This window comes from Syngnathus scovelli, chromosome 4, assembly GCF_024217435.2.
Source record: "Syngnathus scovelli strain Florida chromosome 4, RoL_Ssco_1.2, whole genome shotgun sequence".
NCBI lineage: Eukaryota > Metazoa > Chordata > Actinopteri > Syngnathiformes > Syngnathidae > Syngnathus > Syngnathus scovelli.
Window position 1 is genome coordinate 20,432,704 of NC_090850.1, and position 132,297 is coordinate 20,565,000.

The following is a 132,297-nucleotide window of genomic DNA, read 5'->3' on the forward strand; positions in this document are numbered from 1 at the left end:
TTTTTTATGGAGTAGGACCACATGTGATCGGCTTGTATATATAATATATATGTAATATAAATATTTTAATACTTAAATATAAATATTTTGCCATATTTTGTTTTTTACGGAGTAGGACCACATGTGATCGGCTTGTATATATAATATATATATGTAATATAAATATTTTAATACTTAAATATAAATATTTTGCCATATTTTGTTTTTTTATGGAGTAGGACCACATGTGATCGGCTTGTATATATAATATATATATGTAATATAAATATTTTAATACTTAAATATAAATATTTTGCCATATTTTGTTTTTTATGGAGTAGGACCACATGTGATCAGCTTGCTTGTGATTTAGGGCTATATAAATAGACTTGACTTGACTTGACTTGACTTGACTTGATCGGGATGTGGTGCCTATGGATGGACAGAAAGATGGATGGATGGATGGATGGATGGATGGATGGATGGATGGATGGATGGACGGATGGACGGATAAAGTTCATAAACTAAAATTGACCCATGGAATATTTTAACTGTGACATTGATGGATTGAGCAGATGTGGCTTTTTAACCACTCATAACAAATGTCTCTTTAATTGTCTCCCATTGTGATGATTTTGACAGGGTGGGCTCAGGTTCTTTTTGTGGTTTCACACTCCAGGCCCAAGTCGGGATGCTTCTTTTGCTCCAAACCAATACGGCAAGGATTTGTAAAAACATAGCAGCATCACCACTTAGTCTTCCATAAAATGTTCAACCTCAGACAGGAGGAAAAAATATTGAAGGTGGAGCTCAGCCAGGAAGAACTAAGATGATTTGAAAAATGATTTTCGACCGGATGAAAAATGGTCTTTTGTAAGGTGTACTGTATATCTTCCTTCGTGAGAGTTGCAGTGATTTATTTGATTTAAAGTTACAGGTGCAGGAAGCATTTACGCAGCTGGAAACACAACACATTGACCTAAAAACATGTCCGCCGTTCCCAGCCAAAGTCTTCCACTCAAATGTGAGTCAGCTGTGAGACACCACAATGCATTGAAGATTCCAAATTGTCTTCAGTGTTTACAAAAAAAAGAACATTTGTTTCAGTTACCGAAGACTCTGAATTGTAATTCGTGTTTACAAAAAACGGATTAACAAGTTGTTGCCTCACGGAAGTTTCTAAATTAGCTTCAATGCTAACGTAAACATGTTCAGTGAAGAAAATTGTCATTGGATGTTAGGTTCATTGAAGTCATGTTTGAAATATTTGTAAATATTGTGAACAGGAACATACTTTGGGTTTGGTGAGAAAATTGTCATTTTTAAATTGCCTAACCCTAAATTTTAATGGAGTAGCAGAATACATGTTTTCAAACGTAGGGAGAAAAAAAATAATTAAAAAATTTAATTTAAATTTAAAAAAATTAATTTAAATTTAAAAAAATTAATTTAAATTAAAAAAAAATAAATTTGAGTCATCTCATTTCCTCTAATGATGTCATGATTTGTGTCAAAATTTGTCAAAATTTTATATCTGATGGTTTTGATTTTTTTTGTCATGTCTCGATGGTTCGGCCTTTGCTCTCCTCCTGTGCTCGCCAACCTGGTCACTCGTTTTAACCAATCAGCTTCCTCCAATCCTTTGCGTCTTATCTAGATGTTGCTTATTTTCTCATCAATATTTTAGTATTTAGCTCCCTGATTTCCCTCAGTCACGTTTTGTTTCTTGAGGTTGCTGCTTTGTTGTCTTTCCGCAAAAATCACTTCGTGTTTCTGATTTCAACCACACTTCTGCTTGTTTTCTCGTCAATAAATCATTTTGTTCAATTACGGTTCAAACCATGACAAACAAAAGCACTTGGTTACTTTTTACCACTAAATATGCGAGATGCAATATCAACAAACAAGAAGCCATTTCGACTGGCGGCACCAAATGTTGCCTTTCAACATGGACGCCTCTGTGCCAGCGCAACCGTAAAGCTGTGCCATAAGCAGGAGCAGATGGCGACGGCGCTGCCAATCGTCAAACCGCAAATACTTTTCCTTTTATTGTCCGTCTGCCTTTACTGTTTCTTGTAAATTTCGCCATCGGAGTGCGGAAGTGATGTCACGGGGCAAAACGGTTTGGGATTTTAAAAGGGTTCGAGCGACTTAATGGTACCCACCCGAGAAGGCTCTTTTATTAATCCCCCACTACAAAGATCATTCATTACCTCCTCCAAGCACAAAAAATCTCGGTGGTCTTTCATAACAAAATGTCTCGTTGAGCTCAATTACAGCAGAAGTGTACGGATAAACCGCAAAGTGGGATTTAGGATAATTACAAGCACGTATTATTTTTACCAAGCCGTGACATGAACAAGCTATAGCGGTTCGTTCGAATGGCAAGTGATTTGAACGTCTCGTCATCTGATTTCTATTATTGATTTATTTATTTTTCGGCCACTGGCAGGCGAACACAGGAGACGTAGAGTCTGCTGGACATGCGTGTCTTGTAGTTTGTTAAAAACAAGGGAAGGAAAAAAAAATGAAAAGGTGACGTACATGGTGCACGCACGGCATGTGCTAAAACACTGACTGCCTGTTTTTTATTCTTTTTATTGGGTTGCGAACGTGCAAAGAGTTGTATGACAATATCGATGTTTTAAATAGCATGCCGAGAAGGTCATGACTCTTAACTAATGGTAACATGATGGCGAGGACATATCAGCCAAAAAATCAACCTCCGTTATGATTGATAAAATTGTTATGATAATGCTGCATTCATGGATTGTATTATACAAATGTGCAAGCAAATTATTCTCTTAGCAAATAATTGTTTTTCCTGCTCAAGCAGATTTTTGCACGTTTGCCTTTTTTCTATGTAAAACACATGACGACTGGCTTTCTTTTCTTCTTTTGATCTGGATTAGCATTGGCAACAGTGTTTCGTTCTCGTTTTTGTCTTTCCAATTTTCTTTTATCTTTTTTTTCCTTCTTTTTTTTTTTTAAATAATAATACAGTACCCCTATAATGAAAGCGCATTGTCATGAAATGACTTTCACCCAAGTGGTGAAAGTCGCTGTCAGTTAAAAACACAACAGTTGGAACGAGAAGAAGAATAATAAGAAAAAAAAGAAAGAAAGAAAATTGTCTCCTCATGTGTTCTTACTTAATGCTGCCGGTGCTTTTGTTTATGCGGCCCGGAAAGAGCGAAAGAAAGAAAGAGAGAGCGACACACACACACCAAGGCCAGCTGCTGCTCTGGAATTATCGAGAACGCACTTCCCGCCGCCGTGTTTAGCACCACACTGCGACACCTGTTTATTAGGAACACCGTAAAGGCCACAATCTAATTTCAAAACAAATGAACCCTAGTGAATTTACCCACAGACCATAATAAAAATACAGGAAAGATGGCGATCAAACGGATAATTGTAATCTGAATTGTCTGCAAATTTAGCCTTTTGCTTTTTTGCCAACAACTAAAAGATGCTAACACTGGTAGCTAACGCTAATCTATGCTAATACCACAGCCTTACTTAGCTTTTGACTTTGACGTGACGCACTTTTGTGAAGTCTGGTAGATCTTCGTAAACCTAAAGTCCTCGTAAATTATTTTTTTTAGCCCTATTGTGATGGAAAAAGAAAAAGCACAACAAATATCTTTTAGCATCTCACTGATGCTAAAACATATTTGTTATTTGCTATCTCACTTGCAAGGTGCATGGAGATTTTGTTGAACTTTTTCCAGAAATATTTCATTGCCCTCTATATTCCACCCAAATTGGAACCACAGATTGATTTTTTATTTCAAGCCAAGCCAAAGGGTACGGCACACAAAAGCGTGAAATGGCGTCGCGCCACCGTGACGGAGGCTTCATTAATCATGGCCGCGGAGAGCGCTGATAGACGAGAGCCAGATCTGATCCCAGAAATGCTTCTCTGATCTGACACCGGGTCTGTGTTGGCCTCCAGATGTTATGGCCCTCCTGCGCAGTCTATGTGTGTGTGTGTGTGTGTGAGAGAGATTGTGAGTTTATTTTGAGTTCAACAATCAATGGTGGGGGAATGGGGATAGATACATGAAGTTGGCCGACATATTTAAGTCACATATTTTAACTCATTGTGTATGTAATAAGGTTATTTTGTCATTTTTAGGAGCCCCAAAGATTGCCTGTGTTCAAGCCCACAACAGCGCAAACGACCCTTTTCAAATGCTTGTCTGTAAAATCACCAACACCGGGAAAAAAAACAATACTGTTTATATACACAGGAAATTATTGTTGAGTGTTTTTATTAGTGCAGATGTTTCTTCAGCGTTAAGTATTATCATCTTCGCACATGCATATTTTGGTATTGGATCTCCTTGAATATGTACATAATATATATACATAACATATACAGAAGCCTGTGAGTGCAGGATGAGATTGTCCGACAGTGCCACCTGCTGACAGAGTATTTTATAACCCAGGAATTGCCAAAAGTTCTTGATCGAGGGCCTCATTTGTATTTTAAAACAGTTTGCTTAAACCAGATTATTTTAGAAGTTGATATAAGCATTTAAAGTTCAATCTATATTTATTATTTGTAAGGGATTTAATTATATGTGCACTTTATATTGTATTAATTACCTCTAACAGATTTTAACCAATCAAAACTCGCAATTTGAAATATTTATTAGCGCCTCTTGTTGCCACAGTAATGAAAATAAAATACCTCAAGCTGGACACAAATAAACAGTACAGTAAAACTAAGCGTTATATTTGAATAAAATGTATGGTATGTTTGATAAAAGTTTGTCTTTAACAATAATTCATGAAAAATATTTTTTTTAATCTAAATTAAAAGATTGTTTGACGTTTTGAAATACTGATATTTAACAAATTAGTTGATGTCTTGTTTATTTTTCAATTGGAATCAAAATGGAGACTTAATGATGCATACAATAACCTACACTGCAGATAAACCTTTCACTTACTCAGTTCACGGAAAAAGATTATCTAGACATGGAATTTTTAAAATACACACAAGAAGCCACACAGGGGAGAAACCTTTTGCCTGCTTTGTTTGTGGTAAAAGTTTTGCTTACAATGGAATTTTAAGAATACATACTGGAGGAAAAACCTTTTGCATGCCCCATTTGTGATGAAAGATTCTCTGGAAAATCAGGGTTAACAATCTACACTGAACTTTTGACAACACAAAAAAAAAAAGTGCAGACTGTATTTAAAACATTCATATATATGTGTGATGCAGCTCAACTCAACACATAGCGGGGGAAGATGATGAGGACCATTGTGGGGCTTCCCGAGAAACCCCAGTCTTACCTCTGCAATCATATCTGAAGCAGAGAAACCTTGTACCTGCTCAAATTGTTGTAAAAGATTCTGTCTAAGGACCAATTTAACAATGCACATATGTCAACACACTGAAGAGAAACATTTTGCATGTTCAGTTTGGGTTCAAAGATTCTCCGGAGAGACACACGCACGAAGGAGCACACGCTTGGGAGAAACCTTTTTCCTGTTCAGTTTGGAATCAAAGATTCTCTTTAAACCATGATTTGCTAACACACACTAGAGAAAAAAAAACTTAATTTTATGCGGTAAAAGATTCAACCAGAAAGGAAATTCAAGAATAAGCACTGGAGAGAAACCATTTGGCTGCTCAGTTAGTGGTCAAATATTTTCTGCAAGTGGAGGCCTAAAAATGCACACAAGAACACACACTGGAGAATAATCTTTCAGTTGCGGCGCATATGATAAAATATTCTCTATGAAGAGACACAAACGCTGGTGTAAATAAAAGATTAAAATAAAAGAAACTGATTCTTTGTAGCAAATGGTAAACATGTATTTATGATCATAAATAAACGCAGGTGGTTTTGCGAATGTATTTATGAATGTAATATTGTTTGTATTTCGAAAAGAGAAGTAAATTTATTATTAAAATTATGATGGATAATAATGAGTAGAATTTTGCTGCTTGATTCATTTTCCACATGACTTTTGTCATTAACAAATGCATGAAAATAACGACAAACAGTATTCTTAAAATCCTTTTATTAATCTATTCTTTCTCTGTGTCACGGGCATTTAATTAATTCAATCTACATATAAAACGATAGAAATGTTACAAAAGGACTTAAAGAAAGATGACAAAACTAGCAGGCTTGCTCTCATTGTACTTTATGTACATTTTTAACATGCTTTTTCAGGTGTCCAGACTGTGTAAATTGTTTCGGGCAATGTGGGCAGGAGTGTGGTTTCTCTCCTGTATGAATATACTTATGTCTCTTCAGGTTGGTCTGGTCGAAAAATCCTTTGCCGCAATAGGGGCACCAATGTCTTTTCTCGCCGCGATGCCACCTCAGGTGGGCGCTGAGTTCGGTGCTCCTCAAAAACCTTTTCTCGCACAAGTGGCAGTGATAGGGTTTCTCCCCGTTGTGGCCTCGTATGTGGGTCTCCACGTCTCGTTTTGTGAAGAAGGCTTTGCTGCACAGCTGGCAAATGAAGGGCTTCATTTTTCCGTGTACCATCTGGACGTGTTTGGTGAGGTCGAATTTGTAGACGAAGCCTTTCCCGCACTGCTTGCAAACGTGCTTCCTCTCCTTGCGATGTACTTTCATGTGTCGTTTCAAGCCCCTGCCGTTGGGAAAGTTCTTCGGGCAAAGTTTGCAACAAAATGGCCTGTGGCCCGTATGCAGTTTGATGTGACTATTGAGGGACGTACTGTCGCAAAGGATGCGGCCGCAATACCTGCACTGGTTCTTAAGCAGCTCCTTCTTAGAGATGACAAATCGAAGCGGCTGGGGGGTTTCTCCTACTCGCACGATCGGAGACGGCCATTTGTTTCCCGCAGGCTGGTGAATGATCGGCTTAGTTGTATTGGATTCGGTTTTAATCATTTTGACTGATTTCTTTGTGTCCTGCACGTTTGGATTTTCTTCAACGGTAGACTTTTGATTGGATCCCGATTTTTCCCTCGTCTTAACCACACTGCCGTTAGCCAATTTGGGCGATTGGACACTCGAGGAACCGCTTTTCGCTCCTAATGAATCTGATTCTTGTTTAGCGATTAGCTCTTCGGGAGCCTTGTAAATCCAGAGCGGTTCACTTGGAGCATTTTTCATACCGGTGGGATGTAATTGGAATTTTTGCTCGCTCGTGATTTTCGTCTTTTCTTTTTTTATTTTATCGACAGGCTGGTGTCGAGGCAGATTTATATTTTTCTCATGAGCGATTTTCGTACGAGAGAGACGATTCTTGGAAGTCTTAGCGGTGGAATCTTTACGTGACCTTACACGCACATTAGCGGCTGTGTGCGGCGACGGGATGACGAACAAAGCGCCTTTTAGAGATAACCGACACAAACGTACCATCGGGTTTCGGGTTCTGACAGAAACAGTCTTACTTTGAGTGATGGTCGCACTCTTCTGTTGATTCCTGAGACTTGGTCGGGAAAAGGTATTTTCTTTGGGTGGCCCCGTGGGAACTGGAACAGGCTTCGGGGTAGGATCTTGAACGGTTTCCAATTTGGCTTTCTTGCCTGTCTGCGGTTCTGGTTCGGTTTTTGTTCTTTTAGTCTGAGAGTATGTATTGCGGGTGGTGCGAGGATGGACAATGATGGATTCTTTGCCAAGCTTTTTCCCGCCACGGGCATCGGACAAAATTTGGGGTTGCGCAGATTTGTTTGGTGATGCCTACAAAATACAAGAAGAAGAATTTATTCACATTTTCTATTATGAAGATATTTGAGGACAAAAGAATGGGAAAATTTTTATCACCTTTTCAGCATTTTGAATTACAGGCGCCAAGCACACCTGTGCAAGCAACTGGATTTGGGTCAAAGGCAAGTGAGGTCCACATAACTCCTCCGGGATGGTAGAAGAGCCGTTTAAATCTGGACAGGAGCTGGTTGAGACTTGCGATGGATGGGTTGTCGTTTTTAATGCCTGGTCATCGAGGAGAGACGAGGCGCTATCGCCTGCTGGTACGGATTCGCTATCATCGTTTAACGATTGTGGAAGCAAAACTGAGACAGCGGACAGACGTGGCAGCCTTTCGAGTTTGATGAGTGGGACGAGAGGACGAGAGTTTCTGGGCACACCCTCGCTCGACGATGCTGCCGCTTCTTCCTCGGGAGTTAAATTTGGGCAAAAGCTTGCTGGCTCTGATGAAGGTTCCATTTGCGGAGATGTCGGTGGAGTCGGACTTGACAATGACTCGGCTTGTTCTCCGGGAGTTTTTTCTTCACTGATGTTCATCTGCTCTGATTCCGGTCGTGGGGGTGACAACGAGCCCGTTATCGCTACGCTCTTAGTTGCTGCTTGCTCGCCTGGACTTATTTGGAAACCATCACAAAAGTTTGTCTGCGGTGATGAAGGTTCGGCTTGCTGAAACGAGAATTGATTTTGATCTGAGGTGACTTGAGCGACTGCGTTTGGTTCCTCTGATGATGTCATAGCGACGGCTGGTCCAATTGCATCCTGGTTGAGTGTCTCCGGTAATTGCGGCGGGCTGGCCTCGACATCGGGAGCTCTGCGGATGATTATTTTGACTTTTTTAAACACCGTCGGGTTTGACCTTTGTTGCGTTGAGCCGATTGTTTTGTCGGAGGTGACGAGGGGAGCAGATGTGCGGGAGTTAACCTTCCTTTTCCTTCGAAAGAGTCCGAAAGATGAAGATGCGACACGCTTATTGCGGGCGGGTTTCACTTTTGACACCGAGATCTGATTTGGGGAAAGGGGAGCGGTTGTTTCTTGTGGATGAAGGGATGGCGATTTGACTTTAAGGGGGGCGGGGTCTGGGACCACGGTTGCCCCGAGAGAATTGCTGGTCGCTGATGATGTTGATGCCATGTCAGAAGAAGCAACGCCATCTTGTTGTTGATGCTCTGAAGCGGCGCCGATGTTGAACTGATTGTCGGATTGTGTCGTACGAGCGTCAAAAAGCGTCTCGTCTGTTGTGACCTCTTCCACGCCGTTGCCACTTACATCAGCGGTCGGCGGCGAGGGCAACGGAGACGACACCACAGATGCCAAAGGAGAACCAAGACAGCAGTCTTGGGGTGTCGGCACTTCTTGCGGGGCGCTACGATTCTTGGAGTGACCCATTGCGTCGAGGAGAAGGATTGCATCCTGGACCGTTGCGGAGCCGCTACACATTGCTTGCGGAAATGAATTCACAATCTTAGGCGTCGTTATGTTTCTTTCGGTATCGTTTTGGGCTCCTGTTTCCCACTCGGTCTTAACTTTCGCCAAGATATATTTTGCTTTTTCTCCTAGCTGTTTGTTCCAAAGTGTCGACTCGACGTTCAGTACGTCTCCCAATGACGGCAGCTCAGTTCGAACCTCTGATTCCTCCGACGATTGAGCTGAGATTTGACCAGCTTCTACGTCATTAATTCCAGCGAGTGAGATGACATAATTTACAGGCTGGATTGATTGATTGGGTGCCTCGGGTAAATTGTGACCCCCGTCCAAACTAGTCACTTGAGTGTCTTGTCTTTTTCTGAGCTCTTCGGTCAAACATTGTTGGCTAATCTCAGGGTCTCTGATTTCATTTTCACAAGCGGTGGTTGGTGGTGGATCTAAGAAAAGTGACACAACAATTAAAGTGTGTTAACCATTTTCACTGAATAATTTTATAATCTGTTAATATTTTATGTATGATTTAACTTCTCACCTGGAAATGTGCACAATATGTTTTGGCTGGCAACAGTGGGCTCAGAGTCCTTTCAAATAAAAGAAAGGAAAAAAACAAAAAATAGTCACGATAATCTGTCAAACCTCATCTGACACCAAGTGTCAAAATCTCAGGTATCGATCCAATTGATTTTTTTTTTATACCATTTCACATGCATACCTCATGGTTTGGAATAGAAACGGTCATGTCTGGATTTTCTTCTTTTTCAGCAACACCATCATGGTTGTTTAGGACAATGTACAGCATTTGCTCTTCTTTACATTGTTTGACTTGTTCCTCTCCACTTTGCACCACTGGTTGAGCTACCATCCAAAGATGGTAAGGAAGAATATCTGCAAACATTTGGACAAAGTCATTGATTGATTGACTCTAACTAAAGTCTGTCATTCTTCTTCCAATTTTTTTTTAATATTGGGATTTTAACATTTTTGACGGGCTATAGCACCCTCTCACCACGCTGTAGCAACGTGGAATCCCGCTAGCAGGTTCAGCAGTACATGTAATACACATGTAATACGTTGTAATGTACCATTATAATCATGTAATACCGAGTGAGGAGTGGAATAAACATTACTGGGAAACGAACGAGACAACTACGTAATAATAAGGCAACGATCGCCTTAGAATTGCGTGTTCACGCGTAACAACGAGGTCTAAAAGACCAGAGAAAATTTCGGAAGAATTTGGAGAGGAACAAAAGTATCGAAACTCACGTACCACATTGCACAGCTGTATCCTGGATATTCGAACAGCCATTTTGGCCGGGCTCTTTAATGGCATTGATTTTCGCATTAGCTATTTGTCTGCATGTTGTTTTCAGGGCCTCGTTTTCCGTCTTCACCTTTGACAATTCTGCTTTTAATTCATCAACCACCGTTTCAAAAAGTTTAGTCGTTTCTGCGACCGTACTTTTAACCAACCGGTCTATAAAACAGGCGTACTTAGTTTGAAAATCTTCCGTTGACATGATAAGATGCGAGTTTTTAACTTAAGTCATAAAAATTCGGTCCGATGGACTCAATTGTCCGTCGAGATACACCGCGACGGCTATTTTCAAGATGGCTGCCATGTACGTCACGAGTGTGCGCGCGAATGTCCTACGTCACATTTACGGCCTTTGTTTATTGGTCGGTAGGGGGCGCAATACTGTCATCAACTGGGCTTAAGTGGCATCACCCCTGCCTATGAACCGATATAAAATGTCTTTTTTTTTGCAGTATTATATTTGTGTTATCTCAAAATATTTAATGAAGTTCGCTGTATTGTTTGTGTTCACGTTCGTGGCATGACTACTGTTGAGTTGCATGTACACATTTTAAGCAACCCTGATTTCCCAGCAGGTTTTGAACGTCCCACGGTCCTTCTTTCGAGGGCATCCGGGACCTCCCTCAAATGACATCATCATTACGCGCCAGAAAGTAAAGCAAAGACCATCCAACAGCGCTTGCACTCTAACGGAAACTTATCTCCTTCTATTTGACTGCATCAGATAAACACACGATTTATGTGGTGAATCAACGACTAAAGAGGTAAGTTACAGGAGCTTACAGGGGATGCTTTGAGAATAATTGTCAATTTTGGCTATGTGAAGCCCTTTGAGACTGTTTGTGATTTAGGGCTATACAAATAAACTTGACTTGACTTGACTTGACTTGACTTGACTTGACTTGACTTGACTTACAGAAGTACGGGCCTCTTTTATTAGCATGAAAGCTACCACATTGCTAACTTTATGATACTTAGCTTATTTTCTTGCCAATCTAGCTCAATATTGCTGCATAAATATGAGATAGCCAATATTCAATTACCTCAACAAATAGCTCGCTCGCCGCTGTCCAAAAGACACTTTTGTTTGCGAAACATTTTTGAATAATTGTTGTGATTGTAGGGTGAAAATGTTTGCAAGGATCACAGTAAAGCACGTGGAGGAAAAGGACAGTAGTCGTCGACGACTGGAAGATCTTTGGCTGCAGCCTTATGTTCTGTTACGCAGAGCTGGTTAGTACTTGCTTAAGAAAAAACTATTTTCTATTATGAATCCTCTCCCAGTGTTTATTTTATCTAAATCATGTGTGATAGGCAGATTGAAGAAGTCCTTCTATAGGTTTTGCCAGTTTCTCTTCCACTGTAACTTTTGTGTTTGCCTTGTTCTGCAGACATCAGTGAAATTATTGGTCGTAAGCAGCAGGTGCCAGAGCGCAGTTGCCCTAAAGAGGAAGTTGTGGGCGAAGAGCTCCACCCCTTGAATGAACAAATGGAGCAGATGTTTCTTTGCACCATAAACAAGGAGGAAGAGCCGGAGCCTCCTTGTATTAAAGAGGAAGGAGAATATGAGGTAAGCAAAGGGGCGGAGCCTCCAAGCTGCAGCTCAAGTCAACAAATGACCAGAGAAGGTGATGAAGACCATTGTGGAGGAGCACAAGCAGCTCCACCATCAGATAGTGATGACATGTCATCACATGCTCCTTCTGGTGGTGATGTGTCTCAAAACAAACGCACGCAATGTTCTCAGTGTGGGAAATGTTATGCTAATAAGACTGCTTTGAATCGGCACATGAAATCGCACGCAAAGAAAAGGTTTTCCTGCTCAGATTGTGGCCAAAAATTCCATTGGAGTTGCCATTTAGAAAGGCACCGAAAAATCCACACTGACGAGAAACCTTTTTCATGCTCATATTGTGGCCAAAAATTCTTTCTGAGAGAACATTTAAAAAGTCACACAACAATGCACACTGGCGAGAAACCTTTTTCATGCTCACTCTGTGGCAAAAAATTCTCTCAGAGGCATAATTTAAAAAGGCACACAATGATCCACACTGATGAGAAACCTTTTTCATGCTCACTCTGTGGCCAAAAATTCTATCACAAGTTCAATTTAAGAACACACACCAGAAGACACACTAAGGAGAAACCTTTTTCATGCGCAGTTTGTGGCCAAAGATTTTCAGCGAACAAAATTCTCACAGCTCATGTAAGAATCCACACTGGTGAGAAACCTTTTTCATGCTCAGTTTGTGGCGAAAGATTTTCAGCAAAGGCAAGCTTAGAAATGCACACAAGCATCCACACTGTTGAGAAACCTTTTTCATGCTCAGTTTGTGGCCAAAAATTCTCTGAGAAGAAAGTTTTTATACATCATAAAAGAATCCACACTGGTGAGAAACCTTTTTCCTGCTTAGTGTGTGGCAAAAAATTCTCTACCAAGCGATCTGTGAAATGTCATACAACAATCCATACTGGGGAGAAACCTTATTCATGCTCAGTTTGTGGCAAAAAATTCTTTTGGAAGGAAACTCTAACACGACATACAAGAACCCACACTGGTGAGGAACCTTTTTCATGCTCAGTTTGTGGCAAAAAATTCTCTCTGAAGGAAGCTCTAACGCGACATATAAGAACCCACACTGGTGAGAAACCTTTTTCATGCTCAGTTTGTGGCAAAAAATTCTCTCTGAAGGAAGCTCTAACGCGACATATAAGAACCCACACTGGTGAGAAACCTTTTTCATGCTCAGTTTGTGGCCAAGTATTCTCTCAGAAGAATTATCTAACACGACATACAAGAACCCACACTGGTGAGAAACCTTTTTCATGCTCAGTTTGTGGCCAAGTATTCTCTGAGAAGCAATATCTAACACGACATATAAGAACCCACACTGGTGAGAAACCTTTTTCATGCTCAGTTTGTGGCCAAGTATTCTCTGAGAAGCAATATCTAACACGACATATAAGAACCCACACTGGTGAGAAACCTTTTTCATGCTCAGTTTGTGGCAAAAAATTCTCTCTGAAGGAAACTCTAACGCGACATATAAGAATCCACACTGGTGAGAAACCTTTTTCATGCTTAGTTTGTGGCCAAAAATTCTCTCGGAAGAGAATTCTAACATATCATACAAGAACCCACACTGGTGAGAAACCTTTTTCATGCTCAGTTTGTGGCAAAAAATTCTCTCTGAAGGAAGCTCTAACGCGACATATAAGAACCCACACTGGTGAGAAACCTTTTTCATGCTCAGTTTGTGGCCAAAAATTCTCTCGGAAGAGAATTCTAACACATCATACAAGAACCCACACTGGTGAGAAACCTTTTTCATGCTCGGTTTGTGGCAAAAAATTATCTGAGAAGAGATCTCTAACACGTCATATAAGAACCCACACTGGTGAGAACCTATTGAGAATTCCCGAGTGTGTTGGGGAGATGAGCGATGATCCGTGAAGTTTTCACCTTCTGTTTGAGCAGACTTCATGAGTTTTTGCATCAATGAGAATTCTATTCTATGTACCTTCTGATTGGGATGCTGAACTCCTTTCCTTCACCACAGTGAGAAGTTCATATTTTCATTGTAATTATTTTGAGAATACGGTAATCCCTCGCTACATCGCGGCTTTGTACATTGCAGACTTTTTTTCCAAATTGAAAACAATAAATAAACTCACCAATTGGAAATAGAACTTCTAAATTGAGGAATTACGGCATGAAAGTTGCTCACACAATTGCAGAATGTACACTTGTACCTTTTTATACAAAAAAATTTATAATAATTTTTAAGTTCTAAAAACATATTTACAATATTGTACCTTGTTATAATGTTTTTATACAATTAAGAAGAGTTCTGAAAAAATTTACTGTATGTACATTTGTACCTTGTTATAAAAAAATATAATAAAAGCATTCTAAAAACATATTTACAGTGTGTATACTTTAGCTACATTTACATGTTACACACACACGTATGATATTTATATTATACATTATTTTCTGTATGTCATTTATACTACATAATATAGTATTTACATGTTTGAAACTATTATTTAATGTTCCAATGATAACATGTCACTAGTTAACGTATACGTACTCGTGAATGAAGGCAAATAATTCATAGCATTTTTTCTCAACACATTGCTCACACAAATTAAACATTGATGCTCTCTAGGGGGCGTGCGTTATTTAAAGGTTACACTAGAGATAAACTAGCAGCTCATATTGGTTAACTGTCAACTTGTATTTTCCCTTTTGGGCTTTTATTTAGTTCTCCAATACGGAGTTGGCCTTAAGGCTTCATAAGAAGTGACACATGGACAAGCCAGCGTAATAATCAATAAGAAAAGGTTGTTGTTATTTTTGAGATATGACTCAGAAATCACGGCCTGACCGAATGATCATTTCTTACACGTGGTAAATTCAGGAAATAGTCTTAGCCCAAGACTGGAGCCAGTGATAACAGGAAACAGTGTATGAAAGGTTTCCATACTTGGGAAATGATTAATACATGAGAAAATAGCAATTAGAAAATCTGCAAATTAATAGTCTCTTTTATTTATTTATTTTTCTGATCATTTAAATGATCATATCACAATTCTGCAGAATTTCCTCACACCAAAAATAAAACACATTATTCCCCATTTTAACTTAAAGTCTTTCAATACAGCGACATCAGGGCTGACTTGAATGTCCCAACTAATGAAGTGTTTCACATTTCGCTCGATTTAAATAACACGGCATATTACACACTGTGTAAATGTCACCATGTCACATGCTGGCTCATGTGTTATGACATCACACTGCCCCAGGATGGAGATTACGTCATAGTTGCGCTCTATTTTTAAACAAAGTCAACAATGTGAATTGCCAACATGGCGGAAATAACGAGAAGAAAAATATCAAGAAGTGTTGATTTTCAGTTTTGCTGAAAATTGTAGCTTGTTGGCTAATGTGCTTGTGTAGCGCAAAAATAACAGATTTTAAGGCGTCACTTTGACTCACTAAGGCAAGAATTAATGCATGTCTTAGCATAATTAGCTCTTGAAAATAGAATAAAACATCACAAATGGTGTCACGCAGAATTTAAGCCAATATTTACAAGTATACAAAAGAAAACAACACGTTAGCGAGCTAAGCTAACAAACAAGCTTCAGGTTGTACCGCTTGTGCAGAGCTATTGCTTTTTTGCGCTTGACCGATTGGGAATAAACATTCGTCTCGAACACGTTACAATGAAATCAACAAAAAAAACAAATCAAATTCTCTATCAATCATTTCTACTAGACGTCTGATTGGATGGCATGCCAACGAGCGGTCTCCCCGGGGGCCCGGTTGCACATTTCCTTCCAGTGTCCTCTCCCGGCCTCCGAAACATGACCACCAATCAGCACGCGGCCCAAAATGCTACTCTTGGTATACAGACGACCCTGTGAACGGGAAAATAACATCGGTATTTGAGTTCATCTCATTATTTAGAGTGACTCGTATCGAAATGTCTTCACAATAATCGAGGGAATCGTTTTTTTTTCGATACCTGCATGATTATGAACTCAAAAAGCAACGGCAGATGAGCGACGTCGCCGAGCGGCAAGTCGAACAAGAAAGGTGCGTTCCAAACGGGACTGGAACCGCAGGCGGCTTTGGTCTCCTTGGTGCTGATTACTTTTCCGTCGTGATGCAACTTGACGATGATGTAGTGGACTGAGGAGGAAAAACATGGCACCGGTATTTCGCATCAGCATTGTCAACGGTCCAAAGAAAATGCAGCTCCCCCTTTTTTTTAATCATTTTAATTGGATTGCTTAATAATTCAAATGTCTTTTTATGGTGGTGACACATTCCTGGAAGCGTGGGGACTCTGGGGGTAACAAAGTGGAATGAATTTATCCGGAAACGTCAACGCTAGTTTTTGTTGTCTTGCTTTTTGCGCGCCAGTGAAGCGAAGCTGGAAATGAGATGCTAAGTAGACGCGAGAGGAACCGACATGGCTTCCTAATCGGGTTATACAACAAGACGGTGAAGAGTCATCGCGTGTTTTGTCGTTTCTAATACGTAGTAGAAAAGGAATCCCTCGCAGTTCCATAACGGGTTCATCAACGATCATAATCGGAGTCAATTGTATCGTACGTCTAAAGTGATTCGCACCGGTGTTGTAATTGGAGTGAATCTGAACACAGGCAATCGTACGGTATTGTACCGTATTTTCCGCACTATAAGGCGCACCTAAAACCCTCCAATTTTCTCAAAAGCCGACAGTGGGCCTTATAATAAGGTGCGCCTTATATATGGACCAATATTAAGCCACTACAGCAGGCGTGTCCAAAGTCCGACCCGCCGGCCAAATGTATATACATATCTTATATATGGACAAAGCTTTAAAATGGGCCATTCATGGAAGGTGTGCCTTATAATCCGGTGCACTTTATATATGGACAAAAATTTAAAAATGGGCCATTCATTGAAGGTGCACTTTATAATCCGGTGCGCCTTATAGTGTGGAAAATACGGTAATTGAAATCATAATTGGTGTTGATCATATTGTAAATGGAGATTTTTTTTATCGTTGAAATGTATTATACCGTATTGTCAAAGGAGTGGATTATACTATACTGTAATTGGAGTGAATCATATGGTGATAGGAGTCGATCGAATCATATTGTAATCTGAGTGAATCATACACCAGTGGGGTGAATTTGTTCGGTAATCGGGGTCATCATAATTAGAGTGGTTCATGTAATGTCACAAGGGTAAATTAGATCAAATCATAATTTGAATGAATACCACGGAAGTAAATAGTATCAAGATAATCGAACTGAATCAATTGTATCATGAGAGTGAATCATATTGGACTGAGTCATGTGCCGTTACCTGGTGCGCCAGGGATGCGCGTGAGCTTGGCCAGCTGGTCGGCTTTCCGCACCATCACCTTGATGCGCCGGGCCGGCACCTGGTACTGGAGCAGCACAAAGATCTGACCCAATGATCTCAACGCACATGGCGAGCTCTTCCTGCGTGACCACGAATCCTGTGAGCTCATACTCTGAGGAACATCAACACAACAATGGGATATTTATTGAAGGAGTCATTTAGGCAGCAGATGTTCCCTGGTGCATCCCAAAATAGATCCCAGTCATTTTTGAGTATCTGAGGGATGTGACATCACTTCCTGTCTGGAGGTATTCCGACATCCTTTGCTAAGTACCCAGCCGAGCGTGTACGTGTTCTGATAAAATCACTTTTGCGTCACTCGCTTGCTCCATCGAATCTTCAGAGCGCAACCGACTTGAAAAGATCGACTTTGGTCATAAATCAAGTGTGTGGGCGCCCGGCGTTACGTCACGGGCGCCGCACCTCACGCACACGTCCAAACGGATCAGTCAATTCCAATCTGGAGGGGAACGCGATGAGCCAGACGGGCTTTCACAAAAATTAGACTTGGCACAATCTGCGGAGTTATTTATCAACACTGGCAGAGTTCCAGGATGGCGCATCGACAATTTGCTGCTCATTTTGACCATGATGAAGAAAAGTGAAGCACAAAGCTAACTAGTGATTATAAGCATGCATCAATTTACCTTCTTGAGTTTACTTTTGGCAGGGCTGAGCTCCCTCGTGCAAGTCGCCGTCGTGTCGGGCTCCCAGTCCAGGTGCTGGCAGGGCAGCTCCACCACACCCAGGGCTACCTCCCGTAGGCCAGAGAAGTCACGGCTGTAGACCTCTAGTTTCAGCGTACATGCCCGTAGCCTCTCCAAGGAGCCCGCTTGGAGAGCTACGTTCTGGCTTTGCAGCTCCGGGCTGAAACTGCGGCGCCGGGATGCCACCTGGCACGGTACTGGGCACACTGGAGGTAGGCTAGCCCGCACCAAAACCCGGTTACTCCGCCTCCTACCGGACACCCCCAGGATGTTGATTACCAGGGTACCACTTGAGGAGTAGAGCAGGGAGAAGTGGAGCAAGGGAGTCGGCTTGGTTGGGGTCGTTGTGGAGCCGTATTGGAATGGAGACAGCGCACCCTGGTGGCTCAAACTTTCCCCACTCACTGTGCTGCGTCGACTTTTCACCCAGCGAGATTTGGGAACCAGTTTGGTGAGCGAAGGCAAGGAGGCCCGACTGTGGCTCGAATTTTGACGGGACGGTAAAGGATCGAGCGGGGAACTGAGGCGGCGCAGTGGAGACAAGGACCGGGAATCCAACGGGAGATCGCTGAGATCGTCCTCGGATGGGGATGAGCTACTTTTAGGTGATGTGTAGTCCAGAATGTCGCCGTCAAGTTCTTCGTATTGTTGCCGGACGGGCCGCGTGCTCAGCGCCGGCGTCACCGTCACGGTCACCCGTTCGTTGGGGTGAGAGCACAAAATGCCCGACTCCTTATCATCATCTGAGGGCACGTTCTTCTTTGGCCTGCAGTAGAGGATGAAGGCGAGGACCACGCAGTAGCACAAGATGGCCAGGAGAACGGCTAGCAGGATCTGCAGATGAACTGGAGGCAACCATATTTTCAGTCTGAGAACTCTTTTGCATCTGTGATAACTATAAACATTTACTGTTCAAAGTGAAGCTTGAGTATTCTGACAGCGAGGACCAGACCAGGTCAAGGACCAGACTAAAATTTTGAAGACGTAAATGAGTTAGACTCATCTTAATGAGATCAATCAGGAAACGTCCCTCATTTATCACAATCGCTTAAGACATTGTCAAAAAGCCAGACAGAGGATATGATAAATTTCCTGACAGCCAGACAGCAAGTGTCCTCATATAATATGATCACATGATTTAATTTAAATGTCCAATCAGGGGCTCAGAAGCTATAAAATTCATCCACTCATCATCCAATTTGTAAAATATGTTTTATATATATATATTTGGTTAGAGCAACATCAATCGGAGTTCAGGGATCCCCCTCAAGTTCTTTGTTGATCCGAGAAAAAATTATTTAACATTAGGAAAATCGTGCACACTATCAAACGAACAAGATGCTATCTCAATTTATTCACAAGTTTGCATAGTCAGCAGGATTTGTTTTTGCTCTGGTGCTTTAACTCAGGAATTCATTATGCAGTAGCTATGTAACTTCATTAGGACCATGTTTGGTTCATAATATTTTGCTTAAGCACTGATTAAATAAGTTAAAGCCTGCAGCTCCAAAGTGTTATTTTTGGTTAAATAAATAAATAAATACATAAATTGATAAATACATAAAATGCTTCTTACCTGGCAGAATGTAGTGCGACATGACTGTGTCCAACACTCTTCAACATGTGGAATCAGTGTGAGCCCACCAGCATCAGCATCAAAATTCATATGATGCGCTCTCTCTCTCTCTCTCTCTCTCTCTCTCTCTCTCTCTCTCTCTCTCTCTCTCTCTCTCTCTCTCTCTCTCTCTCTCTCTGTATAAAATTGCCCTAGAATATTTTATTAGTGCACAAGCCTGTTTAATGCATATGCACCTTAATGTTATTTTTCAAAAATTGAATATAATTGGACGATCTGAAAGCGGCCAAATATACAGTTTAAGATCGTTCTACAGTGCCCCCTGCTGGGATGAACTGTACTGTACCGTACCAGGGGTAGGCAAAAATTCGTGATCAAGGGACTTCTGTTGTATTTAAAAACAGAGTGAAGGGCCAGGTTATTTGTAGATTACAAACGATTATTCAATAAAATAACATTGTTGAATTATTTATTTACCAATTCTTTGAATGCTATCTTACAAATATATAAATGCATCAAATAAATAATTGCATCAAACCAATCAATCAATCAATCAATCAATCAATCAATCAATCAATCAATCAATCAATACAACGGAAAAGGCGCCTCAGGAGCCACCATCTGATTGGTTAGTTAGAGCCAATGTGTGAATGGAGCGCCATCCAATGAAATTCTCTTAAACTGCTCCGCTCAAATGCAGGCAGTTAGCAATTTTTTTTCAATTGCAAGACGCGCTTGCCAGTCACGCAGAAGGATGACAATCTATCGAGCGGAGCTGTATTTTCAATATTTCTTTATTTTATGGCTCCTCGCGAATGTCAGCTCACTGGACCCGAGGATGATATTCACAAAGGAAGGTAGGTGACCTCTACGTTATCAAAGCAGAAGGCAAAGACAGTTGAGACGCAAACAAGATAAGACAAACTGGCGGTAAAGCGAACAAAAAAGTACTTGTTTTTAAACTCCACATGTTTTAGAAGTAGCAAAAAGTTGTAGTTATCCATCCATCTTCTATACCAGAACTTCTGAAATGAATATAAGCAGTTATATTATATAGTCTATATATATATATATATATATATAGTCTATATATATATATATAGTCTCTGATGAAGGCGGAAGAAACCGCCGAAACATGTCAGGTGAATAACCTAAAACAATTTGTTTGATATAAAAGAAACCAGTGAAGTGATTAAGCAGTTATATTGCTTAAATATCCATCCATCCATCCATCCATCCATCCATCCATCCATCCATCCATCCATCCATCCATCCATCCATCCATCCATCCATCCATCCATCCATCCATCCATCCATCCATCCATCCATCCATTTTCTGAACCGCTTAGTCCCCACGGGGGTCGCGGGCGTGCTGGAGCCTATCCCAGCTGTCATCGGGCAGTAGGCGGGGGACACCCTGAACCGGTTGCCAGCCAATTGCATTTTTTATTGCTTAAATAAATAAATAAATTCATAAATACACAAAATAAATAAATGTAGTTTTGTAAGATGGAGTTGTAGTTTTCCGAGAAGCTTTGTTCAAATCCCATGTGAAAAGTAATTTAATAAACATGCAAGTCTCTGTGGTCGGATTCAAAGCGTATGCCGCAAATTTGACTTTGACCTTATTTAATTTACATTTCATCTAAATTGTCTTTTGATGTTTCCTCTGGCAGAGCTCACCCTTAAAAGTGTGATGTTACCAGAGGGAGTTCATACACTTCTATTTCCAGAAAGAGATTATAATAAGATCATGGCTGTAGGAAAAAGACATCTGATCCCTCTCAACTTCCATTCTCCTTCTAAGGTAACCAATAAAACCTCTAAAATGCTTAAATAATTAAAGTGTAACTAAATATGGCTGAATAACTTCAGGTCATCGAGGTCGTCTCTGAAGATCGATTTTGGCTTTGTCAATTTTTTTAAAATTGAAGATGAGCAATTCAGTTGACAAAATGACATTTTAAATAATTCTGTCGCTGGTATCGACAGATGAAGTCTCATTATTTGTCCTCATTAAATGATCATTTTTAGACCAATTAAGTCCAACTGATGATTTGTCGCAGCATGTTAAGGCTTAATTTGATAAACTCAATAAAATGATCATTCCAATCATTTTTCCATTGCAGGCTCCCGTGGAACGTAATTTGCTGTGGGCCGAGTGCATTAAAAATGAAGCGTCGGCAAACGTGAGACACACAAACGCAGCTCTCTTATTACTTGGTCCTCACTTCTTAAAATGTCCTCCAGAATTGCAACTATGAGGTGATGTTGGCCCATGAGAGAGAAGACGCCAGCCGAGTGTTTCTGTGCGGGACGGACGGAGCGGAGACACTTTGCTGCGATACGGTGAGACACAGAAAATGAACGAGACGCTGGTGTCTTGTTACTGACCTCCCATATCGCTTTGTAGAAGCCGTCAGAAAAACCTCCCGTCTGCACGCTAGCCGACGACCTGAAAAGAATCCAAAAGAGCATCCGAGGTTTTGTCTTGAAGGATGCTGAACATTCTGCTCTCGTTGGTAAGTTTCAGCCTAATGGATTGTGTAGACAAAAAAATCTCAACACCAAGCACAAATTTTTAATTTAATTCCAGAATCTGCAGAAGGTTCCTCACTGTACGTCACGTATTCCGGCTCGCAGGAGTTCGTGGGCGTCCATAAGTTCGGAAAGAACAGAGTGGGACCGGCTAACCACGATAAAGGTAACGTGAATAGTCGGAAAAATTGCTGGTAACATCACTATTTTTTAAAAGTGAAGATATTTTGCTTTGACACATAAAGTCGATACACAATTTACAGGCCAAATATACCGTAATTTCCGGACTATAAGCCGTGACTTTTTCCCAAAATTTTGAACCCTGTGGCTTATAGTCAGGTGCGGCTTATATAAGATTTATGTATTTATGGATTTTTACGGCTTTCTGTGTCCTGTCTTTCTTTGTAAAGAACTCATTTGCACGGTGCGGCTTATGTAAGAAAAAAACTAAAATATCCCTGAATTTTAGCTGGTGCGGCTTATAGTCCGGAAATTACGGTAATTACACCGCGGGCCAAATTTGGCCCACAAGCCAAGAGTTTGACACCCCTGCAAAATGGGATTGTCTTCAGTTTTCTTATGTAACAAACAGGTGTGCCTCTCACCGCAGGCAAGGCAAATGTGACATTTTAAATAAAATTATCCTATTATAATATTTGTGTTTTTAAAATAGCTTAGCTGTTGTTCTGCCTGTAGAGCAGCATTACCTGGGGTTGGTCATGAGCAAACGCAAGGACGAGCCATTGCAGGACAAAGTTTACGCCTTCTACAAGGAGAGGAATAAAGATTTGAATGTATGGAGCAGCACGTGGCTTCCGTACATCTCCCAGTTTTGCTTGGTGAGTGATAAATCCAATCGTGGCGTGAAAGTGACCCAACAAATTTGATTTAAAAAAAAAAAATACGCACAAGAAACCCTAAAGCGTATCAAGATGGTTATTTTGCATCTCACCAGGCGGACATGGGCGGCCCCAAAAACAACCTGCAGTTCACGTGGACCTCCCAGATGAGCGCCAGACTCTCCTGTGGTGACCCAATGAGCAAAAGGCAATTTTACGAGATGGTCGATATTGCCACCGTGCACGCGGAACGATGGCAGGACACCCGTGTTTATGCGCTCTTCAGGAACGAATGGTACGATTTAAAACACAATTATTAAGAAACTGGAAGGTAAGTTTTCAAAGCGGTGTCTTCGTCGCAGGGACATGAGCGCCGTATGCGTTTACGCTATGCAGGACATCCAGGACGTCTTTAGCAACTCGCCGTTTAAAGGCTCAGATCATCAGAGGGGCCGGTCCAGACAGGTACGAACATTTAAATAACTCAATTGAGACTTTGGAGGATTCAACTAATCATATTTTTCTTTTCAGTGTGTTGCAGACAGCACACGTCTCTCTATGGACATCTTGAAGATGACCCAGATGAACTCTGAGATGGAGAAGTTGGTGAAGCCTTTGAAGAACTCAGGCCCACTTCTCATAAGCCACCACGTCTACACTCACATCCTCACAGACACTGATTCCGCAAAGGAACACACGCTTCTCTTTTTGACTCGAAGTGAGTATCGGGCTACCGAAACCGATCTGGCAACTCTTGCTTGCTGGAAACGGATCTCACTAGGTCATTGTTTTGCATTGCAAAATAATCCACTGCATGTTCTTCTTGCACAAAAGAACTCCTGTTAGACCTAAGGCAGGGGTGTCAGATTAATTTTTTTCGTGGGCTGCATTGTAGTCATAGCTTCTTTCGGAGGGCCATTATGACTGTGAAAGTAAAAGCTGCAAAACAAACTGACAAATAACTCGTTTTCAAATCAGACGAGTAAAAACTGGTCAAAAAAAAGATATTAAAAGTGAAAACAATTTGCAATTCTAGTAATGACACACGAATTTGATGCACATAAAATGATCTGGTGGGACGTGTCTGGCCTTGGGTTTGACCATTGTGGCCGAAGGGGACAAAGCCTCGTTGTAATATACAATTCGACTTGTTGTTGCTCAAAAATGGCAGAGTCAGTGGGATGTAGGGTCAGACTGTGGTGGCACAATCTTCCTGTTAAAAATTTGAGCAACACTTGCTCAGTCACATACCACAGAAGCTGATGCCACCCAACTAAAAGTCAATTTTCTGGTTGCTTTAAAATAACACAGTAAATATAGAAACAGCTCTGATTATTCATGACCCAGTGGGAAGTAAACTCATGCTGACTTCCTGAAGAAAGTTCGGCATGGGCTTACTTCTGTAATTCTATTTTAGCTTGACAAATGTCATTTGAAATACTTTTGGAGAAGTATCAGAGTTGAAGAATCTTTTAGCCAATCAGAAGCCTGAATAAAATCATTGTCCAGAAAAGAATTGGAGGAAACATATTGTGGACTTATTTATTTTTCTAAGATGCCTGAAGAAAGAAATTTGTTGATTTATGACAAAACCCAAAAATCTGAGGGGATTTTTTGGTGGTCTCTGACTTGCTGTTTGTTTTCCACCAGAATGCGGAGGAGTGGACAAGTTGGCGGTGAACAATAGCACAGCTTTCATTATCGCAGAGTACAGACCATTTTCCCAAAGAGCTCATATCGACAGCATCACCCTCCATCCTTCCTCTGTGAGTCGATGAAAGACAACATCCACTCCGCTGGCCAAATGCATTTCGATCTCACATTAAACTTTCCGCAGAAACAACTCTACATCAGCTCTCACCGTCAGATCGTCCAGATGGACGTGGCAGATTGCAACCATTATGGAGACATGTGCGAGGAGTGCGTGTTAGCACGAGATCCGTACTGCGGCTGGGACAGCACCGGATGCACCGCCACGACCACAACTAGGTCTGACACACCTTTTTGCATATAGATTCCCCGAAGTGTGAACATGGTGGTTAAAAAAATGATCACACCTCTCCAGGAAACAGACATAAGTCTCAGTTGAGTAGATTCATATCTGTAGTTCTCGCTTTACCGGTTAGCCCTGGATGTGTAGACATTTTTTATATTAGTCAGAAAAATAACCAGGGGGGAGATTGAATCAAACGATTCACCTTTGACTCGTTCATCATCGTGAAGTGACGACATGACTTTTCTTTATTTGATAAAATGATTCAGCGTGACTGATTTGAGTTTGTTCATCAGTGTTGACTCATGTTGATTACAGTAAGAGTTTCAGGTTGTGACATTGGAAGTTTCACGCCCCCCCCCAAGTATTCCAAAGTTCTAATATGTAAAATCTGTATTATGAAGTTGTGATATTTTAATATCTTACTTTGAGTCCTATTAATACATGTATGTTTTGTTTGACAGCGGCAAAGTGGTTCAGGATGTGAATTCAGGAAATTATCACTTGTGCAGGTCTTCACTTCATCCTCACTTCAGCAAAGGTTTGTACAATAAAAAAAATAGCACAAAACAATCAATATAAATATAACGTTCCACATTTGTAGCTTCTTAGTGATTACAACATGCGTAACGTCTGAATTGCAAATATGAACACACCCATGAAACTGACAAAGCAGCAGTGTCAATACCGGTCATGGGATTTGCATGACATGACCTTCTGCTATGTGGGCGTACGTGCACATGTTTTATCCAGAACAACAGTCAGCTTGTTGATATAAAAACCTCTTTTTTCCGTCAACCACATATGGGAACCGAAACTGTTGAGTAATTTCAAAAGTGAAAAATTATAGTCACAAGCTAAAAAAGTCACAATGTACAAATAAATGCTAAAGAGTTGTTACAATACATTTGATAAGTGATAAAGACAGACAAGCTAACTAATATATGTGCTAAATGCTAACAATTAGCATTTCCAGCATTTCTTTAATGATAAAAACATGGCCAAAAATGACGTAAGTTTAGCTCAAGTGTCATCAAAAAATAGCGCTTGCATGTATTAGTCAAATGCTAACAAATCCGTACAATTACCTTGTATGTACTAATTGCTAACAAATGTTTGCCTTAGCGTGCGGTAAGAAAACTTCCGTAATTGCCCCCGTGGGGATAGTTTTCTGAATCTCATTCAGAAGCGAAAGAAATTATCGTAGTATAAATAGTTTAGATGGATGAATATGAACAGAACGTAGCATTAGCATACTTTTGTTGCGCACTCCTAAAGATTGTGTGATTTGACACTGTATAACACTTTTCTGAACAATTAGCATCTTTGCTAATGAGCGGTGTCCTGCCTGGACCACCAGCAACACAAAATGAGGCGGTTGAGACTTTTTGTGCCATGATTCATTTCCACATATTTCGCAATAAGTCGGAAATCTTGTTTACAGTGATTGATCGCTCAAGCATGCCCGAGATGCCAGTCACGCTTTCTCACGGGTCCCAATACGTCCTCCGTTGCCCCATGGGGTCTCACCACGCCCAGTACAGCTGGCATCACGAAGACGGGGGAGTCACGCCCTGCTCCTGGAGCTCGTACGGGTGCCTTCTCTTAATCGACAAAGAGCAGGAGGGCGCGTACACGTGCGTGTCAGAGGAAAGGGGATTCAGCCGTGTGCTAGCCCGCTACGCCGTCAAGGGCAGCGCCACGTCAGCGAGACCCTCTATCGGGCTCCTGTTTTGGTTCTGTGCTCTGACTGCTCTCATCCAAATAATAACGTAAGAAAATCGGACAACAATTGCAATTTTGACTTTATGCAATTTATTATTATGCTAGGTTAAAAAATGTACTGGAAATTATTTGCAGCACTTCCCTTTTCTACGTTTTTATCTTGCAACCTTGTTATGAAAATTTATTTTTACAATAAATGTCTGAGAAATGTCCGGAAGGAAGAAGGTTCCAAATTTGCACCACACTTCTTGCAACAGACTGCTTGCACATGCTGTTGTCTCGAGATATGTCAAAACTTCCTCAAGCGTGAGGTTGGCCAACATTCAACTTGTAATTGCTTCTCTGACACGGCCCTTTACCAACTTCCTTTTCCGATTAATCAAAAGGTCAAACAGGATCTAGCCTAGATCCTGTTTGACAATCTAGATTCTAGAGTTACCGAGCAACAAGCTTGGCTAGTTAGTTATGTGCGGGAAAAAAAAAACTAAAAATTCAGCAGCCTGACTGCTTTCTTTGACGTCTACCTTCAGTGTTTATGCGAATTGCTTTCTTTAACTTTTTGTACTATGAAGAGGGCTTGGGTAGCATCAAACAAATGGCAATACAGTAACACAGTCTCTGGGGCAATGCTGCCCTCTGCTGGACATACTTGGAAACGACTCTTGTTTGCATGTGTGCATGCGTGCTGATAGGAATGATAAGAGTAGAGGGTGTGGGCATAAAGGGGCATAAAAAGGGGTGGTCTGATGATAAGAGTAGAGGGTGGGGGCATAAAGGGGGATAAAAAGGGGTGGTTTGATCTCTGCCTCTTTATCTGCTTCTAGTTAAGATGACACGATAGCAGTAATTGTTCCGGACCACTAATCAGTAAATCCAGCGCATGTGTTTGCCACTTTATGTGTGTGTGCTTCCATCATGCGTCATCAAGTTTTTTATTTGAGTTTTTTTCCACAGTGAATAGCAATTTTGCACTATTGTAGTGTTTTTGTACTGTACAGCAATTTCAAAGGTCTATTTCAACTTTGCCAGGGTCATACGGGGGTCACGCCTTGTACAGAAGATGCCTACTTCCGTAGTTGTTTATGGACATTTTAATTGGGGGTGGAGGGGTAAAAGAGTCCTGCTTTGATGGCCAGGGAGGCCTCTGACCACGACCATTACGCCAGACCTCGATTAGCTGAATGGTTTTAGAGGTTTTATAGCCGTGAGCTCATCGTAGCGTCAGCCCCATCTCATTAGCTGCTTGATTGGTGGGGTAGGACCTGCAGCTTCCATCTTTGGAGCAGTTGGAAAGTCCCCCTAATGTTTAGCAGTGACGTCAAGATTTGGGAGAGCTAAGTGGAATTTGTGCTTCATGTTGTTAGCGTCCGGTACGATTTGCATTTGGTTCATTACGGAAAGTCGTGGGACTTCCTGACCCCGCTGGGGATTGTGGGTATTCTGTTGAATTATACGGTCGTCACCGATGGAGGGATATTGTTTATTCAATCAGGACGTCGCTGATGCGGCCTTCGAGCGCCCATCAATCACCACGAAAGAGCCTCCTCGGCTCCACGCTCAACGTAACCCAAAAACAGTTAGAGCTTTTTCATTGGCACTGTTGCGCAAGAGTTTTTTCTATGAAAAAAAAAGAGATACAAAGCTGTAAATATTTTTCAAAAATCGTTATCTCTTTTAGAATTTAATTTATTATATTATTTTATATAAACATATGGGAGGAAAGCCAGAAAACAAATATTGTTTTATGGGGAGAAAAAGCCATTGAAAAAAACATTTATTGTTTTTAAACTTTTTATTTAAGGAGACTTTTTGTGGCTGAAAAGTTGCCATAGCGACATGAAGGCTTTAAAAAAAAAAAAAAAAAAAATATATATATATATATATATATATATATATATATATATATATATATATATATATATATATATATATATATATATATATATATATTTTTTTAAATATATATATATTTGTTTTTATTTAAATTTAAAAAAAGCACTGATTTGTGAATATTTTTTTCCCATTTATTCTCGCAAGCCAAACTTAATTCATAAAAATCAGGGAAAAAGACCAAAAAAAAAAAAATTAAGTTGATAACTACCTAAACCAACTTAAAATATACCACCAATTAACCCCTTTTACATTTTGCATAATACCGAAGAATGTTTTCCGGAACTGGAAAGGATGAATCCGATGTCCATTCTATCCTATGAGGCCCATTTATGCTGTGCTGTGTTGAGGCATGTCAACAAACACGTAATCTGAAGGGAAAACGTCATCCGAGTACTTTTACGTCAGCACGTTCCTCTTCATTTGCACCTTTTGTCTTCCCTCCTCCACGACTGGAGGTCTTCGGGTAGATGAGTCGATGAATTGTTCCAAGCGGCTCAGGATTGGACGGGGCCTCTGCGTCTGGCGTGGAGAAGATAAGAGCGCTTATCTATTTCTCTGTCTGCCCAATCTACAACCCTGGCCTCTCCTAGCCATCATCGTAACCTCCGCGACATCCCGAAAATAAGCTTTGGTTAATACGGAAAAGAAGCAAAACAAATGTAGGTAGCTTAGATATAACTTGGGAACCGTTTTCAGATAAAAAAGTGTGGAAGTAAAAATGAAAAAATGCCGATTGACCACACCAATTTTGATCTGACGAGTGAATTGTTGTTTGGTTATTGGAGCGGAAAATAGCAAATTCGCTATTTAGCGAGGATGACACGATGCTGTCACTCCTCCGCCATTTTGTTGGGAGTGACAGTCCTCGCCTTCCTCATCCTGTTTCTCATCTTCTTCCTCTTCTTCGCCTTTGCTGTTGGCAGCGCTTCATTAGTGTCACCGTTTTAACGGGAAGAAATGACGACAGGCAATTACGCTTTTGTCAGGATGCGTCTTGGAATAAATGTTTATCTTGAAATATAATATTGGGCATTTTAGGACATGTGCTTTTAGAACTGTGCTGCAATATATTTTTATGTGAGTTTATTGTTAACAAATATTTTTGCTATGCATAAATTTGTATATAGTTAGCATTATTGGGTGCGTACCGATACCAGCTTTATTTGAGGGTGCTCGCGACGGCGGCCATTTTGTAATCAGGAAATGGAAATTACAAGAATAGAAAATTGACATTATCATGCAATTTTAAGGAAATTACTATATTGGAATATAGAAGCCTTTAAAATAATCTGTCATTATTTTTGGGGGGAAATTTTCTATATCAAAAGTACAAGTGGTATCAGCATGTGGTATCTATCGTACGAGTATCGGTCCGAGAACATCCTTAGTTAGCATTTATTCCTCAAAGTTCAAGGGCCATAAATTCAATTGTATCAAGTTTTTGTCAATGTAATCTGTGTATTGTTTATTTAGAAAAATATATTTTCCAAATACAAATGTCATGGTTGATTTTCATCTGTTGCATATATTCAAATTAAAAGATGTTTATCAGTCAAAAATCCATTCATTGTCCCAACTGCTTATTTTTACGAAATTCTTTTGTAGAATTAGCAAAACATCTAAAAAAATACAAAAGAGCAAACCTATAATATGAAAGGAGCAATTATTTGGCATTGTGTAGCATACTCCATCTTTGAATCCATGACAAAGAGTTTTGACGAAGAAACCAGACGAGAAACATCCGAGTGGATTGCCGCCTGGTGCTTGTCTCTGATCCGGTGAGTAGATTGGCCTCTCATAAATGATTCCACGTCATTAATTAAATACTCGTTAAGATTTCCCAAAGGGGAAATGGCTGATAGCTAAACGATAAATGACAGTAATCACCACTCATCAGCGTAGACTCATTTTAGCCCGTCTTCACTAACAACAATATTAATATATTTTATTGTTAAGCAACTCGAGAAAAATGCAAACTATGAATGTCAAAAGCAAATTTATCAAAAATAAATGAGTGTTATGACACAAAAGTGACGCATCATTAAAAACTGCAGTAACTATTCTATGGATTTTTCTAACACTGCAATCATGTGTCTTTCTTCTCCTTCCTTCCCTCCATGAAGAGTTTGGAGGAGGTGAGAGAGTGAACCGGTAGAGGAGGGTGATTGGTGGCAAGTGATGGCGATGAGGAGGAAGGTGGGGGGGGGACATATCCCTTATAAGAGCTCTCGCCCGTACCTTCCACGTAGCCGCAAACGCCGTCGCTAACGGAGGAACTTAACTTCTACCAACCTGCACCTGAAGGACCCTGAGGATTGTCACCCCAACAACAGGTAGGAGTGCACGGGGGAGGACAGAGGGTCTTTCACATACTTTTTCAAATTTATTCCCGAAATATTTTTTTTAACAGCATATCAGATTGAAGTGAATGCATTATTAATTGATTATGTATTGAAACAATTAAGGTCACCATTAAGGTGTTATTAGAGGTGCCGACAAGGTAAGTAAAAGATACCTGTAATAAAAAACATCCAGTCATTTTTGTTAATAATTTAAAATATATAGAAAGTCCGAAAAGTTAAGTGTAATGCTCGCTAATGCTAATAACTACCAGAAGACTGCAGCTTTTCATTGAGCTATTAAAATGGATGCCGGGAATTCCGAGACAGGAGGCTTTTTGTGAGGTTCCGAATGAAGGTCGAACCCATTCTGCCCCGATTTTTACTTTTATGCTCTCAGGTAAAAGAGCGAAGACACTGCCAAGTCCATATAGAGTGGGTGACCTCGCGGTTTTAGCTGAACTCAACTAAAATGTGTGCCAAGGGTGTCGTAGATGAGAAGATTCACTATAATGCTAATTCCATCGTCTTTTCCTTAAATTTTTGTTCCGATTCACCATATTTTCAAAATAAAAACCCGGAATTATTATTATTTTTCCTCCCACTTCCAACGTCAAATAATTCAAACAAATGCACATTTCTTCAATCAGCAATCCTGTTTGAAATTTCCACAGGAATTTTCTAGTTGTTATAATTTAGCAGAGTCTCCGTGTGAAATAGATACAAAAATCAAAGACTAAAAAGACTCCATAGGTAAGATGGAAGGAGATATAATAATAATAATAACGTGCGGTCATGTGTCACACGCCGGGATTCGATTATGAATGTTGCCGTACAAATTTAATCCAAAGAGCCAATGTCCCGGGAACGACGGGATCCCTGCGTTTCTCTTTGTGTAAGGGGCAGCGGGGGGCTTCTCCGTTTATCCTACGAGTGGGTCTCGTTTTCTTCTACTGGCTCACAAAAGAGAAGCCTTGAGGTCACGGGTGGCGAGATGTTAGGATTAAGGCCTTGGTGCGTCTGCTTTGGTTTTTCTTTGGCTTTTCCACAAAGAGAAGAAGAGATACGCTCACATTCAAGTTGTTTTTTATATTAATATAATTAACATAGGTTACTAACTGCTTTTTAAATCTAGTTTTTTTTTCTTGTTTAGTGTGACTCCTTTTCTCTCCATTCACTATTATTGTATCTTTTCTCCTAATGACTTTCTTCCTTCTTTTGACTGTCTCATTTGTGTGTTGTGTATTCGTGTGTGTGTGGACTTTAGTTGTCTCTGTTGTGTATTTCGTGTTAATCACCTCTTCAGTCTAGCGGGGTATTGAACAGCGACGCTTTGAATGCTCGCCGTCCGCCATTCAGGTGTCGCCTCTTGGTTTTTTTTTACCCAAGTCTGTCTAAATAGAAATTAAATGAAGCTGTTAACGACATCTCACCTCGGAGATGCGAACAAAGAAAATCAATAGGAAACCGTCTGATATGACCCCCATGTCCACCGTCATTAATCGACCCGAGGTGATTAGACGCATTGAACGGCGGAATTGGATTTAGCTTACCGTGTCTGCTTGTAATAACGCTGCCAGAGTAAGAATCCAAACAGTTTGGAATCGTACAAAAGTAGAATATATTTTAGAGATTTTTGGCGTTTTTCCTTTTTTTGTGATGAAAACCACCCAGACAAAAAATTGATGAGCACGAGTGGGAGTCAATTAGCATTTCAATCAAGCTGATTGGTGATATAAATTGGCCAATCTGTTATCAATAGTTCAAAAAGAGAGTGTTTTTGGAGTAGGCTTGACAGATAAAGTGAAGGTGAAGGTTTGATTTTTGCTTTTATGTGGGTATTTATCTAGACAAAGCAGATAATGAAGCTTTTTGTCAGATCGATAAAGACGAGTCAATATAGAAATAAAAATAATTTGGAGCTTTGGAGGAAATTGTTATGTGCAATATTTACATTACACAGCAGAAAAGTGACATTTTTTTATGTTAATTTGGATTATAATCCAAATATATTCTGCACCATACATGCAAATGAGTGTTCAATTACGACCACAATAGAAACACGAGATGAAAACTTTTGTTTGAGTTTGGTCATCATAATATGCAGCGCGGTCATTCGCCCATGAATAATCCGGCTTTAGGTAGCCGGAAGTCATTTATTTTCATGGTCATGTTCTTGACGGGAAAAAAGCAATAAATGAGAAAAAAAATTCATCCTAAGAGCATTTCCAGATACTGTCCGATATTTTCTCTTTTTCACACTTGACTCGTCCCACATTTTAAATTCAACTGCTCAGAGCGCTTTCTGTGGATTGGATGTTTTTCTGGAACGTTGTTGGTAATCGTACCAGACTTCCACCAGCACAGACTCTAATGGGTTTAATTAGCTGGTTTACTCAGCAGTTAATCGGTTCATTAAAAACAAATTAATTGCTTTCAGGGAGCTCCCGGGAGGATTTGACAGTCGACGGGGTATCTTGGCTTAATTCAGTCAGCATAGTTGCTTATTTGCGATGGGAATAAAAAAAAAAAATGGGGACACAAAAATGAAACCAGATAAGTATTAGTTTGTATTTAAAAAAAACTTTATTAAATGAGTGCAAATGTTACTTATGCTCCTAAAAATAAGGTCGGAAAAAAACTTTTTGGGGTTTTATTTCCCCTCTAGCATTTCAGTGAAGACACAATCGTTATTAATGTTATAATGACGTGCAAGAAGCTAGACTTTTTCGTCATCAGCGCCACTTGTGTTTTTTTTTTTGTGGGGCGTAAACCAGTCAAGATGTCTGCATCTAATCAGGTCTATTGTTCAACACTTGTATTTCTTTTAAAACCCGATCGTCACAAAAATATTCTTTGTCGAGTAAGTACCATTCAGAACAACACTCAATGATGAATATTTCAAAAGTTAGTTTTGTGGAGATCCATTAAAAGATGAAAAAACAGGTCATGTCTCTGAATTCCTAACGAGTTGTGTTGTTTTGTGTCCTTCATTAAATCGCCATTTTAAAATGAAAATAATCAAGATGCTTGCATACGATTAAAAATGGTTACATCGAAATATTTTTTTGCAGACCATCATGAAGATGCTGATGGCGCTCCTGATGCTGCTGTTTTGTTTTGATGGCGTACATGCCGACTGTCAGGATGACTGCCTGTCCTGCAGTCTCATCCTGCCTAAACGACTCACCTTCAACACTATGGTGAGCACACATTACACACAGACACACACAGACACACAAACTATTGGTTAAGCTTTTCCTGACAGACTCAATTTTCATTTACTGATAAGAGGCAAAACCTTCCACTTCTTCATCTCTGTGACTCAACAAATTAGCCTTTTGGCATTTGAGTTTTACTAATTTGTTGTGGCTAATTGATTCCGGGGGATGAATGTGCGCATCTCTCGACAAGACATTTGAGGGCATGAAGAAAAGGCACAAATGATGATTTATTGCCTTGTGACAGCACCATTCAGCTTAGCTAACACTTAATTACGACGGACATATTCACGGAACAATGTGTTTGTAATAATGATTTCTATTGAGTCGTGTTATGTACCCTAACATTGCTCAGTATGATTGCGATACAGTTCTACATTTTTAGCTCAGTCAAACACAAAAAAATAAATAAATATGGGCCAAAGATAGACCCTTGTGGGACCCCTTTTTTTTTGTCATTATACAACTTATGCAATAATAATAATTCATGATCAATAAATTCTAGTAAAAGGATTTAATCTGTTTTCCCTGTCAGGATTGTCTGTTTGAATGTGAGGGCTCCGCTTCCCCAGCATCTTCCTGGGAAACCTGCCGTGGGTCCTTGTCGTTGTTGTCTATGCCCAAAAGATCTCAGGAGGAAGTGGAGGCCTTCCTCCCTGCTGAGGAGGAAGAAAACCAGAGGAATGAAGAAGGGGAAGAAGAGCTACCCTTACAAAGGTTCCATCACATGACCCGGCTGGTTGAAAGGGACACGGGTTCCCTGTCCTTGGATGAAGACTACGAGGACTCTGACTCTGGTCTGAGCGCCTCCAAGAGATTCGGCGGCTTTGTGAAGGGTCGCCACGGTTACAGGAAGCTGATGGCGCCGGCCAGGTCCTACCAGAAGCGTTACGGCGGCTTCATCGGCATCCGCAAGTCGGCGCGCAAGTGGAACAACCAGAAACGCTTCGGAGAGTTCCTCAAACAGTATCTGGGCATGAGCACTCGGGGTACAGAGTACAACAGCGTCTCGGAGGAGCTGAGCCGGCACAATGAGGTGTAGAGCGGCAGCCCGACGCACCTCCATGCCCGATTCCCAGTTAGTGCCTGTATGTGGACCGTCTATTTACATCTACTGTCAAGTGACGCATATCTGATATTACTGTGCTTATGTGTAGGATGCTTTCACGTATATACTGTATTTCGCTTCCTCTTGTCGAAACACTCGTAAATGGGGGTGTGCATCTCCATGCAGAAAGAAATTACATAAGGCGCAATACGATTCAAGGATGTAACGATTTTGTAACGATTAGTCATCAAATCAAAACCAATTTTTTTTAAACACCCCTGCTTAGTATACCTTTAATTTCTTACATATAAATACACATGGATAGTTTATAATTATTATAACTTTTCGAAAAGCCCCTAAGTTCAAGTTATTTATTCAATACAATGTCTTAGCGCTAGGTCGCTATTCTAAAACTAATAATGTAGTTACTGTTTTATTTACATAATGATATTTTTTGACAGAGTATCAGGTTTAGGGTTTAGTGATATTTTAAGAAAGCTACTTGATATACAAGTCTTGAGCTGAATTGTTTTACTCTGCTACCATCTTGTGGTACAAAAGAAAATTTCACAAAAACACAACTAAATTTTAAAAATTCACCTCAGCGTTAGACAGTGGGGCATTCAACTCAATTTACATACAATGCATTTACATGAATGAGAATTACACCCTATGTATAGTCCTAACAAATGATGTTTGTAGTTAAAACTGTCTTTGTTTTGGTTTGTTGGTGATTGTAAATAGCAGAAATTTAAAAACCTTTCCATAAATAAAAATACTTGATTATTTCTTCTATGGGTCATTATGCAGCAAATGATTCACTTGTCCTGGGCTGATTTGTTCACAAAGAATTGTTCTTTTTTAATTTCTATTACATTTAAATTTTTTCTGTATTTGTTAAACACAAAACAAATGAACAGTACTGAAATAATACTTTTAAAAAATTGACGCATGTCTTTTTTTTAGCACGAGGTGAGAATCGTAACAAATGTCCGGTAATACACTTTCAAAATAAACATGAAGCGCGATTACCTTTATTTTGAAAGGTCACTCAAAGGCAGCATCCGCTTACATATACGTTAGCTTGCCTTCGGGCTGGACGGCAGCTTTACCTTGGATCCAACAACTGTTCTGTCCCCACCACAACACGACCTCGTTACTCACTACATGTTTACAGAAGGTGGAACCCCGCTGTGACTGAATTAGTTGGTAAGTAACAAAGACGACCAGAGCGAAAGTAAAAGCAAAGCCGCCCTCCATTTTGTTGACATTTAGATACTTTCCCCTTCGACATGTTTTGCTAGCTGTTCGTTAGCGTTAGCCGCGACATCTGCCAATCGGCGTGACAGCCCCCCCAAACACACCGAGTGGTTAAAACACCAACACGAGACAACCTAGTAGGTTTATAAAATAGTAAAAACAAGACGTTAAAGCGTAAATACGTCCAGCATAAGTGATTAAAGTCTGCACGGTGTCCACTGTGCCAAGACGAGCTTTCTAGCTTAGTAGAAGTTGACATTTGTGACACCCGAAGGACTTTTGTAAGTTGGTGTCAAACGTGATTAAAAATGTTTAGTATCGCAAATACAGATGTAAGCATAGGCTACTCTTAAACAGTTTGAAATATTCGATTTGTGGTTGTGCACTTTCAGGATGAACCTTAAATGCAATCATCTCTCCAACTTTTGCATGACTTTTGAATGACTACTAAACTTCTAAGACTTCTATGTCTTTTCGTAATTTCTCACGGTTGCAACCTGTTGATCTTCTTGACAGCAAACTTAGTGACTAGTAAAACAAAATAGCAAACTCAACCAGCAACCTTTGAACAGCCTTGAGGAGCTTCCCTGTTGCATTCCCTGCTGATGTTTTGTTTTACATTTTGAGGAACGTTAACTCTGTTCCTTGTTTGCACGAGATAAGCAGTTTGGTTTTCATTCCTCTAACCACACTAAATGTAAACCAAAGCGAAATCTAAATCAAAGTGATGTCACAAACATTGATGATTGCGCCCCCTAAAGGCATGGAGTTTCACTTCCCTCTGCAGAAAGTATGAAGTTATGGTTTTTTTTTTTTTTTTGTACTGATACAGAGCACAGCCAACCATGTGTAGCTGTGTGCGGAGCTCCAGGGCTCTGTCCCCTGCCCTGCTCCCCAGACTGCTGCTACCTCACACAGGCAACACATTGGCCAGTAGGGGCCTGTGGACCTCCACAAACTGCATGCAGGCGGGGAGCGGGGACGCCTCACAGCCACTGCCACTACCCAGCCAGGCCCGTGTGGTTATCTGCGGAGGGGGCATCGTGGGGACTTCGGTGGCGTATCACCTGGCGAAGCTGGGCTGGACTGATATCGTTCTCCTAGAGCAGGGCAGGTATGTCATCTCTTGGAGGAGCATTCCAAGGAAGCATTCCTTGTATATTTATTTTGTCTATTGACAGACTTGGCGCGGGAACCACCAAATTGTGCGCCGGCATTGTCAGTGTGGCCAAGCCCATCTCCATCGAATGCAAAATGGCCGATTATTCCAATGCTCTGTACCGGCAGCTCGAGGAGGAGACCGGCGTCAAGACGGGTAAGCCACCTTGATAATGCCGTCAGACGTCCCTCTTGAAATCTGACCTCCATTTTTTCCGTTTCAGGCTACGTCAAGACGGGTTCTCTGTGTCTGGCTCAGAATCAGGACCGCCTTATTTCTCTGAAGCGCCTCGCGTCGAGACTCAAGTGAGACTTTTCACTCACGTTGTCTTGAAGAAAATCATTTAGCTTCTTTCTTCAGATGCTAATGTCTCCACCCGTCACTTATGTATCTGTTTTTCCAGGGTGCTGGGAATCAGCTGTAACATTGTGAAACCCAAAGAAGTGACCAAGCTCCACCCCTTAGTGAACATTCACGACCTCGTGGGGGCGCTCCACCTGCCCGCCGACGCCGTGGTGTCGCCGCCGGATGTCAATCACGCCCTGGCCGTGGCGGCCGCTGGACAAGGCACGGCACGCTATTTGTACTTTTTTTACCCAAGGTGTATCACTGATTCTTCTTCTGTCTCTCCACTCAGGGGTTCAAATCCTGGAAAGAACAACCGTTCAGCAGGTTCTAGTGGAGAAAGGCCAGGTGATGGCGGTGGAGACGGACCGCGGCTCCATCGAGTGTGAATATTTCGTCAACTGTGCTGGACAGGTATAAAAAAAAAATGATGCATTTTGCTGAACCAGCATTTTAAGCTGTGTTTATTTCTTTCTTTGAATTTGTTGCGTCAGTGGGCGTACGAACTAGGCCAGGCGAGCGAAACCAAAGTCTCTGTCCCTCTGCACGGCTGCGAGCACTTCTACCTCCTCACCAAACCTCTCCACGATGAGCTCCCGGCTGACACACCAGGTCTCACACCTCGCTGATGAATCATGATGCCCCTTAATGGTGGCATCAAGTATTTTTTTGAGTCATTACCACTCCTTGTACGTGTCTTCCAGTGGTGCTCGACATGGACGGAAGGATATACGCTCGGCCGTGGCAAGGAGGCCTCCTGTCGGGCGGGTTCGAGAAGAATCCCAAGCCCATCTTCACAGAGGGACGCAACCAGTTGGAAATTCAGAGTATGCAGGAGGACTGGGACCATTTTGGTGAGGAACACTTGGAAGGCTGCAAAGGGATTTTTTTTATTAGCATTCCAGCACCACTTGGACGGAAGTTAGCCATTGTGTGAAGCTCGTAAACATTTTAAAATAGTTTTGGGTACACAACACATGAGTTCGTGGGGGTGTTTCCCTTTTGGTTCGACCCTGCCCGGTAAATAAAGCAAGGGATCTATTTTTGAACCAGCCGGCCTGAAGTGGTTTTCCCTGAAGGAAGTTTTCGTTTTGAAGCTGTTGCGTTTAACTACCTTTGTTTGTGAGCACGTTTTTCCACCATTAGATATGTTTACTGGTGCTTTGGTCAGCATTGTACATTGGACTCAGGCCAGTGTTCATTTCGCCACACTTGTGTGAGCAACACTCCTTTGGCGTGGTTACCTTGAATGCAACTCAGCCGTGCAATCCGAGCGTAGTGACGCTTGAGAGGTGGTCGTAAAGTTTGAGCCAAACCGATATATATAATTTTTTTTTTTTCAGAGCCGATGCTCAACGCGCTGCTGAGGAGAATGCCCGGTCTGGAGTCGGCTGAGATCCAACAGCTGGTCAACTGCCCCGAGTCCTTCACCCCGGACATGCGTTGTTTGATGGGCGAGACGCCGGGCATCTCGGGCTACTACGTGCTGGCCGGTATGAACTCCTCAGGTCTGGCCTTTGCTGGAGGAGCTGGCAAGTGAGTGATATTTAAAAAAAAAAAAAAAGAGAGTCGTCTTTAAATTCTTTTTTTTTTTTGGGTGTGATTCAGAAAATGCCTCATGTCCCAATACTTTTGTCCACACGTGTTTTTTTTCCCCTCTTTTTAGGTTTCTGGCCGAGTGGATGACGTACGGTTACCCCAGCGCCAACGTGTGGCCGCTGGACATCAGCCGTTTTGGCAACCTCCAGAGCAGCCGCACCTTCCTCCGACACCGCGTTATGGAGGTCATGCGTGAGTCGCCATTTTGTTATCGACGCCCTCACATTTCGCACCTCTTAAAACAACCAGGGCAGCTATATCCGATCTGATGCGTGTGCGGTATGTGTCTCCAGCGCTGCTGTACGAACTAAAAGTTCCCCGCTGGGACTTCCAGACGGGCCGGCAGCTTAGGACAAGTCCGCTGTACGACCGACTGGACACGCAAGGAGCTCGCTGGATGGAGAAACATGGCTTTGAGAGACCCAAATATTTTGTTCCACACGGCAAAGGTACGCAAGACTTTCTAAAATTCTGAACGTGAATAATTCAAAAAGTGTCCAGATGGATCGATAAGAGCGGTGAATAACTTTGGATTTTTATTTGTTCCTGCAGATCTTCTCTCTTTGGACCAGAGCAAGACCTTCTACAAGCCTGACTGGTTTGACATTGTCGGGGCGGAGGTGAAGTGCTGCAAGGAGGCCGTCTGCGTCATTGACATGTCGTCCTTCACCAAATTTGAACTCACTGTAAGTCTGCTGTAGATTTAGATGTTTCGATGTTTGCCAGCGTGTCTCGTTCATATTAGTGACTCTCTCCCACAGTCCTCGGGCGACGAGGCCCTGGAGCTGCTGCAGCACCTGTGCGCCAATGACTTGGACGTCCCAGTGGGTCACATCGTCCACACGGGCATGCTGAATCAACGAGGAGGCTACGAGAACGACTGCAGCGTAGTGCGCATCAGCAAGAACAGGTAAGGGCTCTCAAACCTTTTGCTCCTCATCCCATTGTCCTCAAGAAGAAATCCTCCAAATAATGACCTTCCCATTGTCGCCTCTTCTGCAGCTTCTTCATCATCTCACCAACAGACCAGCAAGTGCACTGTTGGTCGTGGATCAAGAAGCACATGCCCAACGACCCGCATCTTCAACTTGAGGACGTCAGCTGGAAGTACACAGGTAAGTAAGCCTCCGCATCGGCTCACAGCACTCACCTGACCAAACATCTTCTCTCTCAGCTTTGAATCTGATCGGACCTCGCGCCATGGATGTCTTGGCGGAGCTGTCGTACGTTTCCATGACGCCTGACCACTTTCCCTCCATGTTCTGTAAGGTGGGTTCATGTTTTCACCCCAGCGCGATGTATCTTCAAAAGAGAGATGAGTTTGAGTTTCTTTACGAATGCGAGGAAACTTTAATATTTGTTTCCGTGTCCGCAGGAGATGAGCGTAGGCTACGCTAACGGCATCCGAGTGATGAGCATGACCCACACGGGCGAGCCGGGTTTCATGCTCTACATCCCCATCGAGGTATGCTTTGTAACTTTATTGAAATTTCATTTTGACAGTTTCCTCTTCCACACAGTACGCCCTGCACGTGTACAACGAGGTGATGTCGGTGGGTCAGAAGTACGGCATCTCCAACGCCGGCTACTACGCGCTGCGAAGCCTGCGCATTGAGAAGTTCTTTGCCTTCTGGGGACAAGACCTCGACACCTTCACCACGCCGCTGGAGTGCGGACGGGAATTCCGAGTCAAGTTTGATAAGGTAGACAACAGTCGGATCATTTCTCATCAGAACTGGAGGTAATGTGTCTGCGGTGTGTTCAGGACACAGACTTCGTGGGTCGCTCGGCTCTGCTGCAGCAGCGTCAAGACGGCGTGTTCCGCCGCTTCGTCATGTTGGTCCTGGACGACCACGACACGGAGCTGGATCTGTGGCCATGGTGGGGCGAGCCCATCTACTGCAACGGCCAACTGGCGGGGGCCACCACCAGCAGCGCCTACAGCTACACCCTGGAGAAACACGTGTGCCTCGGGTTCGTGTCGCCGCCCCCCGGACCCGACGGCCTGCCCGCCCCCATCACCCCGGACTTCATCAACCGAGGAGACTACGAGGTGGACGTGGCCGGGCAGAGGTACCCGGCCAAGGCTAAGCTCTACCCCTTCAGCTCTCTCTTTACTCAGCAGCAGCACCGGAGACGCAAAGAGGACTTGGAACTGAGCAACCTTCATGGTGAGTGATGATCACACATCACTCAACATACTTAAGTGCAATATTTGGCAAAAAAAAAAATAAGTCAGCCATTTCCTTCATTGGTCTGGAGCCAAAGTGCCTTGGTGGAGGCCACTTCAACGTGCTGCTCCTCCATAGTAGGAGACAACATGCTGGTTCTCCACAATGTAAAGCTCTGCTGTTGCCTCCTATTGCCATCCACTTTGCACTATTTAATCACATTATTCATACTCATGTTACGAGAAATTTTTGAAAATGCTACAATATTACAAGAATAGAGTCGGAATGTTGTCAGAATTTGTTTTTTGAACAAACGTCATATGACGTGTGAAAGTTGTTTATCAATGGGAAAGTCATCTTAAAACATTTTTTGAGGGATAAAATTTAGAAAACATTTTCAATGAAATGACAAAAAATAATATGCAACATTTGCACTTGATGGGGAAAAAAAGATTATCACAAAAAAAATGCAATGTTAAGTTGTATTAATTGTAATTTACAAGAGTAAAACTGACTTTACAAGAGAAAAGTTGTGATTTTCTGATAAAGATGATTTCGTTTTAGTGAAAATTGGGGATAGAAATTCAAATAAATTTGAAAAAAGTCTGATGGAAGATTAAGGGAATGCCTCATGACAGGTAAAAAGTTAGTACATAGTCTTAATGTAACTTTTAAAAGTTTTTACTATACAGTCCAAACTTTTCTTTGAATACTTTGACTTGCCGAGGGATTACAATGACTCTCATTGAATGTACTAATCCCTAATTTATTTTCCCCGAAACACTCCAATGTGTTTTTTTCATGCCCCCCTCATGACTTTCACATAAAATGGCAACTTTTTTCTTGTATTATTTTTCCATTTGTTCCAACGTGATGTCGACTGAAGGAATCTCGTTCTGCTGTGCAATTTACGCCTGTCATGCTGTCAATCTAATCATATCCTGTGACATATATCGGTTCATATTCATGAGAAATACTTTTTCACATATTTGGTTTTAATCTTGACTGTGTTATTGACTTGATCCTGATAATGAAGGACAATCTTATCATTAAGCGTCTCTCGTTGCACGTCCTGACTACAAGAATAATCTGCCATTAACGAATTTATCAAACAGAAACGCACAACTCACGGCGCTATATTTATATGAACATCCAAAAAGATGATTTTGTTGTTGTCTTGGTAACAGTGCGTCATGTAAATAATTCAAATAAAAAGTCAAGTGCAGGTTCTTCTAGCTTTCAAGCCGTCTGCTTCTTTAGTCGTCATGACAATCGGCCGTGTCCGTGTTTTGATGATGCTGAATTGTCACATTGGCCAAGAATTTTTGAAACAAAATACAGTAAGGCATTTCTTTTTTTTTTTTTTTAATCATATCCTCCGAGCTTTGCGTGGTCGACAGCCATTGTGTGGCACGGGCGTGTTGTCCGTGATAGAGACCACCTCCAGCCCCCCCATGCCCAAGCCTTTGATGGCCGACTGCAACAAAAGACAGGGAGGACATACAAATATAATTCCTGGTCACAATGCCATCAACCAATCTAAATGGTTGATATGTCACTTTCATTGATTTGTTCAAATGTCAAAACTCACCAAGCGGCCTGGACCGAGACCTTTGACGATGACACGGACAAATGTCACCCCTTTAGCTGTCGCTTTCTTCTCGGAGGAAGGAAAGGACAGATTTCATTCATTCATTCATTCCTAAAAAAATGAAATATGTTGCTCATGACAAATACGTACGGCCGCAGCGGAGATAGCGGCGGTCTGTGCGGCGACTGGCGTGGACTTCTTGATGTTCTTGAAGCCTTCCGTCCCACACGAAGTTCTGACCAAGGATTTGCCCTCACAGTCTGTCAGCTGGATGTGTGTGCTGGGGATACCGTATGCTAGTGGTTCTCAAACTTTTTATTTATTTATCACTCCAATTACCAACATAATAACCAATATTAAATGAGCATACTTATTATATGTAGCTTTGATGTGCAGGATGGGCAACTCCTCAAACTTCTTTCCACCCCACCTGAGTGGGCTGTCCTGGCCAGGCAGGGGAGGGAAGTAGCTGTGTATTCAAATCCAGTCCAGAAATCAATAAAATTAAATTAATAATATACATGCCGACATAATAGTAAACATGGACAACTACTTACGTAAAGTCTCTGGAAGCTGCAGATGAGTCTTTTTCGTGTGGTGCTGCCTCCTGGAGCCTGACGGCGGCGCTATGGAGCGTCCTACTGCTTCTAAATACAACATGATGCATCCCATCAAAACACAAGTTATCTTTTCTTAACGTAAATAACTAGTTGCTTCTATTTGTTATGACGTATTGTTTATGTTATTGTATTGCACTGATTGCAGGTATGCGTCTACGATGTTTACAGGGTTAGCGAGTTAGCACTCGGGATAAAAAAAGACTTACAACGAGGGTCCTTTGGCAGACAATTGTAGACAAGCACTAGCTAAAGAGTTTACGAGTGAACAAGTTAATTTAAACATTTTAAATGGGTTCAAATTTGACACAAATTAGCAGCAAAAGCGCTAAGAACGTGACATTGAAGACTTCCAACACCGGTAGTAGTACATGATCATGTTGTTGCACTGGTAGGGGGAATTAAATAGCAACATAATCGTTATTAGACAATTAAAAATATACTTTTTTGGTAAAATTAATAAAATATAAAAAATAAATAATTATTACATCGTACAATGTGTTTTAACGTTTTGTGACACAATTATATGCGGCTTAAGACAACAAATTGATAATTCATTTACCCCTCAATGAGTGTAATGGAGTCGTCCTTTTCCCGCAAAGAATTGTGGGTGTAATTTGTGGCATTCGCAAACCAATTCGAATCCTCGTATATTTCTAAACTCACGCTCCCATCCCCATTGTAAACTTTATGTGGGTCATTTTTTAATGCATCGATTCAAATGACACATTATTGCTTAGACGTTTTCCCATAAATTGTTGGAATAAATTAAAACGGTGTTTTCTGTAGTTCTTTATTAGAAATTTCTGGGTAGGTGGGTTATTTTTGACAGGTGACTGTGAACGCCACAAAAAAGATGGCGGCTCCCTGTGGAAGAATGGCGAGCCTGCCTCTGAAACGTTATTTCTTCCGTTTTGGGGGGACCCCGGTTTTAAACTGTATGTTTCGTTCGTTTTCTAATAGCTCGCATTACTGTTCAATTTTGCGGAAAAAATTAGCGCCGGAAACACCGCGTTCCCCGTGGACTCTGATGGCTGCGGTGTGTTTGCAGCGACCGCCGGTCATCTCGGCGGACCTGAATCCGCTGGAGCAACGCTTTGCTCGCTTGATGCAGCAGGTGATACCTCATTAAAAGAATATAATCGATCATGTCCACTTTCAGCGTGTTTAATTTTTGCTCATTTGCTAACAGTTCATAAAACCGCGTTTCTAGATGTTCTGCACCAAGTCCAAGGAATGTCAAGTTGCCTAGTTTCCATGAATGTAGCAATGGACGTCATGCTCAAAATGGTGCCGCCCGTGAAGCTTAATCAAACTAGCTATAAAACAAATTAACAATTAGGAATATAATGATTTGCAAAATGGCCACAAAATCCGTTAGGACATCTTGTCTTATTGTTTCCAACTTTTTGAAGAAAAAAACAGCATAATATAAGGCAATTTTGCATGCATGCAATTGCTCCAACAACATCTTCAAAACTTGAGTGGAACAAATAAACTGAGATTTTCATTGATTAAGTTTTAAGCCAATGTACTTATATTGCCAGATGGAAGTGGAGAAAAGCATACTGTCTGACCATGAGCTGCGTCTGCTGGAGGACGCAGAGAAGCTGAGGAGAAAGCAGGCCGACGACTATGACGAGGACGAGGAAGAAGACGACCGTAAGGGACAAGACATCGTTTTAACGCAAGACCTGGAAGATGAGTGGGAACGCAAATTCAAAGCATTCAGGCCTGCCCCCAGAGTCATAGGTCAGGAATACTCAATAATATTGCCTAATACTTTTACCACTACTTCTATTCCTGATAATAATTGTGTATGTACAGAGGACGTGGATAAGAACCTGAGCTCGTTGGGGCGCCTCCTGGCCGACTCGCTGGTACTGCTGTCCGAGCAGCGGGTGGGAAGCGACAAGCTGTGGATGCTGCCCCAGGCCGAGTGGCGCCCGGGAGAGACGCTGAGGGATACAGCTCAGAGGGCGCTCGACTCCCTCACAGGTATTTGGCAGCCAAGCACCCCCTGCTTTGTCACTAACACAATTCTGCATCCACTATAAAGTGCCCCCCACTTTTTTTATTTTAGAGCCCGCCCTCAAGGCCACCTTCTTGGGCCAGGCACCATGCGGCGTGTACAAGTACAAGCTGCCCAAAGACGCCCGCAGCGACACCTTGGTGGGCACCAAGATTTTCTTTTTCAAAGCCATGCTGACGACGCAAGACGCACCAACTAATGTGGAGCCCAATGGCGCCCTCATGTGGCTAAACAAACAAGAACTGCGGGGCTTCCTGAAGCCGGCCTACATGATGAAGGTGGAGCGCTTCATTCACGACCTCTGAGTTGGATTATTAGGTTTGATGCCAATGGTTGTACTGTTAATGGTGCAGGTGTACCTAAGCAAGTGTTTTTGTTCTTTTTGTTGTACAAATAAAGCATTTTTTCTTTCATTTGGCTGACCTCTAATTTATTTACAAAGAAATGTAATTATTTTAAAAACTCCATAACCTTACAATTCATTATTTGCAAGTATTATTCTAAATTATTTTTTTGAAATACTAAAGCTATGTTTTATCAGTCATTTTTAAGTACATGTTTTGTTTCTGTATTTCTGACTTATTAGTTTAAAGTATTAACTTATATAATTAAAATATATTGATTTATTTGAAGTACTTATTTTTAATTTGAGCTAATTGCCTTAATTTAAAATATACTAATTTCAATTTGAGGTAATTGCCTTAATTTCAAATGTATAATTTGATATATTTAATTTATTTCTATCATTTATTCATTGTTTTGTGTTATTAAGAAACACAATTAATATTTTCCAATTAGCATTGCTCAATCGTTCATTTTCTTACCCTACTTGATATAGCAATTATTGTAAATTAATTTTAAATGTGTTCACTATCATCGTAACCTAGTTTTAATGCAGACGTTAAAATCCATTTAGCATTTTGGTAATATATTTGATTAGAGGCAAGAATACAACACAAGCACATACAGCCACTAGATGTCAGTGTTGCTACATGGCTTACAGAGGCTGCGGAGTACCTTTTGTGACGTCACACCTGTTGCCCCCCCCCCCCCCTTCCACACACACGCACACTTCAAACCGTGCTTTCTCTCCACTTAACGCCCACACGCTACTAGACTTCCTCTCTATTTTTGGTCACGAAAGTCCGATTATGAAAATTGCGCATGAAATGCTTTCAATGTTTGCTGATGTTAACGGCGCTTGATTGTCACGCAGCTCACGTGCGAGGGTCACGCAAGCACACACGCACGACGTTTGACAACTACTGCTCGACAAAATACACTTGTTTGTTGCTCTTAGTGCTCGCTCTTGCAGTGATTTCATTTCCTTCTCACGACACAGTGATGTACAATGATATACTATGGAGTCATGACAGTTAATCACCCCCCCCCATCAGTTTTTTTTAGCAGTCGGTTTTAATACTTTATTGCAATAGTCGGGCAATTCCAAATTCAGACGCCATCTTGAAGAGGTGCATCGTGTCTCATAGCAAAAGGCAGAGAAGGTCCCCAACTAAGAATGAATATTCGTGAGTATTCTTTTATTTCCTTTGCTGTTCCATGTGTTAAAATTGCAGTTGCTTCAAGTTTTCAAGCCATAAATATTTAAGCAACTTATGTTATCCCAATAGGTCATTTCACGTGACATGTTCGCGTTAAGCTAGGTGGTTAGTTGACAGTTATTTAATGAAAAACTAACATTGCATGCTGCTTTAGCGGGACGGTGTTGTGTAAAAAGTTGTGGGAGGCAGATAGTGAGAGCAAAGAGTGTATTGTCGAGGGGTAAACTGCAGACACAATGCTTCTTCCGCTACTGCTAACGCATGAGTACACTCGGTGAAGATGGATACGCTCTCTGCACCATTGGCCGCAAGTGAAATACGGTATCAAACATTTAGGTGCTTGATTGAATGTGTTGCATCAACAATAAACACACGCACGGCCATTTTGTACTTAATCATACAAGTCACACACTTGCATTCTAAATCAGAAGTAGGACTCGAAAGATTTAAGTGCTTTTTTTGCCTCAATGCGGAAAAAGCACTTTTGGAGTGATTGGCCTGTAAGTACTGCTAGACATAAGCATTTTTTTTTTTTATATATGTGAATGAATTGTGTGTTTATATTAGTGTAACTAGATTTTCATTTTAACAATTTATTTTTGGGATGTTTACAATATATCATAGACAATGCTCAGTTTTTGGCAAGCTTATATTTTAAAGGGAAGTTTCAAACCAGATCTGCTTGAAAGCGTAACTGTTTCTTCTTTCGCCCCTCTGCTGAGTCTTGTGAAAATGGGTTCTGAGTGTTTTGCTTATTTTTGCTCATTTAGCAGCTAGTCGAGCAACAAACTGCTATGAAAACAGAACCCTTGGACATTTTCTTTGCACCAAGAGTCACAGAAATAGGTTTGTGTTTGAGCCCCCACTGGTTGCCTTCTCTGCATGGATGGATGTCAGCCGAGGGCTTCAGATGGCCGCCAATGCTGGTATCGCAGCGGCCGTCGTGTTGCTCCCTCCTCCAGCCGTCTGTTGTAGCAGAGCCTGTTGCCTTGATTTTTTTTTTTCTTTTCTTATCCCCGCTTTTCTCTAAACTTGCTTTGAGGTGGTGGCAGCGGTGGTGCTATGAGGGCGACATGGCTGCAAGCTCTAAAATATTGATTATTACAACTCAAGTGAATATTCGCTGCTGCATATTGTGCGTTATCGTACTTTAGCCTGGAGGTTTGTCTGAAAATTCCCATCACAATACTGCATTTTTAATGTAGTACATGTACAAAAAAAAATATCTAAATAAATAGTATGATAATCAAAGCTAGCAAAACATTTGAAAAATTGAAATAATCTGATGTGTTTAGCAATTAGGGTTCTTAAAATTATATAGATATTTTTAAAGAATATAAAAATATATTTTAAAACAATATCGCTATACCAATTATTAAAGTAATTTTATTTGAAATATTTTGGTGAGCCACCCTTGAAACGGGTCATACGGTTGCACTCCCACCAACACACACACACTCGCATACGAGAGCTCACACTGTGTCTGGCAGCGAGACCTCCGGCCTGCAGGGCTACACGTCCTCCTCCCTTTCCCCGGATGCACCACCTCCTTCGCCTCACCCGGCAGCTCCTTTCCCTTCCCTGTGAGCTGTCAATCCCGTGTCTGTGAGCGTGTGTGTGTGTGTGTTCGGGACGGGCTTAGGAACGTCACTGGACAGCATGAGGGTGAAGGTCAGAGCTAGCCTCGCCGTAAAATGCCAGGATGGCTGACCCCGACTTCTTCCATCGATCAACGCAATGTGCTCGTCTCGTTTGATTGGCCGGCAGTCCCCAGCCCCGCCTCCAGGGTCAGCATTTGTATGCAGAAGCAAAGCCCAGAACAAATGTGACTCTCTGCATGCGTTACCATTCCAAACTTAAAGAGAGGGTTAGGGCGTCAAATTAGGGCATCAAATACTGCCAACTCTCCGAATCAGCGGAATAGCCCGCAGTGTTCTATTCCGCTGGCAGCGTCATGGGAAAGGGTCCGGTCTCCTTCCAAAGACCTTTCAGATGGCCGTCAATGGTTCCTCTGGGATCGCTAAGCTGTTACACTTTGGCAGCGTAGTTGCCCCCTCCCCACTCCCAAATCACCTAAATCCCCTCTAGGGGGCTCCCCGAACATCTGGCAGGAATGTAGCAAAGTCAAGGTCCCGTCCGGGGTGGCATTGCGGGTTCATGTGACACGAGGCTTTTAACGTTAAAAGGAACGCACTCTGACTGGAGACTGCGCCCTCAGAGTGCTAAATGATAAAAGGGAGACGGGGCGGTGAGTTGTGGGGGGGACCCTTGGGGAGAGACGTCAGGTGGGCTACATATGGCGTGCATGCTAAAAGAGCAGAATTGGGTACACTGGGTCCCTGGTGGGATCAAAAACATGAAAGCTAGAGTTTGATGTGTCTCTGAAAGGGGAGACGAGCAGGAGCTAGCATAAGGACGCTAGCTAACGAAACAATTACAGCAGTGTTGCCTAAATTATTGAGTCGGTTATTGTTTGAGTGTCAAGTTAGGGTTTTAATTTCTCATTGGAGTTTTTAAGACTTCAAACTAGTTTGGGTTTTGAGCCCTGATAAGGGATTTAAAATTATTTTTCAATTATTTTACTCAAGTTTCTGTACCTCGAAAAAACTAATCAGCAACCATGTTAAGAATTATGATGTATAAAAGGGGTAGGAAAAAAAACAAGCAATAGCTTCTTCCTTCTCCTTTTTTGAACGTGTTGATTTATTTGTTTTCTTGGCAGAACATGAAATTATGTGAAAATGTGAAAAAATGATTTTGTGTTTGGTTGATCTCATGTTCAAAAATAAACTTCAACTTCAAATAATTTTTGAAGTTAGTGTTATTTTCTCAAATTCACATTTTCAACACTGAGTTTAGGCTTCAAATTTGAATTTAAAGCAGTTTCAAATTTCATGCTGGATCAGTGATTGAAACAAGGGCTTCGAATTAGGTTTAGCTTTGAAATGGTTTCAAGGATTCAAGCCTGTTACCGTTTCAGCGACCAATTTAATTCTTCTGCATCATCCACCTTTTTTTTTCCTCCCTCCGAGTGAGTCGGCGTCTATCGAGACGTGTAAATCGGTATCAACCAGCTACGAGACGATGTTCACTGAGGGTGCTCGAATAGAAAGGGAGCCTCTGTGATGTAACGCAATAAGACCAAGGCGGCTCCTCCAACCACATTCTTTTCTTCCATTGCACTCGTCAGTACTTAGTCCAGCACAGGAGCTTGCTGAGCGTACATTCTTAACAGAATCCCTTTTCAAATTAAATTTCAATGAGCCCCTCAGCTCATAAGCAGAAGCTCTCCTGACAACTTAATTCATAATTCAGTGCTGAGCCAGGACCCCGAGGGCCATAATCGCCGCCTAAATGGAGGAGCCGCGCCACTAAATGGGATGTTTGTTTGCACCTAAACCTCTTTACGGCCGCCGAGTCCACAGCTCAGCACTGCGCCGGCCCGGGCCGTCTCGCTTGGGGGGGGGGCGGCGGTCGGTGCAATTTGCTGACCGGCTGCTTCGGATGCCGAAGTCTGCTGAGGGCGTTTTCGGAGAAGTCGAAAAGAGATGTTCACCTGGAAGGAATCCGTACAGACTTGAGCGCCTCATCGCATATTGATGTCGGAGCGGCGTTGTTTGGAAGATAAAACTATGAGCTACCTCACGTGGCATTGTGTCTGGAGGGTTTCAAACAAAGGTTAGAGTTTTAAGACAAGGCGAGGGTTTTCGGGTCAAAAATAAGACAGATTCTGTCCAAAAAAAAAAAGACCAACATGCTGCTTGGCTTATTTAGTGCCAACTTTTTCCATTTCTAGGGCTCTTTTCAAAATGTGAATCTCATACATCTAAAATGACCCAATTTTTGTGGTTGATTTGTGCAAAAAAAAAAAAAAAAATCGATCCATCCCCTCATGACCTAAATGTGACAGCATAAAAAAAAAAACATTGATTCAATTTAAGGTTTGAACACAGGGTTACAGTTACAAATATGAAATTTAACCCCTAATCATGTCTTATTGTAAAACCTAGCATGTCCAAACTATAACTAAGCTAATGCCTTGTTCTTAAAGCTGCTCTTTATTTGGCGTTTTGTCAATTTTCTCCAGAATTGATTTTATTTAAAAAATGTCAAAATGGTGTACGGTTATCACAAAATGGCCGACGCAACAAGGTGTTTCTTATTCGGAAGACTACGCTATACCTTGGTAAGCTAGCCACTGACAAAATTTTACTTTTTCCTTAAGATGGATCCCGATATTTCGCTATAATTAACAATAAAAATGTTTGCTTACATCACACCGACAAGTTCTTGCTTGTCATCACACACGGCCACTGGAAGCATGACAGCTAATTCCCACTGATATCCCGCACGCTACGTCACACCGCAAAAGTGGAAAAATGTCTGTCATTTAGGTTTGTTCATGCTCAGCGGGCAGTAATTAGAGTCTCGGCATCGGCCGTCTTGGAGCTGTCACTTTCACTTGGCAAATTTGTTGATTTTTCTTGCCGTGTGTGAAAGGCCCGCTACCCCGTCCGTCCATCCGAGGGACTCGATGATGATCGCTTTTTATGTAATCACTGCCTGGTGAGTCTTTTAATATAAAACAAAAGAATTAATTTCAAACCATCTTGTTTTTGAATTTGGTTTAATTTAGAAGATTTGTTGCATTGTCCTTTTTAAGCAGTATTTATTGCTGCAGAATAAGGATTTTTTTGGAGGACTACTTTTTATTTTTTAAATATTTTCAAAGTTCTCTTTCTTTAGAACAATTTCTACCTATTTTCTCCACCTCTGGTAGTGACGCAACAGGTCTGGTTTGGGAGTAGATGGTTGGATAAGGCCAGAGGCACTGCAGCTGTCTTTGGCCCTGATTGGTCCCCACGACGCAACCCAAATCCCAAAACCATTATCATCGCCTTGTTATGCTGAGAAGTTTACTTCCAACAAAAAATTTACGGGTCTTGAACTAAAAACCGTTTAGTCCCCTACGTAGTCTTTCCAATACCAATCCAAATAAATTATAATAACAAGTAAACTTGTTATGGTAGCTTCACGAGGACCATCTGGTGACATATTATAAATGGAACCTAATACTTGATTGACATCTCTTATCACCTTTTATTGGCGACATCAGAGCCGAAGAAGCTGTGACCCCCATTTCGTAATGGGAAGGTCCCCACCCTTCTCTCCTCCTGAGACCTCTAGCAAGACCTCACTGACGGATAACCATCACTGTGTGGGACGACGTCATCATCCCAAGCAGATTTTTTTTATATTGTGCTCACGTTTCGATTTTCTCCTTCAATCGATTCATAGCTCGGTTGTTGAAATGACGATAAGCTAGGCTAACAGCGCTTGAGTCCGTTAGCTTTCCCTCCTTTAAAAGTGTTCCTTCCAGCTGTGAGTGTATACTCAGGAACCTTAGAAAAGACACAGCGGTTGTTACTTCAGGGGGCTTCTAAAGAGGCCGGACCGCACATGTCCGCCTGCGCCATTACCCGCTTTAACAGCGGTGATTTGTCGTCGGCGCCCGGTGCGACGTGGCTTTGGGAGTGAGCTCTATTAAAAAGTCATTAAAGCCAAGAGAAAGCTCGGCCGACTCTGAGCGTCTTGCCGAAAGGCTCCTGTGGAAATTACTCCATCCATCATAATTACACCAACTGGCCAGTGGGCTCCGTGAGGCCAAGGGACACGGATCCCACCATGACCTCACCCGAGAAGACGAGTTGGAGGAGGAGGCAAGAGATAAAGCCAGGAAGGAAATTTGAGGCCCGCAGGCAGAAGAGGGAAATAAGGTTGGATTTGGAGGAATATATCTTCTCAGCATGTGCGCGTCTGGCTTCGGTCGCGATGACATCAGATAACAAGCTGGCTTCCTTTTTTGTCCGCAGCATCCTGAAAGCTCCGGCACTCGACTAAAATGGCCGCTGTGATGTCACCAAATTGAGTCACCAATGCAATAATTGTCATTTTTGGTACTCTAACGCCGGCATGATGGCGGTGGCCTGGTCGGATGCATTTACATCAGATGGCTAAAAGCAATTACCCGGACTCAAAATCCAATTTTTAACAATCAGGAAGGGATTCGCAGAAGTACTGTTTTTTTTTGTGCTTTAAGAGGGTTGAAATGATGGACCTCCAGGGCCGGTATGCACCCCAGTACAATATCTAAGCATGGTTCTGATGAGAGGGATCATCTTCTCATTCAATGTTAGTCGGGCTTGCTGTCTTCATTTTTTTTCTTCATTCATTTTTCACGCTTAGGACATATTTGTTACGAGGGCACGGAGTGGAAAACAACACTGTCGGAAAGTCAAACGGCTCAATAGATGAGCTGTCAAGATGTTTTACGCTGTTATTTAAGTAACGTTTGTCTTAGCTTTTGCTCAGTGCGACCTAGCTGACAATATCGGGAAAACCCGCGCAAGCTAACTAGCTCAGTTTTATGAGGATATTATTTTGTTGCCTGACAGTCTTGAAGTCTCGTAGTTTTCTACTTTTTGTAGATTTCTGAGATGTAGTCTTTTGGTTTTGTGTTCTTGTCTTGTGGTCTTGTGGACCTGGAAGACTCCAGGACTTAAAGTCTTGAAGTCTTGTGGTCTTCTACTTTTTGTAGATTTCTGTAGTCTTTTGGTTTTGTGTTCTTGTCTTGTGGTCTTGTGGACCTGGAAGACTTCAGGACTTAAAGTCTTGAGGCCTTCTTGAGCTTCAAGACGAGGAGGCAGCAGTCTTGATCAACCATCCTGGTTCTTCCTTCATTAAGAAAAAATTCTTAACTGGAATAATTTGAGCTGAAATGGATTTTGGCGAGCAGCCATTCACCGATACTCTTTTATTGAGATACACTAAATAGTTTTTGTCGATTATTCAAATGGGATTATTGTTGCTCTTTCTCTATTAAATGTCAAAGAATAAAATAATTTATATTTTATTATGCGATTGAATTAGTTAATTCATCATGATTAAATCGATTTTTAATTCATTTTTGGTTTAAAGCCGGCAAATATACGTCGCAAATTTTTTGTTGTTTAATTTCAACAATGACAGCTAGTGGTACTTATCACCGAGTCTAAAGTACTTACATTCGGAAACTGAAATTGTCTTTTATTGTTAAGTGTCTACGAGCTTGATATTTTTCTCCTTTGCTTTCATTTTGTATTCAGCAGACGCGTTTTTTGATGTTTATCTCTCCGCTGGTGCTGCCTGGAGTCAGTGTGTTGTGGGATGCAGAGGCTGGCGGCCTCGCTAGCGGGCTGGAAAAAAACATCAGCTTGGCGGCAACCGGCGGGACAAAGAGGTGCGTGGCGAGGACAAAACATCGCAAATGTGAACTTCAGACAGAGATTGGGCATGGAAGTGGGACAAAATATCCAAATGATCTCCCACGATACAATTTTGATACAGCGGCATCAATTATGGATATCGCTGTTAAATATCAAGGTGTTTGAAAAAGAATTTTCCTGCCGCTTTGATGTCTTCAAGGCTCATCCTGGTGAGGATTTGCAAAAAATTGGCTAGGCAGCACCCCCTGGAGTTCTTTGAAATTCCAGCCCCCGAAACCAGTATCACTTAGCAACGCGGAAGTCGGTTGACCCACAAAAAAACTCTCGATAAATGACGGGAAAGTCTGTAAGACCACCGAATTTACTTGGTAGTGGCTCTCAGAAAGATTTAGAGATCCAAATTTAGAGAGATAACATTCGATTTTGTAGGCTTATCTATTATGAGTAGAACCACCAAAAAATTTGTAGAAGACATTTTTGAGAGATTTTGGGAAAACTCTCACATATGTAACTCATTGCTATTGTTGTCATCGTATCAATCGGATCGTGGCATTTCCTCAAAGTAGAACCAAAATGAGCGTGAAGGAAGCTAGCGTAGTAAAGTGGAGGCTGCTAAATGAAAGATCAGGAAGAGTGGGTAGCAAGCGGTGGTGTATTGTCGGCGAGTAGGTGGAGGAAGCGAGCACACTACAGAGGAGGCCTTTCTTCAACTCGGAGTTGAGTCACGTCTGCCAGGTTGTAGCCAAAGGGGAAGGGGAGGGGGGGGAGTGAGCGTGTGATGCTAACACACATTTCTATTATGATGCGGCGTCAGTGGTCAGCGCGCCAGGCTTCCAGTTGCCTGGTTACTGCGTGGCGGCAATGTCTGCCTTTGGATGTGTCATCCTCCCGCCGGTGGGTGTCTGCACGACTCCGCCATCAGCGCATCTGCTGCCGCTAACAAGCGTCAACACGCTGAAAGGCGGCGCTAACGGTAGCGCCAACGGTGGCGCTAATGGTGGTAACAGGCTGAAGAGGCCAATGGTGGGAGGTAACAGTGTCAAGAGTCTGTGTCTGGGCTTGAGTCGATTGTTCAGGTGGAGGAATGTGAAGTGGGAAGAAATGAGATTGACTGAAAAAGATCTGAAGAATCAACATAATTCCCGATTTAAAGGAATTATCGTCGGATAAAACAATGATTAGTCGCGAATATGTTGTCTTGCGTTGGCTTAGAATAACAACAGATTCTGACTTTCTAAAATCTCTTCCCCCAGACAATTAGCTGTGATATTATTACCGTATTTTCCGCACTATAAGGCGCACCGGATTATAAGGCGCACTTTCAATAAATGGCCCATTTTAAAACTTTGTCCATATATAAGGCGCACTGGATTATAAAGCGCATAGAATAACTCAACGTTACTCAAACGTTAATGCAATCACAATATAGTAACACTCGAAATAGTGAAACCAATAACACGTAAAGCTTACTTTAATAAATTAGTCCTTATCCACGAATCCATATTGGTCCATATATAAGGCGCACCGGATTATAAGGCGCACTGTCGGCTTTTGAGAAAATTGGAGGTTTTTAGGTGCGCCTTATAGTGCAGAAAATACGGTAGCTATATTTTTAACTCAAATTGCAGGTTTAATAAACCTATGGAACATTTTATAGCATTTTTGTAATTCAGAAGTAGTATATGAAACATTGCATAGCATCAAATTCAAGGCAAGACTCTTAAGAAAAATTCACACAAGTGTCCGTACTTAAGTGTGAGTACTTTTTGTGTCACCTCTGGGCTGGGGCGGCGAACGGGAAGCCGGGGTGACAGCAGCTGGCGTTTCGGAGCCAACGCGCTCCTTGTGCACTGGCCCGGGTGCACCCGTGTAACCCCGCTTATCAATCACTTGCGTCTGACAGCCCCAGGCAAGGCTCCCCGGAAAACGTAAATCTGCAAATGCCACCCCCCCCTTCTCCCACCACACCTCCCCATTCAGCATGATGGATGATTTAGGATGGCACGCAAAACCCCCGAGGGCGGTGGCTCCTATAACGCATGAAGCCTGGTGGACACATGCTCCAGATGTTATCAGCCCATTAAAGTGTTGTTAAAAGCTGCCGGTGGGACAACAGATCCAAGGAGCTTGTACCTTCATAAAGATGCCCGTGCTTACACCCCAGTGAGCTGACACTTGGGGTAATTACACTTGGGGAGTATGAAAGACGCAAAGGTGATCGAAAAATAGTGGAAGATGGTGAACGCATCAATCCAAAAATGAAAAAATGACATCCATGCAGCTTCACAAACACAGTTGTGGCACACTATGGAGCAATCAATTCTTGCTCACAATGGCAGGTTGGGATTTAAAAGATATTTTTTTTAAAAATCTAATAAATAAATAAACAAACAAACAAATAAATGAATACATAAATAAATAAATAGATGAATAAATGACTAGATAGCTAGATAGCTACATAGCTACATAGCTAGATAGCTAGATAGCTAGCTAGCTAGCTAGATAGATAGGTAGCTAGATAGATAGATGGATATCTAAAATTTTTAAAATATTTAAATTATTCTCAAGTCAAGGCAGCTTCATTTATAAGACACATTTCATATAAAAAGGCAATGCTTGACTTAATCTTAAAAAAATTCCAGTAATCATTTTTTCATTCATTGTCATCGACTAAAAATGCACGTTCGCTAAGAAGTTAAGACTTACAACTGACGCATATTTGCCGCCCCCCCACCCTGACATCTCTGCGTTAATATTTGATATCGCTGCTTTTGTGTCTGATGCGAGCACAGCGTGGAGCATTTTCATAAATAAAAGTGTCAGCGCAATCATGCTAATATAAAGCGGACGGCCATGACAATGAATGCTACACGCTGCGTCTGCGTTAGCAAAGAGGCAACAATGCCCACCATGACTCAGAGCCTTTGAAGGCTGCCACAAGTCTTCCCGCTCTGATTATGTAAATGTGTTTAATGGATTATTATCGCGCAACGATGATCACTACTTTTCTCCGAAACAGCGGACGAGGAAGTTCCCAGCCACCGTGCTGACAAATGGCCGCCGTCGCCCGCAATGGCGCGGAGGGCCATCAGAGAGTGGCCCCTACAAGCCGAACGCCGCTCAACACATTTACTGCTTCATAAATGAGCGTCTTTATTTGCAACCTATTAGACGCGATGGCGACATGATTTAGATGGAGCGAAATTCTCCGGCGTAATGAGATCATCATACAATGAACCGCTTTGCATCTTCGCCTTGGTGAAATATGGCAGCTCCGCCGTCACCCAGCGGGAGCTAATTCCGCTTGGATCCACATGTGCTAATTTCAGCTTTATTGAAGACCGTTTCAGGCTCCTTGTTATTTTGTGGAAGAGGGTAGAATGTGACTTTTGCCTTTTTAATGGACGATAAATCACGCAGATGTGAAGGGCACAACGGTTGAAGCGAAACATCCCGAGAAATCATCGCTGAGGAAAAAAAATTGGGAAAAAGTGAGTGGAACTAGCGGCGGGCCATGGAAAAACATACGAGTGGACTCACTCTTTCTGACTCTCACTTTCTCACTCACACTGACTCTCTCACACTGACTCTCTCTCTCTCTCTCTCTCTCTCTCTCACTCTGACTCTTTCACTGACTCTGACTCACTCACTGACTCTCTCTGACTCTCTCTGACTCTCTCTGACTCTCCCTGACTCTCACTAACTCTCACTGACTCTCACTGACTCTCACTGACTCTCACTCTCTCTGACTCTCTCTGACTCTCTCTGACTCTCTGACTCTCTCTGACTCTCTGACTCTCTCTCTCTCTCTCTCTCTCTCTCTCTCTCTCTCTCTCTCTCTCTCTCTCTCGCATGAACGCTCTGACTCTCTCTCACTCTGACTCGCTCTCATTGGCTCTCTGACTCTCTCTCTCATGAAATGTCTTGACTTCCCAAGTCTTTTCCAGCAAGACGATTTTGCGGGTCTACTCATTCCTCCCAAATTTCATGGAAGCTATATTTTCAAAACCATCTGTGGCCACTAATTGGACGGCTTTTGAGTAACCCTCAAAAAGTTTTTAATTGTAATATTGATGGTTCAGATTTGGTAGCAATACACTTGGACAAACTTTTGGAAGTCACGATTGTTACTTGACGATAGCTCAATTGGCGAAAAAGCCCTCAAATGGCCACTTTACTAAAACGGTTTCTTTAAAAATGTGTTTTGAAACTGGACACCTACTTTTAATTTTGTCAAACGACTGCTTTCCTTTGCCTTCACTTGAAGCAATTACACCGCTGATAGATTATTTGAACAAAATAAAAAATCCACTAAGAAGCAGGCAAGTCGATAAAATTCGTCTCATTGAAAACATTTTCTTGGAATTTCCAAAAAGAGCAGAAATACATGATTAAGAGGTACATTTACTTTTTTCTAAACAGCCCACGGATGAATGAACAATCATTGGGCCAATAAAAAGAAATATAAAGAGAACGCAATGAACCGATTTGTGCTTTCACTCCACAGCACTCTCGGGTATTAATACAAACAAAGCATATTGTTGAAACGCCGCCGTTACTTTCGCATTTAACCAAAATTGAATCACATCGGCCGAGTCCACTTTTAAGTAATCGCCGCTCGTCTTTCCACTTTATTTTCTTGTTATCCCGCCCTTGCTGATGTATTGCCGTCGTAATACACCTCGATATGCAATCTTTGGAAAAAATTTCTCCTCCATCTGACGGCCACTCGCTGGCAGCCCACGAGCATAATGAAAGGCGGACTGTTTGAGACGAGGGGGGGCAGGGGGATTGGAAGTGACAAGCGTCTCGGCGACAGGAGGCACGTTGGATGAGATTTCGTAGCGCCGGCCGTGGCAGATTGTGCGGGCTTTTCTTTCTTTTGATGCATTAATTGCGTGTCAGGCTGAATTATTGAGGCCTAAAAACGGTCAATGATGCCATATACGTACGTCTTTCGCAATTTAAGACGGTTACAAAGTGTCTTAATGGCCGTGAAGAAACTTGACCTGTTTTTAGGCAATTCTCCAATTTTGTTTAATTCAAGTTTATTTGGTTTTTCTTTCCGTTTTTTTTCAGGTCCTTTAATTAAAAATGCCATCAATGATAAATGGATACCTAATTGTTTTTTTTCTTTGTTTGTTTTTATCGTCATACACCTTTTACCTTTAAATCCATCGAAAAACTTTCAGTTCCTAACGGTTGACTACTTGGAAATGTAATCACCAAACAACTATTGTAAATTCTACGTTGGCTAGACTCCAATTGCTCGATTACGATCATGATTTTTATTATTATTTGTATTCCGCGACAAGAAGAACAAATAACCCGGGCAGCGGCTGAATTGACAACGGTGAGTAAGCAGTCATAGGAAATCGATGTCCTGCCTCTGTATTGTTATTCCAGCAGGAACGGCATCCGTAAGATGAATCTTTATCATTATTGGAGTAGGCGAGTGGTTAGAACATCAGCTTCACAATTTTGAGGTCAAGGGTTCAATTTCTGCCTCTGGGTTTTCTGTGTGGTGTTTACATTAGGGGTACTCTGCCCCTCCCGGATATTCTAAACATATTTTATTTTACATAAAAGGAGGATAGGCTATTTATTTGCATCTTTATGTCGGTTTTGGAAATCTCAGCTACGTTTGACATAATTTGGATGGATTAACGATTTACAAAATTAGCTGGAAAATAAATCAAGGTTAAATAATACATCAATTTATTTTTAAAAATGTTACAATTATTTCCAATTTCGCCAACCACTTGCAAACCGCCACCGACCACTAGAGGGCCGCGGACTACTGGTTGAAGACCCCTGTTATAAAACAATCTTGTAAGGGTCAGTGAAAACTTACTGGTGTCAATAAAATCGAGCTAGCCATACTATTTCTATGTCCGCCCTACATTTATATTCGTGGCAGACCTTCCTCCGAGGGTTTTGTTCTCGGGTGCCGCCCTAATGTGCGGCGTCCACCTCACACAGACGACTCAATTGCAGCATAGTGGCGATGCCTCATTGCCTCGGCCTCATATCTCATCCCAACCAGCCACTTCAGCGCTGTTTTTTTCTCCCCTCTGTTAGCTTTCTCATTACCTCACCAGCACTTTCAGGGAAATAACGCTGGAAGTCTTCTATTATGAAGAGAGAAAAAAAAAACTCGCTTTTCCCCTCATCTTGCTCTATCTATGCTTCAGACCACTGTACCTGCACGAACACAACGTTCGCCATGTCCCTCCCGCCATCCGACCCGGGCCCCCTTAAATAGGCTATTTTCTCCTCTAATGTTGTTTCCCCCTCTTCTTTTTTGTATTGATTGGACAAGCTCACAGGATCAATAGATGCCGTAGATCAGAGTGATTGCCGCGCAGGGGGACGACCATCTCCCACTATTCAACCTGGCCGCATCCCAATCCCCCCTGCCCTTCCCCCCATAAAGCATTCTCATTTCTGGCGGCTGAAGTTATGAAATAAAGGGCTGATAAAAGCGGACGGTAAGGCTTGTTTGTTTTGACCGATGAATAGGTCAACCACTGTGGCGTGCTAGACCGCGGGAACTTGTGGGGAGGAAGGGGGGGAGGTCTCACCTCATTGTGGAGCAAATTACCTGGAATCTATGGGCTCAGTATTGCGCCCACAAATCTTGAAAGTTGTTAGTGCCACGTTGCCGCCAAAGAGAAGGGCATGGAAGATTGTATACTAATGGAGCCGCGATGCTGCCGCCTCTTCCGTCCGGATGCCTTATGAATTCATTAGTCACTGTCTTCAGCGCTTTAGCAAAATTGGTCTTCCTCCTTGTCGTTTTACTTTCTTTTCCAAACTGCGTGCTGGGCCAACTTTTTGGAAGAAATTTTTGGCAAGCCGCCGCGGCCTGTGACGGAAGGGCTGAGTTTCCTTTGACTGTCAATGTGGAGTGAACATTTTTGACTGGCAAATTCTTTTAGATGCTTAAAATAATTCAATATAAATAATACATATATATAATAATAAGAAATAATTAAAAATTGAAATTTATTTTTCTATTTTTTTCTATTTTTTTACCTCTGGACTAAAATCTTACCAATAAGTTCGGAAATTATCTCCACTCATTAAAATCTTTGACGTCTATAGCTGTCAATGGCAGTGAACGAGTTGAATAACTAAAGTTTATTTGTATTTTTATGTCTGCAGTATTTTTCCCTCATAATTCCAAGGCAAATCATTAGCCCGGGGCATTATCGAAAAGTATTTGCAAATGTGGCGAAACGTTTTTGCCAGTCCATACAAATGTATTCTCAAGTAGGACACCTTTTCACAGCCCATGGCAACGTCTTTGCAAAACAGCAAATAGAAGCTTCTACTGCCCTTAAGAAACAAACAAGATGAGCGGAATCAATTTCACACTTAATAGACAACAGACATATCACTTCCTTTGGGCCCAATCCTCATTTCCAAAACTTTCACTTTTCAGGAACCCTCGAAAATCTTTTTCATTTTGCATCGATTGGTCAATCATGTATCAAAATAACAGCCCAAGGTGAAGGCCGAGAAAGTTTCCATCCGACACTTGAAGCCATCCACTTTGACGTCTCATTTTATGACGTGGAATTGTTCCGCTATTGCAACACCTGCATCACCCCACCGGGCATTATTAAAGGATCATCGTATTTGATCGTAATATCCCTGAAGAAAACCGATTTCTATTATTTCCGTGGAAGTTGATTAAAGTCATGCTTGAGGAAACAAATGTTTTAAAGCTGATTTGACATCAGGGAGGAGAAAAAGCAAATCTCCACAAGAATAAAAACAATTCGTGCAAAACTCGTTTTGAATAATGCCATTGTCATTCGCTTCGTCGATAAACCGAAGGCAAAGGGAGATTTTATTTAAACGCCGTATTGGCCTAGTAATAATTTTTTTAAAAAAATACATTTTTATTCTTTTCATTATAATTTTAATGGGAAGATGGTGAAGCCTTTTGCCAACCTCTGTGTGGGCGAAGCCTGGTATTAAAGTTTGATGATCATTTTCAGGATTTTGACTCGTATGAGTAGACATCACACAAAGTTGCCACCAAGGATCTCTGTCTCCACGGAAATATTCCACATTATCTATTGAAGAGAAGTAAAAAAAAAAAACTACAAAATTCTAATACACCCCTGCAAACATTAAAACTATTCACAGAGGAAAACATCGTTCATTTTAAGATCATAATCGTCTTTTATCCGCCTCTTTGCAGCGTTTCTTTTTCTCTGCGACTTCGCTAAATGAGACTTGATTGAAAGTAACTCTCCGACTCCAGCCCCAAACGCCGCAGACAAACTTCCACTATATTCTTCTCTTCAATTCTATTTGAAGTCCTATTCATTTAGTCCAATCATTTATTCATCAGAAATTTAAATATACACTCTATAATTCATGAAAAAGCACTTATATTTTATTTACACTCCAAGGTGTATTTACCGTGCAGTTGTTCATTTCAGCGTGGAATTTATGCTAATGCGACTACTCTGGTTTTAATTATGATACAAAACCCTTGGAAATAAAATAGATGCGTCCCACCAAAATAAGCCCCGCCCACCAATTGGGAGTCAACAGTGGCGCTTAGCGAGTTCACGCAGAGAAGCGGCGATGGTCTCCACATAGCAGGGAGTCATTTATTATCAATGAGAGGCGACATTTCTCTCTGCAGCTTAGCACTTAGCTACCTTGAACACTTAATGTTATCTTTACACGCAAGAGGAACTGATTAGCTTGACCTGGTTATGGTAAACAGAAAAGCAGGAGAATATTCTCGCTCAAGTTGATTTCGTATGGCCGATTCGCTTGTTTAGGAAATCCGTCCGATTCAGTCAAATTTTTCTATTGAGGCGTTTTATTGAGACATGGGATTTCCGTAAAGATCCTTTTGGAGAATATGTCGCAATTTACCGTATTTTCCGCACTATAAGGCGCACCTAAAAACCTCCAATTGTCTCAAAAGCCGAGAATGCGCCTTATAATCAGGTGCGCCTTATATATGGACCAATATTGAGCCATTACAGCAGCCATGTCCAAAGTTTTAAAATGAGCCTTTCATTGAAGGTGCGCCTTATAATCCGGTGCGCCTTATAGTGCGAAAAATACGGTAAACGTAAACTTAATCGACTAGCGGATTTGGAAGTGCATCCCTTCACTTTGAGTCGAATAAAAATCCATTAATAAAATTCCACCATACTCGTAACCGAACATTTCGGAGCTAATTGAGTTGACTTGGTTGCCAAGCAACACAATGCGCTTGAGGCGCATCGTATACAAAATAAAAATAAATCTACAACTTACTGCTCATTATTATGATGACTATCGTTTGAGATTGGTGCTTCAGCAAGTCCAATCAAAATGGGAAAATGCTTCTAGCAAGTGAAGAAAAAAAAATGCACGCTAGTGCTGATCCTTTATTTTTTCCCGGAATGCATTTGGCCACATCCAAAAAATAGTGTGCAGTAGCAAGTCTTTTCTGACTTAAACACACCAGACAATATGCTAATGTCAATAGCGGCTAACGAGGGTCTCCTGTATTTACCTGCGGCCATTTTGAATAGCGAATAGTGCCAAATTGGACTGATTAGAGTTGACCTCAGCGGTCCTATCGTGCTCCTGGAAAAGTTCCAACCCCCCCCCCCCCTCCCCCCGTGAAGCAGCAGGGCAAGGGAGAGGAGCTCACGAGGGTCCAAGTGGGACAAAACATTATTATTTGCGACACGACACAGAACGCTTCAGTTATTGCTTCGACCGGCGTGTAACGGGAGCCCTCCTAATGAGGCCTCATCCATCTTTCGGGCCCGGCAAACAACGACAGTCGACGACCAAAGGTGGCAAACGGCGCCTGGCTCCATTTGAAATGACCTGCGAAATGGGCCATCAGCCCTTGCCGTCACCCCTACGCCGCAGAATGCCTAGTCAGCAAATAAATCCGCAAGGACGGGATGTGGGAGGCGGAGGGGGACAGGTGGAGTAGATCTTACTACGCTCGCCCGGAAAGGAAAATGTCAAGGGGGAAACCGCGATTGGTTTGAGAACTCCAACAGAATGGAGAACATGCGGCTTTGTTCGTTCGTCGCCGTCTTAAGTTTGGCCTAATTCCAGGGGACATGTTCTCCACTGAAGAATATCTGTTGGAATACTTGAATATTTCATCATGCTGCCTTGATGATCTCCCGCTTTTCGTTCTTCTATCTTGTCTCCCCGCGACTAATCTCTTTCTTTACGGGTTGATGGCGAGCTCGCCCGTTACGAATCTCAAGTATGTTCGTTCACAAGCAGTGACGACAAATCAAGTGTTTTATATTCCGGCGTCGGATAGCTAGCTACTGTACAAGGTTTGAAATTTGGAGCAACATCTAAAGGACAAGTTATGTTGGCACTTCAAAGCAAAATGGAGACTGGTTCAGACTTTTATTTTTTTTTGTAGACTACCAAACGTCATGTTGCTCAGCGAGACTGCGACTTTCTGAATATAAATGAGAAATTCCAATTTTTTGGGCGCTTTAAATTAAAATGGCTTGCTGTGGTTTTTTTTTTTCAATCTCTGGTTTAATCCATTTTTTTTGAGCGATTTATAAATAAAATCTACAAATGTGTTCAAGGCAGGCAAGGGAAAAATAACACAAGTGGGAATCAAAAGGCATTGACTGAATCCCGCTGAGCTCCCTCCGTTATTATAGGGTGCAAACTCCGCCCAGGAAAAAAAAAAAAAGTTCAGATGCATTACAGTCAATCCAATTCAAAAACTTTATATTACATATTAGAATACAAAAGTGATGGCGGGCGGGTTGCAAAACAGGTGTGCAATCTCCATCCGGCAATCAGGACATAATCACAGCATTTACATGCACTCTGGATTGCATGCAATGCTAAATTGTGGCAGCCATTTAAAAAAAAAAAAAAAAAAAAGGACAGACAGAGTGCTTACCTGGTTTCGCCTTCTGCTCCATTTTGGCTTTTAAAGTTTGCTAATTGCAACATATCCAACTGATGTGCTTTACTTCTTTTTTTTTTTTTCTGTTGAATTTTACCACTGCCAAAAATCACAGTTTTTTTCCTTTTCACCCAAATAAGACACACACTATTCAAGTACTTTCAGAAATATATTTTGGAGTTTGACGTAAAAAAGCGTGCGTCACGGATTTCATCATGCGTTGTAATTTATAGCTATGACATTTCGAAAAAAAAAAATTCCGCAAATAGTATGTAATTATCTCTTTATTGCTTTGAGTGTCTGATCAAAAAGTCGGGTCACAGAGGCTTGATCATTTTTTTTTTTAGATGCTGAGGCAAAATAAGAATCAATCATGCGATTAGAAGTATTTAGGATTTTGATCCATTAATTTTAACGTGTTACCAAATCATTTATGTAAGTAAATGCACGGGCTGTTAGGTCTGACCATTTTAGCAAGCGTGCCAGATTGCCGCCATGCTGCAGGATCTTGCCTCGGCAGCATCTTTGATCGCCCTTCCTCCACTGGAGAAATCTGTCAGCTTTGCACATTTGCCTTGCTTTGTTTGATTTTTTTTTTTTGCACCACTAATTTTCTTACCTGCCATCTTCACCCATTGGTGAAGCAGACTGCGAGGATTCGTGAAGCCCTTTAGGCTCCATACGGTGTAGATAAAGCACAATTTAATTACACTCCGTTTACCGTTTATTTACCGTTTTACGACATTCTCACTTTGCTACCTTGCTACATTAGCAAGTTGTTGAAAAGGGGGACTGAGTCAATCAAATCTCAGCAAAAATGAGGAGGACTCTAAAGTGATGTGTGTGTATTTGTGTGTGTGTGTTGATACAATGCGCTCAGGACTGTTCGGTCACACAACAGCAACGGTCCGATGAAGCATGAACACATGCCGCAGTGTAATTTTGTGTCTCACAGTGACTCTGGCGACTTTCGTTGTTGTCGGCATTATACACATAGGTGTCAAACATAAGGCCCGGGGGCCAGATACGGCCCGCCACATCATAATGTGTCCCGTAAAGACAAATTGTGCGTCAATTTAATGTCATTACTTAAATTGCGAATTGTGTTTACTTTTAAAAAACATTTATTTAAAATATTTTTTACTACCGTAATTTTCGGACTATAAGTCGCGTTTTTTTTTCATAGTTTGGGTGGGAGGGCGACTTATACTCAGGAGCGACTTATATATGTTTTTTTTCACAAATTCTTACTTGATCATTAACACATCACTTACAAGTATAGCTGACCACTTCACATGTTATTTTTAGTATAGTTGATCACTTCACATGTTGCTATCGTTTAGCCTGTTGTTGCTCGTTCATGACTGTTCTTGGTGTGGGATTTTGTCGAATAAATTGCCCCCCAAAATGCGACTTATACTCCGGAGCGACTTATATATGTTTTTTTCACTTTTTGGGGCATTTTATGGCTGGTGCGACTTATACTCCGGAGCGACTTATTGTCCGAAAATTACGGTAGTCTGATTTGAAAACGAGTTATTTGTTTTGTTTTGTAGCTTATACTGGATATAATACGAAGCGTTGACACATTTATTTGGGTTGACAGTCATAATGGCCCTCTAAATAAACTATGACTACAATACGGCCCAAGAAAAAATATGTTTGACATCCCTGCGCCTATATCGTAAATTTTCCTTTCTTTTTTGAACGGTACTCTGGAATAATGTTTAGTTAAAAGATGCGATGACATCGACTGGCAACCAGGCGGGATTGTCATGTGGGATCGAGTACCGTTCACCTGCCTCTCTCTCATCGGGACAAACACGATAAAAGCTGGATTGATGGATGTTTGGCTGGATGGCTTTGCTATTTGCATTTTGGTGCATGGGGGAAATTTCATAGTGATTGAAAATTTCACTGGTGTACAGTGGAGCGTACTCCGGTCACCTATAATGGAACAAAAAAAACCCTCGTTTACTGGAAAAACACGCTTCTAAATTCCGATTAAACTTTTAAATCTGCTGTATCGAGTCATATGGCTTTCTTTATGCAAGATGTTGCCAAAAAAAAAAAAAAAAACACTGCAAGGTACATCAACTTACACCTTGTTAGATTTCCGATGAGGGCCTTAAAAAAACGAATTCAACAGCTTTTAAGCAAATAATTAAAAAGTGTTGAATTTTGCAGTATTTTATGGGCCTCTAATCACTAAGAACGTCCAACTGAATCATTTTTTATTGCGGCAAATATCCCTCGGCAGCAAAATGTTAAATAAAAGGCAAAGGAGCATTTAATGGAGAATAAACAAGCCATGAATCATGGCACCTCCTTGCACTGTCTTCATATCAGTAATGTACACTTGTGTGAGTGGTTAGAGGTCACACTTTGCTTGGTGGCGCCCGGATTTCTCGTAAAATATCCCTCATCGGTGCCTACAGCTCAGTAAAAATATTTGGTCCAAACAAATTTATTCATGGTAACATCAAAATGCAGATAAGAAAAAATAAATAAAAAAATAGAGTCACTTTGGCCTCTCCACCAAAATAAAAGTTTGCCCGCCCCTGAGACGGAACAGATGGAGCAATCCGGGAAACGTGGCAGTACGAAGTTCTAAATTCAATTTGGAGATGCTACGAGAGGAACTCGGGTGCATGATAGCTGCAACAATGAAATTTGAGATCGGGGAAAAGGTTGAAGACAAGCGGGATATAATAAACATCGAGTACAGTAGAGGAAACCCGATGCCATTTTTGTGACCGCCTCCTTGGCGCGTCCATCATCCCGTTTACGCGAGAGCCAAAATGAAAGGTTCGGTGGTGACTAACACTTGAGAGAGTCGCACTTGTCACAGCTGTCAACTCCACTTAAACGCCAAAAAAAAAAAACTCTCATTAGATACCCGCAGCACAATTCAAAGCTTCCATCCATTGAGTGTCTCCAGCAGCGCTTTAAAACGTTTTTTCCACCAAATACCGCTTAAAAGAATTGTTAGCGTTTAAAGCAGCACCACCTGGTCCAAATAAAGTGCCCGTTAAGTACAAATTGGATTGCGACCGTATAAATGGAACTCGCTCATAAACTGAGCACGTACCACACCGCAATGTTGTGGCGGCCATTTTATTTAAAACAAAAAAAAGAAGGCCACGATAGTTGGATCATTAGTGCCTTAAAATGGACGCCCTGATAGTACGTTTGCGCTATCATCCATTCGTCCAGCTGTTACGACGGCTTGCCAAACTTTTTGGGTTGCCAAAAAGTAGCTGAACACTTTTGGCAGATTATTCTTATCATCTACATGTCCCCGGATAAATGGCTTGTGTCGTTCATCAATTATTCAGCGGCATATTTTTTCAAATTCAGTCAGAGAAAAACGATTTAACGTAGTGCTGTCTTTATTGGGACACAATCATTTTTATGTACATTAATCTCCAAACAGGCATTAAAATTAGAGCTCACAGGTCCAAATCAAAATCATTAACTAGTAAACTGCCAAACCACCTTATATTTTTATGTAATTAGAGTGTAAACAGTCTTTAGAAATATTCATATCTATTTTCAAACAAAAAAATAAAAATGCAATGCAACCTAAATACCTTATAAATATATATATAAAAATATATATACGTATATATATATATATATAAAAAAATATATATATATATATAAAAAAAATATATATATGTGTATATATATGAAATATAAATATAAAAGGACCAGTAAAATAATTGACAAGCGAAAACAAAATAAACATAGTACAACAAAAAAAAATGCTCTCGAGAATGGACGGATAGATTTGTACAGTCACGCCACACACAGACAGACACACAAACACACACACACACACACGCACACACAGATAGTCCCAATGACCATGGTGTCCACCAATTACCCGGCAGGTCGCCGGGGTGCAGAGTTGTCAGGAAGTGTCGTGCGGCAGTCTTTGGAGGACAAGGAGGAAGAAAAGGGGTGCGCGTAATAAAAGAGACACTTTCCATTGTGTGGCGCTGACAGCCAACCGGACAGTTCAACAGCCGGGCGAGGGGGAGTCACTCTAATGACCTTGAGAAAATAACCGAGTACAACCCCATTTGTGTCCCGTCGGGGGCGAATCAAAGTAAAGGGGGATGTTTCCAAGCTTGACTGACTTCCAAGTCACTTAGAGGAGTCGCGCGACTCGCCAGTAGACAGTTTTGTTCAGTCGTGACCACGGGCAAAGTGGTCCAGCAGAACTCATGACTGAGGACTATCAGAAGATGGAAACGGGAGAAGATATTGACTAGCTTTGATTGTCTCGCCAGTTTTGTTCAGAAGTTGATGACCAGAAATACCGGGTTCGGGTTTCAATGACAGGATAGGGTTTCAAATGAACCGGGTTAGGGTTTTGAATAGTGTTTCACAACACTGTGAGGTGTTTGGACACCATGTGCTAGAGTAAAGCCTCATAAGTCATGTTAAGCCAAGCTGGGCGTCTTCTGTAGTTCATGTTTAAAAGAACACAAGAGCTTACGGCTCAGACTTGTCGCTAGCTCTGATATTGCAGTCTAAGTCAGGGGCCTCACTAAAGTCATTTGCAGTCACTGAAGGGGGTATTTTCATCCCGGCTCGTTCAGACCTACTGCAATTTCACCTGGGAGGAACACTCGGGTGGCACGTTGAACGACACAACCCAACACGTGTGGCGAACATTGGGAACAAACCGATTTTTTTTAGTCGTTCAGTGATTATTGACGAAATAAATTACTTGAATTTCATCGCGATGTGGAGAGAGACCACACACGACCAAATTACATTTAAAAAAATATACGCTAACGTCAGAGCACCTTATCGATCCGCTCATCCCTATGCGGCCATTTTAGGAATTTTCGTAGGTAACAAAAGCCATCTCTCGTGGTTTGGGCGTAATCCGTACATTAACATGGACAAGGAAGACAAGAAGCCCGCTGGGCCGAGTCCCGGCAGCCAGATGGATGTTGTTACCATGACATCCAGCATCACTACTTGATTGACGGCCAGAGGCAAGAGCAGGTTTCGTAGCAACAAAACACACATCTACATAACATAACGTAGATAGCCGGAAGGATGGATGGATGGATGGATGGATGGATGGATGGATGGATGGATGGATGGATGGATGGATGGATGGATGGATGGAGAGGAAAATTCTGGATTTGTCTGCCTTTGTAATTTTTCTTTATGTCTTGAGATATTTAGTGCCTTATACCGTAATGTCTGTCCTATAATTCACAGTTTTGTCTTGTCGTTCTTTTTTTATTGCTTCTCTTTTTCTTTTGTGTTTGTTTGGTAATATCTCACCTTGCAATTTCTGTCTTGCCTTGAATTATTTAGGGTCTTCTTTTGTTTGTTTTTGAAATGACGATGTGTAAACATGCCAACAGCAAGCGCGTTGTTTGATCCGAGCATAAAGGTTGCTTACTTTTTTTGGCGCGTGGTTTCCTTTTGACTCGCTTGAATGTCATTCAATTCGGGTCATGCGTTCTGATCGCTGAGACAGAATTACAAATCTTATTGTGAGTCATATCTTGTTGAAGTCTGTGCGTGTGAGTCAGCAGGGTTGGGTCCTTCTCCAAAATAGAAAGCAATTAAGTAACTATGTCCTTCCTCAAATCTTGATTAAAAATGAAGCTTTCTTCGAAAAAAAAAAAAAGTTACAATTGTGGTGGCGTACTTAACCTGGCGGGTGGTACAGATACGATAAGGAATTTAATCCCCGAGGCGAGCGCTGATTAGCTTATCCCGTCAGAGTCACGGCGGGCTGAGGCGGAACACAAATGGCTGCCGTCGTCAGGGGGAAAGAAAACTCAATGTTAGCGGCGTCAACTTCTTGACACATTTTGTTGATTTTGATGAGCATGGCAGCTGAATAATAAAAATTCAAAACAAGTGGGCGTGATGTTGTAGCATGACATCTTCATGTCACCTAAGCTTTTTAATTTTTTCAATGATTTGGCTTGGGCTGGGAAATTTTATTTTGCTGTCAAAATAATAAACAATCTACGTAAAAGTGGAAGAAGACACCAAAAAATAAATTCTAGGGAAAGAGCTAGTATAAATAAAAGGGGCCCAAGGTTGAGCCTTGGGGTACTCCACACTCTTAGTTTTGTTATTTCTGGCTTTTTCTGGGTGGTAATTGTATTTTTTTTTTGGGTAATGTCTGATCTTGTAATTCCTGAATTTGTCTAATAATATTGATATTATTTCACTTTGCCTTTTTGGGTTCACTGATTTGCAAAAGACCCAAAACTACGAACTGGTCGGGTGAATTCTAAAGAGGCCACTGCGCTCCTCGTCCAGCGGAGGATGGAGCCACATGAGCTGCCTGGCGATGATAAAAGTTTGCTTTGGAATGATGGAAAGGGGAATGAGAAAATAGACACACACACATAATGGCACACACACTTTTAGTGCTTTTCATCTTGACAGGGAAATGGAGACTTCCACTCACTTTCCTTTTCAGTACACTTCATTTCCCTGCTGTGCGACTTAGTAGCAATTGTGGGACATTTTCTTCCCTCTTCGAATTTACGTGTGGCCTTCACTTGTCATCCCCGACCATCCAGACACCTGTAACCACTTTGCCTATTTCTAAAAGGCAGCAAAATCGAAAGTCCAGAAATGCTTTTATTAATAAATATCTCGATGAATGGCGAGACTTAATTCGCTACCACCGATATCATATAATTACTGAATTTTTTTTCCAATGGCGTGAAAGCTTAGCAACGATTGCTTTAAATCTTAATTAAGCATATTCATAAAAAAGTTTTGTATGCGCTCCATTGGTCCGAATGAATTATGCATCATGTATAAATTGGAATCCACTTACTTTTTGGACTCGTTTAATTCTCCACGCTGTAACACGAGCATATTAAGCGTCATGGCACGCTTTTACAATAATAGGCCACGCTCGTTAAGTAGCGGAACACTTTTAGGGACAATTAGAAGTCACTTAACCACAGTCCAACTCAGTAGACATGTTTTACTAACGCTGTGTGAGAGCTGCAGTGGAACAGCTGAGCACGCATGATTTCTTCTTTCCAATTTATGTATCAAGGCCACAGTTGCACGGCATCTCAGCATGAGGTCGGTATGAGATGTTCTCCACGTTCAAGGCAATGGTGAAAAGTTTGGTGTTGAAAAGACTGCAGTAAGTTTTTTCTGTGTGAATTGTTTGTATTTGCTGCAAGTTCACATTGGGATGTGAGATAAATGCTCTTGTGGCTTTCCAACCTCTTCTCCTGGCCTTGGGTTTTGTCCTTGAAGTGGTCCACAGCCTGATAATGTTTTCAAACCACCACACACACGCACACTCACACACACTTGAAATGTGCTGGTATATATTTACAGAAGATGTACAGTCGAGATGAAGAGTAGGTACAGTTGGTCCGTTGAGTCTGAGATTTTTTTGTTGCATTCATTTTCATCTCTAAAATTGGTTAATTGAAATAGGATTATTTTTGTCTTTTATTCATTTATTTATTCATAATGATTAGTTATTTTTATTGTAAGCAATTAAAAAACATATATTTTACAAATACAATAAAAATATATATATATATATATTTGAAATATTTCAGAAATTTGTTTCCATGAAAAATATAATTTATAAAATAAATAATTTAAAACTGTATCATAAACTATACTACGTATTGCTGGCATTGGGCCAAAAACTCCTAAGTCACATTTTGGGTGCATTTAATATTAAAATGTCTTACTTTCTTTTTCCAATGAATTTTCATTTACATAATTGAATGATTAGTTATTTTTATTGTAAGCAATTAAAAAACATACATTTTACAAATACAATAAAAAAAAATATATATATATTTTTGAAATATTTCAGAAATTTGTTTCTATGAAAAATATAATTTATAAAATAAATAATTTAAAACTGTATCATAAACTCTACTACGTATTGCTGGCATTGGGCCAAAACCTCCTAAGTCACATTTTGGATGCATTTAATATTTATTTAATATTAAAATGACTTTCTTTTTCCAATGACTGAACAAACTTTCCATTTTTCTTTTTCCTCTCGCCAGTTACCCAAGAAAAACGCCACCTTGCCAAATGGAAATAAACAGAAGGCTTTGAAATAACCCACAGGAGGAGCTTTAAATAATGGAAAGCAAGGATGCATCGCCGCAAAGCAAGTTCTGTGATGGTGCCTGGCTCCAACCAAGTAAGAACATCAGGAAACTTATGTGTGTGTGCGTGCGTGTGTTTTCTTCACTCTGTGATGGCGGGCGGGCGGGCGGGCGGGGGCACACGCACACGTCGCCTCATTAGAGCATGGCGCCATCAGCACATCAAAGACTTTCCTTTTTCAAAAAGCAGGAGGAGTGGGATCAAAATCCTTAGGATATCTCCGCACCTCTCTCCTTCTTCGGGAGCACGGGGACGCACCGGCAAAGTTTTGGGTCATTTTCAGATCTTTCCTGCAGTGGAAGTGAAAGAGGTAGGTGCTGATTAAAGCAGAATTATGCTAATGAGATAGAGAATGGCAGGAGGGCATATCAGGTCTCTGACTAACTTCTCGACTCCATCCATCCATCCATCCATCCATCCATCCATCCATCCATCCATCCATCCATCCATCCATCCATCCATCCATCCATCCATCCATCCATCCATCCATCCATCCATCCATCCATCCGGGAGTTTTCTCTCCAGCATGACCCGAGGTCTTCTCTCCTCATCCAGCAGGCATTTCAAACAGATGCCCGAGCCACCTCATTTCTCTCAATATGGAGCTCCTGCTCCATTCTTCCCTCACTCCTAAACAACAAGATAATTATGCTCGTAGAATTTTGGTCTCAGATTTAAAGGTGCTGCTTCTTACCCCAACCGCTTCACACTCGTCATCTGCAAAAAACAGTTAATGACGCCATCAACCTAAATAATCGGTGACAACAGGCATCCTTTCTTTTAATAGACTGCCGTCTTGCCGTGTTCGCTCGAGGCTTCGACTTTTTGTGAGAACTCACACCGCCGATTGCTTTTGCGACGACGATTTACCATATTCTAATTAATCCTGCTACGTGTTGCTATGGTGTTGCTGCTGGATGGGAAGTTGTTGATTTTTTTTAGACTCCTTTTATCACACCACATACACAATATGTGACTTGTGTGATATTTTATTAACACGGTAAAGCGCATGTGCTCACTTGGCTGGAAACTGAGACGTGAAAGGTGACGATTAAGTGCAAAACTCACTTATGCATGCTCGCACTTTGCCTATGGAGTCTCCTCCTAATTATTCATGAATCAAACATGGGCGGTGTGATCATAGTTATAGAAAAATCATGTTTAAAAGTGCAAATAATTGAAGTAGAAGATACACAAATACCCAATAAATAATTATAAAATATATTTACAAGACCCAGATTCCATGCTGCCCAACCACAATAATAATAATAATAATAATAATAATAATAATTGAAAAAAGTGAGGAGAATAAACTTGAATAATAATAAAATTGTGCCCAACCACAATAATAATAATAATAATAATAATAATTGAAAAAAGTGAGGAGAATAAACTTGAATAATAATAATAATTAATGGCATTAATTGGAAGACTAATTACATTAACCATAATCATAGTATGGCATTGTTGAGCCGTTTTATACTGTGTTATTATCACAGCACAATAATATGGCAAATAAATAAGATTTAAAGACTAATATGAGCTCATTAAGTCCAAGTAAATCCTTTCAAGACATGATACCGCTCAAAAGTACTCACTTCAACTGTTGCTGTCACTTTTTTTTCCTCTTTATCATGGTAATCAAGTTATTTTGTCCTCCGTCAGCCACTTTGTGTCTCTTGACAATAAGAAAACAAGCTCAGCACTTGCGTGTGTCCCTGCATGTATGTTTGCCTCTGAGGAGGAAATTGTTCACAAGTGCACACACTTGTAACAGCGACGCTGTCGTGACTCATCCGGGTCAACAACGGTGCGGCGCTTAGTCGAGACACTTGGGAATAAACTCGGCAGCCGGGGGAGCCGTCTTGTGACTGACGCGCCCGCTGCTGTTGCGTTGTCATCTTGGGATTTCTTAAGAAATATTTGTGGGTGGGCGGCTTATGACCTGGCGAAACTCCATCGAGACTGCAGGCAACAGCAGAGAAAATATAGGTGAATAACTAACTATTGCTAAAATGTAATCAACAGTATATATATATTTAAAAAAAAAGAAAATCATGAGCACAAAAGACCTACTGACCCCAAAAAAAAGACTAAGACCCATGTTGAAGCAAATAGCGATAAAAGACTGACAATACTGTAAATTAGTCAAATAAATATTCGTTATCAACTAGATAAACAAGTTAAGAAACCTAAATTGATAAATAGTTAAAAGGTAGATTAAAAAAGTGCATCTTAAGTTTTAAAAATACTGACCAAAAAAAGACTATAAGAACCATGTTGAAGTAAATATTGATAAAAGACCGACAATACTGTAAATTAGTCAAATAAATATTCGTTATCAACTAGATAAACAAGTTAAGAAACCTAATTTGATAAATAGTTAAAAGGTAGATTAAAAAAGTGCATCTTAAGTTTTAAAAATAACATCATATTGTAAGAAAATGCGCAAAACCATCTGAAATTAATCTGAAAGTCGGCCATTTTGTTTCGAATCATCCATTTTGTTTGAATCCCAGACCACATAAGCCTCACTCACATTTTACCGTGGCCTCGGTCACATCTCATGTCGCTGCGTATTTATTGACGTTTTACCTCCAGCCGTCATGAAAAATACATTTCTTTCCAAACTTGATTTTGAAATAATTCCTTGAGATGTGGTCAACGATTGGAAACATAAATCATTTATGTCACCCCGTCTTGGCGTCACATTTTATATGATAGCAGATAGAATATTTTCTTGTTCTTATTGAAGCTTTTAATCAGCATCCCAACATAACCCCCCCACACACACTCCAAAGTCCCTGGGCAACCAGTTTAAGTCTTTAACCCACTCGTCTGTTTTTTTTTCGACTCATACATAATGCAGCATGTTTAAATCAGATGCATTACGTACGCTATTGTTCAGACACTCTGTTTAATGAATAGAGCTCGCAAAGAGCCATTACCTGCAACCTTCCCTCATGTCTTCTCCTCCCCTGCGCATTAGTCGCTCGCCGTTTGTTGTCGGCGTGGCGAGTCCGGGCCTCGCTCCCGCCGCTTTTGTGCGCCGAACGTTCCCGTGGGATGGCGGCGTGCGACACTACAGCGGTCTCTCTCTCCGAGACAATATGGCGAGTCTGCACCCCCCCACCGCTGAAGGAATTAATTATTCATCATCCGATTGGAGATAAAGAGCGTGCGGGAGGAGAAGATGAGCTTCCTTCCTCACAATAGATCCCCAAATCTCGTTAGGTGTCAACAAAAAAACTCACGTCAGGATGGATTGTGAGAATTTGAAACAGTGGAATGAAAATGTCTTTGCACTCTGACACTACAAACCAAATTATTATTTTAACACACAAAAAGCTGACATAATGAATTCTGGAATACATTTCATTTACAACTCAAAGGGCCACCTTTCATTTTTTTTTCCATCTTTGCTCTGAAGTACACAAATAGAATTGATTGAGACCGCTTCATTTCTTCTTCTATTATTCCGACGCTTAATAAATAACCTTTCGTCTATTTAAAAAAAAAAAAATGGCTGTCCGTGTCATCAACATTAAACAACTACGCTGACAGCTAATTGGAGTTCAAATGATTTAATCAGTTTCCTTCAAGCCTTTATCGATACCCGTCCCCTCCCCTCTTTGTTTTATCGGTAATTGTAAGCGATCAAAAATCAATCAACGTAATTGCATGTGACAGCTGCGAACACGCAACCTTGACTCGTTTTGATCGGTTTGCCCATCTTCTGGGTGGCAACCGCTGGCGCCAGAATCATCGGACGGAAAAAACAAGGCTGGAACAGCGGGAGGTGCAAAAGTGGACTATAAATACAAAGTTGACTACCTCCAGCCAGGTTTCCATAGCAGTAAATGGCATTTACTGTCTAATGTATTGGCCTATTATGACCCCTCCTTTGGCGGGCCCCCGCAGAGGGAGGCCCCCCCACGCCGCGGTTGCATGGGGGGTCGTCCAATGCACAATTGATTGGAGAGTCATTCTATTTTCTGCCGGCGGACCCTCGCTTACGCTTCTTCCATCCGCCAGCGTATTCCTCTTCAGTTTCTATCTAGCTTTTCATCTATTCGTCAATGACCCCTCCCATCTGCCTTTTCCTGCCTCGACCCCCCCCCTCCCCTACCCCCTCAAAAATCAATTTTGTCATTCTGATTCAAAAAGATATAAAGAAGGCAGCGGATGTCTCTGTGGACTTTGTTTGAAGAGAGAAATCTGTACTTTCTCCTTTGTCAAAATGAGCTGGTGACTTTTTCAGCCTCCCCGGATGACGGGGCGATTTAAAAACATGACAGATGGAAAGTCAACTATGGCTGACAGCACGCAACTCGTTCAAGCAAAAAAAAAAAAAATCACGACACTGATATTAATACTTTTTTTTTTGTATATTATTTGTTGAATGCAGTTTTAAGGCACCCTTAAAAACTCCAGATTGAGGTGTTGTAAATTTTATAATCAGATTATTATTATTATTTTTGAGATGCGCTTATGAGTATGTTTTTAGGTTTTCATTATGTAGACTTTTTTAGTAATTAGTAATATCTATGAACTAAGCTGCAGGTGGGATTTTTTTTTCCCCCCTAAAAAAATAATATAAATAACTTATAAATAAATTAATTAATTAAATAAATAAATAAATAAATAAATAAATAAATAATGCTAAACTGCAAATTGTGCAAGCTTTTCGAGGTCAAACTTAAAACATGAAAATATCTAAAGAAAAAGAATGTTTAAAAAAACAACAAGACAACACATGATGTGCCAAAAAAAAAACATCTTTTAAATAAGCATAAAAAAAAATGCATTCTAGGAACACATAAGCTCTGATTAAAATGATTATTTTTTTTTACTTCGTGTTCATGTATGCAAATATCGTTTGCACAACTATCTGGACTTCACTTAAGTACAAAGTTAGTTTGCTATTGGCACCTCAGGCATTAAAGCATTCTGTTTACCCAAGGCCGACGAGGGGGGGGGGGGGGGTGTCTGCGCTACATTAAGCACTTAGATGTTTTGAAGTCATCCTCTATCAGGTTTTCTATCTGATAATTGAATAGAACAAATGCCCCTCCTTCTCCAAACCACTAATGCTCAGCCCAAAACTGCAGTTCAGCATGTTCATGCTAACCGCGGAGCCATTTGCTCAGTTGGGGAAGGGGAAAAAAAAAAAAAGTAGTCCGGTCAAATGGGAAGTGGAGAGTAGGGGGGGTGATGTTTAAGGCCTGCAGGCGCCGTTCTAGTTCAATATTAATGGTCTCCTTTAATCACGTTAGCGCTAATTTGGACATTTTGAGGTTGGATAATTCGCCGTCTGGTCGCCGCTCGCACAATAAGTGCAGCGCGCCTCGTAAATGGCCGGCAAAGAGCTCTTGAACGTATCTTCCTGTCCGGCATGATGAAGATTTGCGAGTGAGAGCTTGATGCTTTTCCACATTTCCGCACCTTCTAGCTGTTTTCATCCTAGCTCAAAAAAAAAAAAAACCTTAACATCAAGACCAATCATTTCCGATATCCTTGTCAATGTCCAATTGCTTTGGATCGCAATCCAATTTATGACACACAAATGGAAAGAATTATTTCCCGCGTCAAATTGTAAAACACTTCCCGGGCGTCTTACTAAAACACCTCTGACGTTCTGTCAAAAATACACAAAGGATGAAGAATTACGCTTAATATCCATTTTTCGTACTTTAAATTCACTACGGCTCTGTCTCATTGCCATGGCGACCGCTGATCTGCTCATGTGGCGCATGCAACGGACACTTGGTGTCCATCCATTCAGTTTTTCCCAAGAGTGATGAGATTGAATTAAGTATTGATGTTAGCATGGATTGTTTCTCCAGTGCTGATCAGTAGACGGCGGGAAAAACGTGTAGCCGGAAAACGGCGACGGCGAGACTGCAGGGAGAGCGCGCCACTCGGAGTATGATGTTTAGAGCACCGGCGGGACCGCTCGTTTATTACACGGGGAGCCTCGGAGCCGCTTTAGCTTTGAATTTCTGACAAAGCCAGCCGGCGAGGGGATGCTCGGATCCCGGCGGGGTCCCCGCGTCGCTGCCCAAATTGAAATAAATCGCCACGTTAGCACTCGGAGTGCTCAGCCGGCCGCTTTGACACGTGCTCTTGGATTAGGTCCTGCTGGACGAGCGGCAGCTTCACACTGAGATTTTTTTTCATCTCGGTTTATATGAAAAGGCCTTCGCTACACGATGGGGGTTGGTTGGCAAGAAGTATTTTCCAGAAAGTCGTTTCCCGCCGTGGCACCATTTTCAGTTTTGCCTTAGAAAGACTTTGTAAACATCTTTGTTTTTGTTCGAGTGATGTTATGCAAGACGGCTTGGGCTCAAATCAGACTGCACCTCACTTGTGAGACTTGGGACTGCACTTCGTTCTTGTTTCCATAGACACAAAAAATATATAATTTTGACATTTTTTGCTTCAATAGATTTTTAATATTTTTTTTAGGGCCATTTTTGTATAGTTAAGCTTTTTTACTTGAATATTTGCTTATTTAATATATCAATATTCTTTATGTAATAATTTTTTTTTGCCCATATGTCCATATTTTGATCCCACCTTTTTTGCTTGAATGGATTTTTAATAATTATTATTTATGTTCGTCCATTAGCAAATATTCAAAACAGACAGAATTGACAAAAAATTTGGCTGTTTTAAATACTTGCATATTCTTTCTTTAATAATTTTTATTTATGTTCGTCCATTTGCAAATATTCAAAACAGACAGAATTGACAAAAATGTTGGCTGTTTTAAATACTAGCATATTCTTTCTTTAATAATTTTTATTTATGTTCGTCCATTTGCAAATATTCAAAACAGCCAGAATATACCAAAATTTGGCTGTTTTAAATACTTGCATATTCTTTCTTTAATAATTTTTATTTATGTTCGTCCATTTGCAAATATTCAAAACAGACAGAATTGACAAAAATTTTGGCTGTTTTAAATACTTGCATATTCTTCCTTTAATAATTTTTATTTATGTTCGTCCATTTGCAAATATTCAAAACAGCCAGAATTTAGAAAAATTTTGGCTGTTTTAAATACTTGCATATTCTTTCTTTAATAATTTTTTTTGCCCATTGCTATTGAATTAATTAAAAGCAGGTAACGACGACCAGCTACATGTCCATATTTTGACATAAGGAGATTTTTTTTTTTAAAATAAAAGAGGGCCTGACTTTTATGTCCCCTTTAAGCAAATTAGACCCTGTGTTGTGCTTTGACGCATGCTTGCTGCACTTTGTTCTTAGGGTGGGAATCAGCAAATCTGCATGTGTTTTCTCCAGTGTGGCGCATCTGAGACCATGTTCGCTTTTCAATTCCGTTTGAAGGCAAGTCGCCATGTCGCGTCTGGTTAATTAGTACCCGGCAACTCTGTGCTGCTTCTTCTCGGATGAGGACTTTCAACACGGCGGGAGAACGGTCAAACGGTTAAAGACTGCAAACCTTCAAAGAAAGTCTCACCGGCAGACTTCTCAATGTGCACATAATTCAACTCATTGAGCAGTAACTCGATTGACATTGAACATCAAATAGCAATCTATAATTTGTGTGAAATCTCACTGATTTGCTACTAAATTCTCCAGTCTCAATCTGAATCGATGCTGATTTTTCCATAAGGACCCGGGAGTGTCCATTTTGCAGGATATCCGTTTGAAATAGGCAATTGTTGTTTTTCACTGTGTTCTGTGTAAAAGTCACAGGTGACTGAATCTTTTGATAGATCTCTGAAGCTTCCATTTGGCGGGATTTCTGTGTGAAATTCCGACATTGTATTTTCCCGCTTCACTGTGTTCTGTGTAAAAGTCTCAGGTGACTCTGAATCTTTTGATAGATCTCTGAAGCTTCCATTTGGCAGGATTTCTGTATGAAATTCCGACATTGACATTGTATTTTCCCGCTTCACTGTGTTCTGTGTAAAAGTCACAGGTGACTGAATCTTTTGATAGATCTCTAAAGCTTCCATTTGGCGGGATTTCTGTGTGAAATTCCGACATTGACATTGTATTTTCCCGCTTCACTGTGTTCTGTGTAAAAGTCTCAGGTGACTGAATCTTTTGATAGATCTCTGAAGCTTCCATTTGGCGGGATTTCTGTGTGAAATTCCGACATTCTGACATTCTATTACATACTATTCGGGTTCTGTGAGAAATTTGCAGGATCTCTGTGTAAAAAAAAAGAAAAATCCAGTTTATTTCCTTTTTAGGTGACATTTCATGCTTTGAAACGATTATTCATCAATGCCACATTCAACCTTGACGTGGGGGGGGGGGGTTAGTTTCAACCTATTCACGGGTTATTTGCTTCTGCCTGATGCGTGAAAGCGGCTCGTAATGGAAGGCATAAAATAATAAAGTCAACAATAAAGTCAAACATGCAGAGTGGATACTTGGCTCAGATCATCTCCTCTCTCGCTCCCTTCCAATTCTGTCATATTTTCTCAGCTTTTTATCGGTCGGACTTTTATTAGTCGCCGGGTAGAAGACTGGAAATAAAAGATGCCGCCTGGTTTAAATGGCGTTACAGTGCGAAGACAATGGCGTCGCGGCATAATGGCGTTTAATCTGATGCCAGCCTTTGATCGTAATCTGCCTCACGTCACGCTTCTCAATCTTGCATTGTAATCCTCAAATTCCTATTTAAAGATGCTGATGCCAAAACCACTTTGGAGTTTCAGCAATTTTCCTTAGTATTGTTTTAACAGTACAGTCAGATGTCAGTTTTAAATTATGCATTTTTTTTAAAACTGCTTTTCCAAACATATTAAGTAAAAAATATATTTAACCATTAAAGCAATGCCTAATTTTCTCGGTATACCGTATCAGCGTTGGCTGTAATCACACTTGACTGCATGCAGCTTCTGCAGGTGTCAGTACGACAGCCGCTGGTGGGAGGGATTCTGACGCCCCCAACTTCTCATTCGATGCCTCTCTCTCCCCCCTCTCTCTCCTCCCTCTCTCATCCCTCCATCCAGTCAGTCCTGCTCCAGCATCACGCTGAGGAGGAGAGCGCAGCATCGGAGGGGAGCTACCATGCACGTTTGCCTGGAGATTTCTTCCACTTGATTACCGGGTTTTTTTTTATTTTTCCTTTGCATTTCCCCCCTTCTATTTCTGTGCGTGTGTGTGTGCGCGTGTTTGGCTCTGTATGTGTGTGTGTGTGCATGTGTATATATATAAATATATATAAATATATATATGTATATATATGTGAGGAGGCAAGGACACACACTGCACAGAGCATCCTCTGTTCTCCTAAGGAAGGACACCAGGACCTCCTCTTCCCCCTTTTCTTCTTCTGTTTTCCATCTTTCCTCGGAGACATGGATCTATGCCTGGAGCCGCCGCGGATTTGCCGGGGCTGGCGGCTTTTCTTGGTCCTCTTGCTTCTCACCCTCCTCTTTCGGGACCACCTGAGCTCCATGCTGGACTGCCCGCCGACGTGCAGCTGCTCGCCCACCGAGATCTATTGCAATAAGTCGGACAGCGGGCGCTTCTTCCCGCTGTTGGCGGTGCAGGATGGAGCCAACGGCAGCGGAGCCGTGGACATAGCTGACTTGTTCAAAAACATCACGTCCATGTGAGTAGAGCTCGCTCTTGTGTGACTTGCACCACCTCACTTTTTTTTTTTTTTTTGTATAAGTATGTGCTTTGTGGCTGGGGAATGCGTGGTGGAGGTGAGGAGGGGGGGGGGTGCGTCCTGAAAGTTGCACCCCCGCAGGCCTCTTCATCAGCATCCTCCTCATCCTCTTTATCACAAGGAGGAGGAGGAGGATGTTGCGTCCGCGTCCAACTGCTCCGACAGATTGCGCCAAATGGAACAGAAATAAATGGCGCAGTGAGGTCAACCAGTTACATATCACTACCCTCCACCACCCTCCTTCGGGAACCCCCCCACCCCCCCGTTCCCCATGTATGAACTTGAGACAGATGCGTCTGCGTTACGAAAATGTAAAAATAACACTTGTGGTGCCGGATGCGGCTTCTTTTTGTTCAACAAGAGCGTTCCTTCTTCAAAAGTCCAGACAATAGCGTTTTGTTTGGCTCAGTACTTGTTACATAGGTGATCAATAAAATATGCGGTGGGGGGGGGGGGGGGGGGGGGCAAAAATGTGCTGGATGCAGATTTGTGTTGGATGTTTAAAGGGTATCTCTCAAGCCTTCAATTTCAGAAAAATATATTTTGTGAGACTTTTGTGTGGTATTGTGCTGGATGCAGATTTTTTTTTTTTTGTAATGGCTACATCAGCCGTATTTAATTTTCTTAGGCCACAAATTTTTTGGTTGCATTCAAGATCGAAGCTTTCAGAGCTTTTTGTTTGAAAAGAAATCTGAAAAACAAAAATTTTGGATCGCTTCAAACTTGTGGTGGTGGTGTGCAGGATGCAACTTTTTTTACAAGCATCCATTTCGAGACTTCAAATATATCTTTCCATTTCGAAAAATTTGACTTTTCCTTCTCGGAAAATTGAGTCAAATGCATTTTGTGTGGCTTAACACTTAATGATTTGGTGCCGGATGCATCTTTTTGTGCTTCAATGAAAGCCACGTACGCAATCCACAGAGGCCCAAATCAAAGCTTTCTTTCTTGAAGAGTCCGTAAGAACCAAGACAGATGTGCCTAGCTTATGTCGCTCCCTGGGGCGCGAATCTCGTATTACAACAACAAAGACGTCGCTTTGATATAACGTAGCTTTGCATCCTTACCTTGCGATTGCAGAATATTTTGATTCAGTTTTTTTTAAGACAACCTGTAGGGGAAAAAAAAGTATTTTTTTTCAAAGATGTGATTATTTTCTGCTACACGAACAACAAATATTACAATGCTAGTGCTAATGCATTTTTATCAATGGAGGACAACGGGCTGCTTTTTGCACATAATAGTAAACTGTCTTTTTTTTTTGGTGTTACTGTGCAAATGTGCTAAAAGTCGTCAGGATTCAAACATTTGGACGGCTCCACACTTATATAGAAATTGCAAAATGATAAATGCAGTTTAATGGATGTGCTGGATGCAGCATTTTTGTGTTTTAGGCCATACTGCAAAACCTTCCATGGCAGTGTAAAAATAATTTTTTACAGCTTTACACAAATCTACAGGATGCGCCATTTTTTGTTTCTTTCCAATCAAATCCAACGCAGAACATAAATATGCATGTGTGGCTCAACACATGTTGCTTCTTTTTCGATGTGAGTCCAGACACATCCTCTAAGCTTGTCACGTTGTCATAAGTGGAAGTTGCGTGCAAATATACCGGATGAAGCTTTTTATCTCGCCGCCATCCCTCACTCGCCTTCAAGTACTTCATCAGAGCAGAAAATGTATTTTGTATGATTCAACCCTCGTTGTGCTTTCTTTGTTGTCTTATTGGAAGGCGGCAAATTCTCCACTGCAGTACTCAAATTCTTCTAAGCCCATCCTTTACTCGCTTTTGTTCTTAAAGTCAATTCAGATCCGTTTTGAGGACTCAAAGCAGCACACAAACGTCCTGGAGGCTGCCTCGTTTGAAATCTCTCCAGAAGGAAATCCAACCATACAAGCGAGCCCCGCCTCTTGTTCTCCTCACATCACTTTTGGGCTCCCGTTTGACCTTTTTTATTCAACAACTCAGTTGCCACGCGCCACTAGAGGGTACCCTGCACCCGCATCGTCTTCCTCCCCCCCCACCCGCCCTCGCCATTTTTCCTAACTGCATTAAAAGGCAAAGAAGAGAATAGCGAGGACATGAAGGCGGCGGCACCCTCAGTGATTACCGTGACCCCCGCGTGGCGCCTCATGATTTATTCATGCCGTAACCTGTTGGCGTCATTTATCTCCCCCTCTTGTCCACCTCGGTTCCGATCGGTCAGGCAGCCGGCTTGATTGTTTTTTTCCTTAAAAACTACAAGAAGTTAAAAGGGAAAAAGTCGTGGTCTCATTAGCATTTCTTTTGCCTTTTTTTTTTGGACTAATCACATTGACCTGCCTTCGGTGGCTCCGCTCCAGCAACCGCCGTCTCGTTTTTTTTCTGCTATCCTGCAGCAAAAGGCTGACAAACAAATGCAGTGGCGTCGTTTAAACATGGCTGATCATTTCTGATGGCTTACTTTAAGCATAAAGTGCTGCCTATGAATGGAAAATGCACATTAAATAGCATTTTGGAGTTGAAGATGGTGTCATTTGATTATTCTAGTCCTCAATCAAGATTGTGTAACCGGCATAGCACGTGATTAATTCAGAATAAACATTTTACCTTGCAATGGTATACCTTGTTATAATTATATTTGCTATAAAAAAATATAAAAAAATATTTCATATATTTAAATTTTTAAAAAAATTACCAGCAATTAATTTTTCATTCCATTAAACATATATTATATTTATATTTGCTGTAAATATAGCTACATATAAGAAAATATTTAATATATTTAAATTTTAGAAAAAATTACCAGCAATTAAATTCTCATTCCTATAAATATTCTATTTATATTTGCTATAAATATAGCTACATATAAGAAAATATTTAATATATTTAAATAAATTTAAAAAAAACAGCAATTATTTTTTCATTCCATTAAACATTTAGGCTACATTAAACATTCTGTTGTTCTCCTCGACTCCATCTCACTAACGTGGGCAAGGGTTAAAGACAGAGGGAGTTGCAAACAAAGACGAAAGATTTAACCTTAGTTTTGAAGTGTAACAGCTTTCATTAGCTGGCAATTGATTCGAGCCTCGTGGGCTGACTAAACGGGCGGCAATTGCAACAGGAAGTAAACGGGCGGTGGGAGTTACATGGACATGATTGAAAAAAAAAAAAATCAGTGTATTTACCCTCAATACAGACCGAGAAACAAATAGAATGAGATTCCCCAGGCAGAAGAAATTAGCATTACTGTCGTGATGTAACCGTGTGAGCAGCTGGTTTGTCTGCTGGACAAGCTGGCTGATGTTGAAAGGCAAATATTTCTGTATGTCAACTTGCCGAGATGTTTTGCTCGAAACCTTGGGCTTTGCTATATTCTATTCAGGATCTGAAATAAGCGTTGGGAAAAAAAAAAAAAACTTAATATGTCCTTTGAGGTGTTTTGCAATTTTCTGAGTCATTTGCCTAATTATTTTAGTCTCACTTGTCCAAATTGTAAGACACCGCTGAAAAATAACCGTCTTTATTAGCATATCTGTCATGTGAAATTCATAATGAATACAAAATATATTCATCCAAGGACAATTTTTTTTACAAGGAGCATCTTTTATTTAAACCCAGCAACCAGCCCAAAAAGCGGTATGGCTGTTATTAGCATGCGCCGGCGGTAAGACTCGTCCTCGGTCCTCTGATGGCGGCGTTGTCGCCAAAAGGCCACCAATGGTGAATCCAGATAATAGTTTGTTCTTTGTTTGGCAGCATGGTGCTTTCTTTCAAGTGGAGGAGGAGATACTTGAAGATAAAGAAAGACAATTTTCAGTCAGAAGTTGAGTGTCAGACAGGTTGTGGTTACGTGTTGTTTCTTTGCACCTTCTAATTAACACCTTCACATCTGATGTTGGCTTATCTGGATTGTTCCATATGTGTTAAGCAATGTGGGTCAAAAATGCTCGCGATGCTAATTCCACTTGCTGACAGGTAATTTAATGCCTATGATTAAAGTCTTACAAAGTATGTCAAAACACAGGACGTTAGCCATTTAGCATTAAAGCAGCCATTTTCAGACGTACTTGTGAACCTATTTTCTTTTATGATATCAATTTGATTGTTTTAAAAAAATATTTTTTAAACTTTTGAGGTTTTGTCCAAGCCTGTAGGTGACTGCATTTCCTTGATAGTTTATTGATTTAAAAAACCCAAATATGAACGGTTGATTAGGTGTTGTGCTAGCTTGGCTAGCCTGTATGATATCTTAGTAAAATTCACTAGCCATCATTCATGATGAATGGAGTCACATAAAAGTGAAGAACGCATGAAATAAAACAGACAGGAAGTCAGCTGTTCAATGTTTTCAAAGAATAGTTGGTCATTTCATTTATTTCCGACTTTTAAGCTAGCAAGACATAGCGGACTACTAGCTACAAACTCTTTCATTCTTTGGAGCAGCCTTCTTTTTTCTTTACCATCACGCGATAGTTTTATGGTTTAATAAGTGATAGTAAAGCATAAAACTAAACCTTGTCCAGTTTCGGAATTTTCCGTCGCAGCATCTCGGTAGCTCAAGTAGCTCAATGTGTGAGTCGCTAACTGTCATCTGCAATTGTGCGTTAATTTGACCTTTGTATATTCATAACACAAAATTTTCAAGCTTTGTTCATCGCTATAATATCTTAAAGTCTTGGTGATCGTGTTTGATGTAGACAAATTTATGATCCATCATCCTCATCATGGCCACCATTTTGTTGTCATGCCGCTTCGCTGATGCACTAAACTTGTTTAAAGAGACCACATCAATTTTCTTTATACCCAGTTGGAAACACAGCCATAAAAGGGAGAGAGCGAGGAAAAAAAGTACAGTAATATCATCCAGCATCCCATAATAACACCGCTGGGATTTATCTGTAGTCACACACATCATTAACATTACATCATCACGTGTGCTACTTGCAAACGAGCGAATCCAAATAGTCCAGCAGAGGTTTGTTTTATATTCTTTTGAAGCTAACAATGGGCTCACAAGCGACTATTTGCAGACGACGACGAGGTTTTAGCGGTGTTTAAAACGCCTCGACCGCGTCAGCGAAGACAAAACTGCACTTTATACGAACGCCGTTTGGTAAATGGTTCATTCCTTTATTCTTGTTTTTCTTCAAGGCAATTAGTCGGTGCACATTGCATGGACACTGATCAATAAAAGATCTCAGAGAGGGAATAATAAGTGTTTCTTTCGAAAGAGAACGGAAAATTATCCAAGGTTGCGCGGCGATCAAGGTCATGTGATTGAAGGTCATGTGACCTTTACGATTATTTGCTTTGATCGCTAAAAGGATGTTCGTCCAGGAAAACTCTCAAAAAATTAAAAAATCTCCAAAAGATGGGAAAGAAAATCTAAATATCTGAAAATAACATCAATAACAATTAATAATGCAACCTGAAAAACAATTCAAAAGTAAAAGAGTAAACCACCTTCTCATTAGTAAATGACAAAAGCAGCATCTGCTTACTTAACTCTAATTATTCCATCTTGGACCGGGACCAGACAATATCCCACACATCTAAATTCAGCGCTCTCGGGCAGCTCTCCAAATATCTTAATCAAGACAAAAGTTTGTGCCAGAATAAGTTTGAAGACTGATAGATTTGTCGAGGATCACAATATACTTAATTAGCTGGACGGAAAGCACGCAGATTTAAGTGCCATTTAATATCGTGATGTATTTAGACGGTCCGAGTCGATTACGGAATCTTTCTCAAGGCTTCCTTTTCTCAGCTCGGCAATGTAACTCCGACGAGATATGATCATTATCGCATTGGCGCGGTATTTCTTGTGTTGAATAATTACTGAAACTAAGACGATCAGTTAAGATTTGGTAGACATTTTTTCCGACGAGATTTTAACTTACGATTCCACCTTGCACGAGATACGATACGAAATCAATAAGATCTACGAGAACGTCATCTACTTTGGGGCCTTCTGAGGTCTTGAGACGCGGTTGTAGTGATTGTGATGAGAAGTAGCAGGACACAAGATGAAACAAAGACTCGAACCTCGCCGTCTGGACGACTAAAATAGCTCGGAAAAATGTGTGCGGGAGTCTTGAATGCGAGATTTTTGATGGCTGCCATCTTGGATTAATATCACATTGGGCTTCATCAAATAATCATGGAGCTGAGATGAAGTCTCTCGCTAATGGAGTCGGCTTCATGTACCCCTGAAAATTAGCTTTTGGGTTCGGAATATTGGGAGTCTGACGGAACTTGAGGAGAACGACAGGAATGAAGAAAGATGTGCAAAATGCCACCATTGAAGTCTGCGAGTTGATGTCGAGAAAGAAGTATTAAAATATCTGCCAGTTTTATTGTGAATAGTTTGGGTAGAAGGACCCTGAAGGAGGTTGTGACCAGAATGTGGAAGGTCCGAGAGAACTTTGCTTGCCCTGGTTTTAGTTTTTGCAGCAAGTCATCATGAGTGGGAGTTGGATTTTTGTGGCAACACCAAACCAGACTGAAAGTCGGTAGACCGGATTAAGTAACGGGTCGGCAGTCATGTGCCGTAATTTGCCCCTCCCCTCGCCCTTTTGCCGTTCTGCCTCCATATTGCCGGGCTCACCTCAGGCGTTGCGAGAACATCATCAAGTTTGCATGAACCTGCCTTGCTGGAAAAGTAGGTCACGGCTAGCCATCTGAGAATTAGGAGGGGCCAGCGTCTTCATTGAGATTCTCGCCGTGCGCCGACCACCGCCAGAATCCCGGCCATCTTCTCCCGCACCCCCAACAAGAGCGCCTCCAACACCGGCGCATCTGCGTGCTGCCCCAACGCCTAAAGGAAGCATACTAATGAAGCAACTTCTCTCCGCCGCCCCGCTCTCACTGTCAAAAGACACCATTGAGAAGACTGAAGGCTGTTGCTGTTTGAGGCGGGATCAGAAAAAGGCCTCGGCGAGGACTTTGAGGAGCTTACTGTTGACGTTTACTTGAGCTTCTGTGTTTGCTGCATCGGCTTACGAGGCATTGTTGCCGCCGCGTGAACTTTGATAGAGGAATGAGTTCTCGGGAGGGGACGGCTGAGGGAGGGAGGGATCACAAGTTCATTTTCAGCTTCTGTCTCTTCCACGACGGCAGAAAAAAAAGCAAGGAAAAAAAAGGGCGTGCTGAGAAGCTGTTGATGCCTTCAGTGTAATTTGTCAGTGCGAAAGAATGGAAAAGCCATTTTGATCAAATAAAAAAAGAATGTGTTTCTGAAATAGGGAGTATTAAATAAAAATATTTTAAAAAATCAGATTTAATAGAAATTTTAATTAATTTTTTTAAGAATGATCTGAGTAAAAACCTGCAAAAAATTAAAATGTTAAATAAAAATTCTCACTCTCACTTCCCTATTGATTATTATTCATGAGGGAGAATTTTTTTTGTGTGTTTAGCAAACATCAATAGCGCGCTGTCAAGTAGCATGAGTCACTCTCCTGCCATCGACGTCAGAGAGCTCCCACTTCTCACAATGGACGCTTTAAAAAAATAAAAGAAAACATCGGGGACCTAATGTTGGCTGGCAAACTGATAGTAGGATAAAATTTTGACATTTTAACCTCCTTTGTAGGGTAGCACACGCTCAGTGCAAACATGAATATTAAAAGTACGTAGCGAGGCCGAGCTGAGATCATAGAAATGATTTGAGGTCACGGTCTTGACATGTCGAGCATTTGAAAAGAATGAAAAGGCGACGTGCCGTAATTAATATTCAGCTTTGTCGGAGGGAGCTGTGTTTCAAAGGTCTCTGTAGGAGAACAAATGACTCAAGTTAACGAGTTGTTGGTGGAGAAGAGAAGTGGACTTGTTACTGCGAGAAAAAAAAAACATACCATTAGAACAATAAGTCAGAAAAATGGATAATGTGCATAGAACATAAAATAAAATTTAAAAAAAATCTGCAAAACTGAAATATTTTGGGCCTAGAAAGGAAAAAAAATCTGAAATATGTTCTTAAAATTGAAAATTAATATCTGGGGACAAAACAACCAAAAAATCTTGAAAAAAAATCACAGAAAATCTATCTTAAAAATGTAGGAAAAATCTGACGAAAATAAGGGAAAAAACTAAACCAAACATTAAATTTATAAATTATTAATTTAAAAAATGAGAAAAGCAGAAAATTAAAGAAAAATATAATAATCATCAAATATTCTTAATGATAAATTAAAAAAAACACTACAATGAAATATAGAAATATCAATACATAGATCCAGATACAGGATTCAAATTCAGCACATTCTTTTCGGTAAAACAAAAAATCATGTCTAATTATTTGTCACGCTTGAGTGCTTTGCTTCGTTAAGCTCATTTACATGTCATGGGGTGGAAAAATGAGTGCATTTACATTCTGAAACTCGGCCAGTTGTTATCTAAGAGGTGGCTTTGCCATGTCATTTATTATTTTTAGTCACTGGGGAGTCGAGTGCATGCGGTGAACACTAAGAAGAACCCCGATGGTGCATCCAAGGTGGCCTTCTTTTCATACCGATGTACTCGTCTACTATCTGAGGCCATTTGCAGCACTTGGCGTGTCACGCTAACGAGACTTATTAGCACAAACGTGATTGGCTGGCGGATGAAAGGAAGACACGACGGGCGGGAGGATAATTGTGGATACCTCTCCCCCCCCCCCCACTCACAGTGTTGACTGTCAAATCTAAACAGTTTTTTTTCCCCAGTCATGAATTGCTCATGAGTTTGTTTGCCAGCCAAACATCAGAGTGTATATTAGCTCAAACGCTTTTGCAGTTGTTTGAACAGATACGCTAACTGCCTGTGCTCTTATCTCGCCATAAAGGAGTCATCATTTGTTTGGGTGACTTATCTACACCAACACGACAGAAATATTTAGCAGTTTGGCTTTGCCAACCTCAATGTTGATCATTTCTTCAACCGGAATTTATGCTAGCATAATATCTGCTTTTAAAAATATAGAATCTCTGCACGGAAAGTGTTCACCACTTCCTGAAAGCCACCTGCAGCTTCCAAATCCAAATTATAACCCCAAAAAAAATAATAATTTCCATTAAAGGGCTTAATAGTTGTCTTCAATGAAGAGGTTGACATTTATTGCTGTGAGTAAAACAAGAAATAGACTGAAAAAAAAAGCGCTGAAAGCTTGTCAATTAAGAAATCCGCGATGGAAATGCCGAAAGGGAAAATCACTTCAGCTCTTTATGCCGTTCATGCTGAGATGAGCGGAATCATATTAATATTCCTGACAACAATGAGAGAGACTGTCAAACTCCAAATGTATTGAATCCAAATTATACCCAAGTCAAAATGGACGTGTCATAAAAGATTAAAAACAAAGCAGGTTTTCTAAAAGTTTTTAATCCACTCATGAAATTTGTCGTACGTCTAACACAACATATACGAAAAAGTCACTAAAATTGAACAGGAAGTCAGCCATTTTGCTTTTAGCAGGTGTGTGTTGTTTATAGCGTTCGTATTAGATCTAATTAGATGGTGTCCCTAATGTCGTGACCGCTGAGTGTAAACACACTGTGTCATTTTGCCGCCTGGCTAAATATTAGCGCGGCTAAACCCGTGCCTCCCTGTGAGCCTCGTTCCCCTGCTGCAGGTGCTAATTCCACCCACCCTCAACACAATAATGCTAATTAGCGCGCAGATGGAGACACGTCACACACACGCACGGCCTGACCTTTTCTATTGTCACCTGGCGCTCATGTAAATCTGATTTGCTTTATTAAATTAACACTATTAAAAGAAAGTGTAAACCTCCTGACTCGAGTGTATCAGGAGCCATCTTGTGGAGGAGATTGCGAGACAATTGATTGACACTTTAGGAGAAGAGAGCAAGAAGTGAATTACGCCGAGGCCCGTCAGGCAATATCTTGAAATAGTTCCGCGCACACACCGAGGATATACTTTTTATTTGAATTCCCCTGCAGCACCAAGGGATAGAGTTTGCATTATTATGATTACACTTAATTACTAGTCCTCCAAAAGTGTCCCCACGTGTATGTCCTCAGCACTACTGTCACATTCCTGGCAGGCGGATGTATGAATTTATTATGCCTCATAAAGTTTGACATTGTTTTGCACTAAAACGCTGCTGGATGTAAAATAATGCAACGTCAGCGCTATACTGTATGTATAGAAAGAGGATATTGGTAGAGGTGCCGTATTTTCCGGACTATAAGGCGCACTGGACTATAAGGCGCACCTTCAGTGAATGGCACATTTTAAAACTTTGTCCTTATATAAGGCGCACCAGACTATAAGGCGCACAAATTACTTTAAAATCACAAAATAATGATCCATACTCTTTTTGATTCATGATTCATAGTCTTCAGCGGGGCCACTTATGATTGATTTCATGACACAATGCTTCGGGCCAGTTTAAATTTAGGAATTTGGTCCATATATAAGGGGCACCGGACTATAAGGCGCACTGTCGGCTTTTGAGAACATTTTAGGTTTTTAAGTGCGCCTTATAGTCTGGAAAATACGGTATTTTTCAATAGTCGGTCATTAAAGAACTAGTCTAAACAAAATCCGCAATTAAAAATGAATCGGAAAAATCCAACCAGTTCGAATGTGATGTTAAATTTCGTAAGCTTCTCTACCATGAGTGAATAAAAAAAGAAATATTCCTAAAAAGAACATGGAGACTTCTATTTCGGTTTTAAGTGGCCAATTTGAAGATGAAATTGATTCAAAACTTGTTACCAAATCTGAACGACAGCCTGCACAGATACTAAAATGTGAGCTGACTCACAGTTTCATTCAATACTGTTGGTAATTTGATTTTGAATGAAATTCCATTTAAAGCCCGAAATGACGTCAAAGCCATGACTGATGAAAATCAGACAAGTTCAACGCGGGTGTAACGTTTTTATTTTTCAATCACGCCACTCGTTGCTTCTTTGTGGTCCGCTCGTTTATCCGCATGACGCATCTTAATGGTGCAATTACGCTCTTGCGTATATTTGCCGTCTCCTCGACACAACTCGAACACATCGGAACCTCACAGAGAACTTTAATATAACGACGGCGCTACCATGTAAAGGTTCAGAGGTGATCTTGTTAAATTCCATCATACACCATTAATCGGAATTCGACATCAGATTATATGGAATGCTTTGTTCCTCGCAAAGCGGCGACATCATGCCTTTTGAAGCCCACCGCTTTAAAAAAAAAAAAGGTGGTGAACTCTTGAGCTCGCAAGTCAAATCAATCTGGTTGCGGAGGGCTTCATTACCGAGGCCAGCCAGGAGCTCAGCCATCAGCCGTCTAATATCGCCGTGATCCTCTCCTCTCTTTTCTTACCTAATTGAATTCCAGCGCAGACGTGCCCCTCAGCCGCAGATTTATCGTATCCTGGAATTGGACGAGAGCCTCTCTCTGGCAAAGGACGTGTGCAGAACGTTTAATCCTCATCCTAGTGATCTGTGCCCGGACCGGGGTGGCCTTTCAAAGTCACAATGATTGGGAGTCGCTCCAGTAGTCATCGCTATCCTTTTTTTTTTCCCAACAGGCGTCATAAAAAAATAATCTGATTTTTTTTTTTTTTTTTTCCCACCACCTTTGCAGAGTGTGGTCCACCTGAAGTTATGGAAGGTTTACTGTCAAGGAAGACTTAAATGGGAAAATTGGAGTTCAATTGGATTTTAGTAATCTATTCTGGGATTTGTCCATATTTTGGACAAAGAAATAATTCCATATTACCCAAATGAGTCCAAAATGACTTCTTCATCTCTGAAGTTTTTGGAGCCATCATGGTCTTTTAAAATTGCACAAGATCAAGAGTCGAGGGTTTGGACTTTGACATTCATTCATTCGGACCAACGACATTCTTGAAACATTCATGAACCCTTAAAGTTGCCCAAAAAACAAAATGGCGCCTTGTAATACCTGAACGGAGCCACCTTTGATGTTTTATGGAACATCAACTGGAGGATTTACAGCGAATACATACCAAGACTTCAAACCTGAACGAAAGTCCATCCGTCGCATTTGCATGCGCTACGACTTATCTGGCCAACATCCAACAGATCTTGCCGATCACTAATTTGATTAAACACGATCGTACTCAGCAGGGAGTCGACTTACAAGAAGTGCTGATGGCAAAGGGGGTAAAAAAAAAGGCCTCATGAATCTTGCAGTACGCGGTCAGAAGGGCGTGGTACTTCGAAAACCCATAAAGTAAATATATTTTTTGTATTTTTTTTTTGCACCTTGTTCTTTTATTGATTGTTTGGGGAGTTCAGAAGGAGAAAAGAAGCCACGGGTTTGTTTTCATCATTGATTCCACTTGATCACATCTGCGGTGTTGTTTTTCACTTGAAGAAACACCATTTTGCTTTGATCTGATGATTGACAGGGCGGCAATTTAACTAACTATTAATGACAACGGTTACGAGGTGGAAGCTTTTGTTGGGTGTTTTGTTCCGGCTCAGCGGTTCAAATGAATATTTGAGCTGACAAAAGACTTGAGTGGCACGATTAGGATACATGCTATGCTAACATCGGATATCAATGCTCGCTTGTGATGGTAATCAAATGTATGCACGGAGAAGAAAAACGTGTTCCACGTGAGATTTGGTTTTTTGTGGGAATTTTTTTTAATGTGATTCGACTGTATTTTATCCTCCAGTTCTGTGATTCTCAAAAGATTTCACATCTGAGGTGGTTTTGATGTCGAGCTGGCGGCCACAGCAGAACATTTAACAGCTAACGTGACGGATCCTCCTCTTTGGAGTCGGTCAGACCCAACTAAGCGAATAATATTTGACTTGACTGCCCAAAAACATATGCTAAAATGGAAATGGAATTACGTCACAAAAAAATAAGGCCCTCCCTGCATTCTTAAATGTGACTCCTTGAGCATTTACATTTAGACGCCTGTTATGTGTAGCTAAATTTAAGACTTTAAAAAAAAAAGAAAAAGCTTAAATCTAAAAAATAATAAGGCTTAATAATAATGGCACCTATCCCAGCTGATTTTGGTTGAGCCACCTTTTTAACTACACCTAGCGGTCACGTGTCAGTTCCTCACTTAGCTTTAGCGTTAGCATAAACAAATGAGCCACTTAAAAAGCTCGCGAGCTCGCGTTGTATAAGACTCGGCCGCATGTCATGGGGGTTCGACAGCGCTGATATATTCCGCTCATTACGCGGCGCAGATGGAAGCGTACGTCGTTGCCAGTGACAATCGGCGAAGTGTGCGAAGCTCCCGCGACGACACGCCTCGGCGGCTCCAGGCCCGACGGCTGCCTCTTTGAATCCAGAGAGGATCATAGCCGCAGTGGCACTTGGCAAAATGGCTCTCTAATTATAGTCATTTTCGTTTTGTCCACACATGCTCACGATTCACTCATGTGTGAGGAAGTGATACCTTTTCCGCAACACGCGGTCGGAACATTCCCTTCCCCTGCCAGATTTCGTCTGCCCTCACAATCATTGGGGACTCGGGGGTGCGCTTTGGCGGTGACTCGGAACCACGCGGGGGTGGCGTCGTGGGGGCATCATCAGCTGTGTGAAAACACTCTGAACCAACACGTCCGGAATAACGTTGCCACATTCGGCCACACCGGGCCTACGCGGAAGGCTAAGCTAACCGCTACATATGACTTGTATTTGATCTCATTAGCTTGCGTTTCGAATGCTAATGTTGTGGCCTGATTAAAAAGGGCATGATTAAATTCTAAACATGCGGCCTCCATAGCTGCGCTTTCTGAAGTGCTTTCGTAAACCCTGCGTGAACTTTTCCAAGTGGAGGATAGAAGCGTGGTGGCGTCGCAGCGCCACGCACGGCTCGTTTAATCCGTCGCCTTTTGCTCTTATGCGCTTGACGAAATGTCAACAAGAGGAAGTTTTTGCCCTTGCCGTCTGCATTTTTTTTTTTTTATGTCTGGCGTCAGGTGTCCTTCTCGATTGGAGTATACTCGAACCCATCCTGAGGAAAATTGAAATATTTTTTTTTTTGCTCCGATATGACCGGTGTTCCCCTTCAGGGACTATACCAGCGATGTGGCCAAGAAATGAAGCCTAAAAATCACAAACTGACTTTCAAAAATGATCATTATCAATATTCTGAGTGCATTCACGACTTCAGTTTTCACGGAAATATTATTTACCCAAGTATCCGTACTTCAACTTGGCTACAGACGTATGCCACCTCTGGAATAGACAAGCCTCATTTTTCAGGCGTCCTCATTAATCTTCATCCGCTGTTTATCCCGCAGTGCTGCTGTGCCGCACAATCGCTCTTAATACAACAGTCGTTTGAATGTCGCCTGTCATTTTAAGATGGCAATCAAATCCCCCCAGCTTGCAAAGGCTCATCTTCACATTATCAATGACTGATTGGGTAAATTTAGTTTGTTTGGTGCTTGGAGTAGCAGAACAACAGTGAAAACTATTTGTGTCATGTTTCCCATCGCTAGAATGAATTTGCTTGTTTGTTATCCAGCACGGAAACAAAACAACCGTGTAAGTTTTGAGAGTTAGCCAAGGTTCTATTTATTTGTGTATGGTACTGTAATGATTTCTTGGTTAGATTTATTATAAGCATCCGTTATGTTTTACTGAAATATTTTTAGCTATTATTTTGAAATTACCGTATTTCTATTTATAGTACAATTCCGGTTTGAAGCAACAGATTGCCAACTCTACTATCGCAGTGACTGTAATGTAAAATCAATTTGGAAGATTCCATTGGCACACCCAAGTCGAGGGTTATCAGCATCCTTTTCCACGTTTTCACTTTTGCGAAAACCAGCACGTGTGGCGGGAGAGACAAAAAAAAAACAAGGCTATCTGATTGATGTCGGCGTGCGCTTTAATCTAACGGAGTGCTACTCTGACCCGCCACGTTCCTCGTCTGGAGTGTTTGGCCCGACGCGAGGCAAGGCGAGATCAATATCCCCGGGAACACACCAGAGACATTGTGTTTTATTAAACATTTTCCCATTAAGGTGGCAGCAGCGGTGCTGTACATCATTCCGATACAGTCGTAAATCACGCCGACAGCGGAAGGGAAAAGTATGTACGCAATCGCAAGGGGGGGTGAAAAAAAACAAACTCAAAAATATTTATTTTAAGCCACAGGTTGTGCCTCCGGTGTGTTAAATACATTTATGCCACTAAAATAGTTCGAATGAATAATTTTTATTATTTTCCATTCAGAAGAATGGATATATATATATATATATATATATATATATATATATATATATATATATATATATAAATTAAATATATACATATATAAATTAAATCATATATATATATAGAATAAAAAAATTAACAATAAAATGAATATTAATTATGCAATATAAATTATATAAATATATATGAATAAATATAAATATATAAATATATTTAGCCCCAAAAATATATTTAATAATATATTTATTAAATAACAATTTTAAAAATAAAAAAAATAACAATAAAATCAATATTAATTATACAATATAAATTATATAAATATATATAAATATATAAATATATTTAGCCCCATAAATATATTTAGGGACACAATTTTGCTGTTGACCATTGTATTGTTTATGTGGTGGTGGCATCACGTTGCAGGGCCCGGGGCCGCCACAACACAACAGATGGCCCTCGCCGGGGTGGAATCTGTTACTGTTTGTTCGTGGGGCGTTCTCCTCTAGCGATTTTGCCACCCGGTTTAGGTTTGAGCCAATGGCAAGCTCATAAAGCAGAAGGCTGTAAAACCATACATATGCTCATATGTCAGGCAACAGTGTCTACATACCAAATCCAAATCGATAGATTAGCTGTTCCGTTCACCGCACCCAAGTCTCCAATCGACTGCCGTTTTCTCGTGACTATTTGTCTCCTTTTCAATAAAATTGCAACATTTGAGGATACTTAAAATGACACAAATAATAAGCACAAATTTGCTTTGTTTGCTCAGTGTAGTATTCCACAATTTCCTTGCAGGGCTATTGTAACGTGAGCATTTTAAAAAAAGAAAAAAAATAGTCACTTTTGTCACATCCAATTTCCAACCTTGCTGGGATAGAGGGAATTATGAAGGAATAGTAGATTGAATCGCGGCATCATTGTCAATCATGAGCATATTTTGTATTGTATTATTTTTTTTTTCCACAAGCGTCAAATCCACCGAGCGCATTCAGCGCGACGCCAACAATCAGCGCAATCAGATTGCAGTTCACGGGAAGCCGTCGCCTGCCTTCCTCTATTTGTTGTTTTGTTGACGAAAAGTGGAGTCAGTGGAGGCTGTGCTAAATTATAGATTTACATTATATATTCTTTTCATATCGCTCTATTACATCAATATTTTATTTGGCAACAGTGTTCAGGCACTCTCAGGCAATTGGGGAAATATATTCCTGGACAAATGGAGCAAAAATGAGCTCCCAAATTAAGAGGCAGAAGAAAATAAAAGATTTAAATGTAGGCTTTTTATGTGTAGCAGAGAAAAAGTAGCAAGGCATGAAAAGCTCGAGTCTCAAAATTGCTGCCCATTGAGGTACAGAAGGATACATGGTAAAAAAAAGTAAATTATACAAACACACTTCTTCAGACCGCTATAAGTAGTCTATTGAGTATACCGATACCAAATAACTGATACCATTTGTGCTTTTGTGAAAGCGAACAAAGAGACATGCTAACTTTAGCTTTAGCGTTGTAGTGTGCTCACATTTTCTTGCCCTTGGTCTCCTCTTGAATTTAATTACATTGTCATTGTGACATTTGAGGATACACAACTAGAAGTGGCAAACACACCTTTGTATTTTGCTACATTTTGCCGCCCTCGATCTGGCTGTTATGTATTTATTTTGACCTTTTCTGTAGCCTAACCGGTGTTTGCGTTGTCCGTTACATGACCTTATGATATTTCAAAAAGGAAAAAAAAAGAAAGAACAGAAATAAATATATTGACGATTATTTGACATTGGAAGAATATTTTATTACTATTTCTTGTGTATTTTAACAAAAATAAAATATACATAAAAATGTATTTATATTTTGAGCACCTGTCCCGAAAATATCTGATTATTGTAAAATTCTGATTATTTCTACCAAATGCGTGAAGACCCCTTGAAGACCACAACAGAAATATACAAATATGTTTCTAGTGTGTGATCTTGCTGAGCACAACACATTGTTGCTCATCGCCGCACACGCTATTACGTTGCCATGGTAACAAAAGCAGCATGTGACTAAGCGGAGGCTTTTTGCAAGAGGGAAATGACTTAAATGACTAACCTGCTCTCGCTAAATGCCGCATACGGAAAGATGCTAATTAGTCTGTCCAGTTTTACACGCAGTATTTTCATTTTGCTCACCATTAGGTCGATTTAAGAGTTATTCATCGACAATGTGGTTATAATTAGTGTTTGCAGTTAGCTTAGCATCAGTAATATTTCAAGTGGTGAACATGTTATTGAGACATTGTTTCAAGTTGTTAGAAGAAATACGTGGTATGCTCGCTTTAAGATGTCCGGCATGGGTCCCGACGTTGCCCTCACATGATGATGATGATGATGATGGAGATGGAGCTGCACACAATCTGGCAGTAATGGTCCTGAGCCGTGCTGGAATTGGATTCAGTTGAAGGATTGCCAAAGGACAGCATGGCGTGCCACACAATGCAGTGCACGACCTCGTTCAGAAAAGCGTCACAGAGGCTCAATGTGACTTGTCGGTCATCTTCTCCCCTCCAGACTGTCGCCTAACAAAAAGCACAAATTGTACAGACACAAAATGATTTTTTGGAAAACTGAAAAATCTCAAAATATTCAGTCCAGGACAGGATACACCTCAATCTTTTACAACAAAGTGTGAAGAAGAATAAGTGGAGGGTGATGATAGAATTGTGGTTAGCACGGCTGTGATTGGTAGTGGCGGAATAAAAAATCTTGGTGGAATTATAGTTTGCTGTGTTCACACCCACAACGGCGCAGCTACGAAAATTCTAAGGGCAACATCATTTTGTGTTCCCTTTTGTGTTTTGGCTTTCATTGGTTGGTGACATGTAAGAAAAGAGCTTTCTTTTTGTCATTTTCAGGTGGCGCTAGTTAACATCGAAACAAAGCAATTAGGCCGCGTGCCACTTTTCCCCGACCGGTCTGTTTGGATCGATGGAAAATGAGCAACAAACAAACACTTATTTTGTTTCTCCCCGAAATCTAATTTCATAGCGGCTTGACATTTTTCTCGGAGGCGGGGGCTGGCATTAGCCCGTCAGTCTAGCAGCACCAGATTAACTTCGCTGACTGCTTTTTGTGCAATTATATTTATCGTAGACCGGCAGAGAGCATCCTGTCGCCAGGTTTTCCGATAATTGCAATTTAAATGTTTATGGATTTTTAAGCACCACTTACTTTTCTTTTGTAGTTTGTTTAATCATCCGTTTTGTTCTATTTTTCTCCACAGACACATTGAGAACTGGACGGGATTGCAGACTTTACGGGATGTGGACATGGAACTCTACACTGGGCTGCAGAGACTGTAAGTGTTCCGGCAACATCCGCGGCCATTTCTCAATGGCTACCTGCCCACCTCTTCCTCCCGTCTTTTCCTTTTTTTTCCACCGCCCTTTCAAAACTCGGAGCAGGCCTTTCTCCCCTGATCCCGCTGATCCCTCATCAGGGAGGCCAAGTGTAATATCTCCAGCAGCAAATTAGCATTTTTCTCATTACCGCCCGACTCCGTGAGGGTGGGGGGGGTATCGGCGAGGGAGGCGGGCGAGGGGGTGGGCGGCGGCCACGTAACATTCCCGTAGCCCGGTTTGACACTCATTATTCCACATTTCAATAAGGACAATATGAGAAGCGATCATTCATGAAAAACGTCGGATTGTTAAATATGCCGGAGAGTGGTGCGCTAATGAAAGAGGTGCTGCGCATGTTCCTGTTGACGCTTTAATTGCGAATAAATTAAAATAAAAGATCCTCCAGAGTGCCTCAATATGGTGATCAAGACGACGGTCGTTCTTGAACTTTGCTATCACTTAGTAGCCAAACTTTTATTCATTTAAAATCAGCCACGTTGTTAATCACATACTAACTCGACTATGTATTTTAATTCGTTTTTTTATTTTAATTTATCTAGGCAAGGTGATTAACAGTTTCATATTTGCAAGACAGCAGAGTAAAAACAGCTAAATTAAAAATAATACAAATACCAAGACAATAATTAAAGTTCATAAAACGCAAGGTGATGATGTCAGTGTAAGACAATTTTGATTACAGCTGAACTTCAATTGCGAGGTGACTTTACGCTGAGCGGAGTTACATTTGGAATTAAAATTGGATTTAGATGAGGCAGAACTGTACCGACTCGCCGCAGTGGATCCTCCTGCGAGTGAGCAAGAGCGTGTCACAATGTACCCGCCACATCATTTTTATCTGTACGAGACACGGCTTCATTTTCAACGAAATGAAGCCGTACGAAACAAAGAAAAATGAAGACTGTCTTCATGAAAACAGAAATGTTCAATGTATATATTTATAGATTTGAATGAGGCAAAATAACATTTTCTCAAATATATTATTATAATTATTTGATTTAGATGTAATCATTTTCTGTATAAAAATTAAATTTAGTGTTCAAAAAGTCTATTTTCAAACTTGAGTCTTGAAAAAGAGAGGGTAGTCTTATAATCAGGGTCGTCTTATATTCGGGCCAATACGGTATATAAAAAAAAATTGCACTGTAGTTTGTTGAACTACTGGAATAAAGAAAAAAAGCGTACAGAAAGAATTGTCTCGGTTGTTGACAAAAATACGTCAATTAGGCTGGTCGGGTATTAATTGTCTTTGATGTATACTAAAATGTTTGTTGTTTTATTTTGAAGTCCGGATAATGTCATTGAGGTACATCTAAAGCACATGAGTTTAATTAGGTCTCTACATTTCTTTTGATGTATATAAATACATTATGTTACAACAACTTGGACTGTAAATAAATATATTTTTTAAAGGTACACTGAGAGAATTTGTGCCAGAATGCATCTGCTCCCATTTTTTTTTTTTGGGGTGGCGGAGTTACATAATTTCCGAATAAACACTTGCGCACACACAAAAAAGGAAATGAAAAGAATAGGAAACAATAGTTGTGTTCACCCACGCTGCAGCCTTTGCTCACACATTCATTCTTTTTTTTTTTTTCCATTACAGCACCATCATGAATTGCAACCTGAAGGTGATCCAGCCCCGAGCCTTTGCTCAGAATCCACACCTACGCTATATGTGAGTAAATTTCTTGTCTAATGTGTCTCCCTGTATACAAAGAGTGGGCTTAGCGAGACCCATATGTCTCCTATACGCCCGAGAAAACCGACCCGGGTGTCAAACCTAAAGCCCGGAGACCAAATCGGACTCTGTGATTTTACAGCTAAATCAAATCATGGCTTCAGATTTTCTGCTACAATTTAACCCCGACGCTTTGCTCACCCCTTCTCCTTCGTGACTTGTACACAAAATAACGTTATTGATCGAACGTGGCTTTAGGGCCCCACGATATGAAACGAGCTGAATGGAGGCAGCGCCATTACTGCGTCCGAACGGCACCTGTCGCAAATGAGACATCCATTATTTGCCTTGGATAATTGGATTCCTATCAGCGCTGCCTCAACATAGCGACGAAGACGACGGCGATGCGCTTCCATTTAACCGTCCGCTCTCTAAATGGACCATTTGTCTGGCAGGGCCGAGCGGCGCGCCGCAGAAGAGCAAAGTCATTTCTTTAACAAAAGACTGACGTCTTAGCGTATGACAGCCTGTTATCGCGCTGTTATTTTCCACGAATAAGCATGACCCGAGGAACTCGGTCACAGTATTTTACTTGAGATAGCTGCCATTTTGTGTTTTCGGCAACTGAATGTGATATGGACTCTCTGAGTGAAGGAGCGTTCTGGCTTTGAATTTGTTTACTCATGTCGAGCATGAGTTGTCAACCAGTGGCCCTCGAGTGGTCCGTAGCGGAATTTCAGGTGGTCCGTGAAACTGGAATTGGAAAATAATTTTAACATTTTTAAAAATAAAATTGATTTATGATTTAGACTTGATTATTTTCCAACTAATTCTTACTTACTACTAATTCTTACTTAATACTTACTCATGTCGAGCATGGGTTGTCAACCAGTGGTCCGCGGCCCTCGAGTGGTCCGTAGCGGAATTTCAGGTGGTCCGTGAAACTGGAATTGGAAAATAATTTTAACATTTTTAAAAATAAAATTGATTTATTATTTCGACTTGATTATTTTCCAGCTAATTTTCTGAATTTTTTATCCATCCAAATTATGTCAAACGTAGCTGAGATTCCAAAACTAGCCATACCGATACAAATAAATCGCCTGTATAGGTCTATCCTCCTTCGGTGCAAAATAAAATAATATTTCGTCAAAGCAATGGTCCTCGACTTGCTTCATGGTTATAATGGTGGTCCCTTAGACAAAACCAGTTTTGTCCAATTTGTAAAAAGACGGAAATTGCTAACATGCATGCTAGTTCTTGGATGTTTACAAACTGTACGTTAGCTTCACTGAAAATTCTCCATCTGCTTTAAAGTTTGTGAAAACAACAATATTAAGATTGAAGTGCATCTCCAATTGTCAGTCCAATGATTGAGTCCGGCGTGTAAGCTCGCCTCTTTCCTAGCATGCTCCATTTGAGCTTCCCTCATCCCTGCCCGTGTAAAGAGTATGTTTACTGGGGGCAACTTTGGAGGAAATAACTTGTAATGGCAACATTAAAGTAAATGCAGCAATGCAAGACTCGACTGACCCGTCAGATTTACGAGGTGATCTCACGGCTCATCTTGCGTATGTGTGTGTTCGTTCACTTTATCTGCGTGGGTGATCGGGAACGCTAATCAAAATCGTCGGCGTTTAATGAAACATATTAATCTTCCATCCACTTTTATTTTCTCGCAAAATTTTTGGCCAAAGCAAATCAAGTGAAGCTTCTGTGGTGTAATTACGGAAGAGCGTTGACGTCTCTTACCGATGATCAGTGCTAACTAATTAGCAGCAGCGCTTATTATCGGCAATTGTAAGAGCAATAAAGATGGCGAATGATTATTCTTCACAATTGTATCCACTCACTTGTTGTGGTTTGAGTATGTAGAGGCATAAAAAAGTATAATAATAAAAAATAAAATCATTAAAATAATCTGCTTTTGGATAAAATGTGTCTCCTTACACAGAATACTGAAACATAATTTATCCAATTTTTTTTTTTAGAATGGACAATTAGCGGAGTTATTGTGTTTGAGCAAAAATAATAGTTTTATGTGTCTTCCCTGAATGGAAAATTTAAAAATTCCTGTATTGTTTCAGAAGTTTTCAAATTCCCCCCATTGTGAGATTTACAAAGTTTATCTCATTTAATCTGTCCTCAGTTGCTGTTTTCAGACATGCTGCAAGAGAAAAAAAATGTGAACTTGTCATAAAATATTCAACATTTTATGATAAAATACAGAGCAACATTAAATTAAATCACCCTGTGCAATACAGGCCAAATCAAAAGCAGTCTAGCGCAAAGCAGAAGAATTAAAAAGAATTTAATGAGGCCAGTTGATCATTTACATTCGCGAGGGATCAAAACAGCATACTGACTTTGTGATTGCATCCAACATGACCTCAACTTGTGATGAAGAGAGTCCCCATGAGAAAAGCACCAGCTGGGCCTCTGATTCGGACATCAGTCAGGTCGCCTTTATCGCATAACGATTAATATCGTTTGAGATCATCATCGGCGTCGTCATACGTCTTGCCTGTCCACTTGAGACTCAATGGCGAGACTGAGATCAACGATGTCTCCGATTTTTTTTAATTAAATCAAAAAGCACATCATTGTTGTATATTTAATGACGGGAAAAAATCCGATGTTACTAATCTGTCAACCGTGACCCCGTGAAGCCCTTTGGCTCTTTTGTGATTAGTCCTACACAAATAAACTCCGCTTGATGTCTTTAAAGACACAAGCTCAGCTATATTTACTTCTACAAGTCAACTTTTCTCTAAAGTGTTTGCCTTCTTAATGGCCGTTGGCTAAATGAGTTTGCTTTACAATGACAGCTCTAAAATCAACTTGATTACCGGGCGAGTGAAAGCGAGCTTCATTTCCAGCAGCGCGTAAAAGAGATGAACTTAACCCTTCGCCGGCTGACCGCCATTAAAGTCGGATGTATGAGGGGCCGCTGCTCGACGTACGCCTGAATATTTGATAACGAATGAGATGCAAACATGACACAAGCAGATTGATACGCTATTGTTTGTTCTTGACGCAGATGATTAAAGTCGGTACACAGGAAGATCTGTGCAGCCGAGCGGCACCCGAGAATCATAGCACAAGTTTATCTTGATTTAATTGGCTTTTTAATTACCTCTCATTCTTATTCCGTGCTCCTCCTATGCAGCCCCGTTTCTATTTTTCTACAGTCTTTTCCAATTGTAGCTAATTTCCATGTAACGGAACCCGGAATTTTCCGCTGTTGGGTCGTGGATAAATCGGCTAGAACAAAATTATCTTTGGTTTATTTTATTTTGAATTGTATACCAAGACTGTATTTACTGTAATTAAGAATTTATTTAAATAAAAATAATATGTATTATTATTTGTTTGAAAAAAAAATATTTTTTAATTTTTTTATTATCTTTCATTGCCATATGTCGCCTTTTCAATACTCCAACAGTAGTTTCCATTCCATTTACATGTAAACGTAATTAATTAATGCTCCTAGACGTTTCCCTTGTTCAAGTCAGCTTTTTTTCCATGATCTCGCATACTTTCCCCATGCTCCTCCATAGCCTTTCACCACATAACACATTGTAAACGCTGATAGCGGGGACGACGGACACGTTAGCATAGCAACCCCTGGTGGCTACATCTAGCCACCATAACGTGGATTGAATATGTACACACGCGGTGTAAAAGTCTATAATGTGGACTTAACGGTGTCCTCAGCTCATGGTAGCCACAGATGCCTGTGTTTAGACGCACCTAATGAACGCAGTTAGCTTAATTAGCCGAGTGTAGCGTCTAATTAACGCACCGGTTTGACAATGCGCTCTTGTACACTAATCCCCGGCATTTTAATTTTCCCATTTTTAGCGCTGTTCTTCGAGCAAAAATAGTATACGCTTGTTTGGGGGCTGGTTTTGACGGTAGGTGTGAACAGATGTTTATTTAGCGCGCTAGGTGAACGGACTAGCAACATTGAGGAGGAGAGTTGCCCTGATGGGGATGCTTGGAAAAGTCACACTGCTGCTTTTAGTGTTTATAGGACAAATGAGTGACACCGATCATCAAAAAGTCAATCATCAAGAGTCACATGACCGACAAACCACTCATGCTACGTAATAACGGACGTCACGCTAAGTTACGGTAACGTTCCGTGTCGCTCCGAATGCGGGCCCTCAAGAAAAATGGTGACTGCGATGAGGTCTCGGGCTTTGGAGTCTTCTCCGCCACTTCTCCGGTTTGGTCTTTGTCCCGCCTGTGTCAAATTAAAGGTCAGATGGCTGGATGGCTGGGCGACTCTTTATTCTAATGTGACTGAGCGAGAGAATGAATGTGAAGGGAGTGTTGTCACGGTGGAGCGCAAAAGGTCAGTCTCCGTTGGGCGGTCGGGTGCAGGGAGAGGCTCTCATTAAAATCCACCAGGCAACATTTTCTTATTGCTAAATGTCACTTTCATTCTCGGGTCAGCTAGCCAGCCAAAGAACACCTTTAATTACGAATAAAACGACTCTCTGTTTACCTTGTCAAGACTGTGGCAGATCTCTCGCTTTCCTGTTTTTAAGAAGGAAGATGGGCGACTATGTTTTGGTTTGGCTAATGTGTCGTTATATTAGCTTTTTAGTTTAATACGTGAATAGGCTTCAAGCACACAACAATGCTATATCAACAAATACGTTATGGTCAGACCATTTTAATAGGGCAGCTTTCGCTTGCGCTTTTAAACTCCTCCGCTGAAACAAACAAAGAAATTCTTTTTAATGGCTTCAATATGATTTTTATGCTATATTATATTATTTTATTATATTATATTATATTATATTATATTATATTATATTATATTATATTTATTTGTATGTATTGGCTTATGTTATATTATATATTATATTATTATATTATATTATGTTATGTTATGTTATATTATTATATTCACTATGGCCTTAAAAATGAAACTATGTCTGTATTAAGAATGACTAACGTGGTTCGGATGGATGGATGGATGGATGGATGGATGGATGGATGGATGGATGGATGGATGGATGGATGGATGGATGGATGGATGGATGGATGGATGGATGGATGGATGGATGGATGGATGGATGGATGGATGGATGGATGGATGGACCACCATTTGATATAATGATTCATACATAGACTGCACTCACACAAACCAAGTGAATATGTGTGTCTGCAGAAGCCATTGGTGTCTCTCCTTTATTGCTTGGTGCAAACTTGCAATGACGAATAGCAAAGTTTGTGTTATTAAATGTTCCTGCTAACCTGGCCTGAGGGCGAGTACGTAAGCGTGTCGAGGTTTGAGTTGAGCAGAGGTTCTAATCAGTGTCGGGCCAAAATAAATGAGTCCACACGCTTTGGGGCATTTCATGAGCAAGTCATTACTGCAGCTCTCTCCGTCCGTGACCGCCCGCGTGTTGGGATTCCAAACTCATGTTTGTGGATCAGATGCACAAACTTTGAAAGCAACTTTGATGCCGCGGTAATGAGTCATGCAGTCTATACAGAAGCCAGTCAATCACTGTATGTTTACAAACTCCAAGCTAGCTCGTATTAGCCATTATTTCACCGATACGACTAATGCTACTATTGCTAAAAGTACAATACCACTAAAACCGCTACTATTATCACTACTCTTATTACTTACACACTATTTTTAGTAGTATAGAAGCAGCACAAAAGATGACATTCAAATATTAGCGCTTCAGTGGGCACGTTGTTCAGCACCATGAAAATTACATTTGCACATCAGCCACTCACTGCAATTGTGCGCCAACGATATCCTTACAGTAATTACATTAGTCAGCTCTACTAACACGTCCACAATCGTGTTGTTTTTAATGATCCCAGCCTCGGTATTGTCTATTACTTTGCGGTCTTCTCAATTAAACACATAATCGACGTGAAGCTGAATGAATGTTTGAGCAGCTAGCAGCTAGCGAAACTTTAATATTAGCTTACATGTCTTTGTGAGTTTTGCAGGGACTTTGAGTACCAGGAAAAGCACTGTATACGTAAGATATAATATTATTATTATTAATATTATTATTAATATTATTATTATCATTATTATTATTATTAGTGAAATTGAATATTGGCATCGTTGCGCTGTTTTTCTTTTACAAATTTCATCAAAAACATAATCCTTTAAATTTAATAATATAATTTATAATAATAATATATATAATAATTATCTTTGGCGCTTCTTTCGGTGACATTGGGTTGGTTGTTGCAAATGAAGCAAAGAAAAAAAAAATCCCAACTTTTAAATTCTGAGAGCACAATGTTGAAACTGCAGATTTTAAATGTTACACAAGATGAGTTGTGGAGTCTTGAAGTTCAAGTCAAAGTCAAGTCTTGAAGTTCAAGTCAAAGTCAAGTCTAGCCTTTCGTATACAAAGTCCAAAAATCAAATGTCAGTGTGAATGTCGTCACTCTGATGAACATACGCTATCATCGCCTCAGGATTAAATCCGTCACATAAATCAAACATCTACTACTTCTTTCCCAGGTGACACGCACACACAACCATATCCATCAGTTGATTGCTAAAAGTTAGCGTCAAACGCCGCATATATTAACAGCCCTCCTCTTCTCCGGATGCGTAGTGCAAAGCCGCGGCGGGCCAATAGGCCAACGTGGGCTTCGTTAAATGTTTTTCTTTGCGCGGGCGTTATTGAGCGACTTTTCGCTCCTCCAAGAAATGCAGAGCATCTGCTTATCTCCCCTCGTCCTCTCCTCGCTCTATTTAGCCTCTATCCGGAGGAGTTCCTCCTACACACGGGCCGTGCACTTAAAGGAGTGCTGCAGCAACTCCAGCCACCGAAGTAGTGGAATGGAAATCTGTACGCAAAAGGCATCTTCTTTTAAAATGTATCTTTATCTATATTGTTTTGACTCTTGGGCGAGACTTTAGTGCTAAAGGGTCACCCAGGTCATTCATATATGAGAAAAAATAAATAAATGTGAATGTAGAATTTGTAAAATAGTTCACTTTAATATTATGATAATGATTCATTGTCATGAATGAAATGTAAAATTCATAATTTAATTACTATGACTGATTCAATTATAGTTAAAAAATATGACAAAATATAATATATAAATTGATCATTTAATTACCATTCATGAACCAATTTTTTTATATATTTTTTGTTTAAATCAATTTACCAACTTTACTAATTTAAAATTTACCCAAAAAATCAAAACATATGTAAAATTTGTCATTTTCCTTATATAATTTAATTACTTACCAAAAATAAATCATAATGATGTATTTAATGAAATTAATGAAAAAAAAAAATCAAATAGAAAAATGTAAAGATATGTATTTTAAAATAAGTAATTTTAGAGAAAAGACACTCTTTTGGACCAGCGGCCAAAATACAAGTGCTACTTCTTTTATGCCAAATAAAACCTTTTGCGTCAGAGGAAGCCAAGTGGAAGTGCCGAGGACAGGCCTTAAATTAGTCTAAAATGAGAAAGCTACGCAAAAATGTCTCACGGAAAATCAATTTTTGACATCTCAAACTAATGTCCTTAATTTGGAGATTTCAAATTGGAAAATGCTCCACTTGAAAGCGTGCGGCAAATCATCACACCTTTTCCCATTTTCTGCCCATTGCTTCATATCTTCTGCCTTTTTCTTCACAACCTGTCAATCAACTTTTACTTTCACGACAATCGCTAACTGTTTCTGCTTCATATTTGTGTTGATTTTTTTTTCCTGACAAAAGCAAACGTTTATTGTGAATCACTTTCGAGATGTTATTTTCACGATGTCTGAAAACGCTTTCACATCTTTGTAGCATTGTATCAACTCCAACAATGACTGTCGCAAATTAAAAATGGCGAATGTGTCGTTGTCGATGGACTATTTCTTGGCCTTGCTTCACGGAGTCCATCGACGGCATTCGTGATCTCCTATTCAGCCAAGGAGATCTAAAAAAAAAAAAAAAAATTCACGCTTGATAATTCATTGAATATATCGAAATACTTCGACCTTTTCGGATAATCCGACCACCATACAGGTAATAAATAATGCCGGCACTCCTTTAGGACAAAAGCAAATAACGCGGGCTTGCTGACATGCCTGTAAGTTGTATTTGACCCATCCTTGAATCGCCAGCGATTCAGCTGACACCACTCACGCAATTCCTGCCCACCGTGTGGGCGCGATTGCAAAAAGCCGCCGTTTGCTCGGCGGGGTGAAGGTTGTGTGGAGTTGCTTTTCCTCCCTCGGACTACTCGGCTCGCTCAGGGCTGACGCCATGTGACCAGAAATAGATGACGGCAAGGTGAAGGGTACTTCTCGATCACCCCCAAACCATTTTTTTTTTACCACCACACAATTACCTAAGTGTGATGAACTGCCGGAGGTTTGTATGTGTGTTAGGGTAGAGCAGACGGCTCTTAATGGGCAAAACAAAGTGGTGCTAATGCGTGATCAGCCCGCTCATTGTCGACACGCCGCAGGCATTGTTTGACCTCTGATCACAAGCGGCAAACTCCACCAAAGCTGAGTAGAGAACAGTCCCGTATCTCGCCTTGCTCATTTCCCAGATATGAATGCAGCTCAAATTTGCATTGTGCCAATGTTTGGATGCGCGTGTGGCTAATCTGAGAGTAAACACGGAGCCTCGCTAGCCTCTGATAGCGCCGTGGCGGAGCACGCTATCTTTTGGCGTTGGGTGGTGTGAGCTGTACAAGGTGAAACGCTTCGGTAAACCTCGGCCGACGAGCTGCAAAACTTGACCGCAGGGAGTGAATCGGAGTAAGCCTTTATCTTTGTCATGGGAGATTAGCTTTAGCCATGTTACCACCGAGTGGTACAGTCCAAGATATGTCTATTACGTGTTAAGAGTGACTCCCTTCACTTGTACATTTTAAAGGTTGTTTTAAGATAATTTTATTTGCCTTTAAATCTCTTAAATTATCGCTACTCAAAATGGAGGGGTTCTTTGTGACAAAATGGCAGTTTGAAGTCAATCTGTAAATTTCAAGGATCTTAGATTTGACTCGTCTGAAAAGTATTGTCTTTGCTCAAAGTACTTTCTATGCCCGGAAACTTGTCTCTACTTGCAACGTTTGGTTATTTTGTTCCTTCAACTCAGCTTTTGCAAACCACAAATGAGTTTTCATATCACTTTGACATGACATCATCAACCCACAACGTGCCGCATTAAGCGATTTGCCCGCCACAAACTTCGAGTATCTTTTAAAGACCCATGGAATCGATGTAGAGACGAGGCAAAAACAGCACTCCGGGATGTCAGAAGCAACCACGCTTTGTAAGGGGACACTAATGGATAATTTGGGGTTTCTGAGATGCACCACACTGGTTAAAACCGGTGGCACAAGTGCACGGCCGACGTACATTAGCCGCCATTTAATAGCAATAATTCACTTCACTTAGAGCTAAAGTGGCAAGCTTGTCATGTTGTTATTACCATAATCCCTTCTGGACAAATAAAATCCTCCTGACTCATAGTTGACCGGACCCTTTTGTTTTTGCAGCTTCTTTGCGGTCAGAGAGTGAACCACAAAAAAAACCCTCGAGTCAATTTTGTGGTTTTGCCACTTACGGCAAAAAGCTTTGTAGCGAGTGTTGGTCTTTAGTCGCTCTCTAACTCCATCAATGTCATGACAGAATGATGCATGACCAACGTGTTTTGGATATGAAGTGCAAAGTTTTGATGATGGATTGCCACTTGACACCCAATCTGACTTTGATGGAAGAGTGATAGCAACGGGGAAAACCGCAGGGACTCTTGGTTCCGATAGGAAAAAGACAAAAGGGGTCTAACTCCAAAATCTAATAAATTTTTCATTAGCTGTTTCCCGCTTTCCAAGGTAGTATCATTGCAAAGAAATAAAATATTATCATTGCGTATCGTATAAATGTTTGAAATTGATCCGGCTTCCGATGCTAGGCAGTGTAGCACTGCTGTTCCTCCCATCCATAATCAGACAGCTTAATCTTGAGCGGTGGCTGCGCAGATCCCGGCAGACAGCGGGTGGTGGACACGATCCGCGCCAATGACGAGCGGGGGGCTCCAGTTAATCTAAAGTGTCGTCTCGTCGGGCCCGAGAGACTCCATGTGTCAGCCTTAGCGTTGTGATCAATAGCCTCCTCCAACATGAAAGTCCGATCCTTCCGCTCGCAGTCCGTTGCGTCCTCTCACCATCGTTGCGTTTGATCCTCCCAAGTGTTTGCTATCCGAGGGGAGGTGCGGGGATGATTGAGGTAATGCTAGCTTTTTACGCACCTGAACCTTTGGCAAGGCTAAAAATAGCAAAAGCTTGGACTCAGGATTACTTTTAAACATGGTGTGAAGAAACTTTCAAGGAATCGTCATGTTGGATTTTCTCCTGGCAGTCAGTCACCAGCGGCCAAATAAGCTTTTAAATCTAACCGGCAATGTGCAATAGGTATCAGACAAGCTAACGATTAGCCTAACTTCTTTGTATTATCGTATTTTCTGGACTATAAGGCGCACCTTCAATGAACGGCCCATTTGAAAACTTTGTCTTTATATAAGGCGCACCCGACTATAAGGCGCACCATTAATGCATCATGTCAGATATTTAATCCAAATTAAATCATTCTCCATTTTATCTTTTTTATTTCAACTTCAAACGCAAGAAATTACTTTATAATCACAAAATAATGATCCATAGTCTTTTTGATTCATAGTCTTCAGCGGGCCACTTATGATTGATTTCATGACACAATGCTTCGGGCCAGTTTAGATTTAGGAATTTGGTCCATATATAAGGCGCACTGGACTATAAGGCGCACTGTCAGCTTTTGAGAGAATTTTAGGTGTTTAGGTGCACCTTATAGTCTGGAAAATACAGTACTTTGCGTTTCTTGCCCTGTGGTACCTTCCCTGTTTTTTACAGGTTTGTTTTCAAATTATGACAGAGAACGTTTGTGTTTCTCCTGGCAGTCAGTCACCAGCAGCTAAATAAGCTTGTAAATCTAACCGGCAATATGCAGTAGTTACCAGATAAGCTAACAATTAGCTTAGCTTCTTTGTACTACTTTGTGTTTCTTGGCCTGTGGTACCTTCCTTGTTTTTCACAGGTTTGTCTTCGCACTATGACAAAGAACGTTTGTGTACACTGCGCATATTTGGTCAAAATGTTTGCTATCCGGATGAGAGCATTATTTTTTTGTCTCTTACCGATGGAGTCGTTTGGCCCGTGACACAATCTTGCTACGGGGCACTGCAAGTGTGCTGGTGGGCTGATTCTTCAGTGACAGAGAGATGGATAGAAAAGGGCGAGTGCGGTCATTGAGAGAATTTGTCAGACTGCGCGGTGGAAGAGTGGTTAGCACTGCTGACTCGTAGCTTGAATGATACCCGTTTAAATTTTTCACCTTGGAAATTACCTTTGTGGCGTGTTCTTGAGCTTCCTGGTTAAGATGGCATTTTAAATGTTTAAATAAAAATAGATGTGGGTATAGAATGGAATCAAAGAAATATGAAGTATTAAAACTTGTGACTTTGTAATAGTTTCCGCCATTTTCAGCCACGTTATATGGCAAGATCAGATTAATTGGAGTCAAAGGCAACATCTTGTAAAGCCTCCGCTCCATTCAAAATGGATTATTGGCACACACCTACACAACACACACACACTGGCTTTTGCTGTTGATCTTCAAAAAAAATACAATTTTCATTTGAGACAAGGCGGCTCGGGAGACTTTCAGAGACGCTATGGTTCGTCTGAAGTGACGTTAGCAATCACATCTTAAGACTCATGCAATCGTGTGATAATCAGCAAAAGCATTCCCGCTGTAAAGTCACCTTGAGTGTGCTTAGCCTCCATTAGCATATAGTATTTCAACACAGCTCATCACTTCAAATCTTTAAAAGGAACACAATAGTACAATTAGAGTCTAAACAACTTCCGAAGAAATACTTTTTTTATGAGCGTATCATAATGATAGGCTGTCTCCTGGAAGTTATTTTATCCAACCTCATTTTTTCATTTTGTATTTTTTTTTATATTATTTATTTGACTTTTTATGTGCCGAATAAAAAACAAAAATAAAAAAGAATTGTTTGCACCTCAAAAGTCTGAAATAAAATAACAAATTACCTGACCCCTGGCGATAACACAATTACTCCCGTCATGTTTGAGTAGGAAATTCAGACTTCTTCCTAATACAGCGTGTGTATTTAATACTGAAAAGATCTCTCTTGCTTGTAATTAAATTCCCACCATACTAATGATCCAATTAAGTCTGGAGGACTTAAAGAAAGACGATTGTGCTTTAATTAAGTCATGTCAAAACATTGGCGTCAGATGGCGTGCCTGCCGGTAGCCATTTTAAAATCAAATCCGTTTAAATATTTGCTTGGTAAACTCTGGTTTCGCTCAATACAAAGTGACCTTAGTAGAAATCTTTAGCCAGGGTGTTTTCATTTTTGAGAGTTAGATGTATATGTAAAAAGTTTGGAATATAGATAAGCCTGAGGGGAAAACTTGTTTGAATAAACAGTAGAAATAAATAAAATATTTGTGGTCAGAGCCTGAAGCAGCTTACTGCTCTTTCGACACGAACATGATTTTACATTAGAGTAGTTGTGGGGACCTTGTTCACCCCTCCAGTTGTGTCAGATTTGTTGTCAACAAAGTTCGGAATATGGTATCATGGTTGTACGAGAAAGTTTTTATTAGGGTTGGCAAGTCGATAAATCACAGAAACATATTGAGTGGCATTCTGCTCACATATCACCTTCTGGGCCGCCAGGTCTGCTTGTGATTGCCCCCCTCCCGTCTAACAATGATGAGCTGGCAGGCCCGGCAGGGGTCAAGGTGGCCTCACGCGGTGCCGCCCCAGCGGGGACTGCCAGGCTCCGTGCCAGTTTAAATGTGCCCGTTTATTCTCAGCCCGCCGTCATCAAAACGAAGCAGCGGCGAACGGCGGTAGGTACTGGAAAAGCAGCGTGCGGCAATGGCAGTCGTCCAGGCGTGAGCCGAGCAGGTGTTGTTCTGTCGAAACACCTTGACGGCTGTGAGGCGGCGGTAGCTGCGTGGCAACCTGCTCCCGTTGCCGTTGTCAGAGATTCCAACGGGCTCGAAAGGCCTGGCGGGCTGCCGTCATTTTCCGGAAGCCGCGGCACTTTGATTTGCAAGCTGTTGTTTGTCTGACACGTTGTTGCTTTGCTCGCAGTTAGAAAACCTCCCACGACACCTTGCTTATCGTTCCTTGTAAATGTGTGACTAATTACTGATTGTTAGAGACTAATCACTGAACAGAATGTACCAAAACGCAAAAAAAAAAAACTAGGCCCTACCAAGTTTATTGAGGATTTTGAAAATTTACCTTGAAAATCAGTTTTAACCACAAAATAAAAGAAAATTGTACACATCTATCTTAAAAGGACACACGAGAAAGTCCCGATGTTCGAAATGAACTCATTCAGTGACAGCCCAAGTAAAATGGAAGTTTGACGTCTATAGTCGTCAATGGCAGTGAATGAGTTGAGTAAGAAGTTGGCTTTTTGGGATTGAAGCAACCATTTTGAACTTGATATTGTGTGTTTGACACCCCCCCAAAAATAAAATACACTTGGATAATATTAGAAATAGTTTTGTATCGTAAAATGAAGTTTAGCATTAGCAACAATTCGTACTGTTGCTCAAGTTTTTTTAAAATCTCCGAGGTCTTATGAGTTGTGTTTCTTTGACACATTTGCACATTTACTAGAAAATGTGCACAAATGAACCTGCCAAGTCCTAATGACATTTTAATTAAACTCGGAACTATTTTCAGACTGCGAAAAGAACATATTTTGGGTGTTTGTGTTTTGACAAGCCATTTATGATAATCCTCCAGTTCCTCGGAGTGCTCGATTGAATTGCGTCGCAATGGTCACGGGTTACTTTCACGACAAAACAATGACGGCGTTATGGAAATGAAAACTTTTGAGCTGCGTGCGTAGCTTTAATTCAGCAATTTGTAATAGTTTAGCATCTTGACGAACATCGTTTAATTAGTAATCCGTCAAAGGAGGAAAACAAAATTATTAGGAAAATTTTGGAATCCACATTGGGGCTTGACGACTCTTTATAATCGCCTGTATTATTTTTTTTTAAATACTATACAGTTGCCTATCTGTGCTTCACTAATCCATCTTTTTCTGCGGAACCTTTTCATCGAGAAATTCGTGTTTGCGGGCGGATAAGCGTTCAATGTACTTTCCCAAACAAAACTGGAGTTTTAAGTTGCAATATCACCACTTACCACTAGATGGCAGACAGTCTTAGTTGCGCTTGAACTGGGTCTTATCCTACGATTTTTTTTTTTTTTTTATCTATTTTTTGGTGGCATTTAAATTGCCCATCCTTGATGAATTCGGTGTTTGTGTCCCGGCAAGCGCGGAACCGTTACGTCGTTGACTCAGTGAAACGGGAGGTTCTTCTGGCGCGACGGCGTCTTTGTCTTTCGAATCACGTGCGACTCCGCTGGCTCGCCGCCTCGAGAGACTGCCAGCTGTGCCCACGCATTACGACGTCAACGTCTCGCCAATCTGCTTGTGTTTGCACTGAAAGGCCAGAAACAACACGTTTCATGAATAAAGTGATTATTTGTAGTGAGGAGCATCTGGATTTGACTGTTACATGTTATTTTTGTCATAAACTCTATTTTTTTTTTCCATGTGGCGTTTTAGATTGGCTATTATTTAGTTTTACGTTGACTTCATTCCAAGTCTGGCTTTTTATGAATAACATTACTTGAATCAATGACAACCATTTCCAATTGAGATTGTTTTGAAATATATTTGTAACTTTTTGAAAAAAAACAAAAAAACACAATGACTCAACTGATGACCATGAAAGAAAATAATCATGACATTTGCTGCTAATCTGCCAAATACCTTTTTTTGTTTTTTAAAATCCTCAGCCACTCATATTTGGCCTTGTTATGTTCTCGCTCTAGGCTCCATTTGTTCTTTTTACAATGCCGGACGAATGTTTTTAGACCATCTGTCATACAAATGAGAAGAGAACGTCGGGCATCATAAAGTGCTTTAAAGGTATTTCAAATCAGGTTGGCAAAATTTGTGCAATCGGGTCCTTTTTTTTTTTTCCCAGGATTGCAAACCAAGCTGGCAAAGTCGATTTTTAGGATTTTTGAACTTCCGTATATTTTGGATCCGTCATTATTGACCTATCAAATTTTACATTGCAATGATTTGTGTTTAACAAAATATTTTGGTGGGTATACTCAACATCCCACCAAAACTTCACACTACCAATTGAAATTGACTTTTGAGGCTGAAATTTTGCAAAATTCCAGTTCAACATGAGGCAATTCAAACCCAAACATCAAAAATCCATTTTTTTGTCAAGCCTGGTTTCATGAGATTTTTTTTGTGGGTCTTCTAACAATTCTGAATTTCCCGTTGCCAATACAGACTTTGTAGCTGGACTTTTCCGAAAAAAAAAAAATGCATTCCACGAAACAATTTGACCCTCTTCCACCTCCTGTGACGACAGTTTTGACGTTTTATTTCATTTTGTCAATCGTCTATCACCTTTAACCCATCTATCTCCCCCCCCCCCTTCCCACTTCCACCGCTAACTTGCAATCCTGAAAACCCTCATACGTCTTTGTTACTCCGCCGCCCATGCTGTCACGACGTGGGTGGCGGACCATCGCTTGAAGATAACAAGGCATTATGTGAAGATGCCTGGATGGTAAATCTTCATTCCGCCAACCTTACCTGAATTTCCATAAATTTGCATGCCGGCGCAGTCTATAAGTGAAACTGTTGAAACGCTTGCATGTCCTTGAGGCCTGTCAAGGAGAAACTCTTCACATTATTATTTTTTTTCCTCCCCTTTAACAAAATGGGAATAGTCAACGTGCCAAGCGACAGGTTGTTAGAAGGAGCTTCACTTGACATGTATGGGGTCACGGTTTTTCATGGGTGCTTTAAAAGCAGGCAAATTTTGTAGCAGTTTAAAAAAAAGCTTTTTTAGAAAATAGCCACTAAAGCAACTCCGAAGACTGCCCGTAATTTTTTTTTTTTTTTTTTTGCGGCCGCATTTTTAGTGAAAGCAAGTCAATTAGCAATATTGGCTAAACATTATTTTTTTTTTTTTAATTATTGGTTCTATGGAACAGTTTATGAAGCATTTGCTTCAAAAATTCCTCGTCTGGTTTAAGGTTGAAAATGCCAGTTATGTTTAATCACAAAGATTTATGAGTCTTGAGAAAAATGTTTCTCTGCTTTTATTTTCTCCAAAAGATAACCAGGATCATCGAGATTACGCTCGACCTTGCGCGTTTTTCATTAAAAAGGTTGCCACGGTTACCAACGTGCATTCTGCGATGAGTCTAAACGACGCCTTGTAAAATTAATAAAAGGCACAGCGCTGATGCGACGCAGGAATTACATTTTCACCGCAGCCCCTCAGCAGCCGGTGCATGAATTCATCTCAGCGTAACTCAATAAAACAACAAGGAAGCCAGCGAGCTAGCGAGCCAGCGTCTGCTGTAAACAATGTATGAAATGATCAACCCTCGCGGGCTCTTTATGCTGAGCCTTTGAACGAGCCGATTCGTTTATTTATATATATTCTTTTGGGTCTGTGTCTGTTTGACAGCTCGGCTTGTTTGCTTCATTTGATATATATATTCACAAATCTATAAAGAGGATAAAACATTTTTTTTTATAATTATCTATGATAGGAAAGCCCAGTTTGGGAATATTTCAGATGTAATCCAGATGCTTTTTCTAAAAAAAAAAATAATATGTAAAATAAATTAGCTTGTTTCAGTTTTGGCATTGAGTAGTGGACTCTCGAAGGAGCAGTGTTGAAACCGACTTTGATTTTTCACCACATCGCAAATGTGCTTTTGAAAATCATCTTTTGTACAAGCCAAGTACTGTTTGCTTGATAATCACATAAAATTCCTTTTTTTTCTTTTTGTCTTCATCACCTCTCGTTGCAGCTGGAAACAATGCTGCGCGGGCATGTGGCTGCCTTGTCCTGTTTTAATTAACTGTCGCAGTGTTAAATCCTCTCCTTGGGACTCCGAGTGTGTGTGTGCGTGAGTGCGTCTGTGTGTGTTGGGGGTACATACTGGCACAGCAGTGACTCAGTGTTGCACTCTGGCCCAGCTGTCGTCCCATGTGGAGGATTTTGGAACGACTGGATGCTTAACAGATGTAAAGTGACCGCAATGTTACTATCAAAATATTCTCATTATTTTATATATATACCGTATTTTCCGGACTATAAGGCGCACCTTCAATGAATGGCCCATTTTAAAACTTTGTCCTTATATAAGGCGCACCGGACTATAAGGCGCATCATGTCCGATTTTTAATCCAAATCAAATCATTCTCCATTTTATCTTTTTTATTTCAACTTCAGACGCGACAAATTACTTTATAATCACAAAATAATGATCCATAGTCTTTTTGATTCATGATTCATAGTCTTCAGCGGGCCACTTATGATTGATTTCGTCACACAATGCTTCGGGCCAGTTTAAATTTGGTCCATATATAAGGCGCACCGGACTATAAGGCGGCTTTTGAGAAACTTTGAGGTTTTTAGGTGCGCCTTATAGTCCGGAAAATACGGTATATAAAACCGCTAGTTGGTGGTGTCTGAATGCCCACAAAAAATGAAGACTTTGTATTCCAACGTGCACAAGCGTGTTGTTTCCCTTCAGGAAGGATGCAAACATCCCAAGCCACACGCAAACACAATCACCATGCTCCACCGACTCGCTCGCTACGCTGTGAAAAAAACAAAATATAACAAAGTAGCTTCTGCACGGCGGCGGTCTGATGGGTAAAATCCTTTGTGAGGGTCCTTATTGGTGTTTTAATCAAGTCTAACATTGTTATTGATTCCACCAAGAGGCATTTCATAAAGGGGAGGCGGGCGGCTCGTGGCGGCTCCTCGGCATCAAACGATGGTCCGGCGAGCAAATGCAATCAGAGCGCTGGATAAAAAGGTTGGGAGTCGAGTGGCGACCGCTCGTGTCTCTCATTAGATTGAAGACAATTTTCATTAGGTGGCCGGCCGGCTGCTTGTTAACATCCGCTCTTTAAGGTTCTCGCCCTCTTGTGTTCCCTGCCGACTTTGAAGGATGACCGTGCAGGATGAGGCAATTTGGTTTTCTCGTTCATCCTACCAATCCATATTAGGGTCTCAGAGAAGGCCGGGGGTTCCAAATTAGGATTTCAAACCTGGGTTAGGGTGTCAAATAAGGCTTTCAAGATAGTGTTTCAAATAAGGGCTAAGTTTTTAAATAAGCTGTTTAGGGTTTCAAACAAGTCTTGAGATTTCACATTCCAAGTTGACTTCAACTTCAGGTTTCAAGCCTAGAATGTGATTACGGTATTTTACGGACTATAAGGCGCACCGTACTATAAGGCGCACCTTCAATGAATGGCCCATTTCAAATATTTGTCCATGTATAAGGCGCACCATGAATGCAATCACAATATAATAACTTGAAATAGTGAAAACAATAACAAATATATCAATAACGTTAATATCACTCAACACATTTGGCCTGCGGGCCGGAATTTGGTCCATATATAAGGCGCACTGGACTATAAGGCGCACTGTCGGCTTTTGAGAAAATTTGAGGTTTTTAGGTGCGCCTTATAGTCCGGAAAATACGGTATTTAATATTTTGGTCGTGTTTAAAAGTAAGGTCTTAGGTCTGGGCTAGTTGATTGAAGACAGAATTAAGGTTTCAAAATAGCATTCGAGTCAGTGTGATATTTTTACTCGTTAGCTTTTATTTGTTTCTATAATTCCCGCCCTTATGGTATGACTCAAAAGTGCAGTAAAAAAAATTTGGGGGCCGCTGCTTTAAAATTGCACATTCTTGTAAGTGCTAAGAAAATATTTAAATCTTTTTTCTAATTTGAAGCATTCATCTTCACCAAAGCTGCAAGGTCACATCTTCTATGCTCAAGGGCGTTCTAGTCGAGTGTAATCCACTTTCGGTTGTGAAGAAGCGCTAAAAGCTGATGAGAAGCGCTTGCTGCCGTCAGATTAGCGTATTTTCCACAAGATTAAAGAATCCACTATTTATATCGTCGCTTTCCCCAGAGCTCACCGACCGACCGACCGGCTTTGCCTACCTGCGCGACTGCGACGATTATAATGAAGCATTGCTCTTTGAAGTTTGTGCCGTATGCAATCATTTTCGTACGCTGCTTGCTGCCTCGTATCTCAACTCACCTGGGAAAGCATGGGAAAATATGTTTCCCGCTTTTTCTGCCCCTTCATTTATGATCACACAAATACGATTGTGTGACCATTTATTTGTACTTTGTAGTATTTACTTATTGTCTGGTGTTATTTAGATTTGGTTGGTTATTTAACAAAGTTTATTTGGGTATTTTTGTGATAGCTCCCTCTTGTGTTCATTTAGCTTAGTCCACCCTGAGTTCTCGATCTGGAGGTCAGTCTGTATAAGTTTGTTGTCGATCAGTTGATGTTTGAGCCTTTTTTTTTTTTTACTTTATTAAATGGATTATTTTTGTCCAAATTTGAAACACTTTTGTCCTTGCCTATGTGTGACAGTTTGGATTTTGTGTTGCTGACAGTTTGCATTTTATTTTACAGTAAGCATTAAGATTTTCGTTTTTCTGCTCCGATTTCGACTGTTTGCTTTTCCTATTTTCCCCTCTTCCGGTTTGTTTGACATCATCTGCTTCAGTTCACATTATTACTATAGCCACTTGAGTCTCATATGAAATGTTTGCACCGTTTAATCTCGACAACTCGTACTCATCCATAAATGGATTTTTATCCGTTGTCTTAACAACGCCGCTAACCAGACATTCGCTAATTAACGCTGTTGGAAACGGTTGTCATGTAAGCGTTCCACTAGTTGTTTGCATACATTGTTAATTAATTGACGAGCAGCACTCCTCTTTGGGCATATATCTGCAAGTTTGTTGTTGGTTTTTTGTGTTTTTTTTTTTAGCCCTTCTTCGCATCTCTGTCAGGAAGTGTGTCGTCTATAAAGGTCATCCCTTGCATCTCCACAAGAAATGTCAGCTGAAATTGGATTGGGGGAGTTGCTGAGGGGGATAAAGGCACAGGGCCTAAGTGAATTAGTAAATATATAAACAAATAAGCGGCAGATTCGTTAGCGTTGCCAGAATGCCAAAAGATGCAAGGTGACGAAGGCCAAGTGCCCCAGCGGGGAGGGTGGACACTGATTCTTGAATTGACATCATTAGCACAGAAATTGAATCTTTTTATCAAAAAGAAAAAGCTGACATAAAATGACAGTACAGTAAATCTTTGCTACTCACTTTTCATGTATTATTAAAACTAAATGTAAATATAGCTCAAACTATGACCCCAAAACACTTATGTAATATTATATATAATATACTGATATATATTAGTCTTATAATTTACTCTATATAATTTTAAATTCATCCTACATTACTCTTAAAAATAAGATGATTTGATTTTCCAGGCTGGCTAAAATTGGCTGCTTCCCAACTTCTAATAAAAAAATATAATAATAATAATTAAAGAAAACTTTGAGAAGTCAGGATGTATCGTTTCAATGTATTTCGTAGACAACAATTGCTACTTTGCTATTAGCCAACGATTTGGCGACATCTTGTTATATTTTTTGGGTGTTACAGAAAGAGTACAGAAAATTGCAAATATGAAAGATTTTCAGAAATAGGTCATTTGGAGAATAAGGAACGTCTTTTAAAAAAGGCATAATATTATTTCTCAAAGTCACAGTTAAAATATAAAAACTTGTGCAACACCAGCAGCTGCAGCTAGAAGTTAAAATTGATGACAGTGTTGCGGGCCCACAAAGTGAATACTAAACTCAACCTGCTGTTTGCACACACACGCTTCCACCAACCCTTTTTAATAATTCTATTTGGCAACTATTCCACGGGGACGTGCTGCCGGCGACCGCAGCCTCGGCTAATTAGCCTAACATGAAGCTAGCTGGTATGTTGACTCGTGTGTTGATATTCAACAATGGGGAAAAAACATGGTCAGTGTGCTATTGGAAAAATATGAGACTTTTGTTGCTGTGGTGATGTTAAAAAACAACAAAAAATATTATTGGTTGGGTTTCAACAATCCCAAACAGACCCAGAGCACTCCAAATTATGTCTAACTTTAAAATATCATGCATGTCAGTCTTGAAAAGAATGTTTTTTTCTTTCTTCCACCCTGAGGAACTGACATTTTTGTTGACATTTCACAACTGCCATATATGGTTTACTAGTTTTAAAACAAAACAAAAAACAATAAGCAACAGCTAACAAAATATAGATTTTCACATGAGGTTTATATACGACCTTGGGGGAAAATTTATAAACCGCAGAAGATGATGCTAACAATAGAATCGATAGATATAGATATAAAGTTTAACGTAAATATAAACCAGAGGAGATGAAATTGGTTGAAAGAAAATCAGCATGATTAAAAAAAAAAATCAAAACATAAGCACAAATTTGAACTGTAGAAGCTGAGGCAAACCATTGAAAAACATGAACCGTAAAAAATGTGAACCATCAAAAAAATGATACACGCCATAAAAGACAGCAAATCGATGTGAAGTAATTATGACACTAATAAAAAAACTGGCAAAAAAACATACAAAAATTTCAAACCAAGAACAGGTGATCCATAAAAGATGAAAAAAGCAGAAGCCCAACCTTAGAAGGAGCCTCAAATTGTGTAAGACACAAACCAAAGAAGACTCAAATCATCATCGACTTGAACCACGAAAGGAGACGCAATCGATAAAGTATAACGAAGCATGAATACAAAACACGACTGAAGTCATTCGCGTAGAATCGAAATCTGTGTATCCCGCTGTATTTCTGCTTCGTGCTTGCGTAATTGTGTGTTGCCATCTGGGCTAATAATGGGATTTGTTGCTACGCGTTATGACCTAACGCTAACGCTCTCTCTCTCCAGATGCTATAAATCTCCACGAGTGCACGGACAGATGCCCCACATTCATTTTTAAACACATTGCGCTTTCATGACTGGTCGGTCTCTGCTTTTATTTATTTTTTTTCTCTAATTTTGTCTTTCCTTCCCCATAGCCTGAGGCGTCCCAGCGGATTGAATTATTCCACTTAAAAAGCCTTCAACTTTCTTTTATTGAGTTGTCTCAGTTTGCTTTCTTCTCTATCAATAGTGTTTATTTCCATTCTCTAATCCGGAAGCCTGCAGATGCCCCCACCCCCCCTACTCCCCCGAGGGCTCTTATTTTGTTGCAGATTGATATCGTACAGCAAATGGAAAGAGAGAAAGAGAGTGGAAATGTAATTCAAGAGCAAGGCAAAACGATTAAAATGACCCTAAAGAGCAAATGTGCAATTGGATTGAGAGGAAACAAACATGGCTGCCAAAATGATTTCATAAGAATTACTACTGGTACCGCTTTTTTATTTTTATTTTTTATTTCCCATTGAGATCCCACGAGAATTACTACTGGTACCACTTTTTTATTTTTTTTTATTTCCTATTGAGATCCCACGAGCCAGTGGGCGGCCATTTTGCGACGCTAACTCAATGGCTGAAGCTAGCTTAGCGATCAATAAGATCAGTAACTGTCACGGGTGTTAAAATCAACCAAAATGTCAGGAAATAAGAAATAAATATCCTCCTTAAAGTTTGTCCATTCCGGGTCCAAAGGGAATTAGAATCGAAGCGGTTTCAGCGCTAAACCTAGCGACATGCTAAATATTTTGTGTCAACTGTCATTGAATGTACCAGTTGTCTCAATTTTGTCTGTGTCTTCTCTTCCTTCCAGAAATCTGTCAAAGAATCCTCTCAGCACTCTGTCCTGGCAGCTCTTCAAGCACCTTCAACTTACCGAGCTGTGAGTCGCTTTTTCTTTGTCTTTTTCTATTAGCAGCCATTTATCACTGCTCCCCTGCACACATTGTTCTTTTTATTCTTTCCTATCCGGAATAACTCCCGCCTTTGTCATTGTGACCGTCTCATTTGTCTGGTGTTACGCGTACAAAGCGTCAACCTGAAGCAATATGTGCTGGTTTTACAAGCCAATTTGCTAACTCAATTAACATACGGTGGAAAGAATTAAATGGAGGGGCATGTGCGTCCCCACACAGTAACACATTCTCAATCTTGTTATGAAAGTTTGAGCCACCAGCCATGTTTAAGAAATGCTGTCACGTGTTATTTACGCTCCATTACTTCCGTCAGTCGCTAGTTATTAGCATACCTCAAGCGCCTTCTTCTTCCCATTGTCCAGTAAAGATGAATAAATACCTCTCTCCCAAAAAATTTTTTTGGGGTCATTGAAAAAAAATTGGGCATTTAATTTTCTGTTTTGGTTCCATGTTTAAAAAAAAATAGTATACGTATGCAACCTAGTTTATATCAGTTTATCAGCACGAAAATGAGCTGTTGAGCTTGCTAACCAAAACAGCAGCACCTATGTAAGATAAATAAACCTGCTTTTTTTTTTTCTCCCGCACTCAAAAAAAAAAAAAAAACACCTAGCGTCTATCATTAATTACTGTCTCGGTAATAGAAGCTGCCCCATCATCAAAGATTATATTAATGCAGATGTCTGTTGCTAACCAAAACAGCAGCCCTCACCACTTGGGACAAATGAATCCATCCCTCAAATGGATGCCTTACACAAAGAGTTAACTGCAGCATTTGCCTGCAGACATGAGCTGAATTATTCTTCTATGTGGGTTCTGCGTGGGCTTCAAATAGCCAGCGGGACCCCCTGCTGGTGTTACTCCATCGTCATCTCAGTGCCTCTTTGTTCCTGTTTTGAAAAGTACAAACTTTTTTTTTCCCCTCCCCAATGTTTGCTATGTGACCAGCTGTCCACTTGGACCATTGTAGCTGATATTTTAACAACCTTAGTTATTTCCGCCAGTACTTTTAATGACATTTTTAGATTATTAGTAGATGACATCGTGCAACTTAAGGGGTTGGCGTAGCGTTTGGCAAGTGAGCGCCAGCAACCGTGTTTAATAATGACATGAATGGCTCACTATTTGGCAAGCGTCCCTCTAACTCAGGCAAACCAACTGCTATCATGTTACCATTTGATGAATTCTCATTTGAACCAGTACTCAACAGCATGAATTGAATCCAATAGTGTTATTATGCTTTCCCACAATGCATCTGGAACTCTCAAACCGCAGAGAAGCCAGTTTATTATTTAAGTCGTTTTTTTTTTGGGTATGGATGATTAATAACAGAAGCAAAGCTCAGCCTCCCTAGAACCAAATCTCTAATTCCGACTCCACGCGCAACAGGTTATGCTAACGTTTAGCACGTGGGATATTTTGTTCATTTTTACCCAATCATCCACAAATCTTACAACATGGCCGCTATATTTGATTTTCTTTAAGCCACAGTGTCATATCTATACGTATTTTAAAATGCTCCTATGCGACATCATCGCCTCAGCCTCTTTCTGTGCATGCTCTTAAGCTAAAAGAAGAAAAAGACTCTAAGATGGCGGAGGTGTGCCACAGTGGCTTGTGTCGGGAGGGGATGATCGAGGATTATTTAAAGCGGTCTTGTGCTCGGAAAGAGGGGGAATATTCTGTACCCAGCGGCGGCGAATGCTTTTATTCTGTTAACACTTCTTTAGATGCAAACTTGGCTCTCTTGCTCTGCCTCATGCTGTGAAATGGATTTTTCTTTGACGATATGTGAATGGATCCAACCTGTAATCTCCGCTACTGGGATTATAATAAATTAAGTGTGCCTCCTAAAAGGCCGCCTGACAGGTAAATTACAAGACGTGAACCCCAGGTTTTATTAGCGCTCCGTGGCACTGGGGGTAAACTATTAGCGGGATGGAGAGCGCCGGTGGAAAAACATCAAAGTAGGCAGAAGGAGAATTACAAAAGCATGTTGCGTGTGGATCTAGTTAAAAACCACACACACACGCTGGAATCAATTTGCAGCAATATAGTGAGGGGGCGAAACTCAATTACCACAAAAGAGAAGCCATTTTGACCAAAATGGACCTTCAAAAGTTCTTTTTTAATTTTGAAATATTCATCATGTGCTTGTAAAATTTACCAACCACCTCCCATCTTAAGCAATCTTCTGGTAGCAATGCGTTTTGTGAAAAAGAAAAAAATTAGGTTGATGTTTGAGTCTATTAGCTAGTAGGCTAATTATTTTTTACGGGGAAATTAAAATAAGAAGGCAAGAGTGTGGGTTATATTTTATATTCTATATTTTATATGTTTGTCCCCAGTGTGGTCTAACTAAAGTGATGGCATACAACAAGTTTTGCAATTTGTGCAGAAATGGGTGGGTTGCGCCGTTGTGGGTGTGAACACTGCTGAATTTTTTTGGGGTTAGTAGGCTACTACTACTGAAAGTTCTTGGAAATAAAGAAATTTTGCTATACAGATTCAGATTTTTTGTTTTTTAGAGTACTGCGCCAAGATGTTTATGTATAATCCACGTTTTAATCAAAACAGTCTGTAATCATCTCTACCCTTCCTGCCTTGAAGATGCGGTATCATTCTCCACATCCATCTTTCTTTCTCGTCCTCAAGTGGGGGTAGAAGCTTTATGCATTTAAAGAGCAGCGTGTTGGCAACACCATAATGTGACGAAAGGCTCAAATAAAAAGTCTTTATTTGAATGCCAGTGCAGCTGCGAGGAATCGGATGGCTTTCCAGTTGCTCCTTTGCAGTCTCCTTAATCAAGATGCCTTTGGTTGTACACAAAAGTGCATCCCCATCCAATCCAACCATGCATTTATTTCCTATGAAGATAGTACTCGTGAGGGACTTGGGGTGAGTTGGAGCAAATCCAAGATGATAACCTGGACTTTAGCTTTTTCCTGATGGCCCGATTCCCTGGCTATAGCTACTTTCTGGCTTCAATTGCGTCCTGCCTTCAGCATCCATATGTCTCCTCGATCTCGGTACTATGGACTTCACCCCCCGCCCAGCTCCGAGTTCCTTACGGCGCCAGGCGCTTAAGTGACTGATGTGGTTTTAAACAGGCCCCCATAAAGCTGACAATTGGCATCCCTCATGAATATGCACCAACATCTGGATTTGCCAACTATAGCCTTCAACACAAAACGGCGGCATAAATAACCGCACATCAAGTGATGGATCTTCCTTCCAGCGTATTATCTCGCTATTTGCTGTAGCGTGTTTGCCCTAATTGACCGTTTCCAGAGGGGCCGCGTGTAATGTATAAGGTTGGTAATTCGTATTAGCAATTAGCATCATTAGAATGGAATATAAGACGGCGGCGGGGGATGTGGGCGGAGGTCGGTTTGCTCTGCTCTACCGAGCTCCGATCCCCGGTGGTTCAGTTTATCTGGTACGTATCAGACACCAAGTTGGTTGCCGTTAATTTAGCATTACTATTTGGAATTTAGTTGCCATGGCTATCATGAGCTGACCCACATAAAAACATTTTGGTTTGAAACCTTACTGGACTCTGAAGGTGCCATTTTCCGACGTCAATCATTATTTGAACGCATCTTCAAATTCGTATTGCAACTACCCAAACCTGAACTCAACAATGAGCATCCTGTTTAACACAATTTATATCCTAACACTAAAACGGTGCGCTGGTTCTGTTTTAGCTCCACAGCAAACATTACAAGCCATCGTAAAGATTTGCATTGTTTCTTTGAAGGTGTAATAAATGTTTATTGGACTTTTCCACTATGCTCATTACATTTGAGTAGATTTGTGTATCTTTTTATTCGATTTCTTGCCTATTAACTGAGAATCAAACCCAGACTTCTTCCAAGACCGAATAATCATAATGATCAAATTCTTTTGTGATATAAGCTCCGCCCCTCCACTAGAATTGGTAGTTTTTTTATTTCCCAAGTAATAAATAATACATTTGTTGGGGAATAGGTAATTCCCAAGAGGTCCAAATTGATCGGTTAGCGAGATGGTTCAGTCCTCGTCGCTCAGAACCAGTGAGATCCACCTGCGGGAATCTATCCTCATTACTTCCTATAGACTCTATATCACCATGGCATACATTATTCATGCTTTTCTCACACATGCTTATTGACCCCTGCCAAGGACATTTGGATGGACATTCATCCTGGCAAAATTGGCCAATCGCTGCTCGGCAATGGGATGCGGAGGGTGGCAGAGGAGGAATGTATTCAGCGAGGAACTTAATGACACGTGCCTGCCTGCTAATGGACCCCGAGAGTGATGGTCTGAAGAGTAGAACTTTGAACTTTTGCCATGAAGGAGTGTCTGAGCAGTCACGTGTGGTGTTTAGAATTTGCCGCTAGCAGACATAAAACGGTGCATTTATGTAAATGATCTTCCCACCATCGTCCTTAATGATGGAAAGCGTCATCCTTCACGAGTCGGTTTTAGTCTTAGCCACATTTTTGTGAGTTGTTAGCCACCATCGTGAGGGAGAGACTTCTGAAGGTCGCACTCCACCGCACCTTTCATCTAGTCAGCATTCAGCAGATAAACTCACAGTCTGCTTGTGTGACAGGTAGTTCGGCCGGAGCACTCGAGTGAATTTGGATTGTCATTCATTCGGGAAATAACCGAGGGAAAACATCAATTCCTAACAGACGAGCCTGTGAAAGGCTCTTTGTCATTATTACTGCTGCCGGTGCACCAAACCGCTGTAATAATTGCCCTCCGAGGACCACTGTGTCATAACATTGCGGCTTGTAACATTGCATTTAAAAAAAAAAAAAGTGCAAGGATGACTGAAGATATTACACACCTGACACGGTTTGACAATTCCATGCGGCGTACATCAAAAATAGTTTCGCAATGTAGTGATAATTTCAACTGTTGTTGTATCCTGTTTGCCATTCAGACGAAATAAAGTTGTTCATAAAAAGGACTTTAATTCAGTCACAGAACGTTAGTTCCCATTCATGCTCTATAAATGTTTCTAGTTTTAGGAAGCATTTTAAGAGGTCTGTAGTAAAGAAACTTGCTGATGCAACCTCTTAAATGTGAGCTGTGCTGATACTTTCTAATACGCTCTCCAAGTTATTACGTTTAAAGGTTACAGAAGCGGAGTCGTCTCCGTTAACCCGTGCGATCAGAATGTTCAATTGCTTTGGATAAAACCCAAAATGGTCTGTGTGTGTGGCGGTCATAGGCGACTGGACGGCGTGGTGTTCGACTGCGGCTGCAATATCCGCTGGATCCAGCTGTGGCAGGAGCGAGGCGAGGCCAACCTTCACACGCAACAGCTCTACTGCAGGAGCGGCGCTTCCAAAATGAAGCTGCACCATATGTACATACAAAACTGCGGTGAGTAACTTTTATACATCACCTAAACACAATAAATCTCCAACCAAGCAAAAATGGCGTGATTGTACGCGCATGAAGATAAGTCCATACTCGGGAGACAGAAGGGTGACGCACCGTCGTTCGAACGGACTCAAAGGCGTCACAGTG

The 132,297-nt window shown here is 40.8% G+C and overlaps 9 protein-coding genes across 13 annotated transcripts in view; 6 read left to right on the plus strand and 3 right to left on the minus strand.

The window, feature by feature from the left end:
- Nucleotides 1–6,032: 6,032 nt before the first annotated feature.
- On the minus strand, nt 6,033–10,741 carry LOC125966669 (uncharacterized). The gene is made up of 5 exons (XM_049717046.2): nt 10,387–10,741; nt 9,829–10,001; nt 9,649–9,697; nt 7,749–9,553; nt 6,033–7,664 (listed from the first exon to the last, which is right to left on the minus strand). The coding sequence occupies exons 1-5, from the start codon at nt 10,634–10,636 to the stop codon at nt 6,141–6,143; spliced, it is 3,801 nt and encodes a 1,266-aa protein (XP_049573003.1). The 5' UTR covers nt 10,637–10,741; the 3' UTR covers nt 6,033–6,140.
- A 313-nt stretch (nt 10,742–11,054) lies between these two features.
- Nucleotides 11,055–14,357, plus strand: LOC125966686 (zinc finger protein 271). The gene is made up of 3 exons (XM_049717076.1): nt 11,055–11,198; nt 11,558–11,667; nt 11,826–14,357. Exons 2-3 carry the CDS (start codon nt 11,565–11,567, stop codon nt 13,886–13,888), a joined length of 2,166 nt encoding a protein of 721 aa, XP_049573033.1. The 5' UTR covers nt 11,055–11,198; nt 11,558–11,564; the 3' UTR covers nt 13,889–14,357.
- Nucleotides 14,358–14,967: 610 nt separating this feature from the next.
- On the minus strand, nt 14,968–20,154 carry LOC125966705 (synaptotagmin-5). The gene is made up of 5 exons (XM_049717115.2): nt 19,646–20,154; nt 18,010–18,914; nt 17,303–17,474; nt 15,969–16,135; nt 14,968–15,861 (listed from the first exon to the last, which is right to left on the minus strand). Exons 1-5 carry the CDS (start codon nt 19,665–19,667, stop codon nt 15,715–15,717), a joined length of 1,413 nt encoding a protein of 470 aa, XP_049573072.1. The 5' UTR covers nt 19,668–20,154; the 3' UTR covers nt 14,968–15,714.
- A 184-nt stretch (nt 20,155–20,338) lies between these two features.
- On the plus strand, nt 20,339–26,952 carry LOC125966692 (semaphorin-7A). Of its 3 annotated transcripts, none has more exons than XM_049717096.1 (14): nt 20,339–20,502; nt 21,322–21,452; nt 21,775–21,834; nt 21,896–21,994; nt 22,059–22,167; nt 22,242–22,349; nt 22,862–23,022; nt 23,139–23,317; nt 23,385–23,487; nt 23,554–23,740; nt 24,673–24,788; nt 24,860–25,011; nt 25,480–25,556; nt 26,460–26,952. In XM_049717096.1, exons 1-14 carry the CDS (start codon nt 20,340–20,342, stop codon nt 26,789–26,791), a joined length of 1,977 nt encoding a protein of 658 aa, XP_049573053.1. In that variant the 5' UTR covers nt 20,339; the 3' UTR covers nt 26,792–26,952. The 3 variants fall into 3 exon arrangements, with proteins under 3 accessions (XP_049573053.1, XP_049573055.1, XP_049573054.1); XM_049717098.1 differs by having other exon boundaries at nt 22,880–23,022; XM_049717097.1 differs by having other exon boundaries at nt 22,062–22,167.
- Nucleotides 26,953–28,695: 1,743 nt separating this feature from the next.
- Nucleotides 28,696–36,058, plus strand: LOC125966731 (prepronociceptin). The gene is made up of 3 exons (XM_049717156.2): nt 28,696–30,966; nt 34,047–34,175; nt 34,729–36,058. Exons 2-3 carry the CDS (start codon nt 34,053–34,055, stop codon nt 35,233–35,235), a joined length of 630 nt encoding a protein of 209 aa, XP_049573113.1. The 5' UTR covers nt 28,696–30,966; nt 34,047–34,052; the 3' UTR covers nt 35,236–36,058.
- Nucleotides 36,059–36,296: 238 nt separating this feature from the next.
- pdpr (pyruvate dehydrogenase phosphatase regulatory subunit) lies at nt 36,297–43,005 on the plus strand. The gene is made up of 18 exons (XM_049717056.1): nt 36,297–36,450; nt 37,334–37,615; nt 37,683–37,816; nt 37,884–37,965; nt 38,064–38,227; nt 38,298–38,419; nt 38,500–38,617; nt 38,710–38,859; nt 39,349–39,541; nt 39,672–39,796; nt 39,898–40,053; nt 40,157–40,290; nt 40,366–40,514; nt 40,607–40,719; nt 40,779–40,873; nt 40,980–41,069; nt 41,125–41,307; nt 41,370–43,005. Exons 2-18 carry the CDS (start codon nt 37,347–37,349, stop codon nt 41,781–41,783), a joined length of 2,691 nt encoding a protein of 896 aa, XP_049573013.1. The 5' UTR covers nt 36,297–36,450; nt 37,334–37,346; the 3' UTR covers nt 41,784–43,005.
- On the minus strand, nt 42,752–44,371 carry mrps11 (mitochondrial ribosomal protein S11). Its single transcript, XM_049717165.2, has 6 exons — nt 44,193–44,371; nt 43,924–44,013; nt 43,737–43,835; nt 43,517–43,646; nt 43,367–43,432; nt 42,752–43,252 (listed from the first exon to the last, which is right to left on the minus strand). Exons 1-6 carry the CDS (start codon nt 44,267–44,269, stop codon nt 43,145–43,147), a joined length of 570 nt encoding a protein of 189 aa, XP_049573122.1. The 5' UTR covers nt 44,270–44,371; the 3' UTR covers nt 42,752–43,144.
- Nucleotides 44,372–44,815: 444 nt separating this feature from the next.
- On the plus strand, nt 44,816–46,428 carry mrpl46 (mitochondrial ribosomal protein L46). 2 transcript variants are annotated; one of them, XM_049717145.2, is made up of 4 exons: nt 44,817–45,100; nt 45,531–45,735; nt 45,811–45,981; nt 46,067–46,428. In XM_049717145.2, the coding sequence occupies exons 1-4, from the start codon at nt 44,840–44,842 to the stop codon at nt 46,318–46,320; spliced, it is 891 nt and encodes a 296-aa protein (XP_049573102.1). In that variant the 5' UTR covers nt 44,817–44,839; the 3' UTR covers nt 46,321–46,428. The 2 variants fall into 2 exon arrangements, with proteins under 2 accessions (XP_049573101.1, XP_049573102.1); XM_049717144.1 differs by having other exon boundaries at nt 44,816–45,100; nt 45,531–45,981.
- A 36,514-nt stretch (nt 46,429–82,942) lies between these two features.
- Nucleotides 82,943–132,297, plus strand: part of ntrk3b (neurotrophic tyrosine kinase, receptor, type 3b) — a 100,933-nt gene continuing 51,578 nt past the window's right edge. For both annotated transcript variants that reach the window (XM_049717054.2, XM_049717055.2), the window contains exons 1-5: nt 82,943–83,542; nt 102,018–102,092; nt 103,763–103,834; nt 126,666–126,734; nt 131,996–132,150. In XM_049717054.2, coding sequence (XP_049573011.2) covers nt 83,127–83,542; nt 102,018–102,092; nt 103,763–103,834; nt 126,666–126,734; nt 131,996–132,150 — 787 coding nt within the window. In that variant the 5' untranslated portion in view covers nt 82,943–83,126. The remainder of the gene's footprint in view (nt 83,543–102,017; nt 102,093–103,762; nt 103,835–126,665; nt 126,735–131,995; nt 132,151–132,297) is intronic.

Coding starts and splice junctions, on each gene's coding strand:
- LOC125966669 (XM_049717046.2), bottom strand. CDS start 10,636: ATGTCAACGGAAGATTTTCAAACTAAGTACGCCTGTTTTATAGACCGG. Junction 9,698..9,828: donor TTTCTATTCCAAACCATGAG/GTATGCATGTGA, acceptor TTTATTTGAAAG/GACTCTGAGCCCACTGTTGC. Junction 9,554..9,648: donor CATATTGTGCACATTTCCAG/GTGAGAAGTTAA, acceptor CACTTTTCTTAG/ATCCACCACCAACCACCGCT.
- LOC125966686 (XM_049717076.1), top strand. CDS start 11,565: ATGTTTGCAAGGATCACAGTAAAGCACGTGGAGGAAAAGGACAGTAGT. Junction 11,668..11,825: donor TGTTCTGTTACGCAGAGCTG/GTTAGTACTTGC, acceptor CTTGTTCTGCAG/ACATCAGTGAAATTATTGGT.
- LOC125966705 (XM_049717115.2), bottom strand. CDS start 19,667: ATGTCGCACTACATTCTGCCAG. Junction 18,915..19,645: donor GTCGCACTACATTCTGCCAG/GTAAGAAGCATT, acceptor GGTTGCCTCCAG/TTCATCTGCAGATCCTGCTA. Junction 16,136..17,302: donor GCGCATCCCTGGCGCACCAG/GTAACGGCACAT, acceptor TTTCCTCCTCAG/TCCACTACATCATCGTCAAG.
- LOC125966692 (XM_049717096.1), top strand. CDS start 20,340: ATGCAGGCAGTTAGCAATTTTTTTTCAATTGCAAGACGCGCTTGCCAG. Junction 20,503..21,321: donor GATGATATTCACAAAGGAAG/GTAGGTGACCTC, acceptor TTCCTCTGGCAG/AGCTCACCCTTAAAAGTGTG. Junction 24,789..24,859: donor TCACCCTCCATCCTTCCTCT/GTGAGTCGATGA, acceptor AACTTTCCGCAG/AAACAACTCTACATCAGCTC.
- LOC125966731 (XM_049717156.2), top strand. CDS start 34,053: ATGAAGATGCTGATGGCGCTCCTGATGCTGCTGTTTTGTTTTGATGGC. Junction 34,176..34,728: donor GACTCACCTTCAACACTATG/GTGAGCACACAT, acceptor TTTCCCTGTCAG/GATTGTCTGTTTGAATGTGA.
- pdpr (XM_049717056.1), top strand. CDS start 37,347: ATGTGTAGCTGTGTGCGGAGCTCCAGGGCTCTGTCCCCTGCCCTGCTC. Junction 39,797..39,897: donor CCGCGTTATGGAGGTCATGC/GTGAGTCGCCAT, acceptor ATGTGTCTCCAG/CGCTGCTGTACGAACTAAAA. Junction 40,720..40,778: donor CGTCAGCTGGAAGTACACAG/GTAAGTAAGCCT, acceptor CTTCTCTCTCAG/CTTTGAATCTGATCGGACCT.
- mrps11 (XM_049717165.2), bottom strand. CDS start 44,269: ATGTTTAAATTAACTTGTTCACTCGTAAACTCTTTAGCTAGTGCTTGT. Junction 43,433..43,516: donor CCGCTATCTCCGCTGCGGCC/GTACGTATTTGT, acceptor TCCTCCGAGAAG/AAAGCGACAGCTAAAGGGGT. Junction 43,253..43,366: donor GTCTCGGTCCAGGCCGCTTG/GTGAGTTTTGAC, acceptor CTTTTGTTGCAG/TCGGCCATCAAAGGCTTGGG.
- mrpl46 (XM_049717144.1), top strand. CDS start 44,840: ATGGCGGCTCCCTGTGGAAGAATGGCGAGCCTGCCTCTGAAACGTTAT. Junction 45,101..45,530: donor TTGCTCGCTTGATGCAGCAG/GTGATACCTCAT, acceptor TTATATTGCCAG/ATGGAAGTGGAGAAAAGCAT. Junction 45,982..46,066: donor GGCGCTCGACTCCCTCACAG/GTATTTGGCAGC, acceptor TTTTTATTTTAG/AGCCCGCCCTCAAGGCCACC.